Source organism: Meleagris gallopavo, chromosome 4 (genome assembly GCF_905368555.1).
Source record: "Meleagris gallopavo chromosome 4, MGAL_WU_HG_1.1, whole genome shotgun sequence".
In the NCBI taxonomy this organism is placed as follows: Eukaryota; Metazoa; Chordata; class Aves; order Galliformes; family Phasianidae; genus Meleagris; species Meleagris gallopavo.
The window spans coordinates 61,587,059-61,707,745 of NC_139407.1; the positions used below are offsets into that span (position 1 = coordinate 61,587,059).

Consider the following 120,687-nt stretch of genomic DNA (forward strand, 5'->3'; position numbering starts at 1 on the left):
AAACAGACCAACGCTTCATATGCTTTTCAGCAAGACGAAAAACCAGATACTGAGGCTAACTACTCTTCCCAGGGACCAAACCAGTGCATACTGAATCATTCACAAGGCTGATGCAGGGACAACAGGGGACACGGTACCACACGGGCAGCAGGCCAGCCTGGCATTTAACCACCCGTCTGTCTTTGCTCCATTCCTGCTAAGGAGAGTGTGGCAGATCTGTTTGAGAACACAGCAGCACCTTCAGCCTTTTCCAAGAAACCTCACATCCTCACTACTGCCACAAAGAAGAGACGCCAGCACTGGTCCAAACACATGTTACAGACCCAAATATTCTTCAGCTGCACCACTCACCAGCAAAGAACTGCTGCTTTCCAGCTCCCTGCTGACACCTACCTACTTTTCTGTCAAACCCCCAACATGATTTTTTCCCGTCCTTGTGGATTTGTAGCCAGTGCTGCTAAGCATCTCTTGTAAGAGGACCAAGCGTGTGCGGCACTGCACAGGCTCTGTCCTGCAGCAGTAATAGAGACAGACATTGATGTGGGATGAATCCGAGCAACTCCACATAAAACAAAACTCCAGTATCCAAAGGCTAGGTTTCCTACTGAGCACAGCCTCCTCTATTTTCTGTGTGCTGAACCACCCTTACATTTCCAGCTCAGCCTACAGATGAGCGATATTTAACTTATACAATAGCAGGTGCTAGGATTTATTTTTTTAAGGAATTCACAGCAGTGTAATGTAATGTAGAGATAAATTACTGTCATGCTAAATCTGCTTTCTGATCCCACCCCCCACCTCACATTCCTCAGATAAACTGACACTTATTATTTCAGTAAAACGGTGATGTTACATACGCCTCTGTGTATATAGTGAGATAATACATTTGAATTATTTCTAGATGCTCTGATGCAGAAAAAATGTATAAAAGCAAGTAAATTTCAAGTTAACTTTTCTTCACTCTGAAGTTCCTACTGAACTCAAAGCTCAGTTGGCAGCTCTGCACTTTCCTAAGCCTGCCCACTGCATTATAAACCATTTATTGCATTATAATGCAGGATGGGAATTACAGGTATTTTGCTGTCACTTACATGCCAGTCTTCCACAGAAAGTCCACAGAAGAACTGTTTATAATCTGTATGCCACCAGATCATCACTGACCTAAGCTTCAGTGTGAGACTGCCTAAAGGCAGATGTCTTTCAAGGAAAGCATGAAACTGAATGCATTAGGGAAAAAATATATATATATTATTAAAAAATATATTTATTTATTTATTTATTATTTTTTTAAAATGACACTTATAGAGTCATGGAATCATTAAGGTTGGAAAAGACCACTAAGATCATCTAGTCCAACCACCAACACATCCCCACCAACCCATGCCCCTAATTCTACTCACCTAATCTGAAATGGGTATGTTTACTTAGCTAGTCCTTACAAATTTCCATTTAATAACTTCTAAGTCCTCCATTTTTATTTTGTATGGCTTCATTGCTGCACAGTGTTAAAAAAATTAACATTTCCTTTCAACCTCAATAGCAAAACAATGTTTGTGTGACTGGCTGAATGGTAGCTGAGGATCTTCCCAGGGAAAACGAGATGCATAAATATAACAACATCATCTGAAAAAAATGGTGAATTATAACTGAAATCAGCAGGTAGAAATCTAAAAATCTGTATTCTTCTTGCAGTAATTTTAGCAAAGGATGTATATGTTATCCCCAACAAACTGGAAAAAGTACTTACTGGAGCGTGCATGTTCCAGCACTATTTAAACAACAGTGTAATCGCTCATAATTTAAGTACAACTTTCCAAGCTACAATAATTAAAACTGTTTTGTTTACCTCTATGGCAGAGAAGAAGATGAGAATTTTGTCCAAGCTATTTGCTATAAACAACTGATTTTCATGCACATTTAGATACCTGCAGGCACAAATTGGCATTTCACCAATGATACATCACAATACTGTCAAAACCCAGGCAACTATTTGCTTTGTTCGGTGAGTAAGCACCTTCAATGCTTGGCCTTCCCTCCTGCAGCACTTTTTGACTTGAAGAAATTCCATTATCCAAATAAAAAAAATGTTCTGCAACAGCTTACAAACAACATCATAGAAAACCATTGGAGCAGTATTTACATTTGGCAGCAACCTTTGGAGAAAGGCAATGGGAGTGAAGAGGCATCACACACTGCACACAAATGTGCAAAACAGATGCATGGTGGGGAGCGTTCAACCCTGGTATGTACAGGCTGGTTTCAGACCAAGTTGCTACGTCCCAGCACTTCACTTGCTGGCAGCTTGTTTTCTCATCCCTGAGAGCACTGTCCTCAAACTGGAAGTTCTGGCACATTGAAGTACTTTGAGAACATCACCAGACCAACATCATTTTGTCCTTCTGGTAGTACCCATTCTGCTCGCTCACTGACAGAAGAACACTAAATTAAAGATGAGCAAAGCTTTCGTTTGTGCCAGTAGAAGTTATGACTCATGTTTATGATCAAAAGCTTCAGAGATTTCTCTCTTTTTTTTTTATTTTTTATTTTTTTGCAAAGAGCTCAGTCTTATAACAATCACAATCACTTATGCAAGTGCCTATATATTAACTGCATTACTAGAGTTGGAGGTGCTCAAGGACAGGTTGGATGAGGTCCTGGGAGCCTGATCTGGTGGGGGCAACCAGCCCACAGCACGGGGGTTGGAACTGGGTGATCTTTAAGGTCCCTCCCAACCCAAGCCACTCTGTGATTCTATGGCTAGATTTAACTCATGGAAGCTACATGATAAGCACGAGTCTACTCAAAGGATTATAGCTTGACTTTCTTTTTCCCCAGTCGCCGCTGGAAGTGGAAGGCCCGTTATTTACTTAGGAAAAAAGGTTTTGCATTTCTGTGAGTTCCTACTGTTCTAGTGAGAAAACTGTAATTTTTTTCAACAGAAGTATCAAGCTTATAGCTCCACAGGGGGTGGCTGTAAGATACTGTAAAAAAAGCAAGCTGTCAGTTTTTAACAGATGCAACAGTAAGGCTTGACTTGCTGGTTCAGCCTTCTCAGCATTTTGCAACACAATTTCCTGCATGAGGAAACAAATTTAAAAAACAAGAGAAAGTCATCTTTCCTATTTAACTTATTCAAGCTAAGAACAAAAAGAGAAATAGATGCCTGAAAAGTAAGTTACTTCATTTGTGGAGGCATTTCTGTTAACATTAACAAGACTATAAATATAAATCTATATCCAGCCATCTAGCTAATCCTAGCTGGAGTTATTATGACATACGTAAGTAAATAAATGCACACAGAGAACCACGTGCAGACTCATGCCCCCTGTTGAACCTGGAAAACATTTTTAATGTTATGACCCCTCCTATAAGGCCAGTAGCAGTCTGATGGCATTATCACTGCATGAAGTCTCTGTTCATGCTGCAAAGTCCCAGTGCAAGCAGTTTTGAGCAATGAATAGAAAGGCAGCCCCCTGCAGAGAATCTGGGTGGTATGTTTTCCTTGTAAATACGTTGTTTTTTTTTTTTTTTAATATAGAAATATTGCAGTTTCATTATCTATCATGATTCTGCAACACTTAGAAGCATGGTCCTGTGTATGGTTTGCTAAAGGTTGAGTCCATGCAGATGGAAGGTTCATTTCTGTGCAGATGAGAGATTAAGGCCAGTGGCCTGGGGACTGTGAATCAGCGAACTGCTCCATTCTGTTGTCACACATTCTAATGCCACAGTAGGTAAAAAGGAACTTCAGGAAAACAGTTCTGCACTGGCACAGAGGCTATACTACAGCACAAGGAAATCCACTACTTATGTCTAAACACTGGCCTTCTGAAATCCCAACTTTTTATTCCATTATCAGAATACAGCTCTGAAACAGTGACTAAGCAACAAATGGAACTGGAAAACACTGCATTTCAGTATATCAAGCTAGCAAGACTCATTTTAAATATGAAATACAGACAAACACATCATAGAAGTTTTCTCCCTGCAAGCTCCGCAGTGGAGAACTTGTAATGGAACAGCACTGGTTGGTCCTGGTGAGCACTGGGCCCTAGAAAGCCTGGGCCCTAGAAAGCCTGGGCCCTAGAAAGCCTGGGCCCTAGAAAGCCTGGGCCCTAGAAAGCCTGGGCCCTAGAAAGCCTGGGCCCTAGAAAGCCTGGGCCCTAGAAAGCCTGGGCCCTAGAAAGCCTGGGCCCAAGGAGCTTCAAGTCCAGGGAAAAAGTTCATGCTACTCCCTTTGTACCAACCCTGTGCTTACAGAGTAGTGGCGTGTTTGTCAAATAGTAAGAAATATTTTGAAATGAGAGTCTGAGAGTCTCATAAGAAATATTTATTTTTTCACTTCAGAAATAAGCTAGGGTAATAAATAATTTCTTCATACAGAAAAGATGACAATGGCAATTATCACCTCCCAAATGCTTTTTTTTTTTTTTTTTTTTTTTTCTTCCATTTGAGAGATTTCCAATATTTTCCATTACGATTGAGGCTACAATTGAATAAATTTATAGGTCAAATTCTGCCTCACAAAACATCTTGGATGACATTTTGCTCTGACCCAGGACTGGCTTAATGCTACTTATGTATAGCAAAGAATTATAAAAAAAAAAAAGTGTTCATGTCAATGTGGATGATCCAATTTTTATGCTGGTACATCAGGCATAGCTTTGGAGAGATAAATAAAGAACTCAAATTTCAAATGTTTGTTTACTTCTATTTCTTTTGAATAACTTGATTTAATCTATTCTGTGTGAGAAACCTGAGATCTGATTTTGTCAGTATGTAATGTAAAATTCCAGGTGATAAGAATTTATAAGAATTACAGGTACACAGCAACTATGAAATCAAAGCCCATTGTGTCTAACACAGGGCTTTTAAGAACAGAAGCACCCAAAACATCACTACAAATTACTTAGCTTTTCAGGCACAATTAAATTAAACCATTTGTATGTATGTGTGTGTGCTCTTGTCTGTATGCACCCCTAAGACTGCAACATTTAAAGCAGAGCAATTTTAGCCAAAGATTGGTGAGGTATAAAACTTAATTACTCCTAGATACAGTTAACTACATCCTTAAATGAGCATATAAATTGAACAAAACCATGTCTGCAAATAATCAGGCACTGAGTTTTCTAGCTTTCATAAGATTTCATTAATACATTAATAAAGGTTTTACATAATTTATACACTCAGACATATACATATATTTTATCTGTAATGTGTGCTTACATACAAACATACATATGCACGCGTGCAAACATGTGTACACATACAACACACACTCACATCCCCTTATCTGCACACATTCAAATTCTTTAAAGAAAATGCCACCATTTAAAAAGCACTGGAATTGGTTCCAGGTTGTTACATGACTTTAGACTTATAGAAAAAGGTAGTTTACATCTATTGCATGTGAAAAAGAAAAGGAATTTACAACCAAAAAAAAATTTTTTTTAAAAAAGAAAGAATGCACACACACTCCCTCACGTTACCAGCTTTCCAATTAGGAATCAAAATATTGGAATGAATCTGGTATAAATACAATATGCAATGGCAGCTTTGTATTTTTTTCAAATAAATTTCAATCTTTTGGAATTTAAATTAGTACCAATTTATGGCGAGCAAAAGTTCTTTCATAGACAAGTCACTGCTGAGCTCCTTTCTTCTTCTGCTCCAGCTCCTGCAAGCGTTCCTCCCTGCACTGCGCATGCTGTGTTCCCACTTTGTGGGCTGTCTCAGTGGCTGTAATGTCAATCTGTGCATATCTGGATGATCCACTCCCTGAAATGCCAAAGGAAATCATATAGTAGTCCATACCCTTCATGCAATCTGAGGTAAAACAGACTCAGGCTGAAGCTATTGCTAGACTTCTCCCATAGATTTCCTAGGTGATCTTGGTCTGGTATTAAAATAAGCTCTATAAAGGAAGTAAGATAAGTACAACAAAAAACCTCACAAGCTTGGTTATCTACTTCTTTTAGGTATCTGATTTTCTTCAAGTAAGCACCTCAATCACTTGTGTTTATGCTCCACATTTCAATCTCCACCCCTATTTCTCCCAGTAGAAGACAAAATTGAACAGAACAACAATTTAGTCCAATAATTGACAGAAAGGTAGACAAAAGCTGATCTATTTGTTTAGGAGCAGTGCAGTTCTGTATCAGTGTAGATATACCACTCTGGAAGAAGGGAAAACTTCAGTATGAAAAAAGTATAGTACTTACAATCGTTAGGAGCACCTCCAAAGTTACACAACTTGAACATGGATTGGTGTTAAACAAACAGCAAAATTAACGTCAGTTTATAGAAGCAAGGCTCTTCACTCTTAATGCCTTGGTTCACTGTCTTTAAAATGGAGATAAAACATGACTTCCATATCTCAATGGAGTGCTATGCAGAGACCCAAATTTAAGGTCTGGGAGAAGCTTAGAATTTCTTACCTAAAGTTATATGGCACTGAACAACAATACTACGTAAATAAATAAAATAAAGGGAAAAAATTGAAAGATATTTCAATAGCAAATGTGTTGAATTTAATGGCAAATTCCTACTAAGAGTTTTCTGTAAGGGGGGGATGAATCTGTAAGTGACTGTACATGGTAGCTATAATTCACACTTGTGGGCTAATTCTCCAAGACAAGCATTACAAGAAAAATGTCCACATCCAGAAAAAGAATAGGGGCAGGTGAGGTGGGCAAACAGGGGGGTGAGGGAATGTAATCAAGTGCTTCTGCTTTCCCGCAGCCTTCATGGAAAGCAGACAAATAACACCATGTTCTATTCTTACACATTTGCCGTGTGGCTCTAGAAGCATTATTTTAATATTGTTAGGAGCAAGCCTGGTACACCTACACTCATGACCCTTTTGCTGAATCCAAGCAAGAAAAGTTAAGCAAGTGTAGTCTTAATGCATGCAATGAAAATCTTGAGAAAAATGAAAGAAATTACAGTCTGTCAAACTTCAGAGACATGGAAACATTCAGCTTAGGAGTTCATATACAGTGCAACATCCTAGAGAACTTTGCTTGTTATAAGTCTTTTCCAAAAGAGTTGACAGTTACAAGAATTAGTACAAATGTACACGAGTACAAATTCCTCTGTTAGCCAGAGGCTGTGGGCAGATGAAATTAAGAGATATGGACAGAGAAATTAAGATTTTCCATACTACATATAGTTTGTAACACTGTACCCATTGCTGTTTAAATAGTCCTGTGGGTTTTCTTACCTCTTATGCTTGTGCTGGCTTCTTGAAGTTCCAGTTCCATGTAATGAAGTTGTTTTTTGGAAGTAGGACTGACAGGAATATTAACATAGGTGGCTGTCTCACTGTGGGGTCGATCTGATGTAGGGACATCGGCTGAATAACCTACAGCCCCTTCTAAAATAAGTAACACGTTATTATAGATATATTATAGACATGTTATTGCAATGACCAATGAACCATTTCATAAAACACACCATTCTGTCAAACGTTCTGAAAGCAAACATTCAGCAGTAACAACTCAGGTCACCAAACAGTGCGTTCTTCAGTCCTAAACAGGACATGAGGTTTCTACAGAAAATATCCTCAGAGAATGATCAAGTCAGGATCCATGCAGAAGGCCACAGACCATTGCTAGTGATCTCATGTTGTGACAGAAAGCAAATACTACACAGAAATTCGCTAGCAGACACAATGTGTGCAACACTATTAACCTGAATTGGAGCTGAAAGCATTTGGAAGTAAAGCTTTACATGAAATGATCTGTCCTAGGAAGATGTGGACTATTATAGCATCCAGAAGAAAGCAACCAAAATCACTAGAAGTTCAGAAAGTCACAAAAACAGACTGAAGACAGTTTAATGCTCGGGGAAGACAAGCTTGTGCAGACATTCCAATCAGAGATCATAGAATAGTTTGGGTTGGAAGGGACCTTTAAGATCATCTAGATCCAATCCCCCTGCTATAGACCTCCCTCTAGACCAGGTTGCTCAAAGCCACATCCAGCCTGCTTGAATGCTTCCAGGGTGGGGGCATCCACAGCCTCTCTGGGCAACATGTTCCATTGCCTCACCACCCCCACAGTAAAGAATTTCTTTCTAATATCTAGTCTAAATCTACCCTCTTCCAGTTTAAAGCCATTTCCCTCATCCTGTTTCTACATGCTATTATAAAAAGTCCCTCCCCAGCTGTCCAGTATGTTCCCTTTGGGTACTAGAAGGCCACTATAAGGTCCCCCTGGAGCCTTCTCTTCTCCAGGCTGAAGAGCCCAACTCTCTTAGCCTGCCCCTGTAGGGGAGGTGCTCCAAGCAGAAACAGGTCATCTAATAAAAGACTTAAATTTCAGAAAAAAAAGTAAATTAGATGTGGGGAAAAAAAATAGTTTTCCCTATTCTAATAGTAAGGAGCAAAAGAATACCAAAGGAAATCTCACAAAACCCAAAGAATTTCATCATCTAGAAATTTCTGAAAAAGAGATAGACTAACATCAACCAGGAAACAAAATGTGATTCTGTCTTACAGAAGACATTATTATCTACTGGATGATTTAGCAAGACCTTCTCTAGCCCAATTTTCAGTTATTCTAATTTTGCCAGAAATGAAACAAAGAGAGATCTTCGTGGCTTCATATGTCCATGCCTCTGTTGTACGACTGAGTCCAGAACTGGACATGGCAGACCAGATCTCACCAGTGCTAAGAGGAAAGTTCACCTCCCTTGACAGACTGGCAATGCTTTAACTAATGACGGCCATGATTCTGTCAAATTAATTTCCAGAGAAGACAATTTTTCACTGTTGTTACTGCATGCATACTATCATTCATTTCATTTTGGTTTTCTTTTGAAAGTTTGTTAAATTTACTTTAAAAAAAAAAAAAAGTATTTCTCATTTTCTTCCACATTTATCTTTGGCAAGAAAGCAATGTTTTTTAAAAACTTTTAGGCCAGTGACTAAAGCCAGCTTTCTCCAGCACCAGAATTAAATAATCCCACGACCGTGTACTTATATATATCTGAGTAAACTGGTGGAAAAATAGTTGTGATAGGCAAACAGGAGATTCAGTGCCGCAAGCATTGTCAGTCATCACTTAAAGATGTACTAAATTGAAGAAGAGGTAATAAGATGCTTATGTGTGGTTCATCTACTATTATGAAGGGACTCACAAGGGATTTTCATTTGGAAAGTTCATCTCAAATGGAAACATAAAATCTAGTGTGAAATAAGGAAGCAAACAACACAGTTTTTGAGCACTAAGGATAGAGAGAGATCCCCTTAGAGCCTGCTGTTAAGATGGGAAAGAAGAGTGCAGAGAAAAAACGGTATCTCTTTCAGTTTCTTCCTCTCCCTTAAGTTCTCCCACTAAATCCCTCCACAACCACACATAAAACTCACACCAAAATTTTACTTTCCCAAATCACTGCTTTTCTTTCTATTCCGTTCAGGCACTGTTGGAGTGGGAATGGAAAAGCAGTAGGTGGTCAAGGCTTTTTAGAGTAGAGAAGGATAATGACAACTTAAATCCAAGGAGAAGCAGCTGTGAACAACCATAAAGGGAAACTTTCTCTTCTTTTTGGAGGGCAGAGAGAGCTCATATAAGTTGGGTAACATTAAGAGTTGTCAGCAACTACATTAATGCAGTCTCTCCAGACACAAGCTATTTAAGTCAAAGCAGACTACAGTGTGGTCCAAAATTTTAAAAGCCTTGAAAGCTGACCAACTTTCCAACAGACATTCTTTTTTTAAAAAAATAACAGTAAACCACTACCATCAAAGGAGAAATCTAACTGTACCAAACTACCATTCTCAGAAATAGGTGAATGATTCTGTCTAATGCATGTCAAAGAAACTTGGCTTGACCATGCCAAAAGGATTTGGCAGAACAAGAGCACTGAAAATCTGCATCCCAAACAGTTGAATTCATAAACAGATGACAACCTTAAGGGCTGATATAGAATCATGAGTAGTCATGAAGAAAAATATGTTTTTGAAGTCTTTCTATTCATTTTTAAAGTGAAGTAGCAGGGTTTTAAGTAGTGTCCTCAAAGTTAGTGAGCATGTAAGCTAGCAAACTCCTCTATAAAACTAAGCAGCAGAAAGGAGAATCTTATGCGTGGTGATTATCTAAACAACAAAACAAAACAAAACAAAACCACAAGGAGAAAGATATATTAACTAGGGGATCTTTGTGCAAGAAAGAAAAAAAGAAAGCCCTGGCAAACTTGACATAAAGAAAAATAAAATCCATGTACAAAGTTAGGCAAGTTGGAATAGAGGTGAAGGAAAGTGAAAGAAAGTGAAGAAAAACTCTCCTCTTGTTTAGACTGTGCTTAACAGAAACTTTGATTTATTTGTAAATTTGGGTTTTCATTTTTTCTTTGCATAAAAATATCTCATTAAAATGAAAAACTGTTTTATCTTTGTTTGAAGAAATAGGTTTATTTGAATAGCACAAGAGATTCAACATCTCATAATAAGAAAATAAGGCACGCAGAGTGCCATGAACAAAGATGATGCTTTCTGAATGGACTGAGGTAGAAAATCCTTATGAGAAGGTTCAGAATACAGGATTTGTGTGGGATTTGTGGTCATTATGGAGGGAGAATTTGGAAGAAAAAAAAAAAAAAAAAAAGACCAGAATTAGCAGTTACTGTCTGGAGACATTGTGAAAGAAATGGCAGGATATCATGTTTGAGGAGAAAGGGAGGAAAAGATAGAAACAAAATTGATAGTTAAATTAGCAATGAGAAGGGTGAAACAGGAAATGAAGTGGTATTTAAAAGAATTGGGGAGTTGAAGGGAAGACAAGGAAAGGAGAAGATAAGAATGACTGGGAAGGGGAGAGAAAACATATTTGAAAGTGATGTTTCAGTCTTACAGCGTTTGTTGCTCACAGAAAGAAAACACTACAAACTTTGTGCTTGGTATATATGTGTGTGTGTATGTATATGAGTGTTTAAGAGTCTGAACATGCTTGCAAAACTAACATCTGCAATGATCATCACCTCAAAAAAATCAACATTTAGAAGACATCACAGCATAAAAGGAAAAAAAGCAAAAGTTAGCTTCCTCTGATGCTATTGGCTGCAAAGATCTTTAGAATCACAGAATCATTGAATAGCTCAGGTTGGAAAAGACCTTAAAGACCATCAAGCCCAGCCACAACCTAACCATACTACCCTAATTCTAACAGCCCTCCACTAAACCATGTCCCTGAGCACCACATCCAAACGGTTTTAAACACATTCAGGGATGATGACTCGGTTTACTCACCAGGTTCCTCAGAGCTAGTAGGAGTTCCAGGTTCTGCAGGTAGTGTCAGCACCTCATAACCACCTTTAGGACCTACAATACAGGAACACCATCAACAGTTTGGAATTCAGCAATTTGCACAATGTAAAAGCATCTAATTTTTCTGGTTTAGACTCGTGATCTGCTAATCTAGATCACACTGGGAAAAAATCTCAGGAAGTAGCTAGTGTTGACTTTTCTATAGTGGTGATGTCAGTGTTTTTTTAATGAGAGTGAGTAAATAAACATGGCCATTTTTACAGATATACACAGAAGGGCACTAAAGTCAACAGTGTGTTTTGCTATACATCAATGTGGGAGCAAAGCTGTCTTGAATGCATGAATCAGGGAGAAGTGGGAGGGTGATCTTGGGAGCATTTGGAAGACTCTTGTTAAAATTCCTCCTCCAGCATGATGGATAACTTCTTGATTTCTGACAAAGCATTGTAGAAAGTGCTTAAACTGTCCCTTGCAAGGACGACTTTGCATTTCAAGTGCAAATCATCATCCTCGCAAGAAGCCAAGCTGTGCAACATCACTGGTGCTTCCAGAGCAATAAGATGAAAAAAAGATTCCCGAGTTCCACCATGATCATGGACTCCACCCAGTTTCATGTAAGGCAAGCTAAAACACTACGCTCTTAATATGAATACATTGATATTAATGTTGAATGACAAATACTCACAAATTTATCTGCAGATGTTTTTCCCTTCATTATCATGAACTATCTTTAAATGTGCTGTTTTTTCCCCATCGTCTCATTGCTAGGATTTCTCATGGCCTAAGGTGGGTTTTTTTGGTGGGTATCCTTTGTTAAAATGCTGGCAGCATTACACTGCTGTGAATAAGATTACTGCCTATGCTCTGACACTTATCTCATCTGTCACTGTCTCTTCTAAACTTATCCCATCTGTCAATGTCTTTCTAACAAAACCCTGCACAGCAAAAAGCCCAGAGATATGTGTTTCAAAAGGGAATCAAATCCTATATTAACATTTCCTGAAGTTTAAAATATTTTAAGTCCAAATAAATTTAAACTTACACGCACAGACATACTTCATAACCACTTATACCTACCAGCTTGAAGACTGTGCCCTCTCTGTAGTTTCAGAGACCCAGAAGCTGCCATGACAGAAGAAGCACCTGTTTCCAAAGAGAGAAAATCATATTAAATCTAAATATCTTTGCTATTGTTAGATATCTGCTGTGCTTCAGCAGCCTCAGTAAATGTTTCTGAAACATAAAGAAAAATTACCATAAGTATTGTAAGCCTTTGGCACTTGCTCTTGTAAAATTTCATGCAGTTGCTAATTGCCCAACCTTCTAATTTGTCAAGCTCTCTCTGCAAGAATTTAAAGCTGTCATTAAATTCTCATCAGGTGGATCCAAAACCTGCTAAAGAGAAGAACTGTACTACACTTCAGTAGTCCACTGGCCAGTGCTAAAGGATCTAGCTTGAGTGGGGTTTGAGTCTGAGTCACAGCTGATTCTTGTGAAATATTGTTCCAAGTGTTACAGCCAGAAAAGCTTTACCAAGGACATATCAGGTGGCACAGTAATTCTTCTTTCCCCTGCTCTATTCAGATAAGCACGAAATTCTCCAAGCAGCTTTAGATAAGGAAGTCTAAGGGAAGATAAGCTGGAAACTTGGAAACGTACAAACTGGTACACATGTAATGCAGTTTGTCTACATCCATATATTCAACAGGCAAACTGAACAGCATTATACTTAACTTCTCAGTTAGCATTATCATTAGCTGGCCATGAATTTCTTGTCTACTGTTCTTACAGTGGGCACCTTAATCAAAATGAATGGCATTTGCTTCTTGACATGAATAATTTCATGGGACCTTCTTGTGCAAGTAAGTGGTACTTAACAGAAATGAAGTAGGAGGCTCTGCTTATGAGCAACTCTGCCACTGGTGACAGGGCAGCTGTACAATGTGCTGCTGGGTGCTTGAGATCGTATAAAATTAACACTGTCTTCTAAACCAATGAACAGTCTCTGAGCAGATGAGACAATTCTTTGCAAATTGTTTTTAAAATAGCAACCAAAAATTAACATAATTCATATGTAACACAAAGAAATTCTGTAAGGTAAATAGCAATCTCAAGTACCTAAGAAATCTGCATGACCTGGGAATGAAAAGAAAAAGGTACTTTCTTAACTTCTTCCCTGCACAAATGATACACTCGTAAAAAATAATTTCGAATAGTTTTCATGCTTGGAAAATTATTCCTAATTTTTATAAAATAAATATAAACAAAACACATCATTTCATTTGATAAGGATGATAAATTAAAAAAATAGCAAATATATCTCAAAAAAATGCATCACTGAACTAAAACCTCTTATCCTACAGGGTTTGTTTGTTTTGTTTTGTTTTTTATACTTAAAAGCATATCTAGTGTAATCCAAGGTGACAAGAATGACTGAATGTGCCACACGGAGAAAACTGTATTTAAAAAAAACGAGATCAGATTGTAAAACTTTTATGTACCCTGGTGAAATCTTAAACAACAAAAACCTTCTTATAAAATTTCTGTCTTTAAAAAGACTGCTAATATAAATAAATGCAAAAACAGGACAAAGAGGTATGACATCCCAGACTAGGTCGTTCATTTATACTTCTCATGACAGAATATCCCCTTCCTGCATTATTAAGGACATCAGAACATGCTTTATAAAATTGAAAGTCCCATCTCACTTTGAAAAGACAACTACAGCTTTATGCTAAATGTAGTTTCATCACAAACTGATTTTATTTTTTTTTTTTGCTCCTTTATGTAATTCAATAGGAATTGTTCTTCAGGAAATCGGGATTTTGAAGCAATGTTTGCAGGATTTGTGAAAAGCACACAAGAGAAGGAAGTAAATGTACAACCATAAAAGATTCCAGTCCATTTAGGGTCGAGTCAAAATCTTCCCAGTGGGGCTGCTTTAAAACAACCATGTTAATGCTTCAGGATTTGAAGTATTGCATTTTCCTCATCTTCTAATCAGACAAATAACAAATATTTACATAGTCAAATCTCTCGTGGAATTTTGGTGAAGCTTCTAGATGTATTGTGTAAACATATATCAAAAGAGATTGACCTATTTTCTTCCTTCTTCTTCTTAGTGCACATGCATTTCTTTATGCCCATTCTTCTAGAATAAGCACAGTTTTCAGTACATGCACCACAAGAAACAGCCATGGAAAAGAATAAAAATGAGGAAAGCTGGAACACATGTTATAAACCAAGCCCATGTAGGCACGTTTTCAAATCTTGTAACCTACTCTTACACAGTCAGTAAGAAGACATGTAATATGCAAGCAATCACCTCTTACTGCCCAGCCTCTCTGCCTTTATAGAGTAGGTTACAGAACAGACAAGTGCCATCAAGTCACCCTACAACAGGAAACAGGAACCTGCTGGATCTGCCCAACCCAGAGGATGAAGCAGCAGCATATCGTTTTGTGGCAATGACTTTTCGTCCTTCGACAGGCCCCTAGAATTCAGATTATTCTCTAAGGCCTTGGTTTGGTTTGTAGGTGCAATTAGCAATTCTGCTAAGCTTTTATTTTTCTTCTTATTATTTTAAGTGCACTTTTAAAATAAAGTATGATCAAGAAAGAGTGTGGCATATTATGGCAGGGTTTTATTAATCAGCTTCTGATAATAATAATGCTGTTCTCTTGCAATATTTAGCCCTGTGACCTACAGCTTATTGATGATGGACACTGTTGAGCACACTTTACTGACTCAACAGTAGTATCACTGTGAACTTTGCCTTCATACATCTGAAGCATTGATGACATGTATCGTCTAAAAATTTTTAATTATATATTATTTCCAACCCAAGCAATAAAATCCAACACAGTGTGGGCCATATTCTTCTCAAACAGCACAGTCAAAAAGAAAAGAAGAAATTTAAGAACCTGTCATGGTTTCATGATTTTTCATTATCGGTATTCCACATCATAACATCATGCAATGCACTGGGGTTTTGACTGCTGATGCTCAAGTTCCGGGTGCCTGTCCAGCGGAGAAGAGCAGCTACGTTTCCCCAGGGGGCTTTGCGGTCAGCGAGGAGATATAACTCCCGGCAAGGTCACCTGATGCTCTCTTCTCTGCCTGCGCTGCTTCGCTTGCGCTTCTCTGCCTGCGCTGCTTCGCTTGCGCTTCTCTGCCTGCGCTTCTCGCCTGCGCTTCTCTGCCTGCGCTTCTCATCTCAGCGTTGTGGTAAGGCCAATCCACCATCAATTTCACATTCTCTCTCCTTATAAAATTCTGTTGATACCATATTTAGTAAATTACTTTGTTTTACTTCAGATTGTTGCCACTGTTTTCAATTATTTCGGGGTCCCTTATTTTCTTTTTTTTTCCGGGGGCGCGGATCCGCGGATCCCTCCGCCCTTCTAGTCACGGAACCGGGCCGAACCAGCCCGTAAACCGTTGACATTCTTGGTGGAGAATGCGGGCAACAGTTGCTTTTTAGCTTTTTGAACAAATCTCTCTCTCCGCTCTCAGACAGCTTCATTGGGAAAGTTTATCTGTTTCACCAGTACTGTCTGAAAGCGTGACCTTGAAAAGTCCAGGCGGACGGCCAATACTCTAGGATATTTGTAAACTTTGAGCCTTGCTATCTTGTTTCTGTAAAAGAAAAAAAAAAAGAGAAAAAATGCTTTCTCTACTGAAACTGCCTTTTAAGGGGCTGCATGCCACTGTCTCTTCTTTCTTAATGCTAAAAACATACTGGGCCTTAATTAAGTTCACCACTTTGCTCTATGGAGCAATAGGTATATATAGCCAATTGAAAACATGGATGGAAATAACTATGTGGCATCTGCATATTATGTGGCATACCATTCCAGAGGGAGCTGCTAATTTTACAGGGTTGGGGATTTTTAAGCAGGTTTCCAGCCTCTCCTTTGAATTCTTTATGCGGATTGTCAATGCTCACCTGATCACGTTATTAATCTCCGTGAATGTACTGCTCACCATTTCACTTATTATTAGTATTTATTATATTTTGAGGAAGTCTGCCCCAAAACCAGTAAATACTGAGTGGCAGGGAATGTGGAGAGGCCTGGGTGAGACTTTAGAGAGATGGAAATCTTCGGTGTCATGGAACTTTACTCCAGAACACCTGAAAGACCCTGAAAATTTAAACAGATATTTGAGACAGGAATGTCGCGGCTCAGGAAGATCTGAGGAGGCCCAAATTATTTGGGGCCTGGCTAATGCTTACCGGGCCTTATTCAATACTATCCTGGAGAGGGAGAGAGTTTGTGAAATTGAAAAGGAGAGTCTCAGGGAAACAGTGCAAAATGAGCGAGAGAGTCTCCTGGTCGAGAGAAACAGCCTCCAATCTGAGAGAGATGCCCTCCGAATTGAGAGAGACTCCCTGCAATCCAAACTCAACAGTCTTCAATCTCAACAAGACACCTTCCAATCTGAGCTAGATACTCTCATAATCGAACGAGACAGGCTCCGAGCTGAACTGGAGGATGAGAGCATTGGAACTGACCAACCTGATCAACTACAAGAAGCACCACAATTGATGTCACTTGCCCCTGTAAGAGGACGGAAAATGAAACGAATCTCGACTCAGTTAGAAGAGAAGAAAGAAGAGGAGAGAGGTCCAGAGGAGTGGCTCCAAGATCCACAAGAAGCACCCCTAAGTCCAGGGGAGGGGCCCTCAGTAAGACCACAGTCACCGGCGCCAATGAGGGCAACAAGAAGTCCCGAAAGAGTAAGAGGTGAGCAAGATATCGTTACTATTGTTGATCGATCTCTGAAAATGAATGAAATTCGAAGTCTGAGAAAAGACTTTTCACGTCACCCAAATGAGCCTATTGCCACTTGGTTACTTCGATGTTGGGACAATGGGGCCAACAGTGTGTGGCTGGATAGTAGAGAAGCTCGCCAACTGGGTGGCATTGCTAGGGACTCAGCCATTGACAGAGGTATTAGTACATGCCAGAACCAGGCCTTTACCCTCTGGAAGCGGATGTTGTTAGCTGTAAAAGAAAGATACCCCTTCAAAGATGATCTGATGCCTGAGAAAAAGAAATGGGCTGATATGGAAGAAGGCATCTGTTATTTAAGAGAATATGCTGTGGTGGAAATGCTACATAGCCCCGATTTCATTCCTGACGAGCCAGACCAAGAGCATGATCCCGAGAGAGTCAGGTGTACACCAAACATGTGGCGTACATTCACAAAGACCGCACCAGAAAGGTACGCCAGCACATTTGCAGCAATGTATGGCAGAGGGGAAAGAAGACCCCTTATAAGTGAATTGGTTAATAAACTTCAAGACTTTGAGTTACATTTAAGCCCTCTGCGAGCTTGTGTTTCAGCCATTACAAAAGTAGCTGAAAAGCTGGACAGAATGGAGAACAAACAAGAAGATATAATAGACAAACTATCAACTGTGCCTGAAGCTGATAAATCCGTGGAGGTAACGGATACATCAAATGGGGACCAGAATTCCCAAAACAGCCTATTGGAGGGGCTCATCAACCTGATTTCCTCCCAGCCATCTAATGGCATCTAATGTCTCAGCCATCAAAAGAAGACGTTCTCCTGCTCGAGCAAGTGACAACAGTAAGACCACATCACGTTTTGCCTTGTGGCATTACCTACGTGACCATGGAGAAGATATGAAGGAGTGGCATAAACAACCTACTCCTGTACTTCAAGCACGGGTAAGAGAGTTACAAGACAAATCAACCACCAAGGTGAACTTCTCCAAAAAGGTGATTGCTCCAGTTGCTGCAGACAATGAAGGTAACAAATAGAGGGGCCCTGCCCCCAGCCAGGGGGGGGAAAGGGATAATAGAGTTTATTGGACTGTGTGGATTAGATGGCCTGGCACATCAGAATCACGAAAATATAAGGCCCTGGTGGATACTGGTGCACAGTGCACTCTAATGCCCTCGAGTCACCAAGGGACAAAATCAATTTATATTCATGGGGTGACTGGAGGTTCCCAAGAGCTGACTATGTTGGAGGCCGAAATCAGCCTCACTGGTAAAGACTGGCAAAAGCACCCTATTGTGACTGGCCCAGGGGCTCCATGCATACTTGGTATTGATTACCTCAGAAGGGGATATTTTAAGGATCCCAAAGGGTATCGATGGGCCTTTGGAATAGCTGCTGTAGACACAGAAGGTGTTAAGCAGTTGTCTATTTTGCCTGGCCTGTCAGAAGATCCATCTGCCGTGGGGTTGCTACGAGTGAAAGAGCAACAAGTACCGATTGCTACAAAAACGGTGCACAGACGGCAGTACCGCACCAACAGGGATTCCTTGCTCCCCATTCAGAAGCTGATTCACCAACTAGAGAATCAGGGAGTGATTAGCAAGACTCACTCACCTTTTAACAGCCCCATATGGCCAGTGCGTAAAGCCAGTGGAGAATGGAGGCTGACGGTGGACTACCGTGGCCTGAATGAAGTCACACCCCCATTGAGTGCTGCTGTGCCAGATATGTTAGAACTCCAATATGAATTGGAGTCAAAGGCAGCCAAATGGTACGCCACCATTGATATTGCTAACGCCTTTTTCTCCATTCCTTTGACCAAAGAATCTAGGCCACAGTTTGCTTTCACCTGGAGGGGCATTCAGTATACCTGGAATCGTTTGCCCCAGGGGTGGAAACATAGCCCAACCATTTGCCATGGGTTGATCCAAGCTGCACTGGAACAGGGAGGTGCTCCTGAGCACTTACAGTATATTGATGACATCATCGTGTGGGGCAACACAGCAAAGGAAGTTTTTGAGAAAGGAGAGCAAATAATCCAGATCCTTCTGCGTGCTGGTTTCGCTATTAAGCGAAGCAAAGTGAAAGGGCCTGCCCAGGAAATTCAGTTCCTAGGTATAAAGTGGCAAGATGGCCGTCGTCACATCCCAACAGATGTGATCAACAAAATCAGTGCCATGTCTCCACCCACTAATAAGAAAGAGACACAATCGTTCCTGGGTGTAGTGGGTTTTTGGAGAATGCATGTTCCAAACTACAGCCTCATTGTAAGCCCCCTTTATCAGGTGACACGGAAGAAGAATAATTTTATGTGGGGTCCTGAGCAGCAGCAGGCTTTTGAGCAGATTAAACAAGAGATAGCCCGTGCCGTGGCCCTGGGGCCAGTACGGATGGAACAGGATGCGAAGAACATCCTCTACACTGCTGCTGGAGAGAAAGGTCCCACTTGGAGTTTGTGGCAAAGAGCCTCAGGAGAGACCCGAGGCCGACCCCTGGGATTCTGGAGTCGGGCGTACAGAGGGTCTGAAGAGTGCTACACTCCAACTGAGAAGGAGATCTTAGCCGCGTATGAGGGGGTTCAGGCTGCTTCCGAAGTAATCGGTACAGAAACACAGCTCCTTCTGGCACCTTGACTGCCAGTGCTGAACTGGATGTTCAAGGGAAAGGGTCCCTCCACCCATCATGCTACTGATGCCACTTGGAGTAAGTGGATTGCGCTGATTACGCAGCGAGCGCGGATGGGGAATCTCAACCGTCCAGGAATCCTAGAGGTGATCATGGACTGGCCTGAAGGCAAAAAGTATGGAACACCGCCAGCAGAAGAGATATCACGTGCTAAAGAGGCCCCACCATATAATGAACTACCCGAAAATGAGAAGACATATGCCCTATTCACAGATGGATCGTGTTGTATTGTGGGGAAACACCGCAGATGGAAAGCCGCTGTGTGGAGCCCCACACGACAAGTTGCAGAGGCCACTGAAGGAAAAGGAGAATCGAGCCAATTTGCAGAGGTAAAGGCTGTCCAACTGGCCTTGGATGTTGCTGAACGGGAGAGGTGGCCAATGCTTTATGTTTACACTGACTCGTGGATGGTGGCAAATGCTCTATGGGGGTGGTTACAGCAGTGGGAGCAAAACAACTGGCAAAGAAAGGGTAAACCTATTTGGGCTGCTGACCTGTGGAAAGATATTGCTGCCCGAATAAAGAATATGGTTATAAAGGTGCGTCACGTAGATGCCCATGTGCCCAAGAATAGGGCTACTGAAGAGCAGCAAAATAACCATCAGGTAGACAGAGCTGCCAGAATTGAGGTGGCGCAAATAGATCTGGACTGGCAGAACAAGGGTGAATTATTTCTAGCCCGATGGGCCCATGAGACCTCAGGCCATCAAGGGAGAGATGCGACATATAAGTGGGCTAGAGACCGAGGGGTGGATTTAACTATGGATGCTATTGCGCAAATCATTCACGACTGTGACACGTGTGCCACAATTAAACAAGCCAAGAGAATGAAACCTCTCTGGGAGGAAGGGCGATGGCAAAAGTACAAATATGGGGAGGCATGGCAGGTTGATTATATCACCTTGCCACGATCTCGTAATGGTAAGCGTTATGTGCTCACCATGGTGGAGGCAACAACTGGGTGGCTTGAAACCTATGCAGTACCCCACGCTACCGCCCGAAATACCATACTAGGTCTTGAGACACAAGTCCTGTGGCGACATGGTACCCCAGAAAGAATTGAGTCAGATAATGGGACTCATTTTAAAAATTCTCTTGTAGGTACCTGGGCTAAAGGTCATGGTATTGAGTGGATTTACCATATTCCCTACCATGCACCAGCCTCAGGTAAGATTGAACGATACAATGGGTTGTTAAAAACTATGCTGAAAGCAATGGGAGGCGGTACATTTAAGCACTGGGAGAAGCATTTGGCAGAAGCCACCTGGTTAGTCAATACCAGAGGATCTATCAATCGTGGTGGTCCAACCCAGTCCAGCTCCCTACATACCGTAGAGGGAGATAAAGTCCCTGTTGTACATGTAAAGAATATGTTGGGAAAGGCAGTTTGGGTTATTCCAGCCTCTGAGAAGGACAAACCTCTTCGTGGAACTGTTTTTGCCCAGGGACCTGGGTCCACTTGGTGGGTGATGCAGGAAAACGGGGATGTTCAATGTGTACCGCAAGGGAACTTGATGTTGAGGGAGTGCAGTCAGTAATTCCTAGTGCGTGTGTTTATATTTTGTTTGTATATATTAAGCATGATGTGGTGATGTGGAATAAGGGGTGGAATGTCATGGTTTCATGATTTTTCATTATCGGTATTCCACATCATAACATCATGCAATGCACTGGGGTTTTGACTGCTGATGCTCAAGTTCCGGGTGCCTGTCCAGCGGAGAAGAGCAGCTACGTTTCCCCAGGGGGCTTTGCGGTCAGCGAGGAGATATAACTCCCGGCAAGGTCACCTGATGCTCTCTTCTCTGCCTGCGCTGCTTCGCTTGCGCTTCTCTGCCTGCGCTGCTTCGCTTGCGCTTCTCTGCCTGCGCTGCTTCGCTTGCGCTTCTCTGCCTGCGCTTCTCATCTCAGCGTTGTGGTAAGGCCAATCCACCATCAATTTCACATTCTCTCTCCTTATAAAATTCTGTTGATACCATATTTAGTAAATTACTTTGTTTTACTTCAGATTGTTGCCACTGTTTTCAATTATTTCGGGGTCCCTTATTTTCTTTTTTTTTCCGGGGGCGCGGATCCGCGGATCCCTCCGCCCTTCTAGTCACGGAACCGGGCCGAACCAGCCCGTAAACCGTTGACAGAACCTCAAAACTTAATGATATTCAAGTATACTGCTTCCAACAGAGGATGTTTCTTTACTTCTTGACTTAATTTCCCATTCAGCTCTTGATTTTTTTAATGGCGGAGCCTGCAGCACAGAAGCACAGACTGATCAGTTTCCAATACAGATGTTTCATCTGGATGTTAAAATGCCAAAGCATTTACAAATTCTTTTTAGCTTGCCATTAGAACTAGATATGTTCCTTTGAAGTCGCTTAGTTGATTGCTTAGCATATGTAACTAACAATAGAAAGATAACATTATCACCTACATTCTCTAGCAATAAACTGAAAAACATTCAAACAATTGACCCTGACTAACCATTTGTTGATAAAGAACTGAAGCATTCAAAAGCAAAAATTGTTGAACAGAACAGGGGGCACATAGAGCAGCCAATGAGGTGGGTTTGCGTTTGTGTGTTGTATTTGAATGGAAAAGAAAAAAACAATACAATCATTTCTGTGCTAAAAATACAAAGTATTTTTGTGACTAATGGATTGGTACAGGAGCAAACAACCTTACTGTGTCAGGTCACTGTAAAATTATGCATATTAGTAGGCGTATCTTGCCATCAAGCCAGATCTTGAAAGTAATTACCTCAAATTAGCGTGCTTCTATGTTATCTGTAAATGTGGATTAAAACAGCATAAAAGAGAAAAAGAGAAGTTTTAATGCTGCTCCTTTAGTCCAACAGAACTGTTTGAATTACTGCTTGGCACCAAGGGACCGTTTGGTACAAGCCTAAAATTAAAGACAGTAAAAGCAAGGAATTGAAGGGCTACAACGTTTTTTTAAAGCTTTGTGATACCAAGTTTAATTACACTTGAAATGTTCACGTATCTAAAAACAATACTCCCAAATGGAATATCTGAGGATAATAAAAAAAGAGAGAAAAAATGTGGGTTTACTCTGCATTGTGAAGAACAGTACAGTATTGAAGAATTGAAGAACGAAGCACAAATATATAATCATAGAATCACATGTAGCTAATGATGCTGAGAGATGAAAACCCTACAAAGATGGCTAAAAATTTCAGTCACTGCCTTTAGATGCTGCATTTGTCTAAGGCACTGAATACTAAGTACAACAAGTACTCTGTTTTTGCAGTGTGCAAAAACCCACCCAAACTTTTACCAGTGTAGTCTCTTCCCTTTCTTTTGATCCTAAAATCTGTTCTTTAATTGCTTTTCCAGATTGTTTAATGATAGATATTAACAAAATAGCTAACTCCTTCATCTATATGAATAGTATGAATTAAGTTTTTGCCAAGTAATGTTTGCACCCACGCTTAATTTGCCACTGAAATTAATGTAGAAATATACCCACTACACACAGCTATAGAACCCTCTGTATTTACACTCACTTCCGTCGTAAGAATTTCTCTGGTTTCCTTGGGTTGGTTAGAGAACTAAAATCCTGAGTTATTAGAAGTAAGGAGAAAATTAGAGGTAATGATTCAATTTGTGCTTCTATTTAGACCTCTATAAATCAAGAGAAATTCCACTGACTCGAGCAGAATAACTAGGAACAAGATCTGCTACATGCTTTTCGATTTACTCCTGCTAAGACAGACAAAGGAATAGAATTATTTATGACCTTTTTCAGAGACATCACCTGATCCTGGTATCTTACTGAATTTGCTCACATAAACAGCAAGCAGCCACAATTCTTTCTGTACTTGCCAAGATTTTTAAAATCCATAAAGAATACCAAACATGAAATGTTGTTCTGTTGGGAACAACGTACCTGGTATATTAAGTGGATCTACTGAATTATCAAGTGAACAGGCAAAGAATATAAAGACGTTTAAGACACTATACAACATCCCTGTACAGACAACCCAAAGGAATGAGATGGGCACAGTACATAAAGCCAAACATACTTACAGGCTTGTGACTAAAATAACGATAATAAAGAAGCCAGACCAGTCTGACTGAATGAAACAGCAAACTCCAGATGATTAACACGTTCCACTGATAGGGAGATTTACAACGCAAAGACAGTCAGTGTGTTACCTTTGCCTAAATAATCTTTCAAGGCAAGATATTCAGCTTCCTTCCTTTACTGATTATCTGTCAATTAGAACTCCTACAGACATGAGAGAAGCGGCTCCATGTTTTGTCTGGTAAGGATACACTCCTGGGTTTTTGTGCTATTTAGAAAACATTTCATCTGCACTGAAAATACAAATCAAGTTTGCCCTTGGTGTTCATATATCCTAAAAAGAACACCTTGACTTTGGGAACGTAAACAGAAAAAGCACTACACAATTTGATAAAGAACCCGATAAATTCAAACTTCTTGATTATAAAAGGAAGGAAAAATTCAAACTCATTAATCTTTGCAACTAAAGACACTATAGATTACAGTCTACTTCATAAATGCCAGCCTCATGAATTGCAGCAGCAAAACCAACCACAAGCTTCTCAATTAGAGAAGTTCAGTTATTCTTTCTCAAATATGATGCTTTGTTCATCACCACTTGGGACTTAAGCATCAATATGTACTAACAAAGTAAATCAAGGTAAATAATTAAGTGGTTCTTACCTGGTATAGCTGGTAAGACTCCCGGCTGTAATATTGCTGATCCCTAAAAAAAAAAATAAAAAATAAAAATAAACAGAAAATTTTAGAATCTTTACAAGAAATAGAAACTTTACAAAGTGTAAGAAGAATGGCAGAGAAAAGCACTTTATCATCACAAAAGGCTTAACACATGCTTTTCAAATCCAGAACACGGGCAGTGATTTTCCAACCTGAAGGTGTTTAGAATATGCATATGCACCTTAGCAAACCTAACTTCACTTTGACTGCTTTACAACTCCTGTAGCGTACATCATAAGGCTTAGGACAATTGAATTGACTGCAAAAAGCAGCTAATTTGATATTCAGACAGAGATAATAGCAAGCTGGAGTAACAGGATTAACACTGTGAATTCAGGAGCTGTGGGCAGACCAAAGCCTGGTGCATTTGTTCGGTTCCTTAAGAGCAACACATTCTAGTTTGCAGCCCAGACAGACTTCAGACTGCCTACAAAAGCCACCTGAGACGTAGAGGTCTTTGTACCAAAGCTTCGTGTCATCTCAGCTACTTTACTGGTATTGTGGCAATAGAGCAGCAGCTGGGGCACTTCAAAGCAGGCAGCACAAAGTACCAGTGCCCAGTCACATCCAACAGTAAGCACATTTCAAAATGTGCAGGCCAGTATTCTCCCAAAACATACTCTGTCATTCACAGATGATCAGGAACAGTGACACTTTGATCTCCAGACAGCACCAAGGCCTTTCCTAGGCTACAACATAGGGTAGGCTGTGAGGTCAGCCTGCTCTGTGCTGCTGATCCCCGCGCTGCCAAGGAGATCTCTTATTTCTGGGCTCTTGGCAAGAGCAAGAATTCATCACCACAATCTATTATTTTTGATTAATAAATGCATCTTCTGAACTTTGAAGTGGAAAAACACTACCAGAACTGAGCCATAATGTTCAGTTACACTGAATAAAATTCCATTTTATGCTAACACTGACAACAATTTTCTTAATTTAAATATACACACTTACTGTGACCGCTGATTTCTGTTTCCTACGCTTTTCTAAGAAGTGGAAGCTTTTGAGAAATACTCAAGATATACAGGCACCTCTATATAGGCACTGTGTTTACTTCCCCAAATTTCTTAATAGGAAAAAAAATAGATTTTTGTATTATAAAGCTCAAGTCATACTAATTCCTGCACAATATTTTCTTAAGGCAAACATATGGAGATGCAACATTAATTACATAATGCACTGCTTAACCCAGAACAAGGTGACACTGAGCAGCAAGGTGGAAGGATAGAAATTCACAGAAATACCTGAAAAAAAAAGATATGTGAGCACCGAAGCAACCCAGACATAGCATTTTCTGTGAAATAATCTGTCAGGCTGTGTTCAAGTGGTGCTGCAGTTTCTTAATCAGAGATTATTTTCTTGACGGTATACTAATTATTTTCCTTTTGTTTACTACTTCACAATCTCTTTTGCTGAGATGCTTTGTAATTTTCAGAAATTATAAATGTAACATAGAAGAATACCTGTCAGTTAGCAACTAGATCCAGCTTCAGTTAAAGTAAGTGAAAAGGCTCTTTTAGCTTTGAAGAAACTTGCGTGACATGCAAAACAATAAAAGATTGCAATGATTCTTTTTCAGACAATAAAATATACATTGAAAAGAGCTTATTTGGAACATTTGGGGTATATTTTTAAAAGTGCTTTATAGTATATTTAAGCACACTTTTCCTTCTTCAAATAATTTATTAGGGAAATATTAATATAGAATATAAAATATCTCCCTGACTTCATGATTGTGGATATAAAGCAGAATGTTGCCCCAAAGTTAATAGCTGCTAGCCCAGCTATTAGAATTGAAAGTGGCAGACTGCAGCATCAAAATGCATAACATTCAGATCTTACTAATGAGGAAGGATCTCATAATGTTCAGGTAACTTGTTTTTGCTTTTAAAAATAAAGGATTTTTTTGTGTTTTTTTTGTAACCGACAGGTTTGGAGGGGTGGAACATTATGGTACTGCATGGGCTCAATCCAAAATTGTTTGAGGATGGGGAAAAAGTCTTCATCTCCCACCCTTATGTCTCTAGAACTGGTGCAGCTTTGCTGCCATTCAGGGATTGTGCTTGATGCATGAAATTAGACAGCAAGACAGAAAAAAATTCTTTAAAATTTTTTTTTCCATAAATGCATTGCAGACCAGAATATCCTGAACTATGGCAAAAGCAGGGCTAGAAATAACAGACAGAAAATAGAAAGCCTGTAAGGAAGTTAGAAGTTCTTTAAAACAGAAAGCATTTGGATTCTCTATTCAAACATAGTCTCCAGAGAGGAGTCCTCTTTCAATGTTAGATCTTAGAAGCAGCAGTGATGCACATAAACAAATAATAAACTGAATAATTTTTCCTATGATTGGTTTTCTTCTCAATTTCTAGCAAAGTTATTTCTTGCAGCATCAGCTACTACATGCTGAACAATGCTGTTCCTCCTGTAAATCCAAATCATAATGATTGGATTTATTTGCGAATTAAATTCAGTTATTTTTCCCTCTTCCCAGTATTGCACAAGTAAGAACCAGGAGGATTAAGAAGCCTTCCAATGCTGAATGCTTCAGTTGCAGAATTATTATTATTTTTTTTTTTCCAGTGTGCTGCTCAATTCAACTTAAAAACTGTCAGCAGGGCCTTCCAACCTCTGCATGCAAGCGCAGAATTCAAACCTTCATTTTCTGCTTATTCTGCACAGAAATAGCCAAAAATTAAATCTATGTACAGTTTCTTCAACAATTGAACCTTATTTCATGGCTTGAAATCCTAGTCAGTCTTACAAAATTAATTCTAACTAGCCTTGCATTTAAAAGTACAGGTTAGGTGGGTAAGAAAAGATGATTGATGGACAGAAAAATCACAATTAATATTTTCAAAGCCATTCAAAGGAGATTAGATGATACCTGACAAAAGAAACATAAAGACAAACAGAAGTTTGATATAATTTCACATATCTGATATTGGACAATAATAAAGTATCATTGGAATTACAGCAAGTAAATGCAATAAAGAGAAGAATAAATAGAAGAAACAAATATGATTACATATAAATGAGTCAGAGATAATAAAATAAAATGAGTCTTTAGTTTTCAAGTGATTTTTCAGACTATGAAATTGTTGTTTTCATTTTCGTTTCACTGCATTTATTCCATTATTTCTGCAACTATGAGGTCTCCTGCTATGACTCTTTATAAGAGAGACTTCACTAATTTACAGTGGCTGCTGCTGAGGCAACTCACTCTAAAGAATGGGATCAGTGACTTTAAATCTTTTCTAGTTCTACATACCTAAGACAAAACATGCTTTTGTCAGTAGGAGGAAGTTTTTAAATTACTGTGGCATAATGTAAACACACGGTTTTCAAATGTGAAGTACAATACAGATCTAGAACTACCATTAGGGCAAAGAAGAAAATCAGTAAGTGACCTCACTCCTGTAATATGCTTTTGTTATGACTGGCATGATATTCAGACAGTAACTAATGATGTGTTTATTTAAATCACACAGATCTGCTGATACTTATAATTTAAGTCAAATATCTTTCCAATGTAGTTTACTACTTTCTTATTATCTGTGACCCAAGAGCTGAGTGCTGAAATATGTGATGCACGGTTAGTTCAAACAGCCTCCCCTCAACACCCACAGTAAGTGGATATGTACCACTTGTATATCACACATCATGAACTACATGTCCAGGGCTATTTTAACTCTGTCAGTGATCTGGCTGCTGTCAGATGACATTCATTTTTTAAGTTCTGCTTCCAAACCTCTTGGGTAGGGTTCAATGATGGATGTTAGGAAAAGCACCAGTTTGATACGCTGAATCATTATTCATAGATTAGTTCCATTGCCTTAAGCAGAACCTAAGCTTTAGCATTTCTGTCTGTTTGCAAACAACCATTATAGTACATAATTATTTTTACAATTTAAAAAAAAAAAAAAGACTTTTTTTTCTCTCTCTTTCCTTTTCAATTTTGATAGTTTTATTTTATTTCATTCACTTTAAATTCCATGAAATATATAACTTACCAAATCAGTCTTCATCTAAAGAAAATTACCAGACACAAATACTATCCCATATGAAGAGCAATATATTCATCTTTCTCTCTAAAGGCAAATCACTTTTCACCTTGTTGAGGTTAATTCCTCCTCCTACTGGCCCCAAGGCTATAAAACATATACTTTCAAAGAACAAAAGCATTTTTCTTTCAAATTTTTAAACATAGCTCATTAAAAAAAAAAAAAAAAAGAAGAAGAAGAAGGAGGATACCACTCTTCCAAGAAAGAGACCAGCTCAGCTTCTCTAGATTGTAATATTGAGCTGGGGTCCATCATCACTGGCAAGAAGAATGAAATGCCATTTGCCTGATTACTGTCAACATTTCAAACACACGTCATCAGCCCACAGCTTAAGTCATCCCCTTTCAGCATCTTTAGAAATAATCTTTTCTTTCAGCTCAGCTACATTTTTTTTTTTAGTAGCTCCATAATTCTGAACCTAGTAAGAGCTAGATGTACAGTCTCGTAGGTGTCATTTGCATTTGTCTAAGCAGATGCATGAAGCTTTGCCCCACTCTGGATTCTCAGAAAGGCTTAACAAAGATGAGAGGATCCAAGCTTCTTTTTCTGAAAGAGGAAACAGCAATAGTAGCAACTATTGTCACCACACGTATCAAAAAACACTTATAAATGGAGAGGATGCGTTGCAAAACTGGCCAGCTACTTAATTTTCAGCAAATCTCTCTCCTTCAATTTTAAAGCCATTGTACAATATCAAGGACATGCGAAACATCCATTTATTCAACTGAAGACCATCAAGATTATCACGACCTCTGAAGAAAGAAAAAAAGCAGACTTCTCCAAAATACATGAGCAAATATTCTCATGCCTGCTATACTCAGCTGATAGCTCTTCATCAGAATCCCTGTTTATATGTAAAGAGAGGCAGCAGATTACACTTACATAGTTTATGACTATAGCATCTTGGACGGTGTGCAGATTCAAAAAGGAGCAAAGGATTCAATAGGAAATCCTGAAGGAAGACTTTGAAATTAGCATCACAAAAACACATTGCTTTTGGAAAACAGGAAAAAACAAAAAACTCGAACATGTACAAAGTTTTGCAAAGCTCAGATACTTCAGCATAAAGAAACAAGTTCCTAGTGAAAGTTAATGTATATTTATCATAAAGATGAAAGGCTATGACTTATGCTTGGAGCAAAGCCACAGAAAAGTTGGAATGCCCATGCTGTCACAGGGAAAAAAGTTCCCAGGAAAGGTCAATAAATACAGACACATGGAACAACCTTTAAATGTTTTCCACTTTGATGACCTGATTCACAATGCCCAGCAGTTGATCAAGTTTGGAACAAACAATACAAAAGTATTAAATTTTCATAATCTTTCACAACAATTCCAAATGAAACAGAAACCCCTGGCCATGATATGCTTCAGGTGCAGTGCTCCAATTTCAGCCACAAACTTCTGATAACTCAGCCTCATCTGTCACAAGCCAACTGCCAGCTAACAGAAAGATTGCTGAAGTCAGTTCAGAAACATCTCAGTTCATTCAGCAAAATCCAAACATCAGCTATTTTCTGAAGCATGAAGCTGATGATTTTAGTGGCACTGGCAAGCCAAGTGTCACATTAAAACACACCTTCTAAAACCTGCAAATAATTGCAGCTCAACTAAGCTACAAGTTATAGATGTTGTTTAAGCAAAGAGATGAGAAAGAATTTAAAGTACTGTTTAGTTGTCCAGATTTGTGTGCTGTTCTTTTTCTTATTTTGATAGAGGAACATCTCAATGGTGACTTTCAACTACTATGTCCAAACTACCATAGACCCGAGGGAATGGCATGAAAATGCAACAGGGGAGGTTCAGGGTGGATACTGGGAGAAAATTCTTCGTGAGATGGTGGTAGGGCTCTGGAACAGGCTCCCCAGGGCAGTGGTCACAGCAGAAAATTTACTGGAGTTCAAGCATCTGGACAATGCTCTCAGACATATGGTCTGATTTTGGATTGCCCTGTGTGGAGCCAAGAGTTGGACTTGCTGATTCTTATGGGCCCCTTCCAGCTCAGGGGATTCTATGATTCTATGCCAGTTATGTATGCTTTTGTTTTTCTTCTTGCCATGGGCATCCTCTCAGGCATGAGCAATTTGCCAGAATATGACCAGTAATATCACATTGGAGCTCCGAATATGACAAAATTAAAAGATAACTGATCCTTCCCTTCAATTTAGGTAGCGTAAGGAAAGATGGCTGGCCTGAGCCTTTTGGCACAGTCACCACAAAGGCCAAAGTACCTAAGCCCAGCTAACACCTTGAAAGGAAAGTCATTTCCAGCTAGTAGCCATTCCCCAAAATTCAGATGGTAGGAGTCTTGGTCGCAACAGTAAAATGACCAATTTAATGCCCTGCTACTGATAATATATGGACATGAGGGAGCTGACAGTGCGACAAGCAGCATGATTTGTTCTTGCCTTTTGCTTTTCAGAAATGGACCCAGAATTACTCTGTACCAAAGAGTTACATCAGGATAGTGCAGAACTGGATTGCAATGCAATTACATGGTCACACACTGCTTTTTACACTGGGACATCTGTCTCATTCATTGCCCTAGAGGGACATACATGTGGGCAAAATCAAGACAGCATGAGCAACTGTAAATCTGTCAATTCCTTAACAGTAAGGGGCTTCATTTTTCATCCTAAATAACTTCCTTTTTACATCACACACATATCTTGTTATGCACAAAAATGTTTGGGCAGATTGCTGAAGGAGACAGCTATGCAATACCATCCAATATGTATTAAATGTCTGGCATAAGCACATCAGTAAAGCTTGTGTCTGTTTCCAGGCACTACTACAAGTCAAGCTTGCATGCTTCTAGACTAGTCCAAAAATAAAAAATAATAATCAAGAGCAGGAATAGCTGGCCCATCCCTATAAGAGCTCACCCTCAGTATACAGCAAAGTCTGAAGGCACACACAGCACTGAACTAGCATAAAACAGTCATAGCACTAGCATCAGCTAGACAGTTTCCAGTGCTCGTGGTTATAGAGAAATTCCCCAAACCAAAAAAAAGTAAGAAACAAAGAAATTCACAGTACCTCTCACAAACAGATTTTGACTCTTTTGTCTTACAATTTGTTTTAGCTAGTTTCACAAGGTGTTTTTTTTCTCATGGTACTTCAAAGAAAAAATTGGTATGATGGTCCCAGTTCCGACAAGATGAAGGAATATGTCTGTGAATTTGAGTATCCATCCTATTTAACCACAGGGAAAATCAGAAGCACTGATGTGTATAGAAGCGGAAGCACTTAATTGTCCCATGGAGGTACTGCAAGGTACAGCGACAAGCCGTATAGAGAAAGACACTGCAGCAGCAAGTCCTCAAGGTGGGTCAATAAAAGCCACTCCAATGAAGAGCCAGATGCAAACAATTACTAACATTCATGAACAGAGGATCTCATTTAAGCGACTTGACAGACCTCACAGCACCAAGATAGTGGAGTATGAACTGAAGACTTCTTGCTCCCAGCTCACGACAGAGGTCTTTCAGAGCAGGAGCTATGGATAGGCTAAGGGACCCAGCCAGACAGAAGAAATGGCTAAGCCAGACACAGCAAATTGCCTCAGACACTAATTGTACCTCACTGTATTTGACAAACATGCCTTGAATTGATGCAGGAATTAAAAGGCAGGAACTAAAACCAATCCTTTACAAGAAATAAAAAGACCATATGCAAATGTCAAAGGATATATTTGTCAAACATGACAACTGGAGCATAGCATCTCCTGATTTCAGAGTACAGAACTTTGAACAAACACACTTAAGAACTGATGCTAGATGTAGAATAAAATTCAATTAACATCAGTCTTCACTGTTTCATCTTTCACCAGATGTATCAAATAAAATCATTCTGACGTTCAGGACATGTAAGGCTCCTTACACAATTGCCATTAAAATAAACCATCAAATACACTCTAGTTCAGAAATGCCACTTCTTTTTCTCCAGTTATGATAGTTCTCTTAAGAAACGTTCAGGTTTAAGATCCAAGGCAGATACTTCTGATATAATGTTAAATTCATCATATCATATATTCCTACGGCCAAATTGATAGCCAGTTCCTCCAGGCAATAAAAATCACATACTTTGGCTTCCCCCCAACTGCAGCTGAGCTGTTGTGCTTTACAGAAGCAGATGATCTAGTCTGGAATTTGATTAAAATTATTTATTTTTAAGCTTAGGACACTTGGGAGATCTCTTAACTCAAGACAGTGCTGTCAACTCTTTAGGGAGGCTTTCATTATAACATCCCATTCCCTTTTCCCCTTCTCAGATCCTTGCTCAGTCAGTCTCATTAGTCAAGCCACCTCTCCTAGAAAATCCAATGCAATGCAATGATTAAGCAAAAGAGTTCAAATATGCATTTGCTCTGGCTGTTGAAGGCAATGCAACCCACAGCACTGGTTTAACCATTCATGTTTTCACAGGTGAAGATGAGTGCTGTTATTCATAACACTGTTGAATAGTGTACAGAGCAACTTCAGCCATGCAAAAAAAAAAATAAATGTATTTTTCTTTCAAAAGAAGTGAAGACTTTATGAACAGATAGATGTTTATGAGCAATAAAAATCAGCATTGATTATAGGGGGCTATAATTGGTATTCTTACAGAAAAACAGTAAAATTGCAACCACCTATGCCTACAGCTGTGTCTTAACATGAAAAGGAGATTGTTTTAAATTCAGTTATGATAGCTCGGGTAAAAAGTTCTTCTGTTTACACCAAGCATGCCCTTTTAAATAGACTGACATTTCTGAAGTCTCATCATGTACAATAGAAATAAAGTCATGCATGCAAACAATCTTCACTTCTCTGTATTCCAGTTTATACTCCAGATATTCTAATTTCCAACAGAGGGTAGCATTACACTACTGCAAGAGCATTCCACCTTTAAAATGCATTCAATTTCCCCACATCTGCTGGCCTGAGCTTCACAGATCCATGAAATTCCACCCTTTTTGTACAAATGAAATCCACTCAGGGCAGAGACTCAGACAAAACTATTGTACCACTGAAAATAAGGCTCAGATGGGGGTAAATTAAGTATGAGTAAGAACAGAGTTCACTCTGCAGATAATCAGCAGCGTGCTGTCTGCATCCCATTCTTCTCACTCTGCATGGAAAAGAAACAGAAGAGGCAAAGGGTAGGACCAGATGCAGCACCTCACATGACCCCCTCCTTTTGTATTTTCAAGTTCACGAGATTAACAGTGCCACCACTGAGCATCTCAGTACCACAGAAATAGCTGTGCAGTTAGGAAGTCATGACAAATGAGAAGTGTTTCCCTACATTTTCTTAGAACAGCACATCCCAGAAATAACAGAGTTCTGCTGCCCATACCAAGATTTTAGAAATCAATAGAAAAATACTGTTTAACAGGGAGAGATTGGATACTAATTTAAAGGACAGTCATTAACAGAGAGAGACGCATGTATATGTACACACTAAAGGACTCAGATTTTGATTAGGAAAAGGGTGATTTAAGTAAATTTACACCTGAAGAGACATGTAAGAAAAAAGTTCAAATAATTTATTGACACAGAACTATTTCTTCTCTGATGAGGAAATGGGATGAACCTAAACCAACTCATGTAAGAAACATCTAACGTATTTCACTGAAAAATAGTTCTTATGCAACCGTACTGAAAAGTATTCTAACTTAGCACAATTGTGCTTGTTAAACAGTTCTCAATTAGCAGAAAATTAATTCCACTTCTTATCAAAATTAAAGAAAGTTTTCCTTTTACACAAGTTTTCTCCTTGCAACAGGACTTTAAAACTAAGCCACCCACCTTGGAAAAAAATGGAAATTTTTGCAAATAAAGATAAAGGCAACTTGTGGATTCAACTACACCATCACAGTTAAGTGACAAACAAGGGATGAAATATTCTATATTTCAAAAGCTAGCAAAGGAAAATCTCAAACATTAATAACAAATTAAACTACGCCTACAGATTCTCAGAGAGAAAGAGAGAGAGAAATTTCCATTAAGCTGTTATTACCATTCTGAAATATTCACCTAGCGACTGCCCTAAGAGCACTCTGTTGCTTCTACTTCCCTCAAAGAGTTCTGTTCAACAGCGGGAGCTTAGCTTGTACTTGCTCTAAAAATACACTGAGGCCTGATCTGCAGTCAAGGAACTATGCCAAGTTGCATTAGATTAGCTATTTGATTCCCTCTTCCAGCCCATTCCACATAAAGGCAGAAAGAAAAAAATCCTTGTTATAACCTGTGCATCCTGCTCCACACAGAGAGAACTACAGTGGGCTTAATTATGAACCTCTGAAGAACAAAGATTAAAGCCTTGAAATACCATCTTTGCATTCATTTTCCTTCTTTTTCAATTTCAATCCCATATTTACAGATAAGTCGACTTTTTCCTGAAAAACAATTAACGAGATAAACAATGATCATTGTTAGTAAGAAATGGATGGAACCAAAAGGATAAACAAGGGAAAGAAAACTCAGAATAGTAAGATTAAGACAAGCTCAGCCATCACTGAAATTATGGTTTGTCAAAGGTAATGAAACTATAATTAAGCATCACAGCTTCAAAGCATACAGATACTTAACTATGCATGGAAGCTGCTCGCAAACCTTTCCTACGTTGGAAAGCACTGCTATAAAGTATTAGGTATAATCATTTTTGTAGCTTTCCAAAGCTTTCTATAGCAGTTATCTCCATAGCACGTGTGTTCTGCTTGACTTTGAGTCTCAAAGAATGAGCTGAATTTGCAAACTTCATCCAGTAAAGTTTTGCTAGTGCTACGGAGGATTCAGGCGTTCAGTTACAAGCCCTGATACAGCCCACTTAACGTTTCTCTGTCCTTGCAATAAACTAGGTCTGGAAAAGGCTTATATTTCCTTAATATTTTCCAGTGTCGAATTTCTTGTACATTCAAAATTGCTTCCAATCAACATTGAATTAGCAGAGGATTCCAAAGAATCCAAACTGCTGCAAAGGATGTGGTAGGGGAGAGGGAACACGGCCAGAGCTCATGTCCCACTGATTCCCAGCTGTTGAAACAGTCATTTCAATTGACTGACAGCTGGCTGCTGCAGTTTGTACTGTGAATAGTCTGATATCCTCATGTGACAAGGCTTAGGAGCACAAAGTCAATTTCAAAGCCCCTTTTGCTTCTAACCTTTGGACTTGTGTGGGATTGTGATGCTGCAGATAAGAGTTGCTCAGAATGCTTTCTTTCATCTGCCCTGTTTTACAAAAGGGAACGTGGAAACACATAAAAGCTAAAGCAAAGGGAAGCTTACATGCAGAGTAAAAGACAATCTTTGGTACAGCCCAGAATCTGTACAGAACACTGGTATTTACTCACCCCATCCTGGCTATCATTTATCACAGAGATCACATTAATAGTCACTTGTTTGGACCTTAAAATCCCCACACACCCTACAAAGCCTCAGTCTAACTTTTACAGACCAAAAAAACCAGTGTGCACTGTTACAGACATTAATGCAGCAAATGTTGCTATTATACCACAGCAAGGATAGCCAGAATCCAGGAAGTCCCTCTTTCCACAATATCATCTGGGAAGGTTACTGAAAATGTTGCATGAAACTAGTAAAAAAAAACTAGTAAAAATTGGGGTAAAAAGCTATTTTTTACACTGTAAAAAAGATTGGCTCAACTGCTCAGATGCAATAATTTTAATATTTTTTTGTGCCATCTTGATTCTGACCCAGAATTCCTACGTTTAGGTCTGAGTTTAACCAGCATCACAGAAACTCAACAGTACCTACTTGTTAAGATGGGTCAACTGACAAGCTGAAATATTTAACAGCAGCTTTTCAGAGAGCTTGAGCTGCTACAGAAGTTCCCTGTGGCTATCTGTTCTTACACCTCACACAAATATGAAGATTTGGAGTTTCACCTATCCTCTATTCAGGTAAAACTGCTTTTCACCTCAAATAAGAATAAAACAATTTTATTTATTAAAAAAAAAAAAAAAAAAAAAAAAAAAAAAACAAAAAAAAACAAAAAAAAACAAAAAAAACAAAAAAAAAACAAAAAAAAAAAACAAAAAAACATGCACCCTTAGATTTGATGCAACAAGTCTCTCCATAGTAATTTAAGGGCACAATACATGTGTTTGCAGATTCTGACAAGGCAAATTTCCTCAGAACACAGAAATTCTCTTTTTGATAAGCATGTTGCCAGCTTTTATGTCTGTTTTTTTTGGTTTTTTTTTCCTTACTCAAGTTTTGCTTGAATTTCAGTCCTGCCCCCAAGCATGTTTTGGTATCCTGGACATTTCATAATGCTAAAAAATAGTTCAATTCTCTGATTAATCCCATGTTTATAAAGAACCAATTTCCAAATGCCATAGCCTCAGACTCTAAATCTACTGCGTGCAAAGGTTCCAGCATTAATAACTTCTTTCCAGTTACTCTGTTGTTCTTGAAAGACATCATTTTTCAAACTGAATGTCACAGAAAAATTTCCTGTGAACATAGCATATCCATAGCATCAGCATTTTCCTGTCTTGAATTCACTGGGAGATGGCTATTTGAAATTATACAAATTAGTGATAGACTTCCCAGCAGTTTAAAAAAAAATTATATAGGAACTGCTCCATCTTAGCAGATTGATTTCTTCTTTAGTGACTCTTAATGAGTTCCTTATCTGTTCACAGCTCAAATAGAAGGCAAATGGCTTTCTAGCTCTCTCCCTGCAGCCTGGGAAACATCAAATTTAATAATATATTTAGTACTTGAATAGAATACTCCATATTCAAATCACTATAGACAAACTGATCAATCCTGACAATAGACTTGGAAAGTAAATATTATTCTAGTAGATATTATGGAGATACACTGACCAAAGTTGGTTGGACCTGTAGTATTAAGACCATAACCCAAAATTACTAGACCAGTCCAAACCTCCAACTTCTTATCTCTCTCACATGCTTCGGGATTCAACTTCTGTTAAAAGAGAGAGATTGCCCAAAACACTGTCATCTGCATTTCACCATCACAAGTTCTTACCAGGAGTCTGCCTTAAACAAAGCAATACATAAATTGCAGGACAAATTTAACAGTCTATCTTGGAAACTTTGTCAAACATGTATTGGTTTTCTTTCCGTATCAGAATGGCTTACCCATATTGACAAGCCCTTCTGCTTAGTGGAAGTATTCATTCTGTTCTGAATATATAAATATGCTTCAACAATTCATTCTCCAAATGCATTTCAGTGAGCTTTTTTTGTGGAACAGTTAGTAGAGAATCTTATCTTCATTAGGTTTGTTGACACAACTGCTATCTTACTAATCAGCGTGAAAAACCACGCTGATTGCCCATATGTTGTTACTTTACTAAGACAATATTGGAAAACATTGCTTGATCTTTATCACTAGGTGTAAAGTTAAATATTCATATTAGTAACAATAAGAATTCACCTATAACACAATCTCTACATATGACTGATACCTTATCACAAAGTCACAGAATCATAGGGCCTGAAAGGGACCTCTAGAGATCATCCAGTTCAACCCCATATGGATCTAATCAGATTACAAATCCATATGGGATGTTATCAAACTGCCTGATGCTATTTCCATAAATATCTTGAAGTATTAAGTGTACCAGGCACCTTGAATTACCAAAACTAGTTCTTCTCACATGCAATGCCATAGATTGGGGAAAAAATAAAGTTTGTGTCATTTAGTTGGAACACATTTCATCCTTTTAAATTCATATACTTCCAGTTTTAAGTGGCTCTGTGAAAAAGGGTTGGTAGGAAAGGTCCTACACCTACTGAGCATCTATTTTTCACTCTTTCCATCTACTCACAGTAAGCTGCTGTCAAACCTCCAGATATCCCACCCGAATGATTGCTATCCTGCTGACATTCGCCAATTCTTTCCCTGTGCTGTGAAATTTCTGTGGTACCAGTGGATTTTATTCAAAGCAGAGTATTTTCTGCATAGCCTTCTTCAATCTATGATCTTAAAAATAAAATATTAGTAAATGTTACCATCATATTGCAGAAATAATTGCCAAGTGATGCTTTTTTTTTTTTTGCTTTTTTTTTTTTTTTTAATGTCTTTGTTTACCATATTACAGAAGTAAATGAACCACCTGGGAGTCAGTCTGGGTTGGCACTGTAGTTATATTTGCTTCCCTCTGAGCTTCCACCTATTCCTAATCCTTTTGTCTTGCCTGCCTCTGCCGGTGAATTCAACTTTCTCTCTTTTTGAAAATGAAAACAGAATATGTTGTCTGCTGATATTTTATACGATTCCATAGTTGTTGTGTTGTTGTCTTTTCCAGAAGTAAGTGGATTTCTAATTTAAAAAATAAAAAGAGAAGGAAGAGAGAGGAAAAAACCTTTCCCTTTTCCATTTTGGCCACACTGCCAGCAGTCTGATGACTCTCTTTACAACTGGATCAAAAAACAAAACAGAACAAACACAACAACCCTATATTCCAAAGGGAGAAATTTTTCCAGCCTTCACTGCTGGAAGCCACCTCCTTCTTTCTCTCCCTTCTGAAAAGCTATTGCTCCCAACAGAGGAATAAGTAGTGGCCAGCTGTAGTAATAACAAAAGCTGTCATCCAGCTTGATTCTATTTATAGTAAGAAGTAGCTTTTCCTATTTATTCATCCAATGGATGGAAGGTCAATACTGAGGTTTATCAATGTCTTCATGGACTCTCTGACAGAAAAGCAACCCAGCAACATTTCTGTTTGGTGCAAAAGAATGAGATCTGCTGAGCTATGCTGTCTCCATTCAAAGCATGTAGGAAATATGCCATCTTGACATTGTTACCATTTCACTTACCAGTAGTTCTGTGGCAGGCACTTCCTTCCCCACTGCAGACACACGGTATGTATTTCACTTAATGTCTGATCTCAAGAAGTGCCAAGAGCAGTATTATGATTTAGATCAGAGGTAAGTGGCAAAAATAATCTGCACAAATGTTGTAGGGTGGACATGTCTTCTATTTCACTGCAATAACTCAAATCCAAAGTCACTTCCATTAGGTGACCTCCTTAGGCAAACATTTGGTCAACTGCATGAGCCCTTATCAGCAATAGCAAAGTAAAATGGAAGCCGGGTCTCTTCTTGATTATATGGGAGTAAAGCTTATTGCCAATAAGCATTATAGCATTGTACAAAATAACAGCAAGAAAAAAAGTAATTCCTCCTTTCTCTGTGAAATGCTGATAAGCAACATCTCTAAACAGTGCATAAGCAGACCCAAAAGCAGTCCAGTAAAAGTTACTGCTTTCCTCTAGGGCAGTCCTAGCTAAAATTACGAAAGGGAAAATAAAGCAAATCAAGTTCTGGGTCTGTCACTCCTCTTACCTCTTTCATGCCCCTTTCCTCTGCCAGTTTAAACTGGAGAATATACTTTTGCTCCAAACTTTGGCTTGGATGGTGCTGGATGCATTTGTCAGCACAGACAAACAGCACCAAAAATGACTGCATTTCATTGTCAAGGACAGCAATGATCACAGATATCTTCTATTTCAAAAAGCAGTTTTGGGAAATTCAGCGTCTTTAAAGATCTCTTCAAATCTATGCAAAGTTAAAAAAAATATATAACACTATCGCAAAAGTTTCAAAGTCTTTTACAATAACTGATTATGAAATTATTAGCACGTACACTTTCTTCATTAAGTAGTGACATGTGATAGAAGATGCATCTAACTGCAGGTTTAACTTTCACAGTCAGGACTTAAATAACATATGGAATTAAACCTGAAAAGAAAGCACAAAGCAAGCTTTCTAGCTCATGCCAAAAGCTACTAGCACCCAGAATCAGCAGTCACCAGAACATAAGAGAGCCTCACAAACACATTGTTGCTGAGGTCAGTAATGCCAGCTCTCCTGACTTCCACATTCTTCTGAGGTGTGAACTGTTCCTTTTATAGTTTTGACAGCGTTTGTTGCCCAACTGCCCAGAGCTCTGTGATTAAAACAGGAGTACAAGCAGGAACAGAGACATAAAAGATTATAAATGCATCTTTCTTAACGGAAGATTTACACAGCATGGAGCTTTTTTGTGAAGGTGAGAGGAGGCATAAAATGTTACAGCGTCACACATCAATATAGATCTTTAAAAAAAATAAAGCCTTTAAAATAAATATGAATGGTGAATGATTAATCATGTTCCTTAACTTTAAGAGAAAGCAGGAAAATAAACACAGTGCAAGATCAACAAAGATGTTCAAACCCCGTGGAGCAGGAGATAATGTCTGCAGGAGGAAAAGCAAAGCTATATTGAAGTGGTATATAGCAGCAGTGTGGTTGCTTAAGTATCTATTTTAATACTACCACCTGATTAAAAGCCAAAGAAAAAAAAACAAAAGAACCATTCTCAGTTACATGAATGTAACAAAGTAGCCTGCAGCTGCTGTATCTCAACAAAACAGAAGTTTACACTTCACTGCCTTCAGAAGCAGCATCTACAATGAAGGTGAAAAATCCAAGTTTAAGAGTCTCTACGAGATTAGAAGGCTGATGTGACATTCCCTACCCAGTCACAGGCAGCTCACAGATTTGGTCAGATCAGTCCAGGCAAGAATGAAGAGCAGATCTCGCCAGGCATCATCTCCCTGGTCTACGTTGCACAACAGAAACAGATTCATAGCTCTGGGTCTACTCACAGACTGCACTCAGCAAAGGTTGCATTTTATTAAAAAGCCCTGCAGGGCCCTATAGTGCTGCATAAGTGCCTGCTCAAGGATCATAGTACATACATGCACATGCAAAACGCAATGCAAAATAAAGCAGTTTCTAGAGAACAGACTAAATGAGTTATATTTCCTATCAGCTAATCAAAGCAGCACCCCATGCCAGTAGCAATCCACATCCCCCCAGCACAGGTGTCAGACCTCCCTGTACTGTGTAGGGAGATTTTAGCCATTCAGAGCTGTAGATTCTGCTACCTAACAAAGTCCCTAAGTTCTTCTATACATGGTGACCACAGCATTCCTGTGTTTCAGCTTACTGCAGACATGCTGGGTGCTACGAAGTTTGAGGCACAGTTACTGTGGAACCATAAAAATACATCACAGAGGATTTTGGTAGATCTGCTCCTGATCTGGGACAACTGTCTCCAAGGAGAGTTTGGCAGTTTTAAATGATTTTACATGATTTTAAGTGATCAACTAAAATATTCAGGTGGCTGAATACCAGTGCAGAATTGATAACAACAGATACATACAGATTGATGCTTTCCTTTTTCCTCTGTCATGACAGATTAACTACTGAAGCCATAAACAAGTCTGTACATAAGAACTCCAACTAATGTAAATATGACTTTAGAGTAAGACAAATATATAAAAGTAATTTCTACTGAAAGGCACGTTTTGAGCTGTCAACAGCAATTTGAGCACAACACTGAGCAGTAAGAAGAGACAGCCATAATCATCCCATATTTGTTCAAATTGCAAGAAGGTGAAGGTCAGGGGACAAAAAGCAAAGAAAAAAAGAAAAGCATTACTTGTCAGATGGAAAAGGACAAAGCCAGTTGGAAAAGAATTTTATTTTTCAGACTTCTAAGAAAATTTACAAACAGTGGTGGTGTAAAAAAAAAAAAAAAAAGACACCCTATAAAAAGTGTTGACAGTTTCTCAAACTACAGCATCAAATGAAGTTACAGAGCAACAAACGTACAGTATAATGCTATTCCTCAAATTAATAGCAGCTAAGTAGCTGAAAATTGAATAAGTCTAATAATAAATCTTGGTAGCTTACTTAGAAATCCCACAACAATCCAACATTCTGAGCTTAAAATATTCTTAAACTACACACAGATTTCATCCGGGCATTAATCTATAGCACTGATATCACCTAGGCAAAAATTGCATAGCAGAAGGTATGTCTTGCAAAGGTTATAAAGAGGGACATCACGTGCACACTACAGTCATATACAGCAGAAAGCAAAACACCCTGTATATTTGCTTATTAATCCCCAACGCATATTATGAAATACAATATAGAAATAAAAAAGCAAAATTTAGTAGTTTCATTCATGCTTGTGCTATTCTTCATCCACAGTGAAACAGAAAAGCTTCCTTCTCGTTTTTTGTTTGAATCCTTCTGTGTTCATCATCAACTTTGCCACTAGTGGAGCAGGTGCTTCCTAAACTAGACAATCCCCATCACCAGTGCTACCATCACTTTCACATATGCATGTTATCAGTCTGCATCCTGCCTCCAGCTCTTCACATAGCTTCTCTCAGCTCCAAAACAAAGATGCCATGCCCAAACCTAACCTTGACTTGCTATAGATTACATCCAAGGTAGCAAACAAAGGCATACCTGTTTTATTCATGCTGTAGGCTTCCTTCTATTTAAATAGCAGACATTTAAAAAACATCACCACAATTTAATTAACAGCTTAATTTGAAATTACAAAGGCACTCTAAACACTGGCCCAGTAAAGACTTCTGAACACGAATACCAGTCATTGTGAAACCTGGTGTCTCATTAATTCATACGTGAGCTCCCCTTGGCCCTAACTATATCTCAAATTAATTCTGTTCAAAGCATAAGAAACAATTATTATTTTTAGTTAGATCACATGGATTTGTACTTTCACTGTATTCAGCATGAGAAAAGCCAGACAAAGCATCCATTAAATACTGATAAAATAACTTATTTTGACAGTTTAAGACAATATACCTAGAAGTTATTTTTTTCTTTCCAAAGTGAAAGCGAGTCCAATCAGTCCTTTCAGTGAAAGTTCTTTCCCAAATACTTCCAGCCAAGTAGAAGAAAGGGAAAAGAAAGAAAAAACAAACAAGCATGCACATAATGTGAAAACACCATTAAAAAATAGAGTAGGTAAGAATGTTCTATCAGTGTCTCTCTGTCACTAAATTTGCTTAAATAGTGACTATTCCTGACATTCTTACCAATTAATGTTAATAGGTAACTAGAATCAATGTGAAATCTGTCAGCTCTTCACAAAAAAAAAAATAAATAGATATATTTTTATACATATACACACATTTAAATATATATAAAAATAAAAAGATCTGGCTGCGTATGTCATGGAAGTGAACAGGCAGTTAAAGGAGGAGCAGCATAATTTTGCCTTTAAACGTTCTGATTAATAGAACAGAATCCTTACTTTCAGTTGCCCGTCTGCCACAGACTTCCAGGGTAAGTTTCGATAAATTCATGTCTAAACTGAGATCACCCACAAACATTTAGACCATGTGAGCTAACTCCATGCCAACTAATTCTCCCTGCCTACAACAAAGCCATCTTGGGGCTTGCTCTTCTCAGAGTAGAGACCTTCTAGGAACCGGTTTCATGCATTCTTTTCAACTTCTTTTTGACTAAGACAGCAGATGCAAAAAGCCAGCAGCAGAAACCGTTCTCAGCTCAAAAACAGCAGAAGCTGGAGGCTGAACCTCAGCCCTTGCATCCAGTCAAGCTTTCAAAATGAGGCAGGGAGGGGTTGCAAAGATGGCCTTGGAAGAACACTGTTCCTAGCAATGAACGTAGACACGACCTTATCCTGCTACTCAAGCATTTTCTTGCCTCCCAAATGCCACAAATACAGGGCAATGTCCAAGGTACTCTCACACTGCTGAGACAAATGCTACACAAGCACCTCAGGCTCAAAGGACTTTCTTGTTTTCAGACATAAACACAGCCAACGATGCAAAACACACCACAAGAAGAAAACTGCCCCTCAAGTTTTTTATTTCTTTTTTAACTTCCTATATCCTCAAGTCCTTTTCATAGCAGTGATTTATGTAATCCCACCTGCTGAATTAAAAAAAAAATATACACAATTGAACCACAGTATTTAATTCTTCGTACAAAAGTCTTTGCTAAATCCCCACTTCACATGTTCCTAATTTGAGCACACTCTCTGACCTTACCATCATTTCAGCAGCTCTGAGAGTTTTACCTTCATCTTATTTACCAAAACTAAAGTATTCTCCAGAATAGATAAAAACAAATATTTTCTCCATGCCTTGTAGAAAACTTACTGCAATAAAAAGCCAAGAATTTAACAGGGTTCAGAAAGAACTCCAGAGGGAACAAAGTCATAGTTACAGATATTGTCAAATGTGTTTAGAAAAGCACATGAATCTCCACGTCTTCTGTGACTGGTTGTCAAGAATAACTTTCCCTGTAAGTACACTGCCCAGTTTGTAAATCAGTAATGGATTTTTTTTACACTTCCCCTAAAGCATCTCTCAGTGGTCAGTTATAAATACAGTAAGGTGATTTGTCTTGGATTGCTATGCTAACCAGACTATCTTCTCTTTCCCTAGTAAGAAGCTTCATTAGTCTGCCTTCTTCTTGTGCAATATATGCTCACAACATACAAAATTACAACAATAAAGAAAAACATGGAAAAAAAAATAAAAAATGTGCTACAGCCATTCCGAAGAGGAGCACATAGTACACAGCCTCAACCTTCTGTCTTTTGAAATACCAGCAACAAGACAGGTCAGTGTTCTCCACACCAAGTTATTATCATTACGGGACAAATTCAGCCCTCTCATGTGCTTCTGTAATTTCTATCTCTGTCACTGCAAGCCACTCACATACCCTCAAAGAAAAAATTGGTCAATTTAAAAGCAATGATTGATGGGCTATATTATTCAAGTGTTCTCTTGATCAGGCACAGATTTTGAGGAAATAATGTACAAAGCCTCTCGACTTGAACATAAACAATACAAATATAATTACCTTAATTAAAATTATAAAGGAAATAACATGACTTGTAAGTTAAGCCATTTTAAATTAATCATGCTATATTAAGTAAGGCTTGTTAGCATCTGCTCAGCGTTAGGTATTTACCTTTAGTCCACCACAGATTGGACAAGCTGAAAAAAGAGCTCTTGTCATTCCAAGGTGGGGGCTACATGTGTCATAGGGGTCAGCTGAGGCTCCACTAGGTGGCGCTAACTCACTACTTTTGGAGTCTGACACCTGTCCTGGTGATTTTGTATCTGACCACCTCGAAACAAAATCCACACACGCCTCATTACTTGAGTCTTTGGTGCTTTCTGGGAGTAAGAATGACGGTCTCCCTCTGTGCTCTGGTGCTCTCTGTGCTTCTAAGCGTGGAAGGAGCAGTTTTGGATCACTAGCACCATGAGGAGGCAGGGCCTGGTCCTTGGGTAGCGTGGAATCTGCACTCTTGGGTTGCACATCTTTAGCAGCTGCCTGTAACAAACTCCTGGGTATATCATAAATATGTCTGAGAGAGCTGGGAACCTGATACTCTGATCCCACACCTCTCTGAGGCTCACTGTGAGGACAAGTACATAAATTCTGATCCGAAGGAAAGTTCAATGGCAGGCTAAGCAATGATCCAAACTCATCACCATGGCAGATGTCCAAACTCCCAGCGTAGGAAGAGAAGCTTCCAGAGTAAGAAGAGTGACTACCAGTAGCTATTCCACTGTCAGATGAGCTCTGACGGCCTATCTCTTGTAGCTGTCTGGACCGGAGGGGCTTTGGAGGTGGTTTAGTGGTGCCACGTGCCCCTTCTGGATGGATCTTCTCTTCCCCAAGATGGATGCCCTTTGCAGCTGCCAGTCCATGACTCTCTTGCGAAGTGCTGGCTGAAGACTGTTCAGGCCAAATTGTCAATCTGCTCCCAACACTAACATCCGAGTGGCTGGTATCTGAAGATGAGCTTGAAAGACTTCTGTCATCTCCTAAAAAGGAAGAAAAGAGATCAGCCCGTGTTTAAAACGCAACACACAGACTGGAAGCAGGGTAAGTACACACAGAAAGAACCCTGATATTCCATCTGCTTCGTAGAGGGATCTTCTGTTGGAATGCCATAATTCCTGCAATTATTCCTATCCCTGCTGGAAAAATAACAGGCAGATAATATTTTAACACAACCCTACCACACTGTGGAATATACTGCACTCAGGGCTACATTTTCATGCAGCCAGTTCTCCCCTTTTTAGATGTGTTTCACTCCTGTACAGTTAACTAGCTTTATTTTAGATACTTCAGTCTTTTATCACAGAGAATAGTCACAAATTTTCAGAATAGCTGAGGATGCTCTGGAAAAAAAAAGAAAAAAAAAGAAAAAAAATCCACAAACTTGTTAATGTAATCCAGAAGCATATAAAAGATTTCAAAATTTCTATTGAAATTGAATGAACCAAAAGACTGTGGTACTTTTTTCTCAAGTCTTATCTGAATGACATCAAAATGCACGTGAGAGACAGAAAAACAAAATCAAACTTGTTCTGTTCTCTGTGTCCTGTTCTCTGTGTCTTCTATACTGTATTTCTCCATAATATCCATACTGAAAGACAGTAATACAACACAGACACAAACAAAAGTGAGAATGCTACTACATTTACATATCTATATAGAGAAAGATCTTATGTACATACTGCAAGATTTTTTTCTTCAGTGTATTCACAAGGAGGCCACTTTTACAGTATCTATAGCTATCCAAGACAGAATATGGAAGAAAAAAAACTAAACACTGATGAAAGTGTCCTCAATGCTTTTATGAGAAACATACACACCATACTTTTCTGTACCAGCTCCATAAAGTTATTTTCTTCACTCTCAACTAAATATATTTTATTTAGACAAGATAAAGAAGACAAGGCCAAGAACAGGATAATTAAGTAGGTATTAATTCTAACTGATTTTAAACCTTGAGCAATAAGTTGCCAGACGGGTTAGATAAGTGAAAGATCCACTAGAAATCAAAATCTGAGCTTCTGGTGCAACTGAACTATTTCTGTTTTCAATTGCTACAGGAAACGTTTAGAACAATTTTCCTACCCTCTATGGAAGGATTCTTGTTTTGTACTAGCAGAAAATAGCAACATTTATCCTCTGAAATTTAATCCTTTCTTTTCCCTTAGTGCCCACTACTTGACACTAGCTTGTGACCCCCTGCACAACTCAGGATGAAATTATGCTGCCATCTAGACAGAAGACATGAATGACAAAAATATTAGTGCAGTTCTCAGCAACGTCTGGCATCTGAAAAAAAAAAAAAAAATTACCCTAATAAAAAATTACCCTGAACAAGACAGTTACCTACTGAGAAAAATACACATGCACATATACACACACTGACATATAGATATATAACAACATTCTTCAATTTCTTTGAAATCACTTTTTCCCAGTTAAATATTTTAGAATTTTGAAAGGGAAGCTCTCCCACAATCATAGATGAAGTGTCCTAACTACAGCTTAGAACTGCATTAGAACCAAGACAATGGGAAAGTCTAGACGTCCAGATTCAGGCAAATTATCTCCCAAACCTACAGAGAGTCTTGGTATTATAATTTCCCCACAAATGTTTAATTTTCCTGTGCAGAACTCAACAGAATATGAAAAGCTCACTTTGTGATTCCTCATCCAGCCACATAACTGACCACAGAGACTGATTTAAAAAACAAACAAACAAACAAACTCAGGCATGCTTTTCTATCATATTACAATATTACATCAGTCTGGTAGCTCTAACTAAGAGAGACTTCCAGAAGGGTCAGTGGCATTTAATCACAAACCACATTACTCAGCAGTGACTGAAGCAGCCATGGACAAGAATGAAACATGTTGACCATCGTTTTATTATTTTTTTTTTTTCTTTAAAGCTCATCACCTTATAATTACGTATACATGGTTCATCGCTACAGCCTAGAAAAGGAGGGAATACCACCTATATTTAATTAAAGGAATTTCTTACCTCCGCTGCCCTGGCGACTCGTATGGGACAGCAAGCTCAAGCGCTTCTCTAGTTGCAAAGCTTCATGAGCCAATCTTTCTTCTGAATATGCCGGATTTGTAGTCGGATCTGTAAAAGGAACATAAGTCAAAAAAAGACATGGAAAAAATACATAAATAGAAATTAAGAAGCATTTTTATGTTAGATACTCTACTTTTATGTTACAAGAGAGGGAAAACATCAATTGGAAAATGTCTGGGACATCCTTCCATCAAATAGAGAATCCTGAGGAAATGCAACACAGTCATAATTTTAAGTGTCAGTGACTTTCAAAATTGTACCTAGAATCTGTCGAGTTTACCATAAGCCCTGAAAAGCACAGCATTAGAGGCAATAGCTACAGAAATAATTAACAGGTCTAGAAGAGTTTAAAACTAATAAATGACCTGTAAAATGTGTCCTGACTTCATTGAACTCACTGGGAATTTCATCAAGAAAGACTACAATTGTTTCATCCTACAAATATAAAAATCATAATAAAGTTACAGTTATAATAAATAAACAATTTTAAACCCTTATAACTGATCAAGATCAGCTATTTAGAAAGATATTGCTTTCAAGTTTGATGTTTAGAAAGCCATTAAGTCCAGAAGTCAGAGGTGAAGCATCACAAAAGGGTCTCTACCTGCCTATTCAAGATAAAACAGAAGTACAAAACCACTACTAAAATAGAATCATAGAATCACTAAAGTTGGAAAAGAGCTGTAAAGATCATCTAGTCCAACTGTTAACCTATGCCCACTAAACCATGTCACTCAGTGCCACATCTACCCTTTTCTTGAATGCCTTCAGGGATGGTGACCCCACCACTTCCCTGGGCAGCACGTTCAAATGCATGACAACTCTTAATGAGAAGAAATTTTCCTAGTATCTGACCTGAACCTCGCTTGCAGCAATTTAAAGCCATTACCTCTTGTCCTAACACTAAATACCTGGGAAAAGAAGTCAACCTTCTCTTGCTACAATCTCCCTTCGGGTAGTTTAGACAGGGATAAGGTCTTCCCTGAGCCTCCTCTTCTCTAGTCTAAATAACCAGAGTACCCTCAGTTGTTCCTCATAAGGCCTGTGTTCCAGATCCCTCACAGCTTCATTGACCTTCTTTGGACACACTGCAGGGCCTCAATGTCTTTCTTGTAGGGAGGGGCTCAAAACTGAACACAGTGCTATATAGGTGATTTTCCTCATACATTTTAATGAATTTGCCCTTCCAGCTAAAACTGCTTCAACTGTAGCTAGTTTCTCTTCCAAAAGAAAGAAAAAGATCAACTGATGTACAGAAGATGGAATAATTTTCATCAGAAAAACAGTATAGTCTTCTATAAACACTTTTGTTTCCAACTGGGCACAGCAATAAAACCAGATAACAAAAGTAACCATCATCCCAAGAGAAAGTTCACAGATTTCAAGTGGCACTAACAGTTGTCACATCCAGCAATTGCAGAGGATATTGTCTGCTAACTTGCACGTTAACAGAACCACAGAAAGCCCAAGGTTGGTAAAGACCTCCAGCATCATCTCATCCAACTATCCGCCTACCATCAACATTTCACTAAACCATGTCCCTTAGTACAACATCTAAACATCTCATGAACATCTCTAGGGATGGTGACCAAACCTCCTCCCTAGGCAGAAGTTTTAGTAGGCTTCATAATGATCTAGAGAAAATAATTAATGACAGATAAAACAGATTAGCTTCCTCACAATTACAGGTTTTGCATATCCAATCAACTTGGTCAATTTGATCAACACAAAAAATATTTACTACCTGAATTATTTAGTAAGGAGGGAAGAACGAAAAGGGATACGTGTTGCCGGGGTTAAGTTAGTAAAACAAATTAAAAAAATAATAATTAAAAAAAACAGTTAAAATGATGAACAAAAAGTTTCCTTTTTCAGCCCAAATCGTTCCATTTTTTTAAGACTTCAGTTTGATGTTGGCAGTGCAGCATACAAAGCAAGCTCACAATTAAAGGAAACAGGTTTTCCAGGCAAGCTGAAGCTCCAAAGGAATCCCTACATTATTAACTATCAGAGAACCTAGCTGCCATATTTCTCCTCTTTGACTCCATTCCCACTTTCTCAATGGTCCAGGATAGGTGGGAGTGTATCACAGCAGTAGAAGTGACAGTGCTGAATTTTCTTCTGCACATAATGAAGTTTTCCATCTTTAGCAATCTACAATCTGGCTTAGACTAGCAGAACAAGACAGGCATACACACAGTCTTGCTATAACAGCATATGTTGGAAATGCTAACAGGGACAGGGCAACAATGCCTGTTACAAAAACTGCCTGGGACCTTTATGTCTCCCAGCTCCAGCAGTATTTGATGTCAACGTCTGGCACCCTCCAAATCTAACTTTTAGAACAGAAAAGAGGACTTTTTCTTCAGATTTCCATTCCTATTTCTCCTGCAATACACCCCGTGTTAAGTACAGACTAGTTCAAACCTGTGTAATTGCTTACTCAAACCCAGTGCTTCCATGTGGATCTCTGCCAAAGGCAGATACCAGATTTGGCCACCAGCACCTATGCTGCAACTCAGACAGGTCTATGCAAGGATCACCTCGTTGGCAAGCACTGTTACAGGCTGCTGCTTGAATCTATTTTCAGATGTCCTCTGCTCCAGTTACTCTACTGTAAGTAGTTAAATATTCATATGTCCAAAAAGGTTCTATGACCACTTTGAAAAGAAAGTTGGCATAACAGACCAGTAAATGAGTCAAACCAAAATGGAACAGACACCGATCTGTTGCAATCACCAACTGCAACAACAGAACCTCCAGTAGGAAAGATCCTTCCACTTTCCTCAGAAATTTGACTGTTGATGCATATAGACTTTTCACATATGCAACTGCCAGCTTTTTAATAACTATTATCCCTTTTGAAGAAGGAGAACATTATAAATAATTTTTTTAAAAGATCAAGGAACCGATCCTGTAAGAACAGCCTGGGATAAACATGAGAGAAAACTGTCAGTAAATCAAGTTCTTCATTTCATATGTTCAACTGCTTTTAGAAACAATCTTCCCTATCAGCTCATATACAGCTACTGAAGGCAATGGGTTTCACCCAGCAACTCTAGGCACAGCGTCTCTTCAATGAGTCTGATCATACTTTGGTTAAATTTCTCCTCCTGATGTAGAAGTAGACAGTCCTTGCCACATGGCTCATGAGATAGAAACTGCCACCTGAACATTGGGTTCACAGTTATGTGTTCTAACCTCTCTTAGCTCAGTCTTGTGGAAAACAAGTTGGGTTTTCCAGTACACCCTAGGAGACTTCTAGAGAAGCAGCTTCAAACCTACCAGGTGTATGTAAACTTAAAACTTAAAAGCCTTAGATGATGAACAACTGTTCATCAGTTTTACTGCAGACTTCTTGTAAACAAGGATAACACCCATTCCCAAGAAGAAGCAGGTTCTCACACAAGAATTTTTGGTTATAGTCTATCAACTACTCTTGAGGAGGTTTTCCAACAAGATCAAATCAAGGACCAAAGTCATTGGCAGTCACATTTTAGAGACCAGCCCTAACTGGAGAGCATAATCTATAATCTCCTTTCACATCAGTCTATAAATAAGGTTTACAAAATGAAAGGTATAAACAAGCTGTATTCTTCTTTTGTCAACAGCTGTACCTCCAAGCCTCTAAATAACTTGCCATGTTACTAACTCAGGAGGACAGCAGCAATGTGATGGGTACCAAGACAGCTGTCCAAGGAAGTTCAGGCAGCTTCAGCCCACACAACATCCTGCAGCACTTCCAAAAACTCTAAGAGCAATTTGGTACCTTTATTTCCCAAATTCAGGACAAATGTATCCTATAACATAATTTACTCCCATGGAATCTAGGCAGTTAAATTCACTAGAGTCCTTCAGTTAAGAAAATGCTTTATCAACCATATTTCTCAACGAGAAATAGATTCCTTGCTATGAAGAAAAATCTTTTCGGCAATTACTGAAATTTTCCTGAACAATGCTTCAAGGCAAAGGGGAAGCTTTAAATCAAATTTGGCTGGACTAAAAATGTCTCTGATGGAGATTTTATTTTTACATTACGTTGGTGGCTATTCAATACAGCCACATCAGCTGCTCATCGTGGGAGATTTTGAATACTTTGGTAATACACAAATAAATAGTCACCATAATTTAAGGTTCCCGAGGTTCCTGGGGAAGCACCTGTTGGGAAGAATGTACCATATCAAGTTAAATCAGCAGCTACCCAAGATAATCTTGATCATACGCATCTTTAAAATGCAATATTGTTTAATTACTTTGGTAAACAAAGTTAGATAAGGTATGCTCAACGCCTGTCCTTTCTTCCTTTGTAACTGTAGTCAAATTTGCAAATCAGGCCTGGACCCTCACCTTTATGCTAACATCTCCACACCTTGTAAGATGTCTGGAGGAATGCAAAGGTGTCCTCAAAGTTTGAGGAGGATCCAGTTGGTACAGATACTGCTGAAGGCAGCCACAGAGCTGTCTTGCAGTGGTCGAAGGTGTATCAAGCTTCGACAAAAAAAAAAAAAAAAAAGCATCAGATAAATCCTCAGCAAGCAGCACTGCACATTCTCCAGTCAGTCACAAAGCAGCCTGAAAAAGCTTCCAGAATTAAAGAAGAGCATCAAGACTACTGACATTACCCTTGGAGTCTTTCCAACCTGCAAGACTAGGCTGCCTTAGTCAAATTTACAGGGTACAGATCTGCCGTGTAACAAAAGATATCACTAATAAACTGTTCAGCTTTCACTATGTTCATGTTTGGAATTCAAAATAAATCTCGGTATTGAAAAGAAGGAATTCAACACACACCTGATAAGCAAACATTTCTCAAATAATATGCATGCAAATTTAGCATAGATTACAAACCATGCAATAAGTGATTCAGTATTCTGTCAATATCTAGACCTGAGAATACAAGAAAACAGAATTCTATGGTTTGTTTTCTAAATATCTTCTCAAGGAGGGGAGGGAAAAAAAAGACTAAGTAGCCACAATTATTTTTCAACTAGAAGCTAGGAAAAATAAGCCATCAAAAGACCTCCGTCACTCCTCCTTTAAAGCCTTTATTAAAATATAACACTGCCTAAAAACATCTAAAGATATGTGCACTACCTTTGGATTCCCGTTCAACATCATGTCTTAAGTTTAAGACCTGATTACACAGCTTTTAACAAACCAACTGTATTTTGGTACAGTTTAAGCTAAATTAGCGGGCACCCAAAATAAATGTTACCACTGTGTGGTGGTGCTTAAATCAACTAATGCTCCTTTTCTTTACCATTTTATTTTGTACGTACATATACTGGAATTATTTTTATTATGATAATATTCCCTATTAGTTGCATACCTATATATTTGAGTGTACCCTTTAACCATATTTTTAAGTCAGGTGTCTGTACCTATGAAGCCACTGGCTTCATTCATTATCCTCTTGTAAAGATTAACCAAGCAAATACTGATTGCATAATTATATCTATTCTATGTGCATTGGAGCCCAAGAACACTGACTTTTTTCCCCGCACCACACCAAGTCATTCTCCACGTTTTCCTTTCTTGGGACTACTTAACAGTTATTCAAGTATATCTCTTACTTAAGTTAGAAAGTTACAGTCAAAAGAAGTCAAATTCAAATGGCAGCCTGCGGAGAGAAGGGCTCTCCCTATGAAAGCTTTTAACCAGAATATTGCATATATAAAGCACAATTAAGGCTGTGTAGCACTCCTCAATGCCATAAATAAGAATTACTTTCAGATGATATTTTTTTGTAGAATCTCCTGTCTGGAGATTTACACCTAGCTATTTGGGGTGCATAGGTGACTTACTTAGCACATCCATTTCAAAAGGTTCTCTGAATTCCAGTACTCCTGCCAGATACAGCATGCAGCTGGTAGAGACTTGAGCTTCTCGAGCAATACAGTGTGTTCTGTGTAACATTACACTTGATGAGAAAAGTCAGTTTATGAATGAATCACTGGTATTGTATACGTGTATGTACCTTAAATAGGTCTGTACAAGTTTCTGAATGGGACAATAAATAAAGGAGAACACCAGAGCTGAATAGGTAACTAAGATGCAAAAGCAAGTTTACATCTATGTGACGTGGTCCTAAAAAGCTTTTTCAAAGAATGTGTCATCTTACAAAAAAATAAAATCAAATTTCTTAAAAAATTACCTTGTAGGCATATACTTTCTGGACATTTTTGCTAAACAGAGATTTGGGAAAAGTTTTAGAAATGCAGAAAAACATACATTCACTACCAAAGTTTTAAGTATTAGCAGTGTTGGGGGGAGGGAAAGTTCATTGTGGGTTTTTTGTTTCTTTCTTTGCTTTTTAAATACTCTTCTGAACTTTATGCAAACACAGCTCACAGCATAAGAAGGATGAGGTGTTACTGCCTGCTCTGCTGTTTGGTTGCTTTGTTTACCTTAGTGTTACAATTTCGGGAAAGAGGAGACAAGCTGAGCCTTATGTCTACTGTGTTTACCTTAGTAAACTTCTTGCAGTTTAACATGTTTCACATCTAGACCTAATCTTTTCCACCACATTTCCTTCCCAAATTGATTATCTTCATCTTACAGCAGCAATAAAACTCTGCCAAACATCTGTTAACTAACACTTAAACTCAAAACATTTCGTACCATCCCTTCCTTATCCTTCACAATTCCTGGATTCTATTCCCACTAAGTCCCATTGCCAATTCCCAGATAACTTTCTGCAGTTTCATTTCCACTCTCTTACCCTGCTTGACAGTCACTCCAACTCAACATCACATTTTTTAAACTGCTTAAGTCAAAAGGCAGCAGGGCTCACTGTGATTCTGATTTCCTTTTATAACATTACAGTACATGCAATACTTACCATGAAACAGGAAAAGGAATTTAACCCTTACACACCAAGAAAAAAAAAATCTAAAGCAAAGCTAAAACTGAAGCCTGACAAAGTGTCTTTTGAGGTTAGCAAGGCTTTCCAAATGTTTGGGATGAATTCAAAATACCCAGTTAGTTTTCCCAGTTTCAACTAATTAAACTATAAAAATATTAATTCAGACATCGATCTAAGTTGCACTGTACAAGTTTAAAATTGCCATATTTTAGTACCATTAAACAAGAGAAGGCCAAAGATAGCAATATGACCAGAACGAGCCAGAGCAGCAAGGTGCAACTGAGTACATTCAGTGGATAAATCTGTACTGATAACATTTTTAGAATGGAAACCACTTTGCACTTTCTGCACTCTTAGTGTCTGCAAGCTGTTCTTACAATCAGAGCAATAAGTGCTAGACATGGCAAGTTCCTACTTTGCTCAGTCACTCTGTAGTTCCCATATTAACCTGGTAGCACTGGACGCAAACCAAAAGGGCCTTTCGTCGGGGAGATGCCGCGGACGATGCAGTCAAACAGAAAGCTGATCTGCTCTCCTTCAGCACAAGAGAGGAAGAAAACACCAGCCCCTGCAAGAAAGAACATACATGTGTTTTTCACCTGGATACACTAGAAATACGTTTAGTTGAAGCCATTTGCTATGTAGCAATCAAAACTGCATACAGTGCAAGTCATGAAAAGAAATCAATGAAAAAAAAGAAAGGGGGGGGAAAAAGAGTTCAGCATATATACAGTCAGGAAAATATACAATTTCAATAGATAACTAATAATTTATGCTAATTTTCTGCAACTCAGGCAGTTAGAGCAATGCCAAAATGCAAGCCATATGCTTAACAGCTGTCTGTGTCTCTTATTCTCGTTTACCCCTAGAATTTGTAGACTCAATCTTAGCTATCCAAGTGTCATGGTTATGAAAGTGTCTTCATTGAAATGATCCACGCTAATTCTGCTTTTACCAAACTTTATCAAAGAAGAGCTTTTTATATCCCCTATAGAGGTCAGGGTTTGGTTATATTGTTAGATTATAATATAAATTTTCCCACTTATTTAAACAGCCTAGACTAAGTCCTGTGTACCTATTATTAAACAGAATGTAACATGACTCCACAGGCTGTCATCAGATCTTTACCCTTAGCTCTATTCTGATATTTTGCTTTCCATTCATTAAGAATAGCCCCCAGCAAAATTAGAATGAGAATCACTAAATAAACAAACAAGTTTTGAGCCACATGATATACAACTATGGGGACAACACACAAAACTAAAAGTGTTCCATGTAACAATTGATTTGAGAATTTTCACCCCAGGTCCTGCTTGGAACAGAAAAGCAGCACAGTTGACCTTTTCAATGAACTGAAGGCATTGGGCAAAATACCCTCCATCCCAAGTAACCAGTGAGATTTGTATATAGAGATTTTAAGAAATGCTGTCAGTTCACCAGAGCCAAGTACACTACAAAACCAGACCACCACATCAACAGAGTTTTATATGTAGCTTTCCTAATAGCCCTTAGTCTGGCCATAAATTTGACTTCTGTTCATTTCTCTAGCTTATTCTGAGTTGAATGGCTACTTTTGTCTATTTTAGTTAAAGCAGCAGCACTGATCTTGACCAGAATGCTCGCACCCCTATCACATCCCACACATATGCAACTCTTATCCAACAGGCTTTTCTGCATTTCACTCAAGCAATGGATCTGCTTGACAAAGGGCTACTGGATTCAAACAAAGTAGGGGAGGGAGGTGGAAGGTGAGGTAGATCACACATCAAATTAATTATTTTAGAAAATTAGATACAGCTGGCAAGCATAAACTGATCGCTTCAAGAGAAAGCACATTCTGCTCCATGCTGTTTTGTCACTCAGTTTATGTAAAACTGAAGTCCCTGCCTGCTCTGTTGAAATCTGTTCCAGACTACACTGTTTGAACCATCTCCTAATTTGATTTGTCACACCATCACTTTTGTTCCTCTTCAGATCTAACTGATCAACAGCATCCCACATTTTCTCACAGCAAATACACATGCAATGGCTTCAGTATCAAAAACCATCTAGGAGATTACAACAGTGATCACGCAATCTGAAGGTATGAAAGTTTCAGGTAATGACTCATGTACAGCCTAGTTACATTTCCCTCTCCAGAAGATGCCAAAGAGTCAGGGAACTGTATTAAAAGAAGTTGGGTGCAAAATTTGCATTCAGAAGGTATTTGAAATTCAGTTCTCTCTCTTAGCTATTTTCTCCTTCCCCCACTCGTTACAGAATGGTTTCCCTGATGTTTAAAGGCTGTGACTCTTCCCCTGTAAATCAGGCTGATGGCAAAGGACATGCCTTTCTTGAGGAAGCAGGGCAGCACAAAGCTCTGCAGGGTTCTGAGCACGACCTTCTTGTTCCATGAACAATAAGCAATCAAGATATGGAGACAACAGAGAACATTCATATCTCAGGCATAGTGATGGACTACAGCCTGATAATTCAGCAGAATCCTGCACATCCACGTTACCATTCAGGAAAAAAAGATACCTCCAACGTGTCTGTACATAAAGGTTACGTCTGGACCACTTGCTCTTCATTACTGTTGCAAAGAAATGGCTTACTTAAATTTTTAAGAGGCTCTACCTGCCTGTGACTTCAATGAAAACAAAGAAGTAAACATTTCCTGAAATTTACTTCCACTCAACTTGGCTAATGAATAATTTATGTGAAAAATTATTCCACATTCGGAAATCCAAAAAACAAACATGAAAGCTTTTATGTAACTTGTGAAAACAGCTTATGGACGTGTGCCCATGAGTACAAACGCAACATACATGTGTTCCCATCAAATATTTCTTTGAAGATTCTGTTATTCACACAGTCACCACAAACACTGGTCAGCTTTATGGGAAATGTTTTCTTCCTTGTTTTGTTAGACAGAACTAGAACGCAAAGAATGAAAGAAGTATAGGAGTCCTTGAAAAAATACATCAGAAGAGATGAATGAATAGTAAGGTTCAACTGAGTTGTTTTAAAAACATACATAAAAGCCAGCAATTGCATTTATTTTCTTCTTTCTTGAGAAGGATGATAAATTCACAACTAGAAATTGCACATGTCAGTGATGTGCTGGAATAGATTTGGTGCACAGGCATTTGGAAGTCCAGGAGTATGTGGTATACATCACTGTAATATCACGCAGCTGTTTACTAGACTGAAGAGCTCTCTCTCTCTTTATGGGGTGAGAGACTTGGTGAGAGATATTGCTTGAACTCAGTATAAAAAGAGTTTCCAACAATAGCAGACCAAAAGGAATATACTGTTTGTTCCTTTGAATGTACACATGCAGGTGATAGGAAGCAAAAAACAGCAGTCTATGGCAAGTGAAGTTTCTCAGCTCTCTCACGTATCAAGAAACACATCTCTTAAGAAAGAAGGAAACAGTAATATAATGTAGAAAAATAAAGTGGGACTCGTTCCAAAATACTTTCTAATTCTGGTCACCTGCAGCCAAAGAAAAGATTAATACATACTGAAAACTGGGTACACAAATGAGCAACTGCTGAGCTCTTACAGGGAAGACAAGACAGATGGGCTTGTTTAGCCTAGCAGAGAAACTGAGTGCATAAATAAAGGTTTTGTAGGTAATTGAGGAGGTAAGCATCAGGGAGAGGGAGAGAGAGAGATCATTATGCTAAAGAACAATGCCAGAATAACAACATCAGATGTAAGAGCAAAAAGTCAGTTTGGAAACCTCGTGAAAGGATTTTAAAGGATCACAGACATAAAAGGATCTACAGGACTCAAGATACACATTTGGATCCTTTTTAAAGGACTAGAGTCACAACAACATCAGTATTAAGTGTTGAGCTTTCAGAAATGGCTGACAGACACTCAGAAATCAGATTCTTTATTTTTGTATATCTCACCACCACAACTTCAAACACCACTTTAATCAATGGTAAACCAAGAAATGCAGAATATCTTCCTGAAACCTGAAGTGTTTCCCTTGAAAGAAAATACATCTAATTTTTTTCATCTTTATCACTTTGACGCATATTGCTGGGGAATACTCTTGATTACAGCAGCGTGGAAAACTACACAATACACCACCAGTCAAAAGCAGCACCCAGAAATTAGGATAAGCTCAAAGATGAGAGGGGACCCAAGTGAAGAACTTCAGCATAACAAGTAATTCAAATACTTCAAAGTTCCACAGCAAATCCATCAACTACAGAGCTTCCCATTTGTGTCATTCATTTACATTTCACATCCCACATTCTTTACACAACTGGCATCCTGGCCTATGAAATAGACCATCTAGGTTTCATGCAATGAAGAAAGCAACAGTTGATTGAAATTCTCAGAAATTGCATCAAATCTAGAACAAGTCACACAGGATCTGCAACAACTTAACTAAAGAATCTAAATGGAAGGCTATTTATATAGCCCATTACTTTCTTTCTGCTGTCAACAAGCGCTTCTCAGTAGGAAGCAAAGAAAAATTTGAAGTCCTGAAGGGTGAATGAGGCTAGGAAAAGGTTTCCCACTCTCATAACAGCATGACGACCAGAAGAAACACACAGAGCAACACAGCTACCTTGTCATCTTTTCTAGTGATGTTTCAGAGTGTCTTCTACAGCTAGGCAACTCAGAAAAAAGATTCCAGTTTTGGCTTTGTTTTTTGAATGCTTACCTAGGGACCCAGAACATCTTCACTCCCACTTCCCAGAATCAGTCTGCAGGAGCATACTTTGGCCTGTTCAGGAAACTACTTGGAAGCATCCCAGGGTATCTGGTCCTGGAGAGAAGACGGATCCAGGAGAACTGGCTCATTTTCAAGGATCACCTCCTGCAATTTCAAGCCAAGCAGAGGTGGCAGGAAAGCCTACACAGAACTCCATGTTCAAACATAAAGAGGAAGCACACAGGTAGTAGAACTAGGGTGACCAAGATGATGCAGGAGAAATACAGACACACTGTCCAAGCGCGCAGGAATGAGGTTAGGAAAGCCAGTCTCTAGCAGGAGTTGAATTTGGGGAGAGGCGCAACAAGAAAAGCTTCTGCAAGTGTATCAGCAAAATAAGGGAAACTTCAGCCTACTGCTGAACTGGGTGGTGGATCTGGTGTCAAAGGACATGCAGAAGGCTTATACACTTTAACTCTTCTCCATTTGGGTCTTTACTGATAAGATCCAACTCCTCTGTCAGTAATCGCAGACCCTTGAAACCAGTGGGGAATCTGGAATGAGGAAGACTTTTGCTGGGTGAATAGGAGTGGGTTGAGGAATATTTAGACAGGTGGTGAGGGAGTTGGTCAATGTGATTGCAAGGCTACTCTTGATGGGCCTTATTTTCCAGAAAAGGACTGGGAAAATTAAAAAAAAAAAATAAAAACAAAAGCAAATAGATGTTCAAGAAGGACAAGGAAACAACAGGCCAGGGGAGGTGATAGCACAAATAATCCTAGAAAGCATTTCCAAACACACCAAGAACAAGATGATTACTGGGAATAATCAGCATGGAATTTACAAAAAGGAAGAAATGTCTAAACAAACTGATATTCTTCTCTAATAAAATGACTAGCTTGGTGGATGAAGCAATAGATGTCTTTTGTTTTAACTTCAGGAAGGCTTTCAACACTATCTCCTATAAAATATCCACTGACAAAGTGATCAAGTGCAGACTAAACAAGTGGACAATAAAGCAGACTGAAAACTGGCTAAACTGCCAGGCCGAAAAGGTTATTATCAGTAGCACAAAGTCCAGCCAACTACTACTGGTGTATAGTGGAGCAAAATTTTGGGCCGATGATGTTTAACATCCTCATTCACCTGGATTGTGGCACAGAGTATACCTTCAACAAGTTTGCAGAAAGAAAACTGGGAGTAGCAGTTGATACACCAAGCTACAGGAAGAAGTTGCTCACAGAAGTTATGGAGTACTCATCCATAGAGACGTTCAAATCCTGAATGTGATCCTGGGCAAACTGCAGCAGCAAACTTACTCTCAGTAGGGGGCTTGAAGTAACTTCCAGAAGTTGTTTCCCAACTCAAACATTTTGTGATACTTAGGCACTGTTAGATCTAAACTTCGTTTCTTTCCAAACTCATTCATTACTTTCACACTGCAGCATAGAAGATTCATAATCAGCATTATAACGCTGCAGAGCAGACTAGCAGTGTATCATCAACACTTTAGTAACACAGAACGGCTACAGCAATTTCTCTGTACTAAAGCATCGATTTTTCCACAATAAATTGCAATGCTTTTATCTGTGTTATCAAACAGCTAAGGAAAAAACTAACACAGTTAACAACAAATATTAATCTAAATAACTAGACAGTTTTCAAAACTCAAGGATTTCTGTGAACTGATGATGCTTTATGTTCGAAGCACAAAATATTCTTTCAGATCAGTTAAAAGTGAACATAAATTTCTACTATATTAGCAATGCTTTAATATGTGTAATATATGTATTTTTTACAAAATCCAGTAAGAATAAGAAGACATTCCCTAGATACTGTAATGAAAATGAAATGTACAAACAGAAGGTGATCAACATTCACATACAAGCCACTGTACATCTTCAATACTACATAAAACTAGCTCGTCTTATTCACTGCACAGCTTCTAGTTAAGAAAACATACACCTTTAACAACATAACAAAAGCAATGCATAGAACTGTAGGGTGATACAATAGCAACTGAACCCATCCAGTTCCAATTATATATACAGATCATAACAAATAGTACATAGTCGATAACAGAGATCTACCCCATTTCATAATAAAACCAAGGAAGAGAAAAGATACTCACTAATTTCGGGCTGATCTAGATCCTATTAAAATGTACCTTCAATCTTTATTCCAATATCTTAAAGTGCCTTATTACTGAATACTCAGAATTTAGGCAGCCTCAGAACACTATGCAGAAGTGCTAGACTTGCATTTCTGGATGCACGCAACTATCTGATACCAAATGTAAACTGGACAAACACAAGACCTGGGTAAGCTGAACAAAGGAGCACGTACTGCACACCTCAAAGCAAGGTCTACAAGACTTTGTAGAAATCTGTGGTAAAGACACGTCCAAGCAGATGAGCCCAGCCACCAAATTTCTTGTTTTGATGGCTCAGCCACCAAATTTCTTGTTACTCTCCTCCTGCAATCCTCATGCAGGATTAGCAATAGGAGTATCAGTGATACTGATATCCTCAAGGAATCTTTCCAGGGAATAAAGTACTGAATACTAGACACATCTCCTTACTTGTACACACGTGTGCACAAAACTTGTGCACGCTCTGTGGCAATATATGCTAAACACTGTCACTCAGTGCTGAAGAGTCACTGAAAACAAGCATGAAAGAGAAAAGACCAACTGTTGTGGGGTTTTTGTTTAGTTGTTTGCTTTTTTTTTTTTTTTTAAAGGAGAACCTATGACCTAACATCCATCACTATTTTCTGCTACTCATTTCTGCTTGTGAATAGTCATTAATGTTATTTTCTTCCATACACTAGTGTATGTCTGCATAAAATACATACTTGAAATCTACAGATAACTCCATTTGCAATCAACTATGTACTCCAAAAATCAAGCTATTAATTGAAGGCCTTATTAGTAAAAAAAAATTACTATCTTCTTTCTTTGGGGCACCCGCTTACATAAATATCTATTACACAAGTTATCAATCTGTTGCTAATATTACTTAAAGATTGCTTGGTATTTCTATTTCAGCTGTCTATACTTCTTAAAAACAAGTTTTCCCACAGTTAATGATTTCAGATTTCATTAGCTCAAGAACTGGTACTCTACACAAGCTTTCAGAAAGCACAGCTGTTCTGAAAGCACAAAGAACACCAAACTTACAAGTTAGGAAAGTTTCTCTCTGAAAGCATTCTGAATGCATAGCTTAAGATTTCTATTTTCAGTTAAGAATCCAGAAAGTGGATTCAAGTTACGTCTGCAAAGAAATGCACGCATTTAAATACAAAAATACAATATTTTATAACAAGTTATCTAGCTGACATTCTGAACTATACTACTAAGAAACAAGACTCTCCTGTTCTAGGCCTCACACAACTTCTTAACCAAAACACAATAATCTTAAATACAAGCATTTGTTTTCTTACAGACTACACCTATAACACATTCCTTCAGACAATGAAAACACCTCTCCAACCCCAACATAAAAATTAAGCAGTGAAGGACTTGAACTAGAATGTTCTGCAGTGCAATCCAGTGCCCTAGTTCAGAATTGAGGGTATGAATGTCAAGTCCATACTTACCACCTTAATAACTCAGCTCCGTACTTTTCAACAGACAAACCAATAAACTGTCATTACAAAACAGTCAACAGTAAAATGTCAAAGAATTGATTTTCTCTCCCTCTCAAAATTTCATTAGAATTCCAAAGGAATAATATTTTTTGGATTTCCACCAACTTGGAAACCTTTTAACTCAGGTAATTGAAGAAAACAATTATTTTCACATTTCAGCATGCAAATGTCACACAACTTGCCATCCAACTTGGCAGTAAACACATCCATTTCCACTCACAGACTGTCAATACAGCAAATTCTACTACTGAAGTTAAAATTCAGTGCTTTCAATTTATGTATATGATTGCATTAACCATCTTTCCAGCTCTCATATAGTTTTAAAGTGATAACATGAAAAGTCATAAGCATGACATCAGTGCAAGAGATTCTGCCTTAGTAGCTAAAGAGTACCTTAGCTTCTAGGCAACAGAAACTAGCTTGAGCTTGCTTTCTTTCATTTTGGCCTCATGAAACCTGTGGTTCTACAGCTTGACAAATCTAGAAGTTTCTAAAAGTAAGAAGTCCTCTCTATTGGATTTAGCAGCATTTACACAGTGAGAGCCTTGCTTCTACTTCAGTATCAATTTCCTTCTGCAGACAACAGAAAAAACCATAATTTAATAATCTGAACATTAACCATTTTGCTTCATCTCTCACATGACAGGCCTTAATCTTCATTACTTTATTCTTGCTCTGAGTCCACAAGCAACAACTTACTGAGCATCTTCTGGAGAGCCACATGGCAACGTTCAGCCATAGCTCCACATTTTTACTGAACGTGAGGGCTGAAGCAAGCAGAAACCTACTCAGCAGAATAGAACAACTGATGCGAAGGTGACTGTATGACAAAGCTGCATAGCTGTTTCCAGAATTTCCACATTGATTAAAAAAAAATAAAAATAAAAATTTACATTTCCACAAACAGTTTCAAACAACTTTTAGAAGACAGGTTCTACTTGTACTTACAGAAGCCACACCTTGTACCCCCTTCAAAGATGAATCCGTTTGGGACAGCTCCATATCGACGCAGATCTGAGAGTTTCCATTGCCCCATAACACTAGGGGGAAGGTCTTTTGCAAGGACGAGAATGTCATTGCAGAAATGCAGCGTAGCAGGCCCGCTCTCTAGTTTAGTGCCAGGTGCTACAAAAACTTGAAATCTATGAACTATCAAATAGGGAAGAAAAAAAGCATTACTGTAGAAAGCACAAGTAATATACCATAACTTACATAAGTCATTCTGCACAGCTGTGGTGTGTAGACTGACCCCTACCCACATCACAAGGCTAGGATGGGGATTCTAGGTAGAGCCCAGATAGTCCCATGTAAGCAGCTAATGTTTCAAGTTATTAGCTTGTAATGCTACAACTTAATGCTACGTTAATCCATCCAAACTCTTACAGAACAAACCCCATATCAAGTGAGTCAGTTATCCAGCCTCCTTCCATCCTTGCATCACAGTGATTTCTTTCTGTGTCCTCCTCCAAATAGCCTTTGCCCAGCCTTTCTGAATTGCATGCACACAGACACACAACTCAGTGTCCAACAAGCCCAGAAGTCAAGGCTCAAAGAAACAGGCAAGTTCTAACAAGAGGTCTGTCACTGACTTATTTAAAGCCTTTAATAATCTGCTTCACTCCCTTCCACACATTGTCTTCCCTAACAGTAAAATGAGGAAAATTACATTTTCCCACCTTTCTGACTCTTGTGAGCTGATGACACTAGATGCCCCGATATATAAATTGAGATAGAAATTAGTGATTCATTGGTAATGTACATTCTTTAGATGTCAGTTAACTCTTTATATTTCTCAGTCTAAACTTCAGAAGAGCTGGGGAAAGGGGAAGACACCTCACTCATTAAAATTTATGAAGTTCTTGCAACCAGATACACACACACAAATCTGTCCTGGCACAGAGAAGCATAAGGACTGTCACATTTTCAGATGCATCTTCAAGAAAACATGTAAATTTACATTTTTTGTTATCCATTTAATATCATTTAAACAGCTTCCTGCCTATGATATCTACAGGGTAACTTCCAGGTACTCTCATTTCTTATAATTATTCTTCCCTACCTCTTGCCTATGCTCCTTCGAGCATCATTAATTTCAACCAAGTCTGAGCCTTGTTTCTTGTTTAAACAGTTGCTATATTAGTTACCATCTTAGCGGTAAGTCAGCTCCTCACCTATGACGTACATTTGCAAAGTTTCCTACGGCTTCAGCAGAATTAGCCACAAAGTCATTTGAGTGAGATGTGTAAGGAGCCAGAGATAGATCTTTAAGCAATCACAGCTCTACTTACAGTAGTACTGCTAGGGAGCAAGTCAATAGACAGATAACGTTCCCTTCAATTCAATTACTTTATACAACCTAACAATAACGTAAAATATGAAAGAGATAGCAAAACCACCCTGACGAATAATATTCAGTAAAAAATATATCATTTGGCTAAGTCTGCACAGTTGACTTCAGAGGAACTTTGACATCAATTAAACTATAAGGAGTAGAAACATCACCATCCTTTCTGTATCATAAATGGAAGAAAGAACACAAGATGTTACAAGTTACCATAGCTGCCAAAACCTAAGAGCCACAACTCAGATTCCAGAATGCTGTCAGGAAACAGCGCACAAAACCAAAACAGAGGCAAATTCAGGTCTGGACATGAAGGTTTTGCCACATTCTCCTTTCCTGGTAACGTGTGTGTGTGACTTCTTCTAAAATTCTCCCCATGCATCTATTGTTTTGGCTGGGAGGGGGAAGGAATAAATAAAAGGCAAAAATGGAAACAAAGTCATCAACAATAAGGTACTTAGCTGAATACAACCACCAACAAGAAATACTGCTAGGGTTTTTAAATTTCCTTTGGGTAATCTTTTTCTCTTCACAACTACTCACTGACCTGCACTACGGTAACTTCCTCAGAATGAGCTGTGGACTTGAGCACACTCTTCTCGCAAATGGCCTACACCTCACTCACTTAATTCCGCTGCTTTCTCTAATCCTGAATGGTTTATTCCCTTGAGCTGCCCTGGGAATTACACTCACCTGACCTCCAAAAACAGAAAGAAAACACTGTGAACCCCAGTGAACTCCTTCCATTCTGTGGTCCTCACTCAACAGCATCAACTTGTTTCACTCTTTTATTTTTTCTTTTTTCTTCCTGCTTTCCAGACTCTGAGGTCATTTGCCCATGGCCTATTTTCAGCACCCAGCCATGTTACTTCCAATGCACACAAAGGCATCCTTACTAGTCTTTAAGAAAGAAAGACCAGTCACCAACTCCAGTTTATATAGTAGCCTCCTCTTTTTTCTTTCTATCTACTCAGGCTAGATTCTATTGTTCCCTTACACTTAATTTCTTCACCTCCACCTGCACACCCCCCTCATCTGTCTCTGATCCAGAGCTACCTTCATCTCATAGACTCTATTCCTACCTTATTCATAGCTTTAATAAATTCCTCACTTCCTTTGAATTCCCTCCTACCACAACCGTAACTCTCACATTCAGATGAAGACCAAACATTCTCTTTATCCCAGCACTGAATCAATGCAAGATCATGAAAATCAGACCAACTCTGTCAAATTCAAATTCTCCTCCAGCTGTCATACATTTGTCCTAATTTGTCCTAAAGGACAAACCTATGCTGTAGAGAGATCCCAATACTAGTAAAGAAACAGAAGTGGAACACAAAACAGCCACACTGTCAGAGCGTATTCACTACTCCCTCTACATCTGCCTATGTTGTTCAGGGATCCCCTCTAACCTTTGCCCTTGTGCAAGGCTGATAGCTCCAAGTAATAAATCTGTGTCTCCATCCCTTTACCGCTACATTTTATAGTGTAAAATTCTCAGACCATCTTTGCATGTATATACTGAAAAGTAATGAGTCCACAGCTACAACAGATGGCAAAGCATATGTAACAAATGATTATGATAGCTAATGTGTCTTCCACACACCTACCCTCCTTCCCTAGTTATAACTAAACAGACATAAAAGCTACTATGGATTTTCAACATTATCACTCCTTCTTCATCACTATATACCTCACTAACCAAGAAAACAAAAATAAGATGTATGAGTAGATAACTGAAAAGACTTTATCTATTGTTATATTTTATTGAGAGATGTCTCTTCCTGAAAGGGGACACCAGCAACAATGTGAATTATCAAGTGCAACACCTGCTATGCTAATATACAGCTAACAAAATTGGAATCGAACAAGCCAGCTTCTAACCTGGGATCTACTTCTCTTAATTCAGGCTGTTTCTGAATCCTGTCATCCAAATCCCCAAGTAAATTGCATTACCAGAAGAACTAAGATCACTTTGCTTTATAGCTACACACTTTCAGTGGTTAAGTCAAAAACAAAGTAGTCTCGTTACTCATATGAGTGAGCCTCTTCCCTAGCTATACTTTTTAATTTGCATTTTAGTTATGGCTTTCTTTGATTTTTTCCTATCAAGGAGAAAAAAAAAAAAATAGGAAAAAAAGGGAGTATGAGAAGACAAAGGTTACCTTCCCCCAAACTGTAGCGGATTCGTACATCCCACGCATACATTGTTTCCTTGTTCTCAAATCCTAGCATCACAACTTGAGAAAGACAGATGATTGCAAGAGTGTGATTCAAGCCCTCATAGGACAGCCCAGGATCCAAGCCACAGATGTCTTCTAAGGTCACGCTGCTTCTCTCCTTGTGCCCTTTCGCTCGTTCAGATTTATCCTTGTACACCAGCATGAGCAAACAGTCTAAAAGAAGCAAAACTGTCAGAGATGATGAGGCAGAACAGAACACAACACGTTTGTACCAAAGCAAAGTACTAAGAAAAGTGCTAAGTACTAAGAAAAGACAACTGCAGGGTCAGTCTGATCAAGCCAATACTAGAACGCAGCCTCCTTCCCCCACCCAACCAGGTAGGCTGCAGTCCATGTTCAGAAAGCAGACATGTTTCAACAGTCATCTGTGGGATCAGAAATACGAAGGCAAGAAAAAAGTCTTCCCGATTACATTGCAAAAATACAATGATTTTTTGTATTGTCTCCCAAGTTTAGAAGGAACTGACTCATTAATTTTGAGCATTAGAAGCTGGAGTACGATAGCTACCCACATTACAAGTGCTAAGGACCGAGAGGCTATTGTCATCTTTATTTCCATGAGAACATACTGAACCACAAACGAAATTCTTACAGTAGTTCACAGATTACTCAACTACTAAATGGTGAGCAGACTGCCTGCACTGCCAGACATTGTGTCAGCTCAGGTTTCCTAGTGAAATGTTACACAGTAGCCATGCTCAATAATCATTATGTGCCACACCTCTATTTATTATTATTATCTTTAAACATGTCATCTTTTGTTTTTAGCCCCTTCCTGGACATGTTTACTATAAAGTAAATAAGCAAATAAGTAACTCAACCATCACGGTGCTCTAGGAAAAGCATGTTTCAAACAAAAAACAAAGGGAGCATGCCTTTTCCACCTTTTGCATATAATAACAAGAGCATTCATTTTCACCCAGATTCCCTTCCTACCGCACAGCACTGGGTTATAACCTGAACTAATGGTACACAGCAAAGCTGCAACATCCGCAGCTGCAGCTGACCTGCGTGCCACCAGGAGGAAGCCCCTGTGCACCATTTCATGAATGTTGGGGTGTGGTGCTTCAGCCCTGGCAAGGTGCCCTGCAGCGCTCAGCTGGGCAACAGCCTGGCAAAGCTCCAAAGAGGTGAAAAATGACTGAAAGACCCAATGCCTGCTAGCCAATGCTCTACATGCCCTCCCAATTGTTTTCTTGCACCTGTTAGCAAAAACAGCTGCCTCTATGATTCTGCTGTGCAGTTGTGTATCTGAAGAAAGAACTGCTATGGCATACAGACCAAGTGAAGCAAATCTTGGGGGAGGGGAGTTTCTGGTAGATCTGACTAATTTTGATAGAATGAAAACAGCATTTTTGAGGAATAACATCATCAGTAAGTTTTCTTTTAGAACTCCCCCATCTTTCCCCTTTACATTTGGTTACAAATCCAGGCCCGTATTGGCATGTCTGGATGTCGACTTTTACAATCTAGAGTTGCCCATTCATGGAGAGAAGTTGAACAAATGCAGTAACTAAAATACCAACATTTAACTGTAACAACCCAGTACCAAAGAGTTGGTCTAAAGAGCAAGAAACATTTGCTCTGTCATCTAGAAAGGGCTCTGTAATGGGTTCAGAAGCAATGCAGATCCACGTTTGGACAATAAGCAACAATTTGCCCTGGAAATAAATACTTCTGGGGCCGAATGGTTTTCCCGCTTAAAAAATAATAATAATAATAAAAAAAAAAATTGGGAAACATGAAGCCTACTTTTCCCTCTCCAACATTAAAACATCAACTCTTCATAACATTTTCAGTTCTCCCTTGCAAACCGTGGAACTGAAGTTTTTAATTCAAGATGACATCTTATTTTTAAATTGAAACACTTTATGTCAAAACACAGAACAAAAATAACTACAGAGCTCACAATGGCAGCCTTTCACAGCCACCAATCACCCTGAAGAAGTAATTTCTAAAGCAAGCGTTTTAAACGGGAACTAAACTCTCGGCGTTCGTTACGGATCTCCTTCGATATCCTCTTTCTATTTCTGGCCGCCTGGCTCTCTGCCAGCTGAGCCCAGAAAGAAAATAAATATATATTTATATTTATTATTATTTATTTTAAAGAAGAGCAACGACGGTTCGTGGAAACCTCCAGCCGAAGGGTCTCCCCCTGCAGCAGCGCACCCGACGGGGTGCCCCGTAAAGAGCTTTTCTCCCTTTCCCCGTGCCCCGCACCCTTCGGCGGGCGGAGGAGAGGCCCTCGGCCGCCGGCCTCCGTCCCTTTCCTCCCCTTCACTCCCAGGCACGGGGTCCCCTCCGCCCCGTTCCGTTCTTACCTGCCACCGGGGAGGGCTTGCGCAGCACCAGCCACCTACTCTTCCACTGCAACGAGAGGCAAAAGGACAGGGTTAGCCAGGGCCGGGCAGACAGGGCTCTATTCCTCTCGCGAGGAGGGGGCGACGGTCGGAGACCCCCGGCCCGTGCCTGCCGCGTAGCCGAACCGAAAGGGCGCAGGCTAGCTCGGACCTTTTTTCCATCTCTCAACTTGACGTGACCCTCCACCACCACGGAATCCGTCATCTTCAGTCATGATTCCGGACAGCTGCGCCCGGCTCGCTGCTCCCTCCCCGCGCTCTGGCCGAGGGGTCACTTTCAAAATAGCTTTAGTAGGTCCCCGCTGAGGCACCGCGAGCGCGGCGGGCGAGCGGCCAGCGCTGCCCGGCCCTCCCGGCGCCCCCCGCCCCGCCGTGCAGGGGCCGGGCCGGCTCTGACTGAGGGGTTGTTAGAAAGCCCCCCGCTGTTTCTGTATTAGTGTATTTTATTGCTTTGTAGAGTTTGTGCTTGTTTTTATTTTATCGCTTCTTCGGGGTTTAACTACAGGCAGGTGCGAAGCGGAGCACCCACAGCCCGACGAGGGCCGCCTCCGCCGATCTGCTCCGGCCGCGACCCCTGGAGGCGCCGAGCTTTGCGGGCAGCCGGGCTCCTCCAGCGCCCGGGGCCGGAGCGAAAGCCCGGAGCGGATCACCGCTGCCCGACGGCCAGAATTCATGGAGTCACGCAATGGTCTGACTTGCAAGGGTCTTAAAGCCCATCCGTCCTCATCCTCTGCCGTGGGCTGGGTCCCCCCACCAGCTCAGGCTGCCCAGAGCCCACCCGACCCGGCCTCGAGCACCTCCAGGAATGGAGTGCCTACAGCTCTCTGGGCAGCCTGTGCCGTGCCCGACCACCCTCTGAGTAAAGAATTTCTTCCTAAATTTCCCATCTTTTAGTTTAAAGCCACCCTTGCTTGTCCTGTCGCTGTCAGAGCATGTACAAACTCTGTTTCCCTCCTGTTTATGAACTCCCTTCAAGTACTGGAAGACCACAGCAAAGTCTCCCTTGCTGGATCCTTGCCTTCTCCACTCCTCTTTCAAAGTATGATTACCTCTTCCCTTGGCTCTCAAAGTCATACCCCACCTCTAATAAAAACACTTCTTTTTTTTTTTTTCCTTTGCAATGCAACTGCCATGAGATAACAGCCCACTTACCCCTAACGAAGCTGCTACAATTAATAGAATGTGTTAATTATGTCTTTAAATTCATTTCAATGAGAAATGGACTAATTAGAGTCCATTATTCTAAAAATACTCCTATTGCGTCTTATTTGATGCTAATTAGCCCTCCAGCTTTTTTTTCTTTTTTTTTCCCAACAGCAGCACAGCACATTTTTCTTTCAATAGCACAATAGAAGAGTTTTTTTAGATGTTTGCTTTTATTTCTTCTCTTTGAATCGGTCAGTTTGCATGGAATAACCTGTAATTTAATAAAACCATCCTTAAGTGTGTGTCGTAATGAATTGGGGACGTGATTATTCAACTGGTTTTGCATTCTAATCCTATTTCAAGTTAAATGCTAGGGAAAAACATCAAAGAAACTTTCCTGGTAAATTTTAACTCTATTTCATTTTAACACAAGCGATGAACACTCAAATAGAGCTGGACAGAATAGGGGAAATATTTCCACTGGGAAATGCTCGAGAGAAAGACAGGAGGTGCTGGAGTGCCCGTAAGGATGTGACCAGTGTTCCCAGAGTTGTGAGAGCTAAGGCACAGATCTTTTACTAACCCTGGGCGTTTGCTTGCCACCCCAGTCTGAGACTGTGGATTTAATGCAGTGCTATTCAACATAGCAGAGCATCAGATCATGACATCACCATCAAATCAATGCAATGCCAAAAAAAGAGGAAGAAGGAAAGAAGGAAAGAAGGAAAGAAGGAAAGAAGGAAAGAAGGAAAGAAGGAAAGAAGGAAAGAAGGAAAGAAGGAAAGAAGAAGGGAAGGAGGGAAGGAGGGAAGGAGGGAAAGAGGGAAAGAGGGAAGGAGGGAAGGAGGGAAGGAGGGAAGGAAAGGCACAGATTCAGTGTAGTGAATTCAAGTATGACAATTCAATGAAGATTTATCATTTAAGCTAGTAAGTGCAGGAAATAGAAAGTTTGCAAGTGAAACAGTCTATGTGCTTTTAAGAATTATAAATTACTGATTATACTAACTTTGCTACATACTTCTAGAAACAGCGTGCATTTTGAAAACAAGAGAGTTAAAAATCTCTGCACAAATTGTTCGAAACACCATTCTATACCTTTCTTACTGAACAGCCACCATCTTTATAGCAAGAGAAGATAGAGAATACATACGACACAAAATTACCAGATTAAAATCTTGAGTAGTGTGGATGGATATCAATTTAAAAGTGAAAACAGAAAGTCACAGAACAGGCATAGATGTTCAAAACAGCATAAACTTTGTGTTGGAATCTCTTCCAAATGAATCACTTCCAAACAAAAGTAAATAGTTCCTTCAAGCTGATTTAGTACTTGTCCTTCATCAGTAGGTACAGTTAGTCTTGTTAAACAGTCACATTCATTTCACAACGTTAAGCAAGCCAGACTCATACTGCAAATGGTCAGAAAGGCAAACTCAGACGATAATAGTCTTCAGACTGTTTTGGAATCAGGAACCCGGGACTTTCATCTTAGTGTTCACAGTATTTACAACTGAGAATCTTATCCATGCTTTGTGACTCAGGTTTTATTTTTTCCACTCATACACCTGTCTATGGGAAATTTTGCATGACACTTGTATGAAACTGGGAGGACCACCAGCTGAAAGTGATTCTTCTGCAGAGCTTTTGAGGTGCTTCTTGGCACAGAGAAGCACTGCTTCTTTTACTACCAGCTCTCAACTTATAAAAGCCTACACAACCATTCAAAGGTATAGTTGTAACTACATACAGAACACAGTAAGAGAGAGAGGGTCTATGTGCAGGGTCACCAACCAGCAGACCAGGCTGCCCAGAGCCACATCCAGCCTGGCCTTGAATGCCTCCAGGCATGGGGCATCCACAACCTCCTTGGGCAACCTGTTCCAGTGTGTCACCACCCTCTGTGTGAAAAGCTTCCTCCTAATATCTGACCTAAACCTCTCCTGTCTCGGTTTAAAACCATTCCCCCTTGTCCTATCACTATCCACCCTTGTAAACAGCCATTTCTCCTCCTGTTTATAGGCTCCCTTCAAGTACTGGAAGACCACAGTGAGGTCTCCCCGGAGCCTTCTCTTCTCCAAGCTAAAACAATCCCAGTTCTCTCAACCTTTCTTTATAGGAGAGGTGCTCCAGCCCTCTGATCATCTTAATGGCCTTACTGTGTTGAACAATATTATCTATCAACTTTAACATTTTTTCAGCAATAAGCTTTGTGCTTTCAGCAGGTGTTGCATTAACTTTGCTGGAAAATTGCACATCAAGTTAAGCAGAGCTCTGAAGCACATTTCTATCTCTATTGCAACATAAAAATATGCTTGCATGTTTTGAATCAAACCCTAAATTCTCTGTTTTCTTCCCAGAAGTAGTTTACTGTAGCTGGCTGAGGAGCCTATATTACTCTGCTGACATCTTTCAGCCTGAACTTTAACGAAACGACTTCTGAAGCAAAGATAATTTTCTTTTTGGCTTCGTCCTTTTTATTTTGTTAACGTCTGAAAATACAAGGGCAACATTGTTACAGGTTGTTTTAGGGGATGACAACTCCGCCAGAAACTTCTAAATACTTATTGTCATGTAATCCACCAAAAGACAAACAGTTGTAGATGTCAGTACACTTAATCTTGACATGTTAGCTTTATTAAGACAAATAAAGACAGTCTCACATGTTGAGCTATCCACAGCTCTAAAACTGCAGCTCAGAGTTACTGATATCAGAGGGATGAGGGCTATTTTTAGTGGTCTGGTTTGGAATTTCTAAGAATTACCACAATAATTTTCATACTAACTTATAATAAAATAGTTATGTCACTTTAATGAAACTGAAAGGCTCCTGGACCCTACTTGAAATGATATCATAGTTAAATGTTCAGCTAGTTTTTCGAGGGGCTATCCTCTCATTAATCCAATTTACATAGTTTGTTACTCTTGTATATACTCCAGGCTTGTTGACTCTGCCACAGCCATCTCCCCAGCTGATGACTCCATAAAGGTAAGAGATTTCATTATTCTCACAGGCCAGAGGTCCACCAGAATCTCCCTGCATTAAAAGTGAGGAAAGATTATTTAATTTGACAGAAAATCATTGGGGAAAAAAAAATGTAAGTAGAGTAAATCAATGTTTAAATGTAAGTAGAAAGAAATTTTTTCCTGTTTTAAAGAGAAAATTATTTTCAGAGCAAAGTTGGAAGGAAAATTGTGTTGCCTTTATAAGATCTCAGTGATAAATGAAGTTTTGCACCTGAGATTAATTTACTCTCTCAGAACCTTGCTTATGTCTGCACATCTCATCTCAGTGACTGTAACTTTGGTATCAATGCACTGTTGTTTCTCAGACTATGCAGCTCTCTTCTGACCATTTGTTTTTGTTTTTTTTTTTTTCATCCCTCCATTTTCTTCTTTCTCTTTGAACATGTTAATGATCTCTATAGCAGTTCCAGTAAGCAGTATACATGATATTCTTTGCTTCACAGACTGTCATTGCCAAGTATCAGCTATGTGCTGCCTGTTGCTAAAAATTATCCTAACAGAGCATAACCCCATCAAAATGAATTGAAGATAAAATCTGAAGGTTTATCTAAGAAATAACCTGAACCTTAGTTTCACACACGTCTCATTTGTCACACAGGAACTCCATACCCTTTATTCAAGGGCCACGGTGTAACATAACTCAAAAAGAGACAAAATATAGTAAGAATTTGAAGTTCTTCCATTAAGAATGGAAGTCATGAAACTTTTTCTATTGGACTGTTACCCTACACCTTTAAAACCTATCTATTGTAATAACCTCAAATCTTTTCTCCTCCAAATCCACCACTATTCCCCACCTCCTATACAAGTATTCTTATTTCCTCTTATAGAGAGGCAGCAGCTTGATGGTTTGGCTTATCTGCCAGCTGGCCAGCAAGTCCCTGCCATCACAGTACCATCTCACCCAGCCAGCAGCTCAGGCAGCTTCCCTCTATTGTGTAGCGTTGGCTTTTATGAAGGTAAGAGAAATATAACACCCTGAAGGGTTGTTGTTGTTGTTGGGTTGGTTTTTTTGTTTTTTTTGTTTTGTTTTGTTTTGGTCCTTTGTAAAATTTAATTGACATTAACAGGTTAAAAAAAATAACATAGGAACAAATAGTGCAGTCACATAAATGCTTTTTTTTTTTTTTGAAACTTTCTTTTCTTTAGGATGACTGTAATGTCAAAAGTGAGCACTGTAACATTTCTTCTAATTATACACATTTATATTCCTTGTCTAGAGATGACTCACAACATTACCTGACAAGCATCAGATTTGCTGTCAAAGTAGCCAGCACAGAACATATTCTCACTGATTTCTGTTCCATAAATTTCAGGGCTTCTGCACTTCTCCTCAGGAATAATTGGAATCAGTGTTTCTTGCAGTACATCTGAATAACCAGTTATATCTTTAAAAAATTCCCAGAGAGAAAAAAAGTAATTTTAAAAAAATGCAAATAGCATAACATGGAAACTCAACACAAGATAGATACAACATATAAACAAACAACGCATGTCATGTTATGGATCTCTTCAAAAGATAGCAATTGTTCTTAGTGATCAGATCATTCTCTAATTCTGCAGTCAGAGTCCACATCTACTAGAATAGCAGAATTTCATGCCCAAGCATCAATTCACTTTGGGTTTTCTCCTTTCCCAGGGTTCTGGGAACACTTTGTCAGCACTCTTGTCATTTCCTCTTTCCTGGCGTGATTTTAAATCATAAATTTATTAAAGGCTGTAGAAAATCTTTTTGTCTTTAAATCACACAGTTAGATTAGTACAACCTTTGCTCATACTGAGTTTCTAATGAATATGAGGAGGCCGGGTCCCCCCCATCCTTCCCCTATCTATATAAATCTCTGCTATCTCCTCACCAAGGCAGCATGACCATATCTCACAATCCTGAAATTCCTTATCTCAAAGGATGAGAAAAAGATGAAGCATTTCCTTCTTGCCTTTCTTAAACTGAATGTAAGCACTTCCTAGCCCAAAGCCCCTCCAGCCTTTTCCAGTAGACACTTTCAAGGTTTCCTGCATGGTGAAGCTAAAGATTGCCTCCATCACAGACCACTAAACTGACTGTGTTTGGTTTGCAGTCTTTATATCTACCTTGAGAAACGTGGAGTAGGAATCACTTAACAGTTCTTGGCACCTACAGCTAAGCTACTTGCTCCAGGCTCCACTCACTCCCCTAATTTCTTGTTCACGTGAACCACTCACTGAATTTCAGGGACTATAAGGAAGGCTTGGGATGACTATTTCAGATGTAAATGATACACAAATCCAAAGGTAGGTAATCCAATCAGAAGTCCCTTGGAGAATATTTTACTACCAGCTGTGCAACATATCCTTGAGCATTTTGCTTAGTTTTCATCAATGTTTTCCACAAATATCACCTCTGTCATTTCACTTACTTTCATGCTTATGCCCCCATCCAGAAATCTGACACTTGAACTGATCGGGGAAAACGGTGTTACTTTCTGGCAGGCAGATGGGCTGAACAAACTGGGACTTGACAGCACAGCGTTGGCCATTCTTCTTCAGCTTAATCAAGGCTGCAGAATAGAAAATACAGTAGGAATAAAGTGCCTGTTCCCTTTTTTTTATAGGATTGGCAGCAGTGGGTCTCAGATACAACTTTAATTATCCCCTAAGCCTCTCTTAATTAAGATATTTCAATCAAAGACAGACAGACTCATCTCAACAGCACCTGATTTCACATTAAATTGAATGCTGAAATATTCACCTACTCCTCTTGTGGGAATATTTATTTTATGCTGCGCTCACTGAGCAGATTTTTCTTCAGTGCTTTTGTAGAGAAGGGGGAAGACAGAAAATACATGTCTCCTCCCACCCTAAAGTTAAATAACAGTGACATATCCACAACTTTCAGCTGAAGTAAGTGGGATGTGCAAGCACTCGCTGCTTCTGAAAGTCTGGCCACCTGCCTAATTCCATTTTGACTTTCAAAAAATTAATTACTGCAAGAGCTGATGTATTTCATGCTCTTTGTTATCACTGAGTTCAGCAAAATTCAAATTTTGGAAAACTAAGGACTAGAAAATTAGGCTATTTCAAAACCAAGCTTCTGAAAGCTGCTGAGAATTACACAGCCTACACAACTTTTTCTCTCTCCTCATGAGGCTGAAAACAGCATAAATACGAAGCTGTGCAGCACTGTGAGTTCAACAGTGAAAGTGGATGCCAAAAGTAGCAGAAACTTTGCTTTTCCTGTAGCAAAACTTTCATGATGAGCCATAAACTGAGGTTGTGTTTGGTGTAACAAGGGCAGCGTACTGGGTTTGAGCACACCACTCAAAGAGAATAGAGCTGAGGTACTGTGGCTATACCTATTTAAATTTCATATCACAGCTTTCAGAAGCTGCAGGTTTATCCCTGGATATTCTCATTTCTCTACAGACTACTACTTTTGGCTTTTGTGGAATACATAACAGTATCTCACAGGCCAAGAAGCCCACAAAGATTGCTCCAATATTAAGCAGCTTGTCTTCCTCACCTTCCTCTTCTCCACCACCATTTCTGCCTGTATCTAAATCCCCCATACTTTCCATCAAATATTCATGTAGTAACTTGTTTACTTACAAAATGCATTTTCAGCACCAAATAAGTCTGCTGCTGCATCAACAGAAATCACTGGTAACACCGAGTGTGCCCACAAGACTTTCCCCCAAGTTTCTGCCTGCTTGTTTGTTTGCAGTGGGGCACATCTTAGGAACTCCTTCTCCAGATGACCCTAAATTTGGACACTGCACACGTGATGCATGCCAAATTTCAGAGTAATCCAAAAAAATTTGGAAACCCCAAAGTATAAACTGTGATTTACACCAGGATATTTCAGAGCTGAGCAATGCCCCACAAGTTCATCTTTTGGTACGCTCTGACAGAGTTCCCACTGACACTGAATCCCACTGAATCTAAATGCTTTTTGCTACACAGTGGAAAATATTCACCATCTGGGAGCAAAAAAGCCAGTACATTCCTGACCTAAGTTATCCCTGATGCCAGACTATTAAATAGTTTCATAGACAAAGTGCTCACACAGCTTCATGCCCCAGGGAGATATGCCAACTTCCATAAAAGCAGATTAGAAAGTAATAAGCAAGTTTCTCTTCCACTGTCATTCTGAGTAATATTATAAGGTCAATCAGAAGGGCATTTAACTTTTGACTGCTAAGACAGCTGATTTTCAAATTTCTCTCCTTAGTGTAAAGAATGATTCTTAGTAACATTGATTTTTCAGAGCAGATAGGGCTATTATATTCATCTAGTCAGATGCTCTATACAATACAGACAATAAAATTTTACCAAGTAATTCCTGCATCAAGCCCACAGTTTCTGGTATGGTTGAAATAAAATGCATAATCACATGAAGACTTGAAGTGATGATGAATCTGCCATACGTCAAGGTAAATTGCTCCGAAGGCTAATTACCATAATTATTTAAAATTTGCAATTTATTTCTTATCTGAATTTGTCTAGCTTTCAGATGCTCTTATTTCCCTGCTAGAGATAAGAACCCTCTGTTCTCAAAAGGTTCTCTCTTAATGTCTATTATTTTTCTCCTAAGAAAGCAGTTTTCAACACATGAGCTAAACTTGGAAGTCAGCTAAACAGGAAATAAAATTACAAGAAAAATACTCACCAATATCATGTTCAGTAGGTCTGAACACTGAATACTGAGGATATAAGATGTATTTCTCTATTTCAAATGTTTGTGTTACATCGGTTGTTCTATTAAAGAAGTGCTGACCAAGAACAACTTTAATAGAGGATTTTTGAGGACTGTAATACAAAAGAGAGAACAAACAATTCTATATTTAGAAACACAAATGAAAACCAGCTTCCAATGGCCATGTACCATGAACTGTTAATAAATTCAGATTGCCAGCATGCCCATTATTCACCCTCTCATAATGCCTTGACCTGTCTCCCAGTCTTCTACTGTGGGCTAGGAGAAAGCTGACTAAAGTTATAGTGAGTTCCATGCTCTATGGGCCATTGTTAACCTAGTTAAAGGCTGTTCCTTCTTGACAGAATCACACCCACAGAATCACCAAATCATTGGGTTAAAAGAGACACTAAAGATCATCTAGTTCCAATCCCCAGCCATGGGCAGGGACATTTCCTATTAGATCAGGTTGCCCCAGGCCTCATCCAGCCTGGCCTTGAATACTTCCAGGGATGGGACATTGGCAGCTTTGCTGGGCAGCTGTACCAGTGTCTCACAACCCTCATATTGAACAATTTCTTTTGAATATCTAATCTTTTAGTTAAAAACCATTACCCCTTGTCTTATCACTACACTCCTTGATAAAAAGTCCCTCTCCAGATGTCCTGTAGGCCCTTTTTAGGTTCTGGAAGGACACTATGAGGTCTCTCTGGATCCAGACTCTCCTCCAGTGTGAACAATCCCAGTTCAGCCTGTCCTCATAAGAGAAGACAGAGTTGGAAAGAAAGGGAAACATGGGAATAATCAGGAAGAGTTTAGAAAGACAATAACTTCTCTAGCTTTGAAAGCAGTAGAATTAAAATTTCATTTTTGCTTTAAAACCCAACTTGATTTGCACTCACCTAAGTCTACAATCAGTTGAGCTACTGAGCACCCTTAACATGGAAGAGCTCAGATGTGTAGTTATCCTGTGCAGGAGCAAAGGAACCTATCATGCATCATGCACAGATCCAGAGTGGTCAGTACCATTACAAAGTTTCCCCAGCTGTGATCCTGTGCATCACTGATGGCCATCAGATATCAGAGCGAATTCTGCTCTGATACTGAGCACAAAGCAATAATAAACAGCAGTGTACATGCTGGAGAGATAGTCTGACTAACTGAAGCACAGAGAATAGGCAGTAATAATTACTATGTGCATGGTTAAAAAACCTTAAAGTCTACTTTTTTGAAGCTGGAAAGCAAGAAAAAATATATATATATATATATTCTTCAATCAATATGCAAGGCCAGGATTTTCTCAACACCCTTGTGGAAGTAAACTAGTCTCTTCGAAAATCAGATTTTGAGAACATGAAACAGAGTGGAAGCTCATTTCCCAGGATAGTATTTTAAAAAGATTTTAAAAGCACTAAATAGTTTCATTGTGACATTCAGATGATTCATTGAGGAGAAGAAATAAAAAGGGAGAGGCTGCAAAACAGGAAAAGAAAAAAAGCTACCAAGTAAGCTCCACAAGGATCTATTGTCGCCTAGTGGAAAGCAGTTGAAATTGTGGCTAACTTAGAAGTACTAAACATACAGAACAGTGCAAATTACAATGCAGTCATTATGGAAAATCTGTATGTAACAAACCACCAGCTGGAAGTGGGTGGAAATGTCCTGAATAGCTGCCAAAGTTAGTAGCTATTTCACAACATTTGAAAAACAAATGCGTTGTGGCTCGAGCTCCAAATGCTTCAGTACAGCATTCACAGCAGTATTATTAGGTCTACAAGCTATCAGCGTATGCATTCTGGCATGAGGTTTGCTGTTTCTCTTGGCTCCTTTACTATGCAAAGGAACAATTTGTATGAAATGATGTAATATTTTTACCATCTACATGATCAAACTGAAATCAGAAAAAGTGTTCAGCATTTGTGGAAAATTAAGTATTTAGAATAAAGTAAGGCCATCCTATTGACAATAATTTCCCTGGTGACCTGCAGCTGGAGGCCAAAAAAAAAAATTTTTTTTTTAAATCACCACTTGACTCCTTCAACCTTTTTGAACAAAAACATAGCAGTGAACGTAGTCATCTCTGTTACACCTCAAAGCAGACACACTTGCAAAAAGGCAGCTGAGAAAAGAAACACTTAATGACTCTCTGCAGATACCTGCACATGCAAGCTCTCGTTCCATGTCCTGACATTCTGACACCCAGCACACCTTACTCCTTTTGTTGGCCCATTTAGCATCTTTGAGTCTCCTTAAGTAAAACTGGGCTATATGCCATTTGTAAGCTCATGTGCTGCACTCAGATTACCAGCAACATCATTTGAAAAATTCACCATTTTGTAATCTCACCTTCCTTCTTGCTTGTTTCAATTCAGGTTTGTTGTGACTCACAAGAACACAGTGCCAGAGAGGAGGGGACCTACTGTCACACCTGTGGCTGTGAGTTTACCTGTTAGCAAAGCAGTGTGCTGCTGACACAACCCAGCAAGTCTGAATAAGAGTCCCAGCGCAGAAACTCTCTCCAATATATATAGCTGCTGTCCAGGGATGAGATCCAGGCAAAGATGAAGATCCTCCAATAATCCTAGGTCTCACAAAACTTCTTTTTTTGTGCCTTCTCCCACATGGCCTTCTGGGAACTGCAAAAGTGTCAATATCTTCCAGAACTGGTGGCCTCCTTTCCCTGCTTGCTAAGATATAAAGGTAAATGGCATCAGACTGCACATCATATGTTTCTTAGGAACATGTCATCGTGTTTGGATTCTGGACTGAGCTTGGCCATTCCAGCAGCAACGACTAGTATGCTTGTGCTAATGTCATCAATCAAACGTACTAGAACCATAAATGGAGAATAGAAGGACCATATGATTGACTTTTCAAATTAAAGCTCTATTCTAAGGGCCAGCTTTAATACAAACAACAGTTTAATATTAATTCAGAGGAGGAACACTATCTTTAGTTTTCAGACTTGCATACTGTGTCATATGACTCCAGTCCTCTATTTGCTCACAGGGGCCACTCATCTCCTGAGCCTGCTTCACAATTTGTTAAAAAGCATTATTTATTTCTGATGCCTTTCACGCTTCAGCAGAAATTCTGTTCATATTGGAATGACTGTAGTGGAAAGCAGTAGTATGACACTGCTGATATACAATATTGCATGACAAAAATCACCAGTCATATCACAACTCCAAAAAAAAAAAAAAAGCAAAATAAGCTTATTGCCACTTGATTTACTGTGAACACTAAAACATTCAGTATTCCTGGGAACAGTAGAACATTCAAAACAATACAGTGAAAACTTTTTCTAGTGTCAATAAATCTTTCTTCATTAATTCATACGATGGATTTTAGCAGTCCTTTAACATACCACAGGACGTAATGTTACAGTATTCCCAAGACAAACTGTTGTCCTTCATGATGTAACACCACGGCTTCTCATCTTCATCTGGATTTCTAATGAATTCATGGGAGAATAAATTAAATGCATTAATGATACTGTTATCCCAAGCTTCCCAGATGTTCTCTGTTTTTTCCTATTGCACTATGCAGAAAAGAAGACTGATAGGATTGTTAGGTTTGGAGCCATCTAAGAAAGCACTGAAGAAACTGCTAGCATCTAAATGGGTGAGTAACTTCTTAGTAGGGATCTTTATGCTTAAAGCTAGCAAAAAAATGAAGCTCATTAGGACCTAAAATGCAGAAACATGACTAAATATCTGTAGAGTTTTCCTGCAAGTATTCAGATGCATGAGCATGTTCACTCGGTTTAAATACAGTGCTTCAACAGATATCAGCTGAGCTATTTTCAGGACTGAATCCCATGGGAGAGATTCCTCTGTTAGATTATTTTTTTTTTAAGTGAGGAAATTCCACCACGGGTAGATTCATAGAAAATCCATACCAAGAATAGATAGCAAAAACTAATTTGAGGTACTCAAGTCCATATTCCCTGGAGACAGTCTGAGGAAATGATAGACTAGTTCAAGAAAATATTACATTCCTCAAAAGGCAATATCAGAATCAATTGAGTCTTTTATTACTCTGATATTAGACGACTTTGGTATTGATCCCATTAGGATTTCTCCATGGTACAGCAGAATTGCCTTTATTTGTGCTGCACAAGTAACCCAAAATTTGACCAGTTTAGTCCTCCAAGAGTATAAAACTTTGAAGGCTCAGAAAGATCTTGAGTAGGCCAATAAAAATAGACAAGATAATTCAGGACTTTGGATAAACAGTAATTCTGATTCCAGTTGGATTTATCAAAAGTATTATCTGTTATTTTAAGATTCTTCAATATATATTTTTTTTAATCTGACTGCTATTCAAAAAGATTAAAGCACTTTCAAATTTTCAGAACTAAAGAAGCAACATGGGTTGAGTCATATTCCACCGACAATGTTTCTAAATTAGACTATTTGAAGAAGATATCTGAAAGATTATATAGTGCAGCAGAGATATCCCCAGAAATTATAACAAGCTGACAAAAAAGTGAAAAGCTTTTTTCTCAGCTTTACAGAACATTAACACATCAGCTCCTATACCATTTTATTATTTGCATTTGAAATCTGCAAGTGAATACTGTGCTTAAATGATGCAAATTGAAGGGATCAGGATTTATCAAAGCACAAAATACATGCCCAATAAATTGCCATGGTGTACAGGGACACCATACATTTCATACTTAAGTGTTTGAATCCATACCAAGCCTTTGAAAGCAAGCCAACTTGGATTTGGCAGGGGGAGGAGAGGGAATAGTAATAGTTTGTTTTTGATAGAGAAGAAGAGCTGCTTTGAGCATGCATGCATGCTTCTTATCAACAAACAACTTCACAGTAGTTAATGGAGAAGTACCTAAGATTCTCAGCTTTAGGATGGCCTCTACTAGAAACATTTATTCTATTTACGGATATCCTTTGACCTCATAAAGAACTCAGAGACAAGGGGAACATAAAGTGACAGGAGAAAGCCATAAAAAGTTCCATTAAAACTGAACACAAAACTTGAGCAGGAACATAGTTTATAATACATGTGATTTGATCAAAGTTGAAATGCCAACGTTATATTTTGCAGCCATTTTTCTTTGAAAGAAATTTGACATCCCAGCTCAGGATTACTGAAACATGGTGGTTTTGATTTTTTCCACTCTTAAAAGATTTTCTTTTATATAAAAAATTCCACAATATATAATCTGAAATAAATGCATTACACAAATTAAGTGGTTAACATCTTTCTCCTTTTGGATAGTCATTTTTGAGCAATTTATTTTTTTTTTTTTTAAGGTCTCATTCAAAAAACCCAGGAAAAAAAGGATTTTCCAATGTTAAATTGTACCTAAGCTTCTTGTCACAACCACATGTTGATCCATACCGCCTACCAGATCTTGTCTTCTGGAAACTTTGACCCCCTGTGTCAGGCCGCTAAGCCAGCCCAGATTTTCCAAGGCTGCTTTGATATTCCTGCCCCTTCTCTCTTCCACATCTGCTCCCACAATATATCCATCCACCTTTTGTTTTATAGTCACAGGGCAAAGTTCCTCACCTGCAGTAAGAGAAGGGCCCCAAGCCTAACTGTACTGCTTTCTCAACGCTGTCAACATGAAGCTCCCGGTAGAGTAAGTCTGAATTCCACGGCAAGCAGCTATGTCCAGAAATGGTCGTCTTGGCAGTACCTCTGTACTCGGTGCCATTGCCACGATAGCAGTGATGATTAGGAACTGTAGAGGAGTGGATTTTGTGCTAATTATCTGTTAAATACTTGTTTTGCAGCTGAGGTGATGAGAGGCAGTGGACCCAGCCCCGTAGTACCTTTTACCTTTCAAAATAGTTTGTGTTTTTTTCAAATGAGGACTTTCAGCTTTAAAAAGCAGTTAAAACTTCTAAAACTGGTTTTGCATGTACATAAAAAACTATTACACAGGCAGAGAATTAGACCTAACATTTTTGTTGCATATGGAGGATTTTAGTCAGAAATCTGCAGCAAAGTAAGCAATATGGCTGAGAATAATCTTGCCTAATTTTAGAAACACCTGAGCTCATCAATGCAGACTCCCATTTTAGTCAATTAAGAGAGACAGGCATTGCTAGCATCAAACTGATTTAGCCCGTTTGAGGTGACTTTTTTCAAGGTGAAGATGAATCTTGACATGTACTCTTGACTATGTTGACTGAATCTCATTTGGCAATAAAGTCAGCAAGCTCAGAAGGCTGCCTGTGTTGCAAACGAGTGAAAACAATCCTGTCCTGCCAGCAAATGCTTAAAAGGACTGATTTTGGAAAATACTTCTCTTTATGGCCTCATACATATACATATAGATATACTTACCTTACCCTTATGTATGCGTATATATACATAGATACATATTGCAAACATCAGTTTTTCAAAAATCAAACAAGTAGGTTGAATTTTCATATTCAAACTCCATTTCTTTGTCACCTGCACACAGGATATTTCTTCAGATAGGTCTGACATACTCAGCTGCCAAGATCTATCAACAGCACATACCAGTGTTCTGGATGAAAAGCATATGGAGATGCATTTCTATACAAATAGCTATAGTGAGCAGAAAGTCTACACCTCAAAACATGGCTCAGAGTACTGCAAAGGAAATACAAAACCATCTAATGTACAAAGAGGATTAATCGTGACCAAGCCTTAGAAGGTTTCTTATCCCAGCCACGCCGGTATGACTTATTCTTGACATCTGCAAGACTGGTGGAATCTTCTGAGCTTATAAGCAAACTGAAATATATAGCATCATGGTATTGCTTGAGTGTTGAAAAACACGCTGTGAGGATAATCAATCACAGCACACAACGTGGACAGCCATTATCAAATATCTGTTATTTTGACAAAACCTGGTGACATGTGAACCAGAGCATACAAGCAGCACTGAAATGATGAACTGCAACAGGGAACTTCTGATGTCAATCATCCATACAAGTCATCAGTAAGCAACAGCCCTCAAAACCACAAGCAAGCATGTGGCATAAATATGGGAGCTGGGGGTCAAAAAGTTTGATGTAAGAATTTAACATGAGTTAGCAGAGAAATATGTAGTTCACAAAATCGGCTTTCTATCTGGGCCTGGCAGACACACACCAGAGATAGTGAGAGTGCAATTCCTCCTCCCTACCACTCCTTAAATTAAAGAACTTTTATTTCAATAACTGAGAATATTACATTAAATCAGATAAATATTTTAACAACCACAATCTCCGATCTCACAGAATAGATTTTGTTTTCCATTTGTATTGCTAGCAATAGTAACCATTTCTTGGCAACCCTGGCATTTATTTTCTGGGCAAGATGCGAGTTAAGCTGCTTTGTTTGCCTGAAACTGTCATGAAAATGCCACTATCATGCTGCACACAAAATTCTTTCACTTATCTAGGGAAATGCCAGGTGCTTTTTATTTGTAGTGTATTCATTAGATTCAGAAATGATTTAGTGTTGCCTGCTTTTATGAGGATGAAACAAGATTCTGTTTCACTGCAGAACTATGGCCATATTCTGCAACACTGATGGTTTGGACATCTTGCAGATGGTGTTTACAAGTTGTGCTCAACCTTGTCAGGCTAAAAATCCAATGCACCTCTGTTTTTGTATATCTGCCAGTCACTGCTAAAGCTGCTAAAAGATTATAATTAGAAGAATTTGGCCCCTTTCTAAATCATCATCATTTTCTTCTCCTATAAGTTTGCATTACATATTGCACTTGTTGTGAGAAACAGTATTATCTCTTAATCTGTTTTTTTGTTTGTTTTTTGTTTTCTAAGAGGTATTTTTGCACAAAAGTAAACTAACTTAATCTCACATCTTGTGGAGGAGCATCTTGGTTAGCAAAGTTGTTGTTTCCTCACTTTACTGGCTTGTATTACTACTGTAGCAACCTCATCACGGCTATTAAAGAGCATCTCATGAAGAATATAAGGCCAGCAAGAAACATACCCAAAGTCTAATACGTGTTTTCTATAATTCAGGAAAAACAACTCTCAAAAAATAATCTCAGGAACTACAGCAGTCCTACAGATCTTTTTCTTCTTCCCTTTTTTTTTTTTTTTTCCCCCTCCTTTAACCATTGCAGCACTGAAAAATCTCCTTTTCCTCTCTCACAAGCAGTGTGAAGGTGGCCTGCTTCCAGCACTTCTTAATGGATTGCTCTGACTGGAAATTGTTCACTCTGAATTCTTTATAGTTTCCTCAACTCCTCATAACTCTGAAACACATTTTTTTTATGTGGAAGTAAGGAACTGAGGGCATAACATATGTATTTTTCTTGTTGATTCACTTCCTGTGGTACTGCCAATTAGCAATTAGAGTAGAAATGGCCTGAAGCTTCAGGTCAAACTTTGCTTCAGCGAAAGCATGGATCCTTCTTACACTGCAGACCTGTGTCACTGTCAGCACTGTTTGTTTCTTTTCTGAAAATCATTGAAATTTGAAAACAATTTCCAGTTCTGTTTTATTCTGAAAATCCAAGAGATGCAAGTAACTCACTTAAAACGTTCACGTTGTGTTCTGACGGCCTATTTTATCAGCATGTCACACCAATTCTTTTCTTTTAAATTTTCCAGTAAAAAGCAGTTTCAGGTCTTAAAATTAAAAGCAACCTGAAATAGCATTTATTCAGCAAGTTCTAATTGGTCACTTCCTGAAAATATTTTAGAAGGCCTTTTTGTCAACAGATGTTGACAGGCTCTATGGTTACATACCTGAACATTTCTATGTTTCTTTTGGAAGTCTTTCTGTAGAAAACAATGCAACTTACAGATGTTTTTCCCAAATATCTCATCAGAAATTTCCCTAATGTCTTTGAGATTCATCTGTATTTTCTTTTCAGATTTTGCCTATACTGTTACATTCTGTTAGCATTCTTTTCTCTGATGGCCCTAATCCTTGAGCAGAATAGTTTTAAGTAACCATTTCATTCACTAATGCTTTTTTAATTTTTTATTCCTGACAAACCCATAAGGCTTTTATTAAATACAATGTTAGATGAGTTTCTTTCTCTGTACTGCTCTGTATTAGCTTGTGACAGAAAGGGAGAGGGGTAAGAGGACAAAGACAAAGACCCCCCTCTCTGCTTGAACTTGCTCTTACAAGATGTCTTCCTCAGTGTCTCAATTATCAATTATCCAGATGGAAAAGATCTTCAGAAAATTAGAACCAAAAATTAACCTTGGTGGAATTAAGAGACCATCTTATATCCAGAGCCTTCCTGGAGTATATGCCCACTTCTGTTTCAGTGCAAAATGTATGTTCTGAGCAGGTCAGAACAAGGTCTTCATCTCTCACTAAATAGCAGATTGTTCACATGAGAGAGTATTGATACCTATCTGCAGCCTTCTAATGTGTCTATCACTTTATATTTCAGTTTCACATTTCATCCATTAGCAACAATGATAAATAAGAATGAACAATGAAGTTTTATGTTTCTGCATGCATCTCAGACTCATTGGCTGCCTGCAGAAATCCCTGTCTTTCCTTGATCTGCCTAGGAGTTCCCATATGTCCTGTCCTGGTTAGCTGTGAGCTTCCAGGATAAATACAAACATGACACAAAGGCATCTTCAGAATCCATAGACTCTCTTACAGACTTCCTCACTTCACTGCATGAAAAAACCCTCAGCTGTTTTGAGAGCAGAAAGGCAGACATTGCCACATGAAGTGAAGCAAACACCATGCTGGACCGTCCCTGGCTTGTAGCAAACTGCTTCCCATTGCCATGTACTAATCCCTCTCTCTGAAAGTGAGAACAGCAGCACCTACTCCCACTTTTGGATCTTGCTAATTAATGAATATAAACAGAAATGTAAGGAAGTGATATTTCTACATAGCTATATTTCCATATAATTCTGTCATATATCTAGATCTCAATATTTCTATTTTGGGCTTATGATTTAATACAATAGCAGATAATACATATAACACATTTGTAACAAATAATTGGTTCATATTATGTGCTGTTTTCCCACCTCCAGCCTGACAGCACATAATAGTGAAATATAACCCCAATGAAACTGTGGCTTGATTACGAAACACACATAACATCTTTAAGCCAAAAACAGTGAAAAAATATGAGAAAATTGGCAGCCCTTTGTAATGAATTAAATATAATAGAAACTCACCGTGTAAAAAAAGAATGGTTTTAGGGCTGGAAAAACAGGGTGATTTATATGGCATAGAAGACCTTTTGAAGTTGCATCCTAACTTAAGGATTGCACACATCATTTGCTGCTGCTGGACTTATTATCTAAAATATTTTTCTTTCAACAAATTTTTGTAATCTTGCATTTGCAAATACTCCAGATCAACTGAGACAAAACAGAAGAGCTGATTTGTTTCTCTTTTATAAAACTTGATTTACAAATCTACCTTCTGAGTAAGCTGAGTCTTTTTAAATAGATGTTTAAATTCAGAAATCTATAAACTCCGAAACAGAAAAAGAACCAAACTTTCTGGCCAGTGGGAGCAGTTGCTCATTAGAGAGCCAGTAATGAGAGGAGGATCTCTGAAGCGCCTGAAAATCCAAGTGTGGCCTGGTGAGAGAAAGTAGGCAATGGGAGAGGGAAAGGCTGCAAAGGAGATTTCTTCAGTAATTTTTAGCTTCCGAGCTGTACCACAAGCTCAATGAATCTTTCCCTAAGCAGCCTCCCTAATTGACAGTTATATAGCATAACACATTACTTGGATCAGAGGGTGTCAGTCCTCTCACATTTTCAAGAGGACGTGCCCCCTGTAAAACACAATTAACCGATACCACTGTGCTGTCCTCAGTAAATAAAAAATGAGATTAAAAGCACAATAACATCCTTAAATTAATCATCGTCCAATAACTAATGCCACTGCCAAGTCAGAGACCTTATAATGAAAGTAATTATCAGCTGCTAACGTTGATCGTATTAGTTTATACTAAAGTTGAAAACAAAGACTTGTCATCTAAAAAGGCACCAACGGAGGCACAAAGAAGGTAACACAGACACTTCAGTGCCCACAAACATCTTGGGAGAAAAAAAATCATCCACTGTATTTCTTTATAAAAATGAAGATCTCCAACATATTCCTGTCTGATTGGAGAAATTTCTGCCTATTGTCTGATATTCACTTTATAGTAATCATAATCATTTTTCCTATACAGTGAAACAGTATAGCTTGTTAGCTTTCTCCTCTCTAGCCCAGATTTGCAGTGTTCAGTGCAAATGACTAATCCACAACCTCCATGCAAATGGTGCTCCTTTATTTGCTTAATATTTTTCTCTATACCAGCCAAGCTCTTTATTAAAACTCCTAACTGTGAAGAAGCCTAGGACATCAGAGTAGCCTCTGTATCACAGTTCACATCTGCCATCTCCATAAATGATGCCTTACAGTTACCATTCTCTGAAGCCACTTTTGTCTCTACTCTTCTGTTCACCATCTGCTATGTATCTTAGTGTAGTGAAACAGAGGAGAATTCTCAGTTGATGATACCATGTTCATGCACTTCATCATCTTTCAGTTCTTCCTACTATTTGCCATTTCACATCTTAGCCTACTAAGCATAGTTTTTCTCCATTAAAATGTCTCTAGCTGCTTTTTCAAAATCTGATGAAAATCCAACTCACCTTTACTATTTCTGCAACAGTGCCCTAGGCTTCCTCTTCATTACCCTTGTCTTAGTAAATCTAGCATTAAATTTGTGCAATTTCTTGGGGGCCCATAATACTTTGCCACTGCAAACTACCTAGTCACCTCTCCAAACAACATTGAACCATATAAAAAAGTAATGAAATAATTATCTACTATTCTCCTTGCCCACAACTGTAGAGGAATAGTAACCTTATTTTTTTCTGTCCTAGTTTTATTACTAATCGCTCTGCTCCATACATGCAAACAGCAAACAGCTCCAGCATCATGTGGAAAGCCCCCTCAGCCATTAGTATCAGACCTACTGATTCAACTTCAGTGGGCCATCAACTGATTGAATATTTGCTTATCCTTGTCAGCCAAATGACTTTATTATTATATTTCACCCTTTTATTTTTATCCTTCAAGATTCTAGAAAATAAAAAATTAAACACTAATCTGAAAGCATTCTGGTAGATTATAGAACACCATTGGTAAACAAAAAAGCAAAAAGACTTCATTATCACTGTTTTCTCAGAAGAAAAGATTTAGAAGTTTTCCTCCAGCACCAAGAGCTACATTTCCTTTACAAATGTACCTTTTTTAGCAGAAATCTGCAAACACACTATTTCAGTAAAATAACCACTAAGAGGGTGGGATTGCTGTCTTTTTTTTTTTTGACTCCTTTTATTGCCTCACTCCCCCAGTTACTCAAAGATGTGGCCGAGAGTTCTTCCTGTATATAATTATATACTCATCTATCCTGTCATCTTACTTCTCTAAAATTCTTCAACCTATTTCTGACATAAAACAACACATCTCCTTATATAACCATAAAACTTCCACAATTAGCAGTGCAACTCATACTTTCTTTAAAGCTATGTTGTCTCTCTAATTCCACTACCTACAAACCAAAAGAGAAAAAAGGACTGGAAAACATAAGGGTTTTTCTTAAATTTTAAGAATTTCACATTTCATTGTGCCCAAACTACTAGCAAAACACTATTGCTACCTAAACCTTAATCCAAAAAGCCTCGAGTAAGGCTCTACAGACCTCTCAATTAAAAAATAAATAAATAAATAAATAAATAACAACCCATAAAGTAGTTGTGGATGTCCCATCTTTGAAGGTGCTCAAGGCCAGGTTGGATGGGTCCTGGGCAAGCAGATCTGGTGGGTGACCACCAGCCCATGGCAGGAAGTTGGAACTGGATAATCTTTGAGGCCCCTTCCAACCTAAGCCATTCTACAATTCTATGCAATGATTCTACTTTTAAACCTGGTGCAACTTACAACCATGGTGACACAAACCTAAATGGGCTTTCCATGGCTCTGTTTTTTACTACATCTTTTGTTTAAGCATGAAAAGCACAAAAATCAACCACAACTCACCTATTACCCAGCTACCTAAATTTTGTAAGTAGCTCCACAAGAACCTGAATTATTGCTAAGTCCTAATACAACAAAAAACAGAAATAAACTCCAGCTAGCAAAAATACTGTATCACCCAATGAGTACAGCAATTCTGCACCCAAAAAAAAAAAATAGTTAAAGGCTGAAAAACCACTGAAATTTGTAGTGCAAAACCCCCCTTAATTACCCACATAGGATTCCAAGTTATTTCTCTGGTCAGCAATGGCACAACAAAGATATCTGTAAGTGTTTTAGGAAAAGGTTTGGCAGCTAGTTGAAGAGAACAAAAATATGCCACTAACATGCTTGCCAATAAATAAAGAATAAACTTAAAAATGCAAATGAGACTCCCAAATTAACTAACAACCCACACCCAAAAACAATACCAAAGCACTAACTCAGTGTTAAGGAGAATGAACTACTTTTACCCTAGAAATGAAGCAATATATACATGTTACCATTTATCCTTCAGCTAAGGCCTGCATATTCATAGTGTGAATACAATAGCAGGTTTTCGATCATTAAAACCCAGAGTCACCAATCCCTTAAACAAAACAAAAAAACCTCTTTCCCTCACCATCCAACTCTGACTAACATTTCAGGCTAGAAGGAGCTCTGCACAACCTGATGTAGCTGCAGTGTTCCTATTCACTGCAGGGGAGTTGGACTAGGTGGCCTTTAAATGCCTCTTCCAAATCAAGTGATTCTATAAATGCAAAATATAAATGGTTAATGTGTCCTCTGGCAAAATAGCTGCACATAAGCTGTGTTCCTCTCTGTATTCAGGCAACATTTCTACTGCAGCTCCTGTCTGTTCAAAGAAACTTGAAATATCAAAGTAATTTTACAATTACTTCATCACAACTGTTTATCATGAGTTATTGACTCCAACAAAGCTAAACATTTCTGAAGTTAAACTTTCCCACTCAAATGTTCACAGTTCCCTCTCCACTCTCTTCACCAGTTTGGACCACCAACAAAATATCACCCTCACAAGCCTCTGAGTTTTCACTTCTTATCACTGCCAAAGTGGCTGACTGAACCCTATCTGTTACCGTCTCGGTACAATAAGATCACAACTGCTACACATGTTTGGATAATTAATTACATATTTTCACTTAAAACTTGGATTCAGGCTCTCTCATCAAGAGCTCTGACTCCAAAGTGAACACAGCTACTCTCTTAATACAATTTTTTTTTTCCTGAAAATTTACAAGTGCATTTTTTAGTGCAATTATTACGAATCGAGCTTAATTAAAAACGGACACTTTCATAAATTAAAACAGCATCTGTGTGGGGAGGGACTTTCGGTGAAATATCTAATTTCCTTTCCTGAAATCATATGCATAAACTGCACTAGAGCAGTTTTTAAATGGCATGTCTTTCTTTAGTACTCAATATTTCTTCTTTAACGGCTGGAAAATACAGTATTATTACAAAAAATAGAAATCTATATTAAAACCTGTCTTTTGTATATAGATCTCCTTTGTTATACACATCCTCTATGTTACATTTTTCACCTCCCATTTTGTTTTATTTATTTATTTTTCAAAGGCATCTCATAATGTGCCAGCAACTGCATGATCATTGTTAAGAATAGCTTGTCCATACTTATAATGACTGTTTGCAAGGAAGTTATAAGAGCAGTGAATAACGTCTTTGAGCCCCAACAAGGACCCCTTCATCTGAAAAAAAGAGACAAATAATGGACAGATAAATAGGTACCTGCAAAATCATAGAAGTTACAATTAATCTTTGTTACTCACAGTACAAAGGGGATAGAAATAAAACTACCAGGGAGTAGGTTTTAATCTAACAATAGAAAATACTGTTTTTCTTCATATCTATTTAAATTTTGGAACTTCTTGTCACGGCATGAAGCTCTACAGAATTCAGATAAATTCAATAGAAGATAAGTAAATGCCTCATTGGGGCCTTCCAGTACTTGAAGGGAGCTTATAAGCAGGAAGGTGACTGACTTTTTACATGGTCTAGTAGTGATAGGACAAGGGGGAATGGTTTTAAACTAGAAGAGGGGAGATTTAAGTTAGATGTTAAGCAAAAATTCTTTACTCAGAGAGTGGTGAGGCACTGGCATAGGCTGTCCAGAGAGCTTGTGGCTGTCCCATCCCCAGAAGTGCTTAAGGCCAGATTGGATGGGGCCCTGGGCAGCCTGGTCTGGTGGGGGACAACCAGCCAATTGTATGTGGTTGGAACAGGATGATCTTTAAGCTGCCTTCCAACCTCAGCCATTCTGTGACTCTACGAACCTGTTAAACATGAACGTCCAGGAGTTTGCTGAGAAAAATCCTCAAATGAGAATTATTACTCAGTAATTCCCTGCTTATACTTCTCAGTAATCTTCTATTTTGCCAGTGCTCAGAGCACAAGAGAACTCAGACTTGTGATCTCAAGCAGGGTGACAATGCATTTATTTAGATTTGTGAGGGCGGCATTAAGATAAATTTGCTGTTTTTCTATTGGAAATAGATGAAGATTGGTTGGTTATTCTTGTAGATGCCAAAAGCAGAAGGTGACAGAGAGAACCCTGTCCACTTCACAGCCCTGTAACATTTTGGAATGCTTACTGTTTATTAAATGGATGGGTTTTTCTTTTATTTTTAAAAACGTATTTGCATCACAATTTGGCTTTAAGGTTGTCTCCACAAATGAATAATTTAGAATAAGTACATTCTGGTGACTTTCCAGCTTTCTCTGGATCAAGCGTTATAACCAGAGGCTACTGAGATTAAAGTGTAACCTTCCAACTCAGTCCTGTGAGGGAAGGGAAAATATACAGGACTGTAAAAGAGAAAACAAAGCAAAAAAAAAAAAAAAAAAACCAGCTGTGCTCACAGCATCAAATTGAAGGGTTGAAGAATAAACTAATCTAACACATATTTAAAAATCACCTCCACATGCTGTGATATCACCAACTCCCAGTGTTCTCACCAGCATGCCACTGCCCTGGTGTAATGGCATTATCAGGTCAGTAGACTCCAGCATTAATTTATTTGCTTTAACTTAGAATGACTAAATCCTGGTTAAGAGGTTTTTATTTTTTTAGATTTTATTTTTATACTTCTTTGCAAGCCCCTGACACATAAACACAATCCTTCAGTTCCCATTTTGTGTGTGGGTGTTAGGCAGCCGAACACAGATGGTTTGTGAGCATCTCAAAGCCATTTGTTTAGCAAACTAAATGCTTGCTTTATTATTTATAAGTAATCAAAGAGCACCTGCTTATTTCTTGTTCTGATCTATTCAGACAGAAACCAGTATTACATCCACAACACTGCCCTGCTGATGTTTATAATCGTGGCTGCGCTCAGTGGATGTTTATGCACAGCACTGCAGATATTTGGGTAGGAGAATCTGATAACTAAACAGGAATGTGGAAAGAGGAGCAGTGTACAGTCCTCCCAGGCTGCTGCTTCTTGCCCACATCCATGCAGCAATAATGCCTGGGAAAAATCTCAGTGGGGTAACAAAATGACAAAAGCACAGAGCTACAGTGAGGGACTTGCAAGAGTCACAAGCTCACTTCACATGATTAATCAAGAACCTGGTGAGTCAAAGGTCAGGACCAGTTCATAAACCATTCTATTTGCCAATTCATTCTTGCAATTTGTTGTTCCATCTGTACTGCCAGTCCCCCTGGTGTGTATTTTTTTTCAAGTTGAATAGATGGCTGCACCATTTTTCAACCTCCAGAACAGAGTGGAATATCAGATACCACTTTGATACATCAGAGCACATGATATCCATTATATTCCTGTAGGTGCCCAGTGCAGTCACCAAGAGCCTTGCCTTTGTTTTTGATGAGACCAATCTTGGGATATACGTCCTGAGAAATCCTTTCCTATGAGCTATGGGATCATGGGCTGGTATGACTGCAGGTCTGTTGTAAGTTATGCCTAACACCTTTGGCATTTGAAAAGTAGCCACTGATACAACTTGAAGATTTAGTGTGCATGGGAGTTTTACAAACAGCAACAACCTCAGCAGTGAGAAAAGTTAAATCTTCATGGAAGTTGCACCAAAAACTACGTAGCATCAAGTCAGGAGCAACACAGAGCTAGCACACAGACAACAAAAGCAGGTTTCTCTGCCCTGACCCACCAGTAACATAAGGATTTTTTAGGTAAACTATGTTGCACTAAATGTGCTATTAATTTGAAGTACGAAATAACCCAAACAGAGAGTGTGCATTTTATCTCTGTCTACATCTCACAAGAGCCCAGTGCTTCCAAATATAGCCAGCTGCTAGATTTTGTCAAAGCACAAACTCCTATTTCATGAGTAGACAGCATGAGATTCCTGAACCCCTGGGGAAGCATTTACGCTGGATAACAACACTGATATCCTGACCCTACAAAATGGACACACGTACTACTTTTATGGACATGAGTAATTGGATTAAAATTTCTGTTTAATTTTCCAGAAGGTTGAGGACAGTAACAAGTATTTTTAGAATCAGGGTTCCAGTGAAGAAGAGCATGTTATGTTTTACACTGGAGGAATACATTAAACAGTTGTTTGTGAAGTTTTACGTGACTCTCAGTTATTACAGGAAATGTCTGCAAAGGCAAAAAATCCCCAGCTTCGCACACAGCTGAAAACTCCTAATTCCCTTCCCACAGTATGTTGTTATACTTACCAATATTGCAGTACTTTCCTACAAAAGGTCCTTTGCAGTCACACACGGTTTTCCCACTGGAGGCAATCATTTTACATTCTCCGCCATTCATGCAAGGATCATGAACACAACCTACAAGCAAAAGCCAAAATCAAATAAAGATATAAACTTATCAAGAGAACCAGTCCAATTTTAACTTAATTTAGTACATCTTCTTCCTGTACATACATTTAAGGGAAATTTTCTTTTTACTCATTTTAGACCTACACCTGATATAAATTGAAGAAAAGGAAACTACTGATTTCTGCCTACTGAGGTCTGTCTCATTGCTTTCATTTTTATTGGATAATGTCAGCACAACTTTTGAAAAATATTATTAATGAACAATAGGTAAAAGGAGGTGGTGATTATTACTACTGGTGGTGATGATGGTGACATTTGCATTTCTTTCTGTACAGAGGGTTCTGCCAGTTCCAACTTTACCACTGAACTATGTTGAAATTTGTAATAACATATTTATTAGGCAGCTCAGCCCCTAATAATACATAGGGTCTGCAACAAGGAAACATTAAGTCTTCCCAAATTTCCTATCATGTCCATGGACTCCCACTGTCCTAGGAAGCCACCAACTCTCTCCATGCTTCAACTTCCACTTCTTTCAATTGGGAATAAATGTGCATACCTTCTTCAAAGGGCTTTTATGAAGCTTACTCAGTATTGTAAGTCTGGAGAGGTGGATCTGGTCAGCTGGATTCAATAACAGAATAGCCATGCTGGAGCATAGAGATGTGAGGCAAACTCTTTCACTTCCTACCCCATCTCTCCTTCCGAAGGGAGATGTCATGGTGGCTTCATCAGGTACATGACAACCCAGGGTGCATGCCCAGCTCTTTCTGACACCTCAAAACAAGGAGGAGGCTTCAAAACATAAGCTTTGCCCTGACTGGGAATGGGTATGTTGAATCTAAAGTAATGGGGACTCTGGGGTCAGTGCAGGGCAAACGGGATCCTGGAATCAGCTTCAGTTAACATGCTGGAAATTCAAGAGCAAGGCAGAGGAAGAAATCTCAGAGAAAGCAGCAACTTGAAGAGATTGTGGGTGTTCAGGGAAGAGTAAATGAGGATGTACCTCTCAGGCACCTTACAGTTCTGGAAGAGAGCTTGTGACACCAGAGATTTCACCACTTCCACTGTATTATCTGTCGGTATTCCTACACACTGTGGATCAGGATTCAATCACTGTCAAGGACAGCCTTAGGCTTGTCATTAAATTCAGCTTACTATATTTAATTCCTCAAGTAAGGATTGACAAACTGAAGCGATTTCCTGGGTCAGCATTACTGCTCATACATGGAAGGATGTGACCCCATTGTGAAAAGTATACATGAACAATGATAGCAGCCTTGCTATGATAACACCACTCAGGTTTTATATTGTTACTATCATTTATCCCCACTCTACACAGGTTAAGAGTTGCAATACAAAATAATGCACTTACTTTTGTGTTCAACTCTCAGGCACTCCATCTGCCCATCCACACAAATGCATTGCTCCACAGATCCTTGTTTGACTCTTGACCACCTCATGTCCACATCAAAGAACTCATAGAGACTATCATCAAAACATTTCTCTAAAATGAGGTTTGAAAAATAACACAGGTTTTCTGAGATTATTTCTTGCAGGGGATGGTGCCATGTATCCTACTCTCCCTTTCTCTCTATTGAATAGATACATTTGTTGACAGCTAGTGATTCTCCAACAAGCCATCCCCCAAAGTGTGAAGACACAAAGCCAGCATAGCAGCAGCTACAAAGACCTAAAGGCAGAGGTGACTTTCTCCTAAAGCTCTGTGAACATGATAGCATCACTTCAGCACCCCTAAAAGTTCAGCCACCAAATGCAAAAAGATAAAAATCAGTGATATATCACTGTGTCTGTCTCATTTTACAGCATCAGTCACAGATGATGCGCTATGCTGGAGAGCTAACATTGAAAAGGGCATCTTTGCTTATGTTGGGAGGCAGTCCAGAGCTGTAGGAAGAAGCCTTCGTTAAACAAATGCAAGCACAATTGGACGTCTTGTTGCAAAAGCCTGATTTTTCTCTTGGCATGCACTAAACTGGGAGTGACAGCACCATAAAACTGGAGAAATAACCCAAGCAAAGCTCTCCGGCCTCTCCTCCACCTCTGGCACTGCATTCCCTGCAGGCAGAGGAGCTGCAGAGGCATTAGGATTGGCATCACAGAAGCTGAAATGGCCCCAGGTCTACATATGCAGAAAGGATAAGGCGTCACCTGAAGTTCTGCTGCTTTTTCATGTCTCCCTGCCCTACCTATTGGATGGTATTATTAGTCACTTCCAAGGATGTAAGTGATATTTAAATCTTAAAAACAGCAAAGGGAGGGGAGAAGGCTCTTTGTGTTTCCCATAGCTTAATACCTCACTGGCTCAGAGCATGCTTGGATTTATAATTGTATAATCAAGTTATTTTCAGCTGTCCTGTCACTAATGGATGTCTGTCATAACCATTTGGAAGTCTGCCTACAGAAACAGTCATGCATAACAGCACTACCTTTTCATTAAGCAAACTTTAATGAGCTCTTCTTGCTGCCCGTATCTCTTGGAGTAACACTTGAGGAAGAAGATACTCACTCATCTGACAGTCTCTTCCCGTGAATTCCTCAGGACAGGCACAGTGGTATGTCCTACGACCATGAGCGAGAAAACAGGTCCCTCCATTTTGGCAAGGGTTGTTTGCACAGTAATCTAAATGGACCACATAAGAAGCTGTTGTTAATGTCTGCCAGATAAACTATGCTTTGTTGCGTTAGGAGTTGGCTTGGTTACCTTAACCATTTTGCTTTGATGCACAGTGGCTTTAATACCACCTCTTAATCTGAAACAGTGTTAATCCAACCAATGTATATTGGTTTTGTTTTGAGGTGCAGAACTATTACACTCATCCAGCTTTTTAAATCCATGTAACAAATCACTGTTCCGGATGTTTTCCCAGATGATAGGGCAAGGAAAAATGATTTCAAACTAAAAGAGAGGAGATTTCGACTGGATATAATGACAGAGGTTTTATATGATAAGAATGGTGATGCACTGACTGGCTCAGGTTGCCCAGGGAGGTGATGGATGCTCCGTTCCTGGAGATGCTCAAGGTCAGGTTGGAGGGGCTCTGAGCACCTGATGGAGCTGTATGTATCCCCATTCATTGCAGGGGAGTTGAACCAGATGACCTTTAAGTGTCCCTTCCAACTCAAACGATTCTATTCTATGAATAACTCGTCCCAGGGCGGAGGGCTCAGGCCAACCCGAGGCTACAGTAAAGAAGAAGGTGGGCCGAGGCCCACTAGATGGAGCTGTGCCTTTGCACTGGGGAGGAAGCCGTAGCTCTGGCTCTGCCCGGATTACTGCCCTGCATGCTTTGCATTTCAACAGAAATAACCAGGATTATGCATTTCTCTTTCAAATTACACCAAGGACCATCCTCCACAGAGGAATTTGCTGTGGATTTTTTGGATTATATCTAAAATGAGCAGACAGCTGGAACAAAGGAAAAAAGCTTTTGAAGCAAGGCACATCCAAATACATCGGGCCAAATGAGATTAAACCGGAGCAGAGCTATAGATCTATTTTTACAAGAATCTTCTAAATCATGGGAAAATAAGTTGGGAGAGTAAGTAGGGGATGTGCTAGGACAGCTCTCTCACAGTGCAATGGAAGCTTGACTTCCATCAAAGCAAGTCAAGTTGCGGAAGCTTTGGTGGCCACCTAAGCTCCTGATTGCAGTGACAAAGTGCATCTCCCCTGAAGTCAACCAACATCTTGTTTTTCACCTGCAGAAGAGATGGCCCAATAACTTGCCTGCATTTCATCCTCCTTGTTACAGCTACTCAGACTCTGTGAGAGGTTACTCAATCCAGGTGCTCCTTCAGCTGGAATGGTGTCTAAGCATAAGATGCAATGTGTGAAAACAAGCACACACATACAGAGCTAAGCAAAGTATGAAAGTCAGTTCCTGAACTTGGCTACAGCAATGGAAATGTGAAAGTTCCCCTACACAGATCAAAATATTTACTGTAGAACAGAGTGGTGTAATTGATGTGAAATACCAGCTCTGGGTGTATTCAGTGTTAGTTTCACTCCAGGATAACATCAAGGGAAAGCAAGTATAGGCAGCGATGATTCTACTGTTCGTGCTGTTTGGTAGTTATGAAATTTGTAGTGATGTAATGTTTCCTCAAAGGCAAAATTCGGTATTTCCTGTACCAATCACATCAAAACCATGACTGGCTCACTTGCTCTCCATCTTCAGGTACAGCATGGCTCTGTACAGAGGCTACACCTCATGACACCCACAAAGAGTACCTCCAGTCCCTCCTATCTTTCCTGGTTGGAGACCCTCAATGCATCCCGCTCCTCCCTCTGGCCAGACTTCCCCTGGCTATTCCACATCCCTTCCCTCCCGTCCTGGAGTCCAGCTCGAACTTCTACCTCCAAGAGGTGCTCCCAAGCAGATGAACACATCACTCTCCCTCTAAGAACTCCTACCCAACACTAACTATGCATTAAATGCGGAGTCCAAGTCCTTGCCTGTTCAGCCAGTGTCTAAATCTCATGGGAAAAACAACTTGTACTTGCTGACAGCCACCTTGACATCAACTTCACCTCTCAAAGGCTGTACAGGAGACTTGCCTCACCTCCCTAACTATATCTTCCCACAAAAACTTTTGGTTTCTGCCACCCACCTTCCCAGGGGCTGCTCTTCCTCAAAACCCCTCATGGGACAGAGCCTCTTCCTCATGCCTGCACAGCCCACGCGCCTCTACTTCTTCTTTTCATATCAGTTCAAACACCTCTTAGGAAAAAGAAATATCTTGTCTGGTTGTCTGTCACCTTCCAAACCTAGGCCACTCTGGAGTTCTGACTATTTGTCCAAGATTTCCAGATATTCAGCAGCCTGGTCAGAGCAGTAGTATTGACAGACTGTCCAAGATCTGACAGCTCCAAGCACAATGACACTGTGCACTTATGCACGTATATTTTGTATGTGTATGTGAGCTGTGCATGCACAGCCTGGTTGGCCCCTGTTCACGACTGTGTTTACCTCAGGCAGATCCTACACATGCTCTTCACAGGATTTCTCCGGCAGAAAAGGAAGATCCTCCTGAAACCTGAACAGGTATTTCCTAAAGGCAGAGTTAAAACTCCTGCTAATTTCAGGGGGGCTGAACAAGCACTGCAGGTGCTGTTTCTGTGAGCTCTGGCTCTGTGCTGCACAGCACAAACATTTCCCTCCAGCAGAGCCTTTATACAAGTGCTTCACTTCTCCCTGGAGCCAAAGGTTTGGTGATTAAACTTTCTCTGGAAATTGGCAGAAGTATTTTTCTGGATCGATGCCCCAAACACTTGCTGAACACCGACTTGTATGCAGCTCTGGTGGTTTCAAGCAGACTTCCCACATACATGGGGCAATTTAGATCTGGAGAGAGTCCATGCTTCAGCCTTTGATCCTTCCCCACCCCAATTCACACACTTTTCACAAATCTCCAGTCAAGGAGTCAAATCTCCCTGGAATTTCATTTTTTACTGCTTTTTGTGTACTATAAAGCAGCTGAGATTTCCTCAAAGTTGTAATATCTTAGCTCGATTTTTTTCACAATAAAATCATGTATCTTACACGTTTAGAAAATCATCATTATTCATTTGGGCTGTTGCTCCCTTCCCAGCTATCTTCCCAGCATGTGAGCTTTCCTCCATTTTCTTGAAGTTCCCTTCAGCCATTTACCACTCCTTCCTTTTGACCTCACCATAAACCCTTTGCCTTTAACCTGACAATCTGCTAAATGCATTTCAAGCCCAAATACAGCACTTGCTACTTAAAAAGTAAATAAATAGAACTATGCTTACAAATAAATCAACTTGTACAGACTTATTTAACTGTACAAAAACCTTAATGCTTCTGTATTTTCTTTGTAACAGCCAGCTGTGTTCCCTTCCCTCTCCCTCATTCTCCTTTCTCTTTTCTTTCCTCTTTCACACATATAATTTTCCTTTCTGGAGAGGAACTAGAAGCCAGGACAAGGTCTCTCCGGGATTATGGTACATTGACAGCCCTCAGCAAGAGGCAGGCTGTTGAGGGGGCTTTCTCTTTGCAAATCATCCTGTCCAACCCTATGGTGGATAACAGACAAAAATGATCTGGAGAGTCCCCAAAGCCTTGCTCATTTTGGAGACAAGACAAGAGAGTATCAGGACAGCAATGACGGGAAAGGAGAGGGACAGAGGTGGCATGAAGAACCCTGGGGCAGCAGTGGGGAGGATGGAGGGATCCCCAGTAAATCCAGCCTTCACTGGGGAGCACTCATCCTGGCCAAAATGACTATCTTGAGTCCCAAAAGTGTGCAGCTTTTGTAAGACCTGGTCCTCTGCTTTTCTGTGCAGGAGGAGCAGCAGGTGATGCCGAGGTGCTCCATGTCACAACAGTAAAGAAACAGCACAACAGAAATTCAGTGCACAAGACTGCAGAGGTAAATGGAAAAGGGCTGGAAAATCTATCCTGAGAAGGAGTTGAGGGGGAAAATAAAAACACTAACAAGAGTGAGGCAGGAATGCTCCTTTTAAATTCACAGCAGAATGTGAGTTACTGTTTCCAAGAGTCATGAATAAGCAAGTGAAGCCCTCACAACTTGACTCTTGCAAGCATGAACTGTCTATATTCAGCATTCACATCTGACATACTTGCATTACAAAGGCACATGCGTTGCTGCTTGTTATGGGATTAGGTCATTTGTCTCTGATCTACTGTTAATCTGTTTTAAAACCAGGCTGGAAAATAATTTAAAGTTGTTAAGTTTAAAATGATGATGTTGCACACTGCTTAATTTTAGATTCTCAGGATGATTCAGCTTGCATTGGCTTTTCAAGTGCTCTAGTAGATTGTAATCAGTTTGGCAATGAGACTCCTGACGTGACAAAGAACTCTGCAAGGGAAAGGTAGAAAATGCCCTTTGTTTGAAAGTGAGAAGCGAACAAGTAGGGGTACGCAGCCAGATCCCACAGACTGAAGAAGACAGGTGACATCTGAAAGTACCTCCAAAGAGAAAAGAGGAAGATGATCAACATTCAGATACAGATCCAAAATAGATACTGGGACATGAAGTCTGGTCAGTACATCAGATTTTTCAATGCTGGTCAGTCATTGTGCAAATGAGGCCTAGATATCTATATGTTCCTTACAAAACGAATGAGTTAGATGTTTCAGAGTAAGAACCCCAAGCCCATGAAGGCTGAAGGTGGGGACAGCAAGGGCCAGCCATCAAGGCAGTGCTGAGGGCAGCATGATCCCCACCAGAATACCTGGGACATGGTGCCTTCACCCACAGCATTGCTTAGAAGTAGCATATAGACAGAGTTTGCCACAGACCTCAGCTTCTCCATTTAGACAGACTTTCACTATGTGTGTAATCACAGCACTTGAGTGTGGTGACCCTGTTACAATGCTCTTCTAAGTAACCCTTTCGTTGCACCTCAGTACTCCTGCAATGGACCACCTGTCCTCTTGTATTCTCTACAGCAGCCCAAAACACGAAGAAGCTTGGCTGTCATAGAATCACTGAACCATCATAGGATCATTTGAATTGGAAGTGACCCCTAAAGATCATCTAGTCCAACTCTCCTGCAATGAACAGGGATGCCTACAGCTAGATCAGGTTGCACAGAGCCCCATCCAGCCTGACCTTGAATGTCTCCAGGGATGGGGCATCTCCAGTGCTTCACCATCCAAAGGAGAGCTGCTCCTGACTGAGATCACTAGAAGGAAAATCTAAAAGACAACTCCAAGCTGATGATCAGCTCTGTGCTCAGCTCCAGCAGGAGCTCAGATTTCCATGTTTGCTCTGCCATAGTTTCTCTCTATGGCTTCGGGTTAATCAAGAGTGAATTAGACTCTGTAGTATTCATAGCCTGATGCTATGGTTATGTAGACTCACAGGAAGCTCTTGGAAACATTTAATGTGAAGGCTTGTTCTGTATTCACAAGTTAAAAGCCACAGAGAAGGCACAGACTACTACTACATGTGGAAAATGGGAAGCAGGCACACACAGTGACTCAGCAATGGCTCGCCTTACCTGAGTGCTCTGTAGAGAGCAACGTGCAGTACCCCCATTTCCTGTCCCGATCGTAGTTATGTGTTGTTGAACACCTGGAAAGAATGAAAAGTGTGGTTTAGCACAGCTTCAAAGAGCCCAGATATTGCATCAGGTGAATCAAGAGTCTCCATCACAATCACAGAGCATGAAGGGCAGCCATGGGAAGTTCATTTACCCCACTGTTGTGTGCAGCATATTGGAAATTTTTACTTAAGATAACAATCCTGCAGAGAAAATGTTTATGAAGATTTACAGGATTACAGCTACCCTTAGAGGACCCTTGTGTCCTTGAGAACATTGCTTCAGTATAGCTAGGCATCTTCTTTTTGTCCTCAGTCCAGAAAGGTCAAGTACACGGCTGCACTGAAACTATCATAGAATTACCAAGGTTGGAAAAGACCTCCAAGACCATCCAGTCCAACCATCCACCTACTACCAATATTTCCCCACTAAAGCATGTCCCTTATTACCACATCTAAGCATTTCTCAAACACCTACAGGGATGGTGACTCATCCACTCTCTAGGCAGACTGTTCCAGTGCTGGATCATTCTTTCAGAGAAGAATTTTTTCATAATATCCATTCTATATGTCCTTGACTCTTTGTTATATGGAAATTCATTCTTGTTTTCCTGATTAACATCTATTTCATTCAAACTCTCAATACCAGAGGAAAAAACGTATGCGCTTTTGTGGGTTTTTTGTTTTGTTTTTGCTAAAGACATTCTGCTTAATTTATCTCAAATCAAATGCAGACTAAGAATGAGATGTGGAAGCAGGACCTAAGATCTCCAAATAATCCTCCAGGGGGGATGACGGGGAGGGGAAGTCTGCTTTCTGTTTCTAAGATTAGAAAACAAAAGACAGAAATGAAAAACTAAACAAAAGCAAATAAATCATGTCTCCTGTATTCATTACAAAACAAGCCAAGCAGGACCCAACCCTTTTCTCATGCCTGCCTGTTACCTTCAATGATCTGCAGAGGCAGAAGACAACCCACAGATGGACCTTCTCCTTGCTTTCCGTGGAAAATGTATTTTATGCTCACTTCCTTTAAAGTATTTCTACTTTCCAGCTTGTCTGATGAATGGAGGAAATAATTGACATGGGGATGGTTTCCAGAGGCACAGATAAAACCCTGCATTTCTTTTGAAACCTGCACTTGAAACCACAGGCACTTTGCAAATGTTACCAAAGCACCATCCAGATGGACTTTGACAATTGTGTGATCTGTGTACTTCCCTTGCCCTTATCCCTCTGTTGTCTCCAAGATCCATCACACTCCAAGGAGGGTTAAACTTATATTCCTTTCTTGCAGAGGTAGACATAGGCTTCTCAAGGTCAGACAGGCAGTGGCTGAAAGAAACCTTAACACCACAAATCCACATCTTGCCTCAGCATCCCATGCATCAAAACTCTGTTTCTAGCCACTCTTGGCACCAAGGGACACGGTTTTGGGATGTGGTTTAGTGATAGAACTCAGTAGGTCAGGTTGGCAGTTGGACTTGTGATCTTGAAGGTCTTTTAAAGACTAAATGATCATCTGATTCTGTGATACTAAAATAAATATCAGCTATACTTGCTGTCACTACACATGGAAATATGTGGCTATTAGGCATAGCAAGCAACAGGAGTTAGCTTTATTTAACGTCAGATAACTTATTATGTGCAATTTTATCATGTACTGAACAGTTACGTTATCTTTCTACCACAGAACTTTACAAGCTAGAACAAAATTTTATTGTAGAGCACAACTACCATTTTAACTGCCTTATACTAACCCGTCATTAGATTCTATGAAGTATTTTAAATGCTTTATTTTCTACGCAACATCTGAATAGACTGCGCATAATAGTTTAGGTGACCTTAATCATAAAAGATTCATTAAAAAAAGGTACTGAATAATCCAGTGCAGAACAAAGTGACAACCTTAAAGATGCACTTTTCTCACAGACATTAAAGTCCATGATGATCTGAGGGAGTTAAGGGAAATTTCCTTGTACTCTTTAGTGGGAAGCAGATCGTGTTCTTTTAAAGGTCTGCAGCACACAAGGATTACAGTGACTCTCAGTAGTGTGTCAGTCGTGTTACTGTTGGCAAAACAGGCTCAGACATTTCAGTAACAATGGAGAAGAAAGAATAAGCGCTTTCTGACTGACATAATTATTAATTTAGCAGAGAGGTGTTACACTGGGCAGCACGGGAGAGGCAAAAGAAAAGGTTCCACATACACTTAAAAGCAGAACTGAGTCTGTCAAAATGAATTTAAGCAAACTCAGCAGGATAAAAATATATGAAAAATGATGCTCTCTAGATTCTGTCAGGCAGATACCAAGTTCCAAGCAAACAGAGAACTAGATTTTTGCTTCCTCAATGCTTTTTTTTCTTTTTTTTTTTTTTCTCTCCTGTCATTGGTCCTGACTGCTTCTTCTACTGGCTCCTCTCATCCAATGCTGTTATTCTACAGGGACTATGAATATATTAATCTCACCCTGTGCTAGTAGGCTGCCTGCACATTTGTATCAACCTTTCATGTTTTCTGCCATGTTCCTCTTACTCCACAGAACAAGCTCAACACATCCTCAAAGCTATTTCACTATTCATTGGCGTCCATTACATCCTCAGTTTCTCTGTCCCTACGCTGTTTCGTCTTTTCTGGAAGTGAGAATGAAATTCAGCAAGACTTCCAGCTAATTTTTTCCTCTCTAACACAAACGGCAAATTTACATGACCTCTTTAGTACCTGGTAAGAGACTGCTAAACGGGAATTTATCAGTGAAAACAGATTATAATTAAAGAGAAATGCAATATAGGATTCTGTTAAAGGAAGTTTGTTACTAGAATACTGAAATTGTTTTGAATAAATATTTATAAAGATGCCACGTTGTTTGTTGCTCTCAGAGAAAGCAGGAAGAGATTTCTGCTGTCAGAACTCTGACTTGTGTTGAAATATTTATTTTTACAAGCCATCAAAGTCATGCCTGATCTTCTTAACATATTTAGCCCTTGGAATCAACACTGCATTTCATAAATGAAATGCCCTCCTTTGTGTTAAGATAGACACTACCCTCTAATTTCTGAAGTAGGACAGTATTTTTATTAAGCCTAATATGATGAGTTAACACATGATATTTGTTTAGTATAGGTAGTATAAGAATGCATATAAGAAAGCAAAAGCCAATGGAAGCCAAAAAAAAGTCCTGATTTGAGTCATACCTTAAGGATTAAGGACGACTCCTTAGGTACACAATCTAGCACTCTCTTAGGTCTGATAAGGCACAAAACCTCCTCAGGTTAAGAAAAGCATTCAAAAAGTAGCAAAACTGTGTGCTATTTTCTCCTAGTCTGATCTCCTTGCATTTGTCCCTGGTCTCCCACAATCCCCATCCTTGCAGCTCGCAGGCAGGAGAAAGAGGGGGATGAGCCTTCTTCTTGCCTGCTGTGTGCCCCTAAGGATCAGCTGTCAGCAGCAGCCACGTATGGGCTGGTTCCAGGTCACACAAACATGCCCAGAGTACATTTCCCAATTGCCCTTCAGGTCCCTGTTCCCAGCATCTCCATGCCTAAAGTCACACACTGGATTGCTTTTAGCACGTGAAAGAAGAGTAAATATTCTCCAGCAGGTCAGCCACAGGGTGAAATGATCTGTCAAAACTAAACAGCTCCAGCCATTCTCCTCATCTTCATGCTTGTAAATCGCTTTTTAAAAAAAATAGGAACTACAACTGCATGTTCTCCAAGGTCACCTGGAAAGCATGCTCTAACCTTGGATCTCATACATACCCTGCCTTTCCATTTCCGTGGTCTAACTTCTTAATTACTGATGCTTTGTGTATTTATTTTTAGCAAGACTCATCTTAAGAACTGCTTGAGAACAATTGAGTTCTGTTGGGCCAGCAAAACGCACTCTATCTCCATCCTGAAAACATGTACGTACATTTTCTTTAACAGACCTCATCTCTACATATGTATTTTTTTCATTCCTGATAGCTATTTATTTCCTGTTTTATCATCTTTAGCTTCTGTTAACATGCTTGTTAAAAAGATACATCTGCAAAATTACTCTCATATATTTGCTACTTGCTAGAGTTCCCACCTAACTACCCTTAATCCTAAAAGGATAATAAGTATTCATAACAACTTACATGTTTGAAAGAATAGCCTTCATCCAAAATAAAGAACCTGGTCTTAAACATACTAATAGAATGAACTTTTACCCACAAGCAGGAACACTACACCACATGAAAATAATCTGATGAAAATCAGGATAGAACAAGGAGACATTAGGGGGAAAAGCCAGCTTTCCTCAAAGATCAGCATGTCCCTGCAGCAATACAAATACAGTCCATGCAAATCAACAGATTCTTTAAGAAGGTCATTGCTTACAGGTGGTCCTTATCTTCCCTTTTTCCCTCAGCAATGGCTAACTCCTTGTTCTGGCTCATTCTGTACCAGCTGTTACCAATCTGAAGGCCAAGAAAAGAACATTTCTGTAGGCGTTAAGCTTTCTGTGGCCTTAGGTACCCTGTGACTGGGTTCATTCCCATCTGTATGCTCTTTGATCCAAAGGCTGTGAGCATCAGCAGGGTAACATAATTGCTCAGTGAATGTGAGAATGAACCCGTGTTAATTATTACAAAAACAAGAAAAAACACTAAAAGCATTATATCTTCCTTTAAACACTGTCTTTATTTGTGAGAAATGTTAACTTACCATTTCTTTTGGGAAAATAGATTTGATAAACACGAGTGATAAAGCCTTCCACCATACCGGAAAGGAAATGTGCATAAATTTCCATCCTCTGTAAACACTGCAATACAAGAATAAAAACCTCACCATGCAGTTGAACACCAGCCCACAGGTGTGTGCATAAATGAATTAGGTTGTTATTATATTAAATTGTAAGTCATCACAGAATGGCTCAGGTTGGAAGCACCTTCAAGGATCATCAAGTTCCAACTCCCCTGCTACAGATAGCTAACTTCAAGACAACTTTATTATGTAAGAAAAAGACTGAAATCTCATATAATTACTAAATCAACAGAGAGTGATGGGCTCTGTGGTAAATAGAGCATTTCAAGTTCAAAATACATTGCAATTTCTGGTACAGCAAATGGCAATTACATTCATTAATTGCAATTATCATTTCTAATTGCGTAGTATTGTAATAGCATATTAAATTGATTTCTGCTGTAGTATCCTTCCAGGCTACCTATCACTTTGTAACATCTGTTTAAAACAATTAAGCCACAAGGCAGTACAAGTTGAAATAGAAACAGCCAGGGGAAAGAGGATTTTAAAGATTAGGGGGTGACAGGGAATTCTGATCTTACCACCTTCCCCTTAGGATAAGTGGATAGAAATTGATGGGACAGGTATCTGAGAAGGGCAAGTGTTCTATTTGCCAAGTCAATGATAGCTGTAATATAAGAATGGGTAGTGGGAGTCCAGCAGAAAAAAATCCTTCAAGATGAATGTTGAGAATGAAAGAGACTGGAAACAGAAAAGACAACAAAAAACTGTCAGAGCTTATTTAACCATTAAACTAAAACAAATCTGTTTTGATTTGAAACCAGCTGCTGGGATAGGTGAGGAATGGGGCACAGAGCCATGGTCAAGTGCCTATTTCCACTTCTTGGTGATGACATCACCCTCCTCATCCTGAGCTACCCCTGCAGTCACAGCTGGGGCTCCTGCACAGCACTGTGATATCTGTTAACCCTGGCAAGCCCTGACACATCACCTCAAATCACTGCTGAGGCCAGTTATTAGCACTATGTGAAAAGCAACCCATCCCTGTGGTCCAAGCCTTTCTAGCCAGCTGAAATTATGGTCACCCTATTGGTCTTGGCTGTCCCTGTGTCAGTGCAAAATAGTTACCGCAGTCACTTTGCTATCTCTTCTTGAAGCCTCGTGTTCATTGTCTGAACTAACTGGATGAATGTTCAGATATTTACCTTCAATGCTTGATAGCTCCCATTATAAGTAGCTAGAACGTTGTGAAAATAATTCCATTGAGAAGACATATTTAATCCAAAAGGTCATTAAAGACTGTTCTAAGCTACAAGGCACAAGTTACAGCCCAATTCACACAAACCACAACAGCAAAAGCACAGGCAATAAAGGCTTTAAAACTGGAAGTCTGCAATGTATGCATGCAGCCAGGATGTCTGAAACTTCAGGTTTCAAAACAAATGCAACACAGTAAATTGTATGGAACTCAAACCCTCCTCTTGCACAGAGATCAAGGGCAGTTGCAGAAATTGAACCCATACATTCAAAGAGCTGCTTATGTACTTTAAAGCATAGGGCAGACACAGCTCTGAGGAAAATAAAAGGAGTTGCACATCACAGCCCCACCATGTTAGGAGACAGGGTACGCCACACAAGCTCAGAAAAATGAAAATCTCATCAGCGTTTTCGCATTAATCCCCACCTGAAGGAAAATTACCTGGGATGCCTGAGCTAATCCCAAGTTCACATCTACACAGAAATTAATAGTCATAACCATGCCATAATCCTTATGCATGTTGAAACAAAGACAGGCTTACTGCTGGCTTGCACAGTGTGGATGCAGATAGGCAGATTGTTCTTACTGTCATGAGAACTATTGGATTTGACTCTGTACCTTGCAGGTGAGCGAACTCATGTTTTGAGTCTCTTCCTGGCCCAGATTTACGGTGCTACAAAGAGAAAAGAAAGAATGTGGAATGAAGAAAGGAATTCACTCTGGGAAACATCCTGTAGTGAAAAATGTGCCCTCAAACTGTATTTCTCTCAGTTCTTCCACACAGATCTCATTATTTGCATCTGATTTCAGCTGGGGCACAATCTGATGAATGGGAGTAAATAAACACTGGATAGCAGAAGCTCACTGTTAAACCAGGAGAATCTAGCACAATACCATTAAGGCTAAGGCTCTGCTCCATTATATCTTGCTACTGCCAAGAGACACATCTCCTATCTTCCTCTGCAAAATGAATGTATGCATTCTTGGGCCAGCTCACAGTTACAAATAATATCCTAGGATTTGACTTTTCCTGCCATTTAGCTGTATCCCTCAGGGCATTAGCTAAGAAAGCAACCTCAACTTTATTTGGGCTTGCCAGTCAGCAAGCAGAAAGCATCATTGCTCGTTAGAGCTAATCTGAAACCACAGGAAATAATAAAAAATGGGGAATACTCATAAAATGGTGCTGCCGCCAAAGGTGCTGACAGCTGATCTATCGCAAAATAAAAATTTCACAAAAACAGTCAAGGAAGCAGCACATCATGAACATGGATGTGGATACAGAATGCAATAAGTAAGGGATAAGGCAAAGCTGTTGCTAAGATATACTGACAGAACTTGATCATTTCTGAGGAAGAAACAATTTTTGCACTCAAACTCCACACTACTTCTGTCTGCATTAGGCAGTCTGCAATGCCAAGGCTGAGTTCTGTCACTGGCATTGTGAATATCCCCTTCTGCCCCAGCATAGAATGTTTAAGAAGATACTTCTGCAATTTGCTCAAATAGTTGGGATTACAGCATCACTTAAGTACATCTGGGCTAGTTTTAATGTAGTTTTAATGATGAAGTAAAAATAACTATAAAGATACACAAGTGTGGGCCTGAGATACCAGCTATGCAGAAGGGATGAGCTATCCTACAAACACTGCTTAATCAACACTTGCTGTGGGCCTTGATCTAGCAAACCCCTCTGTGTTTGAAGCACTCATTCTTTCCAACTGATTGGTGTCATCACTCATCCAGCCCCGGGCAGCAGTGCCCTGCCAGGCAGCACGTCGCTGATCCGCAATCAGACTTACCTTCTTCATACAGTCACCGCTCAGAGCCAGAGCCAAGACGAGAGCGAAAGGAGCACAGGCTTTCATCTTCACTCCCCTCTCACTGAGGTTTTGCCTGATGGAAGGAAACTTCCAGGGCTGGGCTGAAGCAGGAGGGTGAATAAGCAACGAGTTTTCTCTAAGGACTGCAATTTGTTTGACTGTAGGGTATTTTAGTTCTCTAAGTAAGCAGAGCTCTTATCGTTGTTAATCATTAATGCCTTTGTGGGTAGATGGGAATGCTATGTAGCAAGATACACTGCCTAAACTGCATGGAGTTAAGAGTTTATCATGTGTCTGACCCTGGCTGCTGGTTGTCAGTGTCCTTTCTTCTTCCGTAGAACTCAGCAGGTGGTAAGGGCCCCTCCAGAGCGGCTGATCCAATGGTGCTTGTAATCAGGAGCTGTCTAGCACCCAGACACTTTCCATCTCTTTCCTCTCACAAAGAGGGAATAATAATAATAGGGAGCTCCCAGCAAGCCCTCTCAGAAAACAACATTGTGTTGCAAAACATGGAACAGATCAATGCCAATTAGACATAGGAATTACTCATTAACAGATGGTTACCTATCCAACCGTGACTGACAACAACAGTCTTTTAGCAACAGATTGCAAGAATTAGAAAGAGGGAACACACCAATGACAAAACATTTGCAGCACTGAAGACCTCCCTTCTGCAGCTGCCTGAACAAGCCCTTCTCAGTCTGTAAGTGCTTGGCTGTGATAGCTGCACAGGAGAACTAATGGGGATGCAGAAAGAATTGCTAAAACTGAAATTTCACCAGCAGAGTCTGTTTCTGTTTCAGCTCCACCTTGCCCCACAACCAAAATCCACAGGTTTGGCTGGTAGAACTGTGCCTGTGCTTGAGGCTCAAGCCAGCCATCGCTGTCAGGCAGGGACCACACCTCTTCACACCCAAAATGCACAGAGCAGCAGCAGCAGACAGAATCCCATAGTCCTTGCTTAAGTTTTGCTCCACGCTTTGAAGTTTCACAGTTATGGAAGGAGTAGGAGTTTATGTTTTAACCCAACAAGATTGGTGGTAAGGCCCTGGGCCTGAGTGGAGCTTCCCATCACCATTTTGCCAAGATGGTTTATAGTGCTGGAGGGAATTTCCACTGGATGTGCTATTATACTGCTGTGTCTGTCATCAAAGTAATAGCTCTTGTTAGCACAATTATGAGATGCAGATTTATGGACAAAACTTTCCTACTGACAGTAAGGCTTCAAAGAGCAAAAACCAGGTGGATTTGGAATTGTCTCCCCACGCTCTAGCAAAGAACAAACAAGCGGAAAAAAATTGCCTTTATGCATTGTTTGTTGGCTGAAGATTTGAAACAAATAAAGCTTCGGCATAGATTAATGGCATAGATGTGTCATATTTTTCCTCAGTTTACAAATAGGAAATAAGAGGTGCAGACAGACTGGGCTCCCCGGGGACACCTGGCAAAGCTGAAACATAGGTTTCTACTTCCTGCCCTCATGATCGATGTCATCCGGATTTAATCTTTAAACTCCTATACAATAGCTTGTAGACACAGCTTAGTATCTAGGCTCCTGAAATTGTGCAAAGAAAGAAATTTTTTTAAAAAGCCATTGGCTGCTGTTCCATCCAGTGTTGCCAAAAGCTCTGCAGAGGAGCAGGAACTGGACAGCTAGGGAGGAGGAAGATACTTCTTTAAATGCTGTTGAGATGCTTCCTTCCACATACTTCTAGAATAAAATCCTCCTCACCATCCACTTCTGGGACCAGAAGCATGGCTTTTCAGTGATGACCAAGGCAGCTTGTAGGAAAGCCTTTACATGTTCCTAAACTGAAGAAAGTGGAAAAGAAAGGATGTGTTCCCTGAATATATGTCTGCTCCTGGCTGTTCTATGTAGGCATTGAATTACAAGCAATAGTCACGGAGTGTCTTTCTGGAGAGTCACAATTCTAACATTTTGGCTGAAACTGATTCTGTAACTTAAGGAAAAGGAGGAAGCAACATCAGGAGCTACTTCACTTGCTAGGGCATAGCTGGCACAAAGCGAAAGGAGAAGACATTAAAGGAAGCGACTGCAACAGGAGCTGCCAGAGAAGCACCCCTTTGTAATGGGAATCACCCCTGAGTAAGATATGTATAGCAACCCAACAGTGACTCCAGGGTTCAGACAGATATGAATCACCCCAAACCCTAGCTACTACATGAACTACCTGCACTGGTTCAGCAGAGAGGTGTCTGAGCAGGTCTTACAGCGATAGGGAAAAGGTAAGATTTGAGAATTGTTTAAAATTATGTTAAATGATTAGTGATCTTTGGGTTTTTTTCATAACCAGAAGAAAGTCTGCCTGCTTCTATTAGGCATTTTCTGGAATCTGAGAATCTACTCAGAAAAGTGGAGATTTGGTTTTGATACTGAATTCTCAGAAACCGCAGAGGGCATTGGGCACTTGGGACTTCATGGGGATAAGGAATGAGGGAGGCTGCTGATATTTGTGTCATACACTGTGAAGCTCTCGGTCACAGCACAAGAAACATGCGTGATGGACAGTTTGGGAACAGACTTGGGGAAAGAGCTTAGGGCTCTCCAGTAAGCACAGCCTATTTTAGTTACTCACTAACATCAGTGCTGCAATTGTGGGTGCTCAGACATTTACAGGAATCACAGTGTGTGACCTTGGGACTCGACTAACCAAAGACGGAGGCAGAGCACCGCATGACGACCCATGGGTCGGGCAGATGAGCCCATGCAGCTGCTCTCCTTTGCCTTCTCAAGTCACTTCATCTGTGACTCATCATTTCCAGCATAGTGCTGGAAACTGTCTGTATAGGGAGAAAATAGTCATATGTGGATAGAACAAATACCACCAGATCAACAAGAGAAGGGATGAAGATGTGGGAACAATCCCTATCACTCTCAGGATGGAGTCCCTAACCTTAAATTTCAGACTTCTTCAAGTGCTTGTTTTGAGTGAGGCTCCAGAAAACACTGAAGACATATATACACACACACACACACACACATATATGTATATACATATATATATATAAATAGAAGAAATCTGAAAACAGGAAATAGAGAAAAGACCCGGTGTTGGGGTGCTATTGGCCAGCTGCAAAGTCTGAACCCTGTATTGCACCTTATCCCACCAGCAAAACTGCAGCTCTTGTTTTACAAGAAAATCCCATTTTCCTTTTAAAGAACGGCTTGTCTCGATTCTTAAATTTTTTGCACATGATATTGAACATTTCATGTGAAGTACACATAATCTAAATGCATTCAGAGCCAGCCTCAGCTACTGCTGAAGTCAATGAAAGGTTTCAGAGTAGCACTGGGAAGTCTTTATTATGTTTGCAGGCTGTAATCCTACCGTATCAACAGCAAAAAACCCTCCATTTCAGCAGTTATTTTCCTTTTATAATAACATCATCATGGGAAAATGAAAAAGCAAATAAACACACAATAAATGAACAGAAAGAAATAGAAATATGAGCTACAGGGGGTATATCACATACTGATTGTTCTGCCTCATATGTTTGCCTTTTCCTCACTTCCCACACTGCAATGGTTTTATCTCTCCAAATTTTACAACAATTATTAAAAGCCCAGACGGAGCCCAGACTCTGAACTACTGAGTAACAATGAAGTGATATTAACAGCAATCCTTAATCATTCAATATAAACAAAAAATAACAAAAAACAAGTTGTTAACCTCCAACATTAAACAGTAAAATTGCAGCTTTCCTTATCAAGGCACATACTAGACATAAATGGAGAAAACAAGTTTAGACACCTCCATATGCGTTCCTACCTGTCTATCACCTATTGAGCAGGCTGGGGGAGGAATGTCCCATGACAGAATGTTTGGCAGTGTTTTCCAAGTTTCATTTCTTGATCAATGTTAACATTTCTGAGAAATTTACTGCACTGTTACTACAAAACAAGAAAAAATATAATCTCTTCTAACAAATGATCCCCTCATGTACTTTTGCAAACATTTATGCTTTTTCAGATCATGTTTTTTTCTCACAGTTTCCTCTTCCCTTTTGAAGGCAATACATGGCAGCCAACTAACGACAATGTTGCCTCCTGAAATAATCTGATTTCTGATTAATTGATATTAACACTACAAAGCCCCAGCCTACTGCCCTGGCTAAGGAACTAAGTGCCAGATATGGACATCGGCCCACGGACAAGTGCCATCACCTTGCTGCAAACCTTGCTGTTGGAAAGGATTTCCTTCATCTCTGTGGCTTGAGATCATTCCCCTCATCTGTTCTTGAGAGCATTTACCAAAATTTGGCTGTCCCTCTTAATGAATATCCTAATCACCAAAACAGAGGCTAATACTCCTGGGATCCAAGGCTGTTGATTTTTTTTTTTTTAAGACTTAAGGCAAGACAGGAACCCTTTGCAGGGAGTGTGGCTTAACAGCTGCCTTGAGGAGCAACCTCAGCCTGATTGCTTACATCCCAAACCAGGGTCTTCACCACTGCACAAGACATGAGCCTCCATCTCTTTCTCTCTTCTCTGGAGCATGCCTGGAGAAAAGCCACTGTGCTCCTTTGCTGAAGACATGTGGAATGGAAGAAAGCTGAAACTGTTTTGCTTACTTCAGCAAGGGAAAACAAAAGCCTGGGTTCAAATCAAGATGAACAGTGCCCCAAACTGATGAGTTATTTATATGGACCCCCAAAAGGCACCACTTTCCACATATTTGCATTACAATAGCAAACACCTCTTGATGTCACCTCTCTCACCCTGTCTCCGAGAGCTTCAGAAATCCTGAGGGCAAAAATCTACGTGGTTTTGGCTTCCACAAGAACTGCAGCCCTGTTTCATCCACAGCTGCACCAGACTTTGTTGGTAATATTTGTGGCCATGCAAAACCTCAGCCACAGTGAAGCACAAACCATCCACCACTCTGCCAGAGCAGCGAGGCTGGTAAAAGTACATCTGCAGAGGTCTGGTTTCTGGGCAGCTGGGCTGCAGTAAACATGGATTTGCAACTGTTGTGCTGTAGCAGATACTGCTGTGATTTAAAGACATGCCTTCACCCAAATGTTTACTCCTCCTCAGCCCTCTCGCTTCCCACACTCCTCCAGCACTTCTCCTGGCTTCCCTCACCCAGAGCTCACAACTCTCTTCTCTTCTCTTCTCTTCTCTTCTCTTCTCTTCTCTTCTCTTCTCTTCTCTTCTCTTCTCTTCTCTTCTCTTCTCTTCTCTTCTCTTCTCTTCTCTTCTCTTCTCTTCTCTTCTCTTCTCTTCTCTTCTCTTCTCTTCTCTTCTCTTCTCTTCTCTTCTCTTCTCTTCTCTTCTCTTCTCTTCTCTCCTCTCCTCTCCTCTCCTCTCCTCTCCTCTCCTCTCCTCTCCTCTCCTCTCCTCTCCTCTCCTCTCCTCTCCTCTCCTCTCCTCTCCTCTCCTATCCTATCCTATCCTATCCTATCCTATCCTATCCTATCCTATCCTATCCTATCCTATCCTATCCTATCCTATCCTATCCAGGGATAGAATCTATTCTCTGATTATGCATTTTTACTTTCAATCCCTAACTGCCCTAATCCCCTACCACAAACATCTTTATACATGTTGGCTGGTACTCCTCACACCTTGTCTTCTGCAGGGGTTGGGTCTCTGCGGACCTTCATGTTGCCATCACGATACATAGATGCATCTGCCTCTGGATTCTGGGGTTGTCTTCCTGTGGCTTCTCTGCCCACCATCTCACTCTCCTTGGTGTGGTTTCATTAAATGTTGCTCAAGCCTCACATCTTGCTGCTTACCCAGTGCTTCTATCCCTTTATCATTGCTGCCTCTTGGAGGTCACCTCTACCCTTGGTATGCTCCAGCAGCGCAGTCCTTTGCCAAAGTTTCCTGCATTGGTTTCCTTTCCCCAGCCCAGTCTTTCCAAATCGCTTCACAGTCTTTCCAAATCGCCTGCTCACATCAGGAGGCAAAAGACCCTCACACAGCATGCAGCAGCTACAGCCTTCCTAGCAGCAGCAAGCACCCCAAGGTGCCACTAAGCAGCATGTCAATGCAATTCTGAGAGCACAACCTTCTGTTTCACTTTTTCCTATTGCCGCTTGCGTTGGCAGGCTGTGGCATCAGGCAATATCCTACCTGCAATCTTTCTCTTTTCAACTGACTGGCTTCTGTGTGTGTTCTGATTTTGTAATGGCCGCAAGCTCAGTGAAATCACATTTCAGCCACTGCTGCTGCATCTATATGCTAAAAGATCCATGCCTTTATTTGCAGCTGTATTTAGCAATGTTTCTTTCGTGCATCTGGAAAATATTAGTTCTGATCTGAAAAATCAAATCATTTAAAGTAGATAAGTTTGAGCTGTAAAAAGGAAACCAGGCTGTGATTTCCTATCTCTAAGCACACAAATCTGTGAGTGACTTAAGGCTGTGCTTCAAGCCACAATATGCAGAATCCTCACTTACACAGATCACATATGGATGCAGTTGCAAAAACTAACCAAGATTTTAGAAGAGACAGTTTCAATAGTTCTGTTCACGCTCCCAGATGTTGTGGCATATCTAAAATACTCTGCCTGCAACCAGTCTAGGATGTGTTTGCATGAAGACACTGTTCCTCCTACCGCGTGAATAAGAGCGGAAAGTAGGTAACTATTTTTCAGGGACTTTTTGATATAAACCTTTACTGATAACCCTGGCTGAAACAGCAGGTCCATACAGCGAGGCGTATGATTTTTTTTTAGCCATGTACTCAGAGAAAACTGACAAGAAGAGGTGTAGTGGCACCCACTTTCCACTGATGCCAGCCCATTTAGGTAACTTCAGCAGAGGCTGATTTGCAATTGTTAGGCATGTACATTTTTAGCTGTGCTCAAATTCCTGCTCTTCCACCCACTTTCTTCATTAGCATATTAGACGCCCCCATGGCGTTCTTTTAAATGGTCTATAAGTCAGGCATGTGTGAGGGGAGGTGGCTCCACTCCAGCAGCTGAAGGCAGCTGAATTCCTCCCTTTCACAGCAGGGGTGACACTAAGGAGTAAGGGACAGCCCCATGGGAAGATACCAGCCCCACAACCTGCCTTGACTTAGGGGTTATTGCCTATGGTTGGATGGAGAGCAGAGCATACCCAGAGTGCTCTACTCATTCTAATTGCAGCCCTAATAATAGCCTGTATGGAAGTCTATATATATATACATATACACATAGGCATGTATTTTCCATATTTTTCCAAGTATACATATCTATGGCAACAAGATGCCTTTATATATAGTCACTTGGTGCTTTGCAGGTAGCTCACATGCCAAGAATCACCTGTCTGTGCCTTTTGTTTATGGTGACAAGGCAAAGCCACACAATGGAGGTGTCTTCTACTAAACCTGCACTTCTGCTCATGGAGTGTGGCTATCACTCACTGCCACTAAGCAGCTGCCCAGGGTCAGCAGGGCAACTCAGATGTTGTGGTATCACCATAAGGATGCTCACTTTGGATTTATCAAGCTGCATTTTCAATGTGTTAATTGAGCACAGTGTTTGCCTAGGCTTTCCCTAGGGTTTTTATATCACAAACCCTGCGGCAAACCCCTAAGGGGCTTTCCCAGAAGGTATTTCTAATAATGATGTGGGTAGGTGTTGTTTCAGTCAAGCAGTCAGGCTGCTTAGGACAGCAAAAAGTTGCCATTTCTTTCCCCATCTGACACGAATTCCCTTTTTTTCCTTCTTCCTCCCACTTCCTTTCTCTCCCACTATATCCCCTCAGCTGAGCTTTTGTTCCTACACAGAAACACAAGCCTTGGCTCTCAGTACCATGCCTCGTGCTGCATTTGGGAGAGCCT

General features: G+C 39.6%; 2 protein-coding genes across 5 annotated transcripts; both read right to left on the bottom strand.

Annotated features, from left to right (window-relative positions):
* Positions 1-4,315: 4,315 nt before the first annotated feature.
* DOK7 (docking protein 7) lies at positions 4,316-71,412 on the bottom strand. Of its 4 annotated transcripts, none has more exons than XM_085223551.1 (12): positions 70,547-71,394; positions 70,357-70,402; positions 67,958-68,203; positions 64,400-64,600; positions 55,589-55,708; positions 48,216-48,323; positions 45,329-46,194; positions 24,407-24,449; positions 12,344-12,409; positions 11,249-11,320; positions 7,223-7,375; positions 4,316-5,778 (listed from the first exon to the last, which is right to left on the bottom strand). In XM_085223551.1, the coding sequence occupies exons 1-12, from the start codon at positions 70,598-70,600 to the stop codon at positions 5,642-5,644; spliced, it is 2,112 nt and encodes a 703-aa protein (XP_085079677.1). In that variant the 5' UTR covers positions 70,601-71,394; the 3' UTR covers positions 4,316-5,641. The 4 variants fall into 4 exon arrangements, with proteins under 4 accessions (XP_085079677.1, XP_085079678.1, XP_085079679.1 ...); XM_085223552.1 differs by having other exon boundaries at positions 67,958-68,188; positions 70,547-71,389; XM_085223553.1 differs by lacking the exon at positions 64,400-64,600 and having other exon boundaries at positions 70,547-71,412.
* A 2,580-nt stretch (positions 71,413-73,992) lies between these two features.
* HGFAC (HGF activator) lies at positions 73,993-113,266 on the bottom strand. Its single transcript, XM_019615003.3, has 14 exons — positions 112,869-113,266; positions 111,685-111,739; positions 109,770-109,866; positions 105,037-105,110; positions 99,550-99,663; positions 98,395-98,526; positions 96,918-97,028; positions 84,779-84,953; positions 82,605-82,690; positions 81,684-81,924; positions 79,211-79,350; positions 76,962-77,102; positions 75,805-75,953; positions 73,993-74,575 (listed from the first exon to the last, which is right to left on the bottom strand). Exons 1-14 carry the CDS (start codon positions 112,932-112,934, stop codon positions 74,405-74,407), a joined length of 1,752 nt encoding a protein of 583 aa, XP_019470548.2. The 5' UTR covers positions 112,935-113,266; the 3' UTR covers positions 73,993-74,404.
* Between the last annotated feature and the right edge of the window lie 7,421 nt (positions 113,267-120,687).

Bases quoted from the DNA above. Each gene is read 5' to 3' on its own strand.
- DOK7 (XM_085223550.1), bottom strand. From the start codon at position 70,600: ATGACGGATTCCGTGGTGGTGGAGGGTCACGTCAAGTTGAGAGATGGA. The intron at 24,450-45,328 runs GTAAATACCTAA...TTTTTTTTTTAG, and splicing joins CAATCTGTGGTGGACTAAAG to GGATCAGCAATATTACAGCC. The intron at 5,779-7,222 runs GTAAGAAAACCC...TTGGCATTTCAG, and splicing joins AGCCAGCACAAGCATAAGAG to GGAGTGGATCATCCAGATAT.
- HGFAC (XM_019615003.3), bottom strand. From the start codon at position 112,934: ATGAAAGCCTGTGCTCCTTTCGCTCTCGTCTTGGCTCTGGCTCTGAGC. The intron at 84,954-96,917 runs GTAAGTATAACA...ACTCCTCTACAG, and splicing joins AGGAAAGTACTGCAATATTG to TTCCTAATCATCACTGCTAT. The intron at 79,351-81,683 runs GTAAACTCACAG...TTTGTATTACAG, and splicing joins GCACACTGCTTTGCTAACAG to TCCTCAAAAATCCTCTATTA.